This window comes from Conger conger, chromosome 2 (genome assembly GCF_963514075.1).
Source record: "Conger conger chromosome 2, fConCon1.1, whole genome shotgun sequence".
Taxonomy (NCBI): Eukaryota; Metazoa; Chordata; class Actinopteri; order Anguilliformes; family Congridae; genus Conger; species Conger conger.
In genome coordinates, this window is record NC_083761.1 from 52,020,698 (window position 1) to 52,152,255 (window position 131,558).

Sequence of the window (131,558 nt, forward strand, 5' to 3'; positions counted from 1 at the left end):
TGTTGTTGTTGTCATTGATAATAATAGCCTTCATCATCATCATAATAATAAAATTATAAACAGGTCCTTGGTAAGTCCTCTGTTTTTTCTTGCTTACAGGGACTACCACTGGTAGACATTTTTGCTTTGCATGTATATTTGCACAATTGTGTTGTGTACACACAGACAGACACACACACACACATATCTTCATGGAATGAATATTCAAAAGACTGTAACAAACGATGGTAAAGATTTAAACTATGCTTACTTGCAACATAGTCCAATGCCATAAAAAAAACATCATTTGGTTATGATACATAATCCAATAAAAAAATCTGACAGTATTAGTGTTCTTTTACATTACCATTCTGCCCCTGTGTATTATTTATGCAAGATCAACACAGAACAATATTATATACAGGCCATTAGTCATAACATGAAGGACAGTACATTTAAAACTAATAACATGGAAAATGACATTTAACCTAATGTGCTCCTCCTTTGCAATTGAAAGTGATAAGTCCGTAGTATAAATTGGGCCTCATGCAAGAACCACTCGTACAAACAAATTTGTTCTTAAATCGGCTAAATCTCTTAAAATGAGTGATTTTCTCTTATTTTGAATTTTTTCAGGTCCCGACCTGACAAGTCATGTAAACAAGAGCCTTGCACACAGAACAAATGCAGATCAAATATGAATCAAGATTCAGCAATTGGATTGCTTATTTCTCATGTTTAAGAAACTTATTTTTGTGTTTAGGAGAAAAGAAAGTCAGCCATATTATTATGTTTTGCCAGAAACGAATGAACCACAGTCTACCAATGAAGTATCAGTCATCCCTAGTGCTTGTTAATCCTATTGGCCATGTATCCGACAGAACCCACCTACAGTACCGTATTATAACAGACATCTTAATTTAGGATAGTTAGGAGTGTGGCACGCTCCTGTGAGCCTTTAGTGCATGAAAAAAGTAAGATAAATGTATGATAAGAATACAAAAGTGTTCTTGCATGCGGTCTATTGTTTAAGTGACTCTGGTCTCCATCTTATTGGCTGTGGGATCTGTATCACTCATGCAAATTGCATCTATACATTGCAACAGGATGTGATAGAACACACATACAGCCATTGATGTAGACTCTCTATTCTGACGTTCACTCCAACTAGGACTTCTTCGGTCTTATTGAGACTTGCCACTTCCTGATGGATTTCATAACAGTGATAGGTGACACCTTCATAAGAAAAAATTGTGCTTATGCAGAGGAAAACAGGACACACTGCTGTGCTGAAAATTGAGGAGGCAGAAAATGTCTTGACCTATTGTTAATAATTTTCCTGGTTAAATAAGTGTGCCAATGATCTGAATAATCCATAGGGAAATAAATAGGGAGTTTCTTTCTTCACATCATGTTAGGGAAATTGTATGATAAATCAAATTTCGAAAAATCTGTTTTGATAACCAAGTACACTTAAAAAAAACAATATCATGTTAGCATTCAGCATCACCTGCAATAAAGGCTATCTACCAAAACATGTGCTTTAAGATTGTGTAAATAACTGTAAAATCTGTGTATTGCAGATCGTCACCATGCAGAGAACATATATCCACTATTTAAAATAATGTTGATTGAATTGGACACAATTTAGTGATGCAAAGAAAAATAATTGTATTTCTTGCAAAATAGCCTAATTGAGGAGAACTGGCTTTACTTGAAGGAATTTTGTGAATTAAAACAAATGCACACCAATAATCAGTTTTAAGGCAAACTATGCAGAATTTATTTCCTTGCTTCACTCCTGTGTTTGCACACACAAAAGATGTCTACGCCCCTTTAGCTAGCTGTCAGTAGCTTTGTAGCTAGCTCCATTGCAGACTACCCTGTGCCCATGCAAAAACATCTGCTTTACTAGTCGCTTTCCACACAAGCCATTTTAGCTAGATATTTAACTGGAGTCTTTTGGATTTAGGATCTCCCTGCCCAGGAGAGGAAACAAGAAAGTAGAATCTCCCAAAAATATAAGCAGTAGTACTGTGCAGTGAGCTATCATGGCCAGCCAGCTGATGTACAAAACTTAGTTAGCTGTAGAATTTAGTTAGCTTATAAAGTGACAGCTAATTAATGTTACCAAATGCCGGCCAGCCACTTGGTTAATGGTCAACCACCAAGACTAATCTCAAGGAAAACCCAGCTCACCACTGTGGTAGCCAATCCATACATCATCATAGTAATGACTGAGCATGGTTGTTTCATTATATTTTCAAGGAGAAAATCCTGCATAGTATTCCTATGAGACATTTTCTGCCTCCATGTTTTCAACTCAGTAGTTGCCACTGAAAGGACAGTGACTAGCTTCAGGTACTTTTATGCATGACTGCCTGAATTAACAACAAAGAAGGAGTCGAAAGAAACCTAAACCACAGATTATCTTTGTTGTGTGTTTGTGTTGGTCGGAACATTAATATTACATACTGTGTATACCAATGCATTGTAACAGATAACTACCTGACCTCAGTGCCCCGGCACCCCTGTTACATGTCATCCCTGTTATATGTCACCTGAAAAAGTGAAGTGAACTTCAAAAAACAAATATTATATGATTATATTACCAAATGCAATCAGTTTATTTGATTCTTTCAGAGTGGGGGTTATTCTTTGTTTTTTGTTTTTTTACCCCCTATGTGAAATAAACAGTTTCAGATATATTTTGGCTGCACATTTTTTATATTCGGATAATGGATTGTAAAGATTTCACAGTTACACATTACTTTCATGTGATCAGAGACCTCTGTGAGAAATAAATGTGTCAATCTCCAACAAAGCCTTCAACCATAATCACACTATTTAAATACACTCTTCATTTTATTTAATTTTGAAGAAATAAAAAAGGATAGCGTGTTGTAAAGGCCAAAATGAAAATGGAACCTGTTTTAAATCCATGTTGATTTGTATAATTTTATTTACCATTATGGCCAAAGAATTTGACGTAAATTGAATCGAGCCTTGTCAGCACGCTATGCTATGCTATATTATGCTATACTATGCTATCCTATGTGTGCAGCACAGGTCCAAAACAGCACCTTCATAGCCAGGTATGTCTGTTCCACACCAGGCAAAAACCTTTTTTTTTTGTTAATAAATTAAATGCTCTTTAAATTTAAAGAGTATACAGTTGACAGATACTGTAAAACAGATACATTCTTAAACTGGAAACAACCAAGCTGGGCTTGAAACAATATATATTCATAAAGACAAATAGAATGTTGGCTCTGGTATGCTAAAATACACTGCTCTGATCCTGCAATGACACATACAAATTCATCCTCGCATTCATACATACTATATCTTCACTCACAAACATAATATACACATACACACATTTATTGTATAATTTTATAAAGGGGGTTCATTGTTCCCTGTTTTATCACAATTTCCCAGTATTATATTCAAGTCACCCACTTTCCTTTGGTTGGACTGCTTCTAATTTCATTCTACAACTCTCCTCTCTCCATCTTGTACCTTCCACCTCTTATCTCTTTCTTACCTCTTTCATACCATCTTCTTTCACCCTGTAGCCCTCTTCACTCTCTCCCCATTCCCTCCCAGTGCATAGCAGCCTTTGTACCTAGTGTTCCCCCACTCCCTCCCTGTTCTTTCCTTACTATATAACTGCCCTCCTCTGCCCTTCATCCCCTTGCCTCCCCCACATACTCTATGTTAGCTCCCTCTCTTTCTCTCCCCCATAGAGATAACTATTGGAAGCTTGTGGCTGCACATACTCCTCAGTTTTATCCCAGTCTGTAGCCCACCCTCCTCCCCCTCCTCCTTCTCCTCCCCCTCCTCCATTAGGGTCTATGCTGGGCTGACTCATTGCTCCATACTGCCCCCCTCCTCCATTAGGGTCTATGCTGGGCTGACTCATTGCTCCATACTGCCCCCCTCCTCCAGAGCGATATAATTCTTCTGTTTCATGAGCTAGTTCATCCTCATCCAGGATACCACACTTTTCATCACTGGTGGTCTCTGGCTCTGCCCAGTCCTGCTTTTCTCCAGAAGCAAAAATACCTGAGAGACAGAAATTCTTATCAATGTTTAAATTGATTTTGGCTTGATATTCATATTTGAATTTTGGAACAAGTTTGATTTAGGTTATTAATGAGGTATCAGCCAAAGTGGAAGTACAGTAAAGGTGTTAAGGAAATGTACAGCATGAAATGGGTGAGATCAGAGAAATATAGGAAATACACACCATAGAAGATAACCCCTCCATAATGCACAAGAGAAGCTATGAGAAACACATACTGCCACTCCTCCCTTGTCTGAAGCCAGGAAAGAAAACAATGGAACAAAAATAAGAGAAAGATTGAAAGAATGAGAAGAAATGGAAAAATTGAGAGAAATGGAAAATAGGCCAGAACGCAGATTAATTTACCTACTTGACAAGACACTGTAACACATAATCACTAAAACACAGATAAGCTATAAGACAGATAACAATACACATTCAGAACAGGATATTGCATAGGGGTGTGATTATAACATTTTTGTTTTTTTCTCCTTGGTAATTGGTCAGGAATATTATAGGAATATATTTGTGTGCTTTCTGTGCCTGTGTATAGGTGGACTAGTTAAAGGTAAAGTGTCATTAGTATTGTATTTATCAGATTGTTCAATGGGGCAGTTTCCTTTTACCAGAATAACTTGATTTCACGTGTACATTTGATGTGTTGACGTGGTGTTCAGTTGTTCTGTACCTTGTGTTTGGTCATGGCACCAACTATGAGTGGGCAAACCATGCCTGATAGAGTACCAACACCGTTGGAGATGCCCATGAGAATACTAGCATATCGAGGAGCAATGTCCAGGTGATTCACATTGAACCCTAGGAAAGGGACACAGAAAAGGAGTTCATGCCATTTGGATAACCTCTGGTAGAGTACACATAGACATTGTATCAAGTCTTGAACAAGAGATTGATAAGGTACATGCTGCAATAAGTACTGAAAAAATCCCAAGGTAAATGAAGAGATATAGACCTTGCATTTTTATTCATATGGTCCTCTATCAAACCAAGAATGATGATTGAGTTACAGTGTACCATCACCATATGGCCATTTGGAATACACCTGCCAAAATTACATGAAGGACTGAAGATAATTCCATTAATGCCCACAACAAAGTCTAGCATGAAACATCAGCAAATAGGTACGACTTCAGAAAGCTGTAGTCTGATTAGCAAAGTAGAATGATGTCCATAAAACAAATATTCAATGTCACAACTACAATGGCATTAATTTGTGTTATTTATTGTTCATCTGTCTAATTTTGCTCTGCCTTTGTTTGGCTTTGCCTGAGTTACAAATGTAAATACTGTATGTAACTTTTAAATTCTGCCAAACCAGTAATTCAGCCAATGAAAAAGAATATCACCCCATTTTACCTGAGATAGCAAATCCACTGAAGCCAACAGCCAGGACCAAGAAGGTTATAGCTACACCCCTCGTGTGAGAAAAACCAACAACCAACAGAAGGGTGGCTTCCATTCCAAACCCTGGAAAGAGAGTGGAGTAAAAAAAATGTACACAACAGGCAAATGGTCAGATACATCTACAAGCTACTGAAATTAAGTAGAGTAAGAGGTTGATAGAAATGAGAACATAGCAAACATTATAATTATCCAAACAAATGTTGGGTAACACTTTATAATAATGATCCCTTATAAGTTATTTATGACCTATTAGTAAATCATGAACTATGTGTTTCATATGTTAATGTTAATCAAATAATTTACAAATAATGTAAATCTCTCTCTTAGTAACTCATTGTTTACTAATCATTTACACATATTTTATTAATGATTAATTCATGACTTGTGCGATGCTTATTTCATGGCTTGTGCATGACTTACAACACATTAACAAATTATTTCTTAATAATTTACAAATGTGTTTAAATAAGTTAATGATTGTTTCTTCATTAACTAATAACTTATAAATGCCTTACAAGGGATCATTATTATAAAGTGTTATTAAACTTTGAATGCCCTGATTATGTCCCTTAGCACATTTCACCTCAATTAGATGCTTTTGGTAGCCATCAACAAGCTTCTGGCAGAATTCAGGTTGAATATTTGACCACTCTTCTTGGCAGAATTGGTAGAGTTCAACTAAATGTGTTGGTTTCCTGGCACAGACATTGTCCTGTTGAAACACTCAATTATGTCCAAGTTTCAACCTTCCAGCTGATGGTTTGCGATTATGCTGAAGAATTCTGAAGTAATGCTCCATTATTCTGTCCACTTTGTGCAGTGCACCAGTTCCATTGGCAAAAAACAGCCCCAGAGCATGATGATGTACTTCCTTCCTGTCTCCTATAATTCTACTCACCTGTCCCTCATTTTATGTTTGTTAGTGATGTATTTAAACCCCCGTTTCTGTATTTCATTTCCAGACGATGTGCTTCCGCCTTGCTCTCCAGCATTATTTCCTGTCTGCTTACCAGTGTATCGACCTGTTTTGTTTTCAACCACCGCTTCCTGGATTTCCCGTCTTTGACCCGTTGTGTTTGGACTCTCTTTGATTTACCGGTTTGTGCTTTCAGATTTCCACTTTGTTTATCTGCCTGTCTGGATTTCCCTCTCGTTTTCTACCTTCTGCCTGTGACCTTGACTACTCTCTGGATTACCTGTATCAGTTTGCCTGGCTATTGGACCTCTGGCTGAATTATCACTTATCAACTACCTGAACTCTGTTAGACCTGTTTGCAGGTTCTTGACGCCCCACCTGTTTATTCTTCTGCCAACTCAATAAAGACTTCAAACTTTATTCCTGTGGTCTTGCTCTTGGGTTTCCTATTCTGAAGCCTGACAATCCGACCATTACACTTCCATCCTCCAGAATGCTTTTTCTTTGATCATATGATAAGACACAAACTTTAGTTGAGCATAAAGGTGTCGATTTAGAGCAGGGGCTTCTTTGTTGGATGGCAGCCTCTCAGTCTATGGTAATATAAAACTTGCTTGGCTGTGGACAGTGACACTGGTGTTCCAGCAGCTTCCAGCTCATGGGAGACCTGTTTTTTGGTGGTTCTTGGATAGCATCTGACCATCCAGACAAATTTCCTCTCAGCTGAGGGTAACATTTTGGGTCTTCTTCCAGACCCTGGCAAAGTGACTAGAGCTTGTACTTAGGAACAATTGTTTGAACTGATGATCTTGGAATCTGAAGTTGTTTAGAAATGGCTCCAAGAGACATTGCTGACTTCTACACTTCTGTGAGGTGTATGTCAATACAATGTCCCAGAAAAAGAAAAGTTGTAGAAATCATTGAAAGCCCAATTCTACCACCACATACATGTCTGTTATTAACAAGAACCCGTGGTATATTGTGGATATTGGCATAGCTAGTGGGGTGGTTAGGCACGATGTGAAGCTGAGTGCTGTTACACCCCCTATCTGTGCCAATATCCACGATATACCACAGGTTCGAGTTCCATAACACTTTTATACACTGGCACCACATTTATCTCAAAATTTCATTCAAGAAAGACAAGACAAACTTTAAATGAATGTATTTTTAATGGAACTATGTTTTATGGTAAATGTATTCTTCCACTGAACAGTAGTTTATTGGTTGCTAAGCACGATATGATGACTGTTAGTGAGCAATAATGTATCCCCACTCCACTAACTAGCTAACGTTAGTAGGAATAATGTATCCCCACTGCGCTAAGCTTAGCTAAGCAATGCTATTGCAATGATGTATCCCTACTGAATTAACGTTAGCTAGCTTGGTAGTTTACGTTACACCAGACGATACTGACACACACAAGTAAATCGTTTTTGTTGTAGACATTTATCGTAATGTGCAGGTATTGAAATAACTCTGTGTCGTTATGAGTCATAATTTGCTTCGCAGGGGTTTGGTGGTCTTGCTGGTATTTTGATCCGAGGATGTTGCATTACATTTATTTTTTTTTCGTTCCTGGTCCTTTCCAAATCAAAGGACACTTTAAAGTCACTCATTTTATTTTACTTCACTTTGGTAGGCTATTAGAGGCAAGATAATGATAACGTTACGTTATGTTCATTTTGATTACAATGCAGATAACGGTGATCTACAAACGTGGAGTAATTTTAAGAGATGTGTGACCATTCCATTTAGCTGTGCGTATATCGTGGATATTGGCCAAACCAATCTGTTGTGTGAATTAAAGTATGTAAACTTTTGACCACAACTGTATATCATAATTAGTACAAAGCTACCAACTGTGCCCAAAATAAATATCTACTCCTTCAGTGAGTGTTTCAATTTGTTTATAATTATTTTATTATGAAGTACTGCCATCTTTCTTCCCACAGTAACACTGCTAAGTCTTTCATATTCCCCTCTTCCAATGTACTACATCTTCATTCACTCAGAACTGAGTTGATTCTCTGATCTCTCCTATACAGCCATTTTCATTTCTCATTCTTTTCTCATATACACACTTTCAACCAATATATTTGTAAACCATTCATCCCCATCCTGGTGTCTTCCCAGCTCTTCCCTTACCTCCACAATTCATGAGTTTCCTGACATTGGTGGTGGTCATGATTTGATGCGCCCTCAGGTAGTCAGCCAGTTGGCCCCCAATGGGCACAATGATTGTCATTACCAGGTGGGGTAGGGCAGACAACAGTCCCACCTTTGAGAGAGAGAGCAAAAGTCATGGGGTGGGAAAGAAAGGATAAAGGATCTGACTTATTTATCAAAATACACGATTAATAATTCTTCAATTACTTTTGTCTTTTTTTCTCCTAAAATGTCCTACAACTGATTTTAGGGAGCAATCTTGTACTGAGCTCCATTTAGGAATTTTCATGGGAAATTATTGTAGTATCCCGACTAGTATCCCAGCCATAAGTGCGACCCATCTCTGTGTCAAACTCGGAGAAATCACTCAAGGAGAGTTCAAAAACTGGGTCCTGGTTACCAGAACACATTCAATCAACAGATGTCATAACATTTAGTGTCCTAGTAAATAGAAACTGAATACTAATTAACACCAGCATTAGACATTGTTCATGTTTATGTAATGTCTTCTCTATGTTACCTTGCTGATCTCAAAACCAAACACCTCTTCAAAGTATGCCGGTTGACTAATTAGTAGGAGGTAGAAGGTCCAGCTACGGCAGAAATTAGCCACAATAATGGCATAAACTGGCATGGAGGTGAAGAACTTTTTCCAAGGGGTGTTGAATTTCTGGAAGGAAAAATAATAAGAGACAGAATATGTTTTCAAATGGTAAACTGCTCAGCCTCTCTAAAGCATTTGACACAGAACACCACCGCATTCTGCTGTCTCTCCTGACCGCAACTTTCAACTGCTTTGCTTCTTCCAAGAATTTGTTGGAACATTATCTTATTAAAGTAAAGAATAGTTGGCAGTACAGCACAACATCTTCAGACATTTTAGACTAATATTGTTTGTTTACAGACTCCACATTCTTTTCAGTGTGCTCTGCTGAACTAGTTTATGGCCTCTAAGAGTGGGGATAAAAGGAGGTGTACAGAGATTGGGATAGAACTGTGCACCTGGAGGGGGTTCACCAGGCCCGCTGACTCCCCAATGCTCTCCTCTATATATTTTCTTTCCTCTTCTGAGATAGTAGGATGGGCTGCTGGACTCTCATATGACACCAGGATCCAGAAGAGGTACCAGCAAATCCCAAAACTGCCTGGGAGAGGGACGGAGAGGGGGAGAGGAGGGCAAAGAGAAAGAAGGCGCATGTAAGATAGAAGATGACAGAACACACGAGAGGTAAACAGAAGAAAGTGACATAATAAGGGTCAAATGACAGAACACAGATCAGTCAGGATTAAATACAGGATTAAATAAATACAGTATATGTGAGACTAACCTCTGTTAACATAATTTATTGTACAAAAGTACTGCTATTACTACTTTGCTCTTCAAACAGATTAATTATGAGAATGTAATTGTGCATGCACAGGATTAAATTATCAAAGTAACTTTGTTAGAGGAAAAGGTGAATTAATGAATATCTGCTTGCTTAATGCAAGCAATATCTTTTTTTAAATTGCTGTGACCTTTATCCATGGTTCTCCAGCTGACAGAGAATTGCAGCTTCAGGCCAATTAAGCTACTACAAAGTCAGCCAGACTTGACAGAGAAAGACTGACACTTCAATGGATATATTTCAGAAAGTCATTTCACTCTGAGGACTATGATGGATGTTCTTTGATTTGGAAACCTACCCTAAAGCAGATGCTCTCTCTTTATCAGATAATTATTAATATGGATATTAATCAGGTTAAATATGGAGAAAAGCTATTTATTGTGATTATTAAATAGTCATTTGGATTGTCTCAAGATTTTGATGGACTGGCGTGACTAACCGTAGACATAGAATACCGAAGACCAGCCGGTGTACTGGACCAGCATTCCTGCTAATGGCATGGCTATTACAGCTCCTGCATAGGAACCTTGAGAAACAAATAGATCCAAAAATATGAAATGGATAGCATGATCAACAATACAGACAGTTCCACCGCAGAAAACAGCAGAGGTGGTATTGGCTATAATCTGGACATTTACATAGCAAATTATTGATAACTAACCACAAAATGCTGTCGTAGCCAATCGACTTCTTTCAAGAGGGGGGGCCCATTTGGCCCAGATTCCATGACAGGCTGGGTATGATACACCCTAAGAGAGAGAAGTGTGGAACAGAAAACCAGTGTCATTGAAGGAGCACCTTGCCCTTGACCACTGATAAACTATGGAAAATGAAATCCTGCCTGACACAGTTACACAGTGATAATGAAGTGAAAGGACAGAAAATGCCTGAGCTTTGTGTCAGCGTTACATGTTAAATCCCATCCAGATGCACAGGATGCACAGCTCTGATGCACCGTACAGTGGAAACCACAGGCTCAGGATTGCACAGTACCTCCACAAGTCCCTGACATATCCTGACTAGGATGACGCAGCCAAAGTGAACTCGTGCTGCTGATGGGATCAACATGTTGAGGATAGAGGTGGCCACTATAGCGAACCCAAACACTCTGGGAGAGGAGAAAGAGAGCAGGGGAGACAGAAGGATAATAAGAAATGATAGGTGTGATAATGCTATGAATAGATCAAAGACCTAACGATGACAGTGAAATGATGCTGACCTGTTGGCTGCAAATTTCTGACAGATGAACCCGCCAGGAATTTGGGTAACAATATATCCCCAGAAGAAGGAGCCGTGTATCATCCCCACTGTCTCGGGATCCCATGTGAATTGTGCATTCTGTATAGAGAATCCAAGAGAGATGATACAGTCCAACACGAGCAGAGCCGATTGTAAAAAAGAAAGAAAGTGAATTTCACGACATTACATTACATTACATTAATGGCATTTGGCAGATGCTCTTATCCAGAGTGACATACAGTTGATTAGACAGGAGACAATCCCTGGAGCAATGCAAGGTTAAGGGCCTTGCTCAAGGGCCCAACGGCTGTGCAGATCTTATTGTGGCTACACCGGGGATCGAACCACCAACCTTGTGGGTAGCTTGAGTTGGTTAAATCATGTTGAGTATGCAGCTGGTCTGTACTAGTCAACCAGCTATCAGCTGTTTCAAAACCTAGCCTGAGCTGTTTTTTTTCACCAGGTAAGTATTCACTTTTGTGGCTGACATTTTTGTCAGTCCTGCTTTCATGGTGTTTGCAGGGTCACTCCTGTATACTTAAATTTGTATCATACAGTTTATGCAAATGATTATACACACATAATTACATTAATGGCATTAATCAAGCTAACAGGGCTTTGATATATTTAACATTTAAATACTCATTATCACATTTAATGAAGAAATACCATGTCATTTTAATTAAGCCAAGCAGAGCTTTAAACAAAAATTTCATGGATGAACAAATCACTCAATATAGACACTATCAGGTTCAAGGACTGCTGTCAATAACTCACAACCCTGTTTCCTTCTCATTGGACTTACCACCAGCACATGCTTGTCCCCTTTGATGATGGTGTGGTTGTTGACCATACTGACAATGGCCACTCCGAGGTTGCAGCGAATGCCAAAGGAGATGCAGAAGCCAATGCCAGAGAGGATGGCTATGATGTAGCGCCGTGGCAGGCCAAAGCAGGTGCAGTCCACCACTGGGAGCTCCTTCTCCGCAACAAGCTCAGGCCGCCCTTCTGCCGACAGCTCGATCGTCTCGCCATTTTCCTGACGCTTCTCCAACACCCTGATGGAGAGAGAAGATCAACACGTGCTCAGTGAGGTGCTGGCTATATGAGGAAGGGTGTACAGTAGTGGAGAACTATAGGTGGCTTAAGGCAGTTAAAAGTGCAGCATCTCCAAATGAAAGAGTGAGATAAAGTGAGTACTTACAAAGTATAATTCTAAAGTAATTGTAGAATTTACAATTTCGCTTTTCAAAAGGCAAAACATTGTTTGTAAAATTAATGAGGATAAGAGTCTGTATAGCTCTGAGGTTAATGTTGCCAATATCTTCCTTAATTAGAAATTAAGAAGTACAGTCGTATGCAAAAATGTGGGCACCCCTGGTCAAAAAGCCTTTTACAATTCATATCTTGATGAACAGAAGCAAACTGTGAAAAGGCTGAACTTTTTATTCTGAAGTAACTCCATGACTTCTAAAGTATCCAACTGCAGTGGCTTTTCTGTCTGGTGTTAACAATCCTCTAAACAGTTGTCCAGGGATGTCAGGATGAAGATGGTTCATTTCCACCAAGAAAGAGAAAGTGAGGCTACAAAAAACTCTCTCAATGTTTCAAACCGCCTATTTCCACTGTCAGAAACATTATTAGAAAATGGAATATAAATGGAACAGTTGAAGTCAAGACAAGGTCTGGAACACTAAGAAAATGTTCAGATAGAATGGCCTGAGACCTGGTGAGAAATGCTCAGAAGAACGCATGCATCACTGCAAAAGAGCTGCAAAAAATAGTAGCAGGCACAGGTCTAGCTGTTCACAGGACAAGAATACAACATACTTTAAACAATAAAGACCTACATGGCAGAGTTGCCAGAAAGATGCCTTTCCTATGACCTAAACACAAAATTAAGCATCTGAAGTATGAAAAAGAAGAACACTGAGAAACAAAATTTGACTGACTGAGTAATGTTAATGTTTGGTCTATCAGGGCCAAGCTGCTTAATTACTAAATTATCTTGTAATTGCAGTCATTGAAATTGGTTTTTTAAAATATTCTCTATACTGTTAGACACTATATTTGTGATGCATTAAATTGAGACCCAATCACTGAAATTACTATATTTTAACAGTTCAGAGTTTCTTTTAAAACCCCCATTTGAACGACTACAAGTTCAAGATCATTTAGTAATTAAGCAGCTTGGCCCCGATGAACCAGACATTAACAAAACTCAGCAAACAAAGCACTAAGGGAAAACATACAACAGGACATTTTCCCGAACATGGTATGATAAGAAAACATGACTATGTGGTTGCTCAACACGGATTACATTCTGTTTTCCCTGCCTATTGTTCCGGTCATCTGTAACAGGGTCGGCACAAGGGCATATATGGACTAACACAGGGCTGAGTGATTTGAAGCACTTTTCAGAACGGGTTAGAAACACGAGTCAAGCAAAGCACATTTACATTATGCTATGAAACTACCCATTCTGTCAAAGCTCATAGACTATATCAAATTCTGTGGAACATTTGAAATAGCCCTTAGAGGACACGATCAGGCCGAATCAGCCCTGGTGTCTTCAGTGGCCTTGTGGATTTAGTTTTATTGTTGTACACTGCAATGCAGGAGCACCTAGAAAAACACCTGTTGGTGTTGGTAGCTAACACTATCTCCATTATTATTGCTTAGCTAAAATAGCCTGCTATTAGTGTGTGAAAGTAGGCTGCTAAGTCACTTGTATGTATGTATGTATGTACAACGCTGTTACTCTCAAGATGTTTTATCTTTGAAATGTGTTGGCCTCCGCAGTGTTATGTGAGCTGCTGGCTGTTATGTTTACAGGTATGTACGGTCCATTTTCTAATATAGTGATTATTATACTTAATTCATTGAAGTATTTAATATACTTAATTATTTAAATGACAATATCAAAAGTGGGCGTGGTTAGCATTTTATGACCAGAGGGGGCTATTGTTTGTCAAAAGTCTGATTCATTGATTGCACAGAAACTAGGTGATATTTATTGCAATGTAAATTATGATGTATTAACATGGAAAAATAGTATATGAAGAGGAACTATGTTTTTGGGTGGATTTTTTTAGTGGGGCTTTGCCCCACCTGCCCATATAAACAGGCTGCGCCTGGTCAGTAGATTAAGTGGACTCTGTGCGTGCTGCTACCTTTGAACGCTGCTACCTTTGAACACTTGGCAGTGTAGTGAGGTGTAATTACAGGGACTGTCATGTGATGAAGGGTCCTGCTGGCATCCACCTGAGTTTGTACAGCAGAGCCATCAACCAACGGTCTAATAGCAAACCGCCTGTGCCCTAACTGCACTGGCTTCACCTCATTCGCTCACCTCAGTGGGTAACTGGATCATTGTGCCTGACTTACAACAACCTGCACTAAAAAATACCAGAGATATCCATTGCCAACAATTTAAAAACAAGTAACGGAGTACAAGCATGGATCCCAAAACAAAATAGCAAGTCATTCTGTCTGCAGGTGGAAAAATCTAAAAAGCCTTTATTAAAAAGCGGTTACATAATTAAACACCAGTGACCCACGTGTATCGAGCTGTTCTTCCTCAGGGTCAAAGTCCTAATGAATACACAAGGCATCTACATATAAATGACATCATATAGGCTACTCGAATCAATGGCTGTGGAATATAGAAAATATAAACTAAAAATGAAACCAAGAAATAGTCAAAGATAAAAAAACCCATCATCATAATGATAAAAAAATCAACAATATTCCCATAAATCATGTACAACAAACTGTGTCTGTATCCTAAAAAATATAAAATACCTGTACATACGAATATGCCTGTATGCAGGTCATGTGCCAAGGCCATATGGGTCCCGGCTGGGAGGTGTGGGGGAGGGAGATGCCACAGTCATTACTGTCATGCATTGTGCCAAACGCAGTGCCTCAACCACGTTGCAACAGCCAGGGTTGTGAAGCCTTGTTAATTGATTCCACACACTGAGCGTCCCTTTGGATGAAATCAAGCCACTTGATTAAGTAATTATCTATGCTCCTGGTTATGTATTGCTCACCCAGTGTGCAATGTTTTGCAGGGGGGTCTCATCCACTGAGTGGATGTTTGCACATAGATCTTCCAGACAATATGTTTATGCTTTCTGCTGAAGGCACGGACCACCTAAGAATGGTGGTTTCTCTTCATCATTTCAAAATAGTTAATCTGGGGTAAGATTTTATTTGAAAACCTTCTGGGAAAACCTTTAATTTCCTTCCTTGACTTTTTATTTTTCTGCTGTTTTGCATTCTCTTTAAATTAACATACACTTGTTAATTGACTGTTTGACCAACCAAACCTGAGGCATCCATTTTATGGAATCAGTGGCTCACTGTGCATGGCTGCAGTCAGTCGCACAGGGCATGACTGCATTGACCATGGCTCCTCAATATTGGTATTTCCGTGACCACACCACAGACAAGGAGAGCACAGCTCACAATGCATGGCACAGGTGGAAGATGGGTTCAATTATGCTGAATATATTATCAGTGAGTATGTTGGGAGTTCATAGCCAATAGAATGACCGGATTCAGAGCCCTGCACTTTGTGCCCTAGCATACTGCCAATTTCCGTGTACCTCTGGAATGAAAGACGAGGATATACTCATCAGAAGAAGCTTCTCCCAAGAGAAGTGTGCAGGAGTTCTTGTGTGGGAGGCATAGAATAGGGCTGTCACTGAAAATTTAGTTCATACAAATCCATCCATCCATTATCTGAACCCGCTTATCCTGGTCAGGGTCGCAGGGGGGCTGGAGCCTATCCCAGCATACATTGGGCGAAAGGCAGGAATACACCCTGGACAGGTCGCCAGTCCATCACAGGGCACACACACCATTCACTCATACACTCATACCTACGGGCAATTTAGACTCTCCAATCAGCCTAACCTGCATGTCTTTGGACTGTGGGAGGAAACCGGAGTACCCGGAGGAAACCCACGCAGACACGGGGAGAACATGCAAACTCCGCACAGAGAGGCCCCGGCCGACGGGGATTCGAACCCAGGACCTCCTTGCTGTGAGGCGGCAGTGCTACCCACTGCACCATCCGTGCCGCCCTCATACAAATCTCTACTGTCAAAATATAAATGAACCGTTGCCTAAATGTATAATTATTATGGCCCAGTTTTAATTTTGTATAAATTACCCTGTAGTTAAATAGCATAAATGTGCTATATTATAATGAAGAAATAATGACAACAGTATCTCTGTGTTTTATTCAACCAAATAAAACCAAGGAAAATCATAACAATGAATGATGCCATTCAAATGAATAAATCAATCAATCAATAAACTGACTTAAAAGAAATGATTAATAAAGGGGACTGGGATGTATGGGCGTATTATGAACGTAATACTAGACCATAAAACCAATCAGACAAGCTAGGAATTCACAACAATGGCATGGTTTACTTAAATGCAAACAAAACTGTTCAAATGTTGTTATTATTCAACTATGCTGCTGCCCTGGAATCTGGAAGCAAACCCCAGAGTTACAGACTGACTGATGGGATATGAACCCCGAAATTTGAAAATGTATCATTGCTTTTCCTACTTCTGGGTGGTTTCAGCATCTCAGAAACTGCTGATCACCATGGATTTTCATGCACAACAGTCTCTAGAGTTTGCAGAGGATGGTGCAAAAAAAACTAAAAACATCAGTGAGCAGCAATTCTGCTGGAAAAAGTAAATGAGAGAGGTCAGAGGTGAAGGGCCAGACTGGTCGAAGCTGACGGGAATGTGATAGTAATGCAAATACCCACGCATTATAAAGTATGCAGAAGAGTATCTCTGAACACACAATGTGTCAAACCTCTATGAGGATAAGCTACAGCAACAGAAGACCAATATGTCTAAAAAATAAATACCTAATAAAGTGATAAAGTGCTCACTGAGTGTATAATAAACTAGACCCAATAAACCCCTTAAAAACTCCTGTATGCAAATAACACATCAACACAGGATAATGATGTGGATAACTCAGACATTATTGGTCCTTGATCAAAAATTTATAGATTTCACTGAGGATAAATTATTAATTTGACTCCCCTCCCTCCCACTGTTTTCTTTTTTCATTTCCTACTCTCATATATTGTTCCAGAGACATTTCTGCACAGTTAGTAAGCCACTGATGGTACAATCTAATATAGTAAAATCACTGATGGTGCAATCTAATATAGTAAAATTATGGAGAAAAAAATGACCATCCATTTTTAAGTTTCTCTTTTCACTTTTTTAGGCTTCTTCATTAACCCCCTCCCCCACCCCTCCTGTTTCTCCTTCTGTTGTTTTACAGCATCTTGCCCAGTCTATACCTAATGCAGATCCTCCTTAATCCTCTTGTCTTTCTCTGTCCCTCAGTAAATCACTTGTAACACGCGATCAGTGCAAGTCCAAGATGGGCTGAGAGGGTTAACCCTTTCCACCTAGAGGGCAATTTCCACCTATTTTGTACTAGTCCTATAAAAGTGGCAATATCTCAAAAACGATTTACTCCATACACATGGTTAAATACTTACATTAAAGAATAGGCTTGTACCATTGAGAAATTTGAAACAGAACAAATTTATGTCAGACTATGTACATACAGCGTACACACAACTTACACTAAAATACAAAAACATTTTAAAACCTTATGTTTTAAATTTGATATCAACTCCAAATGACTTTTCCCAAAACTTCACTCAGATGTCCTCAAGTGTCCCCAAATCTCTCCAAATACAAAACATTAACCTTCATGTGTTTTATTCACATACATTTAGTTAGCACTTTATTAGGTATTTATTAGACGTATTATTTAGACTTAAGTCTAGCTAAGTCTTCTGCTACTTAGAGGATTGACAGGTTGTGTGTTCAGATATGCATACCACTGTTCTAATGTGTGGTCATTTACGTCACCTTCCTGTCAGCTCCGACCAGTCTGGCCCTTATCCTCTGACCTCTCTCATTAACAATGCATTTTCTGCCCATAGAACTGCTGCTCACTGGATGTTTTTTGTTTTTCCGCACCATTCTCTGCTAACTCACAGGATATCAGCAGTTTCTGAGATACTCAAACCACACTGTCTGGCACCAAAAATCATTCCACAGTCAAAGTCACTTAGTTCACATTTCTTCCCCATTTGGTCTGAAAAACAGTTGAACCTCTTGACCACATGTACATGCATTTATACATTTTGTTGCTGCCATATGATTAGCTGATTAAATATTTGCATTAACAAGCTAGTGTAAAGGTCTACCTAATAAAGTGTTCATTGAGTGTATATGAGAGTATGCATTTTTATAAAGCATGCCCAAATTGTTAAAAAAGTTATCCAAAAATGATTACTCAATGCTTTCTAACAAACCTGCATCACATTTAAAATGTAACTTTATTTAAATATTTAATTAACCAGAGCCCCGTTAGTCAGTACAATTTCAGGTTTAAATCTATACAAAGTCCAAATGTCCAAAATTTCGTACATCTGCATAGGCAAATGCACCGATATTCCTAAACTGTCGGTCGGTTGTATATGACACATTACACCTTGTTGGAAAGGGTAGGAAACCCCATACAAGAAGCATGCCATGTTTTACATTAGTCCATCTTAACCCGCCTATCCTAAACAGGGTCGCAGGGGAGCTGGAGCCTATCCCAGCATACATTGGGCAGGAATACACCCTGGACAGGTCGCCAGTCCATCGCAGGGCACACACACCATTCACTCACACACTCATAACCACTCTCCAATCAGGCCCCGGCTGACCGAGATTCAAACCCAGGACCTCCTTGCTGTGAGGCGGCAGTGCTACCCACTGCACCATCTGTGCCGCATTGTTTTACATTAGTTCAGTACTGAAATTACCTTGCAATGCATTTCAAGTAGTTCAAGATAGCATTTGCTTAGGAATAGTCCTGGCAAAAACTGAATGAATTACAAAATAAATGTTATTCAGAAAACAGTTGTAGCTTCATAACCAGATGGGTTATTTGGTTCCATAAATATGTCTGTATCAAATAATTTGCAAAACAAACTTGTATTTCTACCAAACTGGAAATGTCCGCTCGTGGAGTAAAATGGGTTTCTGTAAAGAAACATACTTTCATCATAATGCAGTCATCTGTTCTTAGTTCTTCATCTAACACTGTACCAATGCTCAGACAAAATGTAAAGTACCATATAGTAAACTACCTGATTTAATATAGCTTAGGAAACCCAGATAACATAAAACAGTTGACTAACCCTAGCCTGATCAAGACAACATAACCTTTTCAGTGAATGCAAAATGTCCTATGGCTATAAAGTCATGGACTACAATTGTGGGATTAAATGGACAGCATTGATATCCAGGGCTGCAGTTTGACTACCGAAGGAAACAAGGATCAAAGCTATCTGGATCAAATATTATTGAGGAAAATGTCAGGGACACAGAGGACATAAGAGAAGGTAAGCAGCTGTGAATATTGATACAAGCCTGCTATAAATTCATGCCATCACCACAAAATAGACTTGAGCTTGAACTTATTTTCTTTCCATTGGAACCCCAAACTTCTTTATTAATTAGTTGTTTTCATTTTGCCTGTATCACATACTTGAGCCAATCATGCAGTATCATATTGTATCTTCTGTCATGTTTTTTTAATTGTCTAAATTTCCAGTTAACACAGAGAGCTAACTACAAAATAAAGACAGGACAGGCACAGCCAGGAAAGTTATTAAATCAAACTGAAATAGTGTACCATGATATGGGTAACTGGTTTCGGTGTAGATATCCCTCATTTTAGTGAGAAAGTGCCGGATGAATCAGAGACTTTTTAGCTTCTGTTCTGATTACAAGAATCTCAAAACCCCAAAAGAGGAGATTCATCAATATGTCAGTAATGACTGTATTTAAAATACTTTTGGACAAAATTGATAAATAAGGCATTAGTTTTGTTATATTGTGAACATCTAAATATATTCTCAAAATGGTTTATTGTAATTCTGTACACTTATAAATAAGGAGCAGGCCTGCTTTTGAATAATACATGGCATGTGAAATCGTGGGGATGTGTTTGACTTGATGGGGGTTGTGTATTGATCTAAAAATCAGTAGACTTCAATCAATATATTAGTATACAATTTGTTATTATTGTAATTATTGTAGTTATTTTTTTATCTGGACCTGCTGCTGCCAGATGGGGAGAGAGATGTTGAGAGAAAGAGGTAGGGGAAGGGTGACTGGCTGGGGGAAGTGAGAACACATTTTTCAGGATAAAAGGTGTTTTATCATTTAGTATGCAATCTATAGTATTTTATACCTCATACATGACCCATAATATCACTTAGTTTACTTGGAGGCTCAAAATGTCCCATTTTTCAAAACCTGCCTAGACATAGCTTAGAAAAAGCGATGTTCATTTTGGTGATGTTATCATCAAATTTGAAATAGATTTGTCCGGTGTTTTTGCTGTGGTTCCATTGCGTTTCTAAGCCCACCAGACACAGTCATGAGCATCTGTGTCCACTCAAATACCAAAAATATTTCAGTGAGAAAAGGAGGTTCCCACGTCCACTGTGTTCCAGCATCTGTAACTTTGTTTTTGTACTATTTACAGTAATTCTGGCTTTTGAAAAAGAACACCCCATGGTTTACCTTTCAGAAGAGACCAGGATTGTGCCTGTAAAGGGTTCAAGAGTAGTAACCATTTTATTTTGGGTATGTTTGTATTAAGAAAAGGGGTGATTCTTAATGGGTTAATAAAGAAACCGCAAGCATTCAGAAATGTATCCACAATATATGAATGATGTCTGATTCAGTTATGAATTCTTTATTAAAAATGAATAACTATACTGTACATGGAAGTGTAACTGGGATGTCCAGCTTGTCCAAAGGTCATTTATCAAGCTTTTTTTAATTAGCATTGACAGAGGGATCTATATTGCACATGCATAGTTAATATCTTTTACTTTTCAACAGCGGAGGTTGTTTTATTATGGCAAGAATGTAAGCTATCTTAAAATAATCAAAATTCTCTGAAAATTAATTATCAACCCTATTAACCACAAGTAATACAGCCTCCAGCCTCTCTTCCTGCATGTTAGCCTCTGCCCACATACAGCGCAATAACTTTTTAATCTGTCACCCACAGAATAGGAGTACAATTACTCAACTCTGGAAATTAATTTAGTAATACAAAGAAAAATGCCAACCCTTTCCGAGTACTGTCTCGTTTAGAGCTCCTCCCTTCCTCAATGCGGTTCATGTTTACCACTGTCACCCAGAGCAATGCCACTTTGCTATATAATCCAGCGGCAGTATTTGCTCTTACTATCAACCCTGCACACACAAAAATAGAACACAAAAAAAGAAGAAGAACCACAGACAAATGTAATGTAAGAACTTGAGCAAACACTCGGGGGAAGGATATATAAAAATATAGCCTGTTGGATTTCTTCAAATTAAACAAACAGAAAGTAAACTTCACAGAATGAACTTAATAAACTTCATTCACAGAACAGAAGCTGTCAGACTGCAACTTCCAATGAGACTGTACATTTTATGCCTAAGTTTCATATTAATTTAAACTTGAAATCACCTGTCCTTCAGATGGTATTACGACTGCTGCATTCTATTCCTGTGGAAAGGTTTATGACAGATTTACGAATTATGAACATGGGTTGCATGGAGTCTGTCACACCTGATCATTACATTGGAATTTTCAATTTACAAGGCTGGCATATTGGAGACCTGTGGGGAGAAAATGATTTACGATAATGTCACCCAAATGTAGGGATTGTTCGGTCAGCCAGGTTTTGCATCTCATTACTCTCTAGTAACCCCTGCTGGCCAATTGGCTGTGGAGATAGCAGCATGAGCATGGCTGTATATAATTGAGCATTCCAGCTTGGGGTGTAAAAGGGACAGCATTAAAAAATAATAATAATATGGTTGGAATACAAGCTGACTCATGCAAGGACTGGCACCTCATCCGGGAGGGAACTCAATCCATGGACTGGGCACGGTGTGATTGACACTGCACAAGGGATCTCAGGTGATGTAAATGGTAAATGCATTTATAAAGCGCCTTTATCCAAAACGCTGTACAATTGATGCATCTCATTCACTCACTCCCTCTCACACACCAACGGCGATTGGCTGCCACGTATGGCAACAACCAGCTCATCGGGAGCACGCACATACACACACACACACACACAGACAGTCCTAACACAGTCCAAACACTGCACTGATCAGGCACTACTGCAGTGAGCACAGTTGAGAAGAGCAGGACTCACAGACGGCAGAGGGAGAGCTGCATCCCGGCAGCATGGCCACATTTGTTCTGATTGAAAGAGATCATATTACAGGGCCCAGTGTTTTTCCACCAGCTCTCGCAGCTCATCTAACCTCTTGTCCGCTTACTCATCTTTAAAGAAATTGAACCCAGCATGTTGATCACACTGATATGAAAGGGCCAGGATGCTCAACCCTAAAGCAGAACTACGGGTTTTGCTGCAGCACGCCGCTGAAGTAGTTCTGCTTTGCAGCAACATCTTACATTACATGGTGTGCTGTTAATCAGCCACTGAGGTTGAAAGTGAGTCAGTAGGGGCTTGCCAGCTGTACCCCAGGTTAACAGTGAAAGTGTGTTCAGGTGGTAATTCAGCTATTAAGAGATTTTGTGTTAGCACATTAGGGACCAGTTTCACAGACACAGATTAAGCCTAGTACACAAATAAATTCAATTTTGAATGGAGATTCTCCATAGAAAACTCGATTTAGTTCAGAACTAAGTCTGCATCTGTGAAACTTGCCCTAGCTCTGAGCTAATGTTCACACTTAGCTTACATGTTTTCATAATGGTGAAATGTAATATAGGCAGTAATCAAATTTTTTTTATTCATTATTACAGGTAATAAATAAAGCTTTTTGATATTTTCTATTCTCCACTATAACGCAATGATGGATATAGTTAGGAAAGTAGAGCACAATTAGAATTATGTGTTTGTGTTTTTTCTCCTGCTGGTGGAGGAAGAGCTGAACTCAGGCTGTCTGTTCAGTATCATGTCACATTAGAATTCCCAGAGATCATTATAACATTAAAATTGTGCAACTTGTTTCAGTAATCACCCATCTCTGACTAGAATATAAAACTTTTTAAAATTGAATAATAGAATCTGAAAATAAATATAAGCATACTACACTACGTCAGACTGTTACAACCCGGTCTAGGTGAGACTGTAACAGGATAAATGATTCCAATGGAGTGTGAAATGGGGAGGGTAAATTAAAACTTCAGACCAACAAGTAACTTTGGTCCTATCTGCTGAACCAAAATTAACTAAACCTGGCTAGTCTTCAAAGGTTCATCAGGTAAGGGGTGGCTGCTTGAATGCTGAGCTTCAGAACGCTTAATCTGCAGGCTGTGAACAAGAATTTGAATATGTACCCCGAAAAGCGATTTAGATTTCCACCCAGATCAACCTTCAAAAATAATAAAGAAAAAATTAAGCAAAATAACAAAATGGAGTACTGATAGAAGGATGTGTAATGCAGCTGGGAACACTCACTATACGGAGAGCAGGGCAGCAAAACGAGAGTTGAAGCCTGGCTGAGCGAATCAGGGTCAAACATAAGAAATACAGCGGGGCAGTCAGACTAAAGAGATAAGAATCAGAGTCAAATAGAATGAGGCAATGGTCAAACACAAAATCCAATATGCAAACAAATCAAAAAGGGCTAGGTGAGAATCTAACATCAAACAAGATATGGTCAAACATGTCAACAAAGTAATCATAAGTCCAGACTGTACAACTAAATCGATCATAGTCTTACAAGTCGCAAAGATACACAAAGGTATATGACAGCGGTTGTAACACAGACTTTGTCTTGTCTCTGCAAGAGCTACAGTAGTGCGCAAAAATGTGGGCACCCTGTTCAAAAAGCCCTTTTCAATTAATATCTAACTGAACAGAAACCTGACCTCTAAATGCTAAGCATTAAACATGACACATTTATTCAAGCAAGATTACTTTTCCTTTAAATTTTTTACAGTTTCAAAATAATGAAAAAAGGAAAAAGGCCATAGTAAATGCTTTCTGTAGCCAGAAAGAGTCCTTTTCATTCTTGCTTTTGGAATTTTTCCACATTCTCCCTGGCAGAACACCTCTAGCACAGAAATATTGCATGTATGGCATCTCTCCACAGACTTGTCCTTGCTTTGGATCATTATTTTGCTGGAATACCCAACCTCTCTTCAGCTTCAATGTCTTGACTGACCTCAACTGCTGTAGTTTTCCATGTTCGACCTGTTCAATGTCTGTTGCTCAGTGCGCCAGCAGTTTCTTTCTTTTTCAGGACATTCCAAGTTGTTGTACAAGCTATAGCCAATGCTTGTGCAATGGCTCTGATCAATATCCCATATTTTCTAAGCTTCAAAATGGCTTGCTCTTCTCCCAAAGACAGCTCTCTGGTCTTTATGTTTATTCTTCTAACACAAATGCAGTCTTCACAGGCAAAACCCAAGACTAAAACCAAGAGTATACATTCAGAACTATTTATTGTTTAACAAATCAAACAGGACACATCTGGGCAACAAGAAACACCTATCAGTCACATGCTCCACTACTTTGCTCACCTGAGTGGGTGGTCTGATACAAAAGGTGATATGTTCTAAGTTGTTTAACAAATCTAAATAAACAGACCATGAAATAAAAGCTGAAATTCAGATCTCTCATGTCATGTACATCTTTTGACCTCAAACTCAATTGTCTTCAGTGTATAGCAAAAAGAAAATAATTGACCTTTCTGTTCCAATACTTTTGGAGGGCATTGTAGCTGTATAGCTGTTGCTACAGTAGTACCACAGTACAGTAAAAGGTGTTTTACATTGGACAGATATTCTACATGCTCAATGCCCTTACTAACTGAATTAACACCACAGACTGTCACTTTCGACATGGCTCAGGCAGTAAGAGCAGTCATCTGGCAGTTGGAGGGTTGCCAGTTCGATCCCCCGCCCGGCTGTGTCGAAGTGTCCCTGAGCAGGACACCTCAGCCCCAAATGCTCCTGACGAGCTGGTCGGTGCCTTGCATGGCAGCCAATCGCTGTCGGTGTGTGTGTATGAATAGGTGAATGAGAAGCATCAATTATACAGCGCTTTGGATAAAGGCGCTATATAAATTCCAACCATTTACCATTTACCATTTACTTTCTCTGTGCTAGGAAATTGTTGGTAAGTTATTTGCTAGTATTTCGTTCTAAAGGCATAACAGCAGTTCAAGCATATTATTATTTGATACAAATCATAAGTTACACCAATTTACTTTGTTAAGCCCTTGAAAGCATTGCCTGTACATTAAATTGGAAGTGTTCTGTATATATTAATTTTATAAGTGCTGATAATGTGCAATATGTTCGATGTGCATGTCATTAATATTAACATTATTCCGTTTATCGCACATTATCAATAATGTCCTTGCAGAATGAAATTTGGTATCGTTCATTGTGGCCAATCATTGACTAATTTCAAGGTTATTTGCCAAGCAAAAGTTATATAAATTATTTGATATATAGCTGCTTGATATAAGAAGATGCTTAGTTTGGACATACAGTTAAGTGTGTACGTATTTGGACAATGCAAACTTTGAGGGTATGTGCATCCATGTGCATACAGCCCTTTTTATAGATAGTCCCCCCATTCATTTGGGGGGGGGGGGGATAATTGGACATATGGCCAGCTATATGTCTTCACGTCATTAGTTCATACACAAGAAAGCTAAAAGGCTTAGAGTTCATTCTAAGTGTGTATTTGCATTTGAAGTCTGTTGCTATTGTCTCTTAACATGAAGATAAAATAAACAAGAATGCTAGTAAATTATGCCATCCTCATACTGGAAAATCCGAAACACTGGGTGTGTCAAAATCAACTGTGAGCTCAGCAATAGCAAAGATAAAGAAAGACATAGTAGACCACAGAAGACCACTTGTCACGTTTCATGTTTGTCACATCATGTTTCATGTTTAGTTATTGTATTAGTTATGTTATTGTCATGTCATGTATTATGTTAGTCTAGTCTCGCCATGTTTTTATGTTTTATTTCTAGTTACGTTTCATTTTCATGTCATGTTATGTTTCATGTTTAGTTGTTGTTACAATTTTATTGTTAGTCTTGTCATGTCACATTATGTAGTTTATTCATGTAACAGCTACGAACTTGTTATGTCATGATTTATGTTTGTTTCATGTTATGTGGTTCTGTTCATTGTTTAGCATACACTTTTTCGTGTCTTTCTGCAAACCTTGCATTCCTGCTTTCTCTCTCTCCCTTTCTGTCACACACACCCTAATTGTTTCAATTTCCCTAGTCTTCTTACTAATCTACTAACTTTAGATCAGGATTGGGTGATACTAACATTCTAACCATGTGTTCATGTTACCTTACGTTTCTTGTGCATGTCATTTACTAATTTACTAACGCTAGGGCAGGATAGGTTTATTACTAACAATTACTAATTATCTCGTTAACTTGTCAATCCTGCATACCTGATTTCCATTCTCATGCTGCTCTCAAGCTAATTGTCTACACCTGTCTACACCTGCATATAAAGCTCAGTTTCATGTCATGTCTTTGCGAAATTGTTCGTCAGTGCACCGCTTTAGTGGTTTTTGTCAAGCCATTGTCTACCCGGTACAATCCAAGCCTGTTTATTGACCAAAGATTATTGACTTCTGTTTTGTTGACCATTGCCTACCTGTACCACGACTTTGCCTGCTGTCTTTGTGCTTTTGCCCCGCGGAGCAGACTTCGGTCTTGACTCTTGCGCCGTCATCGACCCTGAGCCTGCCTACCATCCGCCTGTACTTCTGCCCCGCTGACAGCTTTCCTGGCTACTTGACCTTTTGCATGGTGTACCGATTACGAGACTGCCTTCTCCCTCGGTACTGTACTTTGGTTTTGGCTGGATTTTACATGTATGAACATTGCTTGTTTTTTGACTATGCTCACTGGACATCCCCTGAATAAAGCCCTGACAGGTATTTATTACACCCCTGTTTCTGAGTCGTGCATTTTGGGTCCAACCCCCTGCACACCCATCTCACCACTGTAGTGGATGACTGGAGAATACTTTCAATTGTGAAACAAATCAATAGCACAGGGTGTAGGCTTAGATGTATCAAATGGCACCATAAAGAGAAGAGAACCCCATCAGATACACCACACAGTAGAAATATTTGAGGAGCTGAGTAGCAAAGTAATGCATTTGGTGCTACTGGAACAGGATTAATTTAGTGTGATCTTATCTGACTCCAAAATAATGTTTTAACTTTTCCACTGTGCTAAGAGTTATACATAGGAGACTATAGCAACTTGGGGCTATAGCTGATTGAGGGGCTATGGCCTCTTTCTGCCAGTCGTGTGGCTCTATGAGGGTTGATATCTTGGTAGATATGGATTGTGCCTCTTGCTTGTGTAGCCTACAATAATACACGTGTTTCTTATGAGGTCACTAGTGTATTGATGAATATTCATTCATTCATTCATTATCCTAACCTGCTTATCCTGTACAGGGTCGCAGGGGGGCTGGAGCCTATCCCAGCATACATTGGGCGAAAGGCAGGAATACACCCTGGACAGGTCACCAGTCCATCGCAGGGCACACACACCATTCACTCACACACTCATACCTACGGGCAATTCAGACTCTCCAATCAGCCTAACCTGCATGTCTTTGGACTGTGGGAGGAAACCCACGCAGACACAGGGAGAACATGCAAACTCCGCACAGAGAGGCCCCGCCCGATGGGGATTCGAACCCAGGACCTCCTTGCTGTGTGGCGGCAGTGCTACCCACTGCACCATCCGTGCCGCCGTATTGATGAATATGGGGTGAAGATATCCTGAATTCTATGTGTATGTTAGGACATTTAAATGACTAGGTATGCAGTGGTTTAGAGTTAAAGAGGAATAGCAAATGTAATTTATTATAGAATGGGTTCAATAATGACAGTATACAGTGGTGAGAAATATGGGTGTACTGGAATAGCTATACACGAATGCTGCGTAGATCATGTTCACAAGTCTCCCAGACCCATTCTACTTTCCAAAAACACCAAACATGATCATACTGTATGGAAGACAACATCCCATCAGAGGTAGCAGAATAATTGCAATGATTTCTCAAACCTTCCTGACTCCCTGTCAACACCGTAAACACAGTCCACAGATCAGATGTCCGGTTTTTCCCTGGACAGCCCCATATTTCAGTCCCTTTAAAAATGTCCAACTTATTCTAGGAAAAAATATAAATTTTCCCATATATTAGTTGTAGCATATTTTAATGGGTTTTTCAGATTCTACATTTTCATATGTTCTCATTGCGTTGCATAAATGGTCCTCAAGGAAATCTGGTCACCCTAGGTGAACTTGCAGTCTTCTGTAAAGTACATTTAAAAAACTGGAGCACATCTGTCTTATGGATAGATGAAACCAGTATTAACCAATGCCAAAGTCATGGAAAGAGAAAACAGTGGAGAAAGAAAGGAACTGCTCCTGAGACTCTCAGAGTCACTCACCTGTGACTCTGTGAAAGTGTTATGGCTTGGGCATATATGGCTGCTACTGGAAATTACTCACATCCCTTTGTGATTTATTGATTTATTGATGGCAGCAGCAGGATGAATTCTGAAGTATACAGAAGCACCTTATCTGCTCAGATCAAAGGAAATGTTTCAAACTTGTTGGATGGAATTTCACCTTTCAGCAGGATAATGACCCCTAAACATACAGCTAAAGCAACCAAGGAGTTTTTCAGGGCTTGAAAGTAGAATATTCTAGACTGGCCAAGTCAACTGCCTGTCCTGAACCCAACTGAACATGTGTTGCACAGGGCTGAAGGCAAAATGCCCCAGAAACAGGGATTTATAACAAATTATTCTTTAATTTTGTTTCGTTCTGAACAAACACGGTATAATAAAGTTTCTGTTCCAGTGCTCAGCCCATGTAAATGAATGGAATAACGGTTAGAACTAAATATAAAACAACAACAACAAAAAAAATTATTGCTATGGCAACAGGGGGGGTACATGAGCTTCAAAGTTCACAAATTGGACATTTAAAAATTTGGGTGGGATTGGAGATGCCACAAAAAAAGGACAAAAAGCCAAGCCTCTCTGCCAATGATAAATGTGCCGTGTCTCAATGTACAGTGGGGTGTATCTGTGCTTTCTTTCCCTTTCTGAAACAGATGTGTCTCAGTGGGACTCATTTACCAACCATCTTCCAGACTGTCTGACCTTCATGTGCACTCAGACACACACTGTTCACTACATACACATAATATACCACATTTTATATATATTCCAGGACATTAAACTGAACTGGATAAATTGTAGCTGGGATCATATAAATGATCAGACATATTGATAAAACCACAAAGTCACTTCAGAGGTTTTCATCTGTGATAAAGAGGATTTCTGATCTCTGCAATCAGGTATTATATATGGGTATAAACCCACTCAACTATTCAAACAATAAAGCATGTACAGTACATATACTCAAAAGGTGAGGAGAATTAATTAGACAGAAATATGAAGAACATTGAATAAAACAATGACTTATTTATTTGCGTATCAAACTCTTATCCAGGGCAACTAATCTGCATATTGTAGTAGCTTAGTGAATGATACATACAATAATATGTGTGATAGAGTATTATAATTCAAGGGTTTTTACTAACATCAAGTGGCTTGAACATGCTTCCAATTTTGCAAGCAGAAACTGTGAGCCATGCAGGAGTACAACTAGTACAACAACCTTTGATTTATATTAAAACAAAGAATTATTCCAATCTCTTTTTCAAATTTTTTTACACGATTTTGTTTCACTCCCGCTACTTTCAACTGAACTGGCAGGAATGTCCTCGAACTGCACCGATGGTCTATAGTCATAGTGAAGACATGCATCTTCTTTCTAGATTTAAAATATTTGCTCAGATATGTGGATATATTTTTTAATTAAGCAAAAACCTAAAAGTGTTAGGTTGTTCAGTTTCCCCAATGTACAACATGAAGAACTCTATAAATCACTATACCACACCTAGTATAATCCATACCTATAAACAGAATTGCACTTTGCTAGCTTTAGCTGTACAGAACAAACAAAGTTAATATTCCTGGTATAAGTTTATAACAGCAATGTTATTTGCTCCCTAGTACAACAATAGGACCACAATGGAAATAAGTTACCTTGATAATTTTACTATGTATATGGTTATTGCCTAGTTGTAGTTGTTGGGCTACTGACACAATGTATATTTCAAAATGTCAAATAAAATCAATAAATCAATGAGCTAGCTTGGATGCTTGTACGGAGCTCTGCAAATTACACTGCACACTAATCTCAGATACACTCATTTTAACACAGTGCAAGGAGTGCTGGAAAAATGTAGTGTACATGCTATGGCAGTATTAAACTAAAGAACAGCAGATTTTTAAGGATTGCTAATGATTGTTGAGGATATTGGTCTGTAAATGGCAAATAACAAACAGTGAGGGATGCATCCAATTGATACAAAAAAGATGCAAAAATCCAGAGAACTTTCCAGAATTGTACAGATTTTATGCACAGCCACCAGGACATTTGGGCCACCTGACCTCTGGCCACCCCATCCTTGCACAATTACAGTACAATTGTTCAGGGCCCCAGTCAGTCAGACCCCTTGGAATTATCCTAACTATCCTTCGCATACAGCACTGCTGGGCATACAGTACATGCGAGTCTAACCATACCACAGCCAATGTCTCACTGCAGTGAGGGGTATGTGGTGATGCCTGGGTTGTTGTAGAGAGGACAAGATTGGGACACCAGGACACACATCAGTAAAAAACACATACAGGCTCACACCCATAGGCACACACACACACACATACAAACAATGCTCGAAACACAACAAAGTACAAAATGAACTGCATGATGAGTTCAATTTTTAAATGCAAGATGAAGTGTCATTGCAGAGGCACGCAAGAGTATAGTCAAGAAAAATGAAGTCAAGCGAAATGTCCATATTCACTATTCATCTGGGTGACATACTAATAATGTACTGTAGATACAAGCTTTTTTTAAATGGAATTTAATTCATACACAGGCAAAATGTGTTGTTGGTTTACCTTGGAAATATGTCCAGCCTCCATTCCATAAGAAGCATTCAGCTGAGAAGCATTACAGCTCAGATGCTCTTGGTGGGCATTTGTAGTAGGGTGTGTGTCAGGTTACACATTAATATAATTCCCTGGAACTTGGGGGAGGGGAGGGTGCTGAAAATATACTTTAATGGAAACCTGAATGATTCAATTCGGGCAGAACACTTAGTGTCTTGATTGCATGCAGCACCATACATGTCTACAACAAGTCTAATATGCCTACAATAGCTTACTGATATGATGGTTGTGTCCTGTATTCCTTCCAGGTACTTTAACCCCAGGGGCTCCAGTAAAATATCCTGCTGCCTATAAAGGGATTTGTACTTCACAATGTACACAGTGTGGAAGTATAAATGTGAAGGATCTTGCAAAGATCTGTATAGAGATATGGTCCAAAACTCCTTGTTCCTTTGCCAGAATTACAGGAAAAGACTCCTTACTGTTATCCTGTGTATTCACCAAGTACTAAGTACTAATCTAGGGGCATCAATAATTATGGAATCTTGAATTATGGAAACTATGGAATTTTTTTTTTTACTAATTTTGGATTTTGCTTGGTTCCATTGACATATTTATAAAGTCCAGTATTTTTCACATTTTTCCACCATTTTGAGTTTATCTCAGTAATCATATTATTTACTTTTTCAAGTATTTTTGGTGCATTGCCAGCCAATAATCGTGAAGCCCACTGTACATTGTAAAAATCTTTTGCCCTTCATAATGTCTCCTACAGACATTAATTGTGTGAAAATGAAATTAAGACTTCTGTTAATGGATGTTTTCCTTGGCACGGTATGCAGGGTAGTGCTAATACAGATAGCCTGGAAAGGAAATGTTTGTACTGTGACCTTCAGCAACTCCCCTACAGTGCTCTTGCTGTGTAAATCTGATGTATTGACTCCTCAGTTGTCAGTATGATAATAGTTGTAGGTGGACCCTCTCTTCCCTGTTGTCTATAAATGTGCCTCATGTGCCTTCAAACCCAGGACCCACAAATACTATTCTCTCTGATGCTTTGACAGAACCAGTACAAGCCATGTGAAAAGGGGAAGCAAAATATTCAAGCTTATTTTAAGGCATGATTTTAAGGCAAATAGAGACCAAAAATAAGTCTGAGATTGGAATGGATAGTGTCCTAACAAAGCTTTTGTATATGCTTACTCTGCTGAGTTTATTATAGTAACCCTGAGAGCTTTTTGATTGGGAGAATACATAAATAATTGATGAGTTGCTGAGGGTGACTAGAATGGGGGATCACATTACTGTCTGCAAGCACGGACATGCGCACACTCATTGCATATCAATCTATCTGCTACACTAGCCATATGCACCATGCATGTGTTGTACACACACGCACACATGTGCATATGTATGGAGAGTAGTCTACGTGCACCTTAATTGTACAAACAATCCAATTTAAATGCTGATACAACATATGCATGCATGGATTGCTTACTGCATGATTGTTATGTCATACATAATACAAATGCCTACTCACAGTAGGCAGGGCTATAATGTACTGACATGTAGCCTACAACATTACACACCAATATGAGTAATGGTCATAGAGATATAACTACACGTCTGATATCGTTCATATTTAAGATGTAGCCTACCAATATCCACCACTGTTTAAGTAATCGTGAATATATAGGCTACTCAAGTGTTGGGTGATTGAACGAGCATTATGCGCATAAGAAAGGACATTTTTAAAATTCGAGGGGAGATATTAAATTATACTGATCTAAATGACATTTAAGGTAGCTTAAATTACATGCCTAACCGTTTCATTTTTATCAGAACGTTCCCAAGAAATTGTTCACAAGAACAATTCTCATATTAATTTGACCGGAGGATCTTGTAAATTGTAATTGTAAATGGATACTTATTCATTGCCATTTTTGAACATGGTTAGGCTACAAACGTCACCGAAACGTGATACATTATTTTAGAAACAAAATAGCTAATTCGATCCGACAATTTATCCAATCGAAGTGTGTTCATAGAGGCCTAACTGAATATTCGAGTAGCCTAGGCCTATATCAGCATTTCATTAATTTTGTTAGAGAGCTGTAGGCTGCACAAACAGTGAAACAACGATGACAACACATCGTCTAACACATAATAATTGATAGGCGACTGAGAAAGAAATACCCTTCATTTAATTTGTTGAACTAAAACTAACATAAAACAACGTTGTTGCCTATCTGGATTAAGAGACCGTTGTACAAACTCCAGTTGAGCAAGTTTGCAGAGAAAAACAAGTTTATGCACGTGCACCAGGCTACGTCCCAGTAATCCCAAGAGTGGAAACCTGCGGGGGAGGGGAGGAAGACATTTACTAGACTAGATGTACAGGAGTGTGGGGGAAAGCTGTGAGGAAGTGACAGAAAATAGGGAGGGCTAGTTTGGGGATTTGCGTGGACCGACAGCTGGGCAGGGAAGCGAGCTATTTCGGGAGAGGATTTATGAGTTTAGTCGCTTCCTCAAATCCCCAGAGAGTGCACCACAAGACCATGCAGAAAACCATCTATCAATGCGTTTATGGACTACGATTCACCTGATATTCTATAGGCTAGGGTATTTGTAACATAGCTGTAAGTGAATTTAGTTAGAACATTATGACTAAGTCACATCGCAGTCTAATTCGCTAATTAGTGAAGACTTTGGCATTGAGTAGCATTCGCGTGCCTAGTGGCGGCCGATTTGTTAAATTGCTGTTAAATTGACTTAAACGAAAATTAAGTTAGAAATAAATCATAAATCATCGAAATGTAAGCCGTTAAAAAAGAATCACAATACATTTTATTTTATTTTTTGTGGGAATAGGAAGGGTTGGCTAGCAGATTTTTTTTAAGTTGTAGAATGCAAGGGTAGGTCGATTGGCTTTTGAAGGTTATTATAAAAAGCCTATGGCAGCTTATTCCGAAAAGTAGACAAATAAACATTCAAAACACTTTTCGACATAAAATGTTTCCTTAATATTGATATTTTCTATAATCTACCCAACTGCTTCGTTGTATAAAGTAACATTATTGTACTAGGGATTGCATGCATGTTACTCAAGGTCAGCTTCAAATAATTGCAAAGATGTCTGTGCTATCGATATTAAAGCATTCATTTTTTTTTTTTTAAATCCTGTATCCCCAGTCTATAACATAGTCTACACAATAATTAACCTTTTTCTCGTCTATAACTACTACTGATTAGAGTTATGATAATTATTTTAATGCATTATCTATTGTCGAGGCTAGAGAACATTTTTATATTTGAATTATGGGTAACGATTATACGACCTATTTCATTTTATTATTGTTTTTGGGTACTGTAGGTACTTCAATGCATTATATATATATATATATATATATATATATATATATATATATATATATATATATATATATATATATATATATATATGATTTCTTTTTAATTCAGAAAAATTAAATAGGCTTTAAAAAACATATTTCCCCACATAGGCTAGGCTATCTGTGCCGAATTATATAATAACTCATCATAGCTTTAGAAGTTACTAATAGTAATTAGTAATTTATAGTGCTGTAGCCGAACTGTTCAGTGATAATAGCCTACCTATCATTTTTCCAAATATATCATGTAGGCCTAAATGTCGTTGTGGAACTACAGGATCTATAATTACGTTTCTATTTCTGTAGCTTATTATTTACCATTAATATGTTACTGCATTATAACATTTTAATGTTCAGATTGTTGACTATTTTCATAACGGAATACATATAAGTGCCATTGTTTAAAATGTTTTTTAAAAAAACGATCACTATGTGGCTGTATTAATATGGCAATATTAATAGGCAACCTTAAACCTAACGGGTTCTATCTAGTTAATTTGTTAAGTATGAATAAGAGAAGGCTTAATATTAGCAATATAAATTAGGTCATTTATTTTAACAAGGATATCATTTCAACCTCTAGGCTCGACACACCCGCAGCCTATAACAGATAAAGTATTATAGAGTTGCCATACGAGTAGGCTACCATACCTTTTACCAACAGCGAGTTGCCAAAGCATTTTATATTTAACAATAAACTCTAGTCTTTGTGTGCATGAGTTGAATTAAACGTGTTAGAAAGCTACCACTGAATCCGAATCACATATTGTAATACAGCACATAATGCAAAAGACAAAGGAACGAAAATAATCATTGCAAACAAGAATGATCCTAGGTGATGACATTGGGTGTGCGACACATCGACATTAATAGGCCCTGAGTGAAGATAATCTAGTCAGTACTGCCCTACCGTTTGACACCACAAACTCCATATTAACAACTTAACAACTCAGAAAAAAAGGCTACTCAAAACATGTAATAAAACTCACAAGGGCGTGATCATCAAAAGCAAAGTGGACTAGGAAATTATTCCGCTGGCTTCATGGGGAGGGAAATAGCTTCCCATATAAAGCATGCTTAGTTATTTTTTAACGTACGGTCTAATACTAATTGAATAAATCAATTAATTGAATACATCTAAACTGGCCTTAATTGCAGCGCAAACTATTGTATTCCCGGTTTATACTATTTCTGACGCGAATTTAGTGTCGCGTTCCAGATTGAAGGGTGAGTTATCATTAAGGACAAACATTAGGCTACCTAGAAAGTGCATATCCACAATACTTATAGAATAATTTATGGCATCGAAGTCATTCTACAGACATGTACAGGGCTACAATAGTCTAGGTTGTAATACTTTGAAGTTAAACGTGAAATTGCCTGGTGATCAATGTGTGGGGAGAATCCAAATGGAAGAAACCTTTTCGCTTTTGTAAAAAGCAAGGGCGGGTGTACGTAGTACATCTAAAATTAGCCGTGTAAATTATATGGAGATTTTAAGGTACCTGTGTATTTTTCCCAAAGTCCTTGCCGCGGCCGCCTTAAATCTGTCTGGTCGGACCTCCATCTTCGCGACTCCGGGATCCGACCGCTTTGCTGTCCCGTGAGCACTCCCGCTTTCTCTACCTCTCTCCCTCTCTTTCACCCCTCCTCTCACACGGTCATATACCGTTAGACCAGATAGAAGACTGCCTCTTACTGGCTCGCCAACATCACCTAACAGCAAACCGTGAGCCGAGAATTAGAAGGTTCTATCTGCATTCTGAGAGTTTTTAGATATTGAGCTTCAAATATTCCAAAGTGAATGTGCTCCAAGCAGACACGACTTTAATTTTTACATTTCTTTCAACGGTATTTTTGTATACAACTTCACACATGTATTTAACGCCATATAAACAACATATTTATGACGCGAACTCGTTTTAAAAAAAAAAAGTTAAACCCTTCTAATTCTGGAAACTAGTTTTATCCCGGCAGTAGGCTATCCAATATCCATTCCCGCCCTGCTGATTTAGTTAGCCAAATCATTTCACTGATTTATTTGTTTCTCATGGTTAAAAAGACTGCGAACAGTGTTTCAGCATCAGTACGGATTTGACCTGAAAGAGGAACAGGGGCATTTATAAAATGGTATTATACGATGAAATTATATGTTTGAAGTAGCTTACGCAGAAAACTATGAGCAAAATCCCACTTTGAAGCGAGTATGCTCGTATCTGTACTATGCTAAATGAGGCCCATGGTCTGTCATTGAAAAGTCTGAACATGAATAGTCAAATAAGTTCTAAACTCCATAAAGTTCAAAACTAAAGTTTTCAAAAAAGTTCAAAACCATGAAGGGCCTGTGGTGATGGCCAGTTAAGAATTCGTCATTGGGCGGTAGGCCTACAAAATGTGCACTGGTGCGGCAGTGTGACCAACTGAAATGGCCATATATTCTCTCTCCCTTCCTGTTAATCTTTCTCTCAGTGATGGGTGCCGCTGTCCACGGTTCTGAAACACGGTTGTCCTGCGATGGCTTTCATTCAACAGAATGCATCATGTCAGAATGCTGAATCTGATATAGCTCATTCATATTACATGGAGGAAGCTGCAACTCTCCCTTACTACTACATTCGCGTTGATCACAACATATTGTTCCGATAATTAAAATAATAATAACGATGGTGGTAATGATCATGACTGCACACTTGTCACGCTCTGGGAAGACGCACGACCAGACTGACACATGCACACCGCCATCTAGCGATAAAGAAATGTGTCACCAAATAGGGCCTAAGCAATATTTATTCAGACAAAATAGACAGTTAAAATTATATATATAAAAACAAACCACAGATATACAAACATTGTAGATAGAAGTCAGAAAAATAGGAGAGGCCAGGGATGGTTGTCACACGGGTTGTTTGTCACGCTGCTTATGTCTCGCTCCCTAGAAGGCAATGTATTGGTATCAAAATGTTTCGTTTTAGGGTCAGAGTTGGGGTCCATCCCAATACATTTGAAATGTTATCTGGTTATGTCAAAGACATGTGCTTTTTACCTTACCTCATTGAGGATTTTACTATTTAACCAGTCAGTGTGTGATAAATAAACATCTTTGATGAAATAGATATTTTAAATGTATACAAATTTAGAACTTATTTGGAGACTACAATATTTATGAATGTTTAAAAATACATTTTTTTCATCTTTTTATGACAACCAGCCCCATACCATACATGTTTTCTTTCTGAGTTTTTCTTATATTAATTTAAGAGGATAAAATGTATACATACTATTACCTAAGACTTAAAGGGTTGCAATAGTGTTGAAATTACTCTTATATGATGTGTTGAAATTGAGTGAGTCACAAGTGACTAAAAAGTCTGACAACCATCCCGGGTCTCCCCTACATAATTACATAGACTGGCAGGTATTTACATAAACAACGGAACAACTTTGCAGGACATGTTGGATGCAGATTTGTACATTTAAGAATAAAAATAAAAAACACATATGCCCAATATAAATTCACGATGAATGAATGACATAATAAAAGTGTTATTTGTAATTACATTTGCGGTAATGTGTGAATGTGAGGTTCCAAGCGTACTGTAGGGCCTAGTGTTCTACCATTGCTATGAGTTCAGTCATAGATCAGTCATAGATCAGTCATAGATCAGTCATAGATCAGACAAAGCTCCTCTCCAGATTCTGAGCAGAGATGGTTTGAAGGGGGGTAGAGGTGGATAGGGAAAATGGAGGGAATGGTGCTGCCAAAGGAGGAGTGGACTGGAGTGCAGGTGGTATGTTGATAATGGAGGGGGGGTCAGAGATGGAGCCATAACCGGCCTGGCTTGTCCTTTTCTCTTTATCCATTGCAGGATAGCTGGAGAAGTAGGAGGAAGAGGCGTCTGGGAGGTCAAGCATTAGCTCTGAAAGTAAGTGAGAGAGACAGAGAGTTGTCAACCAGACCTGGGTGAAATACAAATTCAATATTTTGGATTCAAATACCTCTCTGTGCACAATTGATCTTGCTTGGTACAATTGAGCCAACCAAGAGGGCAGGGTTTACACTTTTTCAGTGGTTCCAATACACCAGACTAGCTCAGAAAATGTGGAAAAGTTTTTGAATCCAAAACAATTATGTAATGACCCAGGTCTGATGTCAACTAGCTGAGCCAAAGACAAACATACACACATACAGATGGTAGGGGGAATGGGAGGCAACAACTACATCATGTTAAAGTGTGTCCTGTATATATTCTTAACCTCCCATACCACTGGTCCAAAATAAACCTGTAACATATTATAAATATGTAACATACATTCACAACATTGCATTGTTGTCTAAAATGGTGTGCCATCTCACCTGTATCGTCTTCTAGCTGTGTGTGAGAGAAGAGTTTCTTGCTGTAAAACTGGCTGTAGATGCAGTAGACCACACCCATCAGAGTCATGGTTCCCACAGATGCAGCTATGAAGATGCTCAGCTTGTTATCCTTTCCCATTTGAGCATCTGTCCAACGTAACAACTTAAGATCAAATTCTGTTCAATGGCATATGTTGGCACAGGAGAACCGTACCAACGCATGTCTATCTAAAACCGAACTGGAAAATCCTGCGCAAATCACCAAGCTCCTATCTTATGGTGGATACATGCGATCTGGTATAGGGATGGGCATTTCTGTGAAATTATCCCAATGTGGAACTATAGAATAAAAAGTACTACTATTCATTATATATATGTTTTATATGATATTTCAAATTTGACTGTTTATAGCACAACAAATTAAGCATCTGAGCACTGGGTTTAAAAACAGTGGCTGGAATTAAATCGACAACTAAGTTCGACAAATATTGATTAAATACCAGACCTGAGTCCAAATAGTATTTGTTTTGGATACAAATAGTTTTCTGTGCTACAGTGCCCTCCAAAACAGTAAGGTCAATTCCTTTGTTTTTGCTCTACACTCTACAAGACAATTGAGTTTGAGGTCAAAATATGAGATGACAGATCCGAATTTCAGCTTTTATTTCCTGGTATTTATTGTCCTATTAGATTGATTGGTTAAACAGCAAATAGTTCTGAATATCTACTCTTGGTTTTAGCCTTGGGTTTTAACTGTGAAGATTGCATTTGTGTTAAAAGATAAACCAACATGAAGACCAGAGAGCTGTCTTTGGGAGAAAAGCTAGCCATTTTGAAGCTGAGAGGAAAACAATCAGAGCCATTGCACAAGCATTGGGGATAGCTTTTGTAACAACTTGGAATGTCCTAGAAAAAAAAGAAACCATTGCTGTACTGAGCAACAGACATCGAACAGGTTGACCAAGGAAAACAACAACAGTTTATGACAGAAACATTGTGAGAGCTGTGAAGAAAAACCCCAAAACATCAGTTAGTGACATCACAAACAATGTCCACAGGGCAGGGGAGAAGGTATCTCAATCAACGGTTCGAAGAAGACTTAGAAAGCAGCAGTATAGTGGTTATACCACAACATGCAAACTACTCATCAGTCATAAGAATCGGAAGGCGAGATTTCAATTTGCAAAGAAGTACAGAGATGGGCTCAAATGTTCTGGAACAAAGTTTATGGACTGATGAGACCAAGATTAACCTCTACTGAAGGCCAATTGTGGAGAAAGAAGGAATCTGCTCATGATCCAAAACATACAAGCTCATCTGTGAAGCACGGTAGAGAAAGTAGATGGATTGGACTTGATGGATTTGGACTTCTGGAGTGGGCTAACTAATCTGTATTGATGATGTAATTCATGATGAGAGTAGTAGGATGAATTCAAAAGTCTACAAAAACATTCTGTCTGCCAATTTACAGAGAAATGCATCCAAAACACACTGCCAACACAACAAAGGACTTCAATTAGGGAGAAAAAGTGGAAGGTTTTAGGTTGTTAAGCCAATCATCAGACCTTAACCGAATTGAGCATGCATTTCACCTCCTGAAGATTAAGGAGATTACCCCCAAAACAACCAAAAGAGGCTGCAGTAAAGCCTGGAAAAGCATCAAAAAAGAAGACTGCAACAGTTAATGGGTCGCAGGCTTCATGCAATTATTGCAATTATTGCAAGCAAGGGATGTGCTACCAAATATTAAGTGTTATTTATTTTAATTTACATGTGTCCGTGTTCATCTTTTTACTCTCACCTCCCTCATCTGATGACTTTGTCTCCTTCTTTGAAAAGAAGTTAGATGCCATTCACAATTCCCTCTCCCCACCATCTCCCCCTGCTGACCCTTCTACCTTCCCCAAATCCCTATCCTCCTTTTCTCACCTCTGAGAAAAGTGACTCCGACACTTTGAAACTCCTCACATCCCACCGCCCAACCACCTGGCCTCTTGACCCCATCCCTTCTCCCCTTCTACAATCCATCTCTAATGATATTCTCCCTTTTCTCTCCTCTCTAATCAACACCACCCTCTCTTCTGGCACCATGCCCTCTTCCCTGAAGCTCATGTCACCCCACTCCTCATTGGCCTCCACTGACTTCCTATTGCCGCATGCATCCGCTTCAAGGCTCTAGTGTTGGCATTTCAGGCTGCTAAGGGGACTGCCCCACTTTCACGCCTGTTTTCTGTTCTGGTTCCTCAATGGTGGAATGACTTGCCTACCACTGTCAGGACAGCCGAATCCCTCCCTATTCGACTAAAAACACACCTTTTCAAACTATGCCTTAAGTCCTCCATCCTGATTCCCCCCCCCTTCCGATATCTTGTCTAACCAAAAATAATAATAATAATAATAATAATAATAATAATAATAATAATTGCACTTACGATGACTGTATTTTTGTTTAGAACAGCCCTTCAAGTGTATTTTACTAGTTATGGATTTGATGCTTTAACCTGTGGAAGAACCTATGCACTTGTTAATCGCTTTGGATTAAAAGTGTCTGGCAAATGACTAAAATGTAAATGTAAATGTTTTATCTCAACCTAAAATGTATTCAGTGTATTGCAAAAAAGGAATTGGCCTTGCTGTTCCAATATCTTTTGGAGGGGACTGTATATAGATCTTGCCTGAAGCATTTAAGACTGCAAGGACGAGCAGATGGGCAGGCTTTACACTTTTGGGTTCATTTAATTTCTTCCAATACACCAAGCAAGTGTAGCTAAATGCAAAAAAGTATTTGAATCTAAAACAATTACTATTTGAACATAGGTCTACTAAATACAGGCACATACCTCAAATTTCATACTATTTTTATTGTCCCCCACCTGATGCAATCTATGGATTGGACCCATCATTTGTATTTGTAACCATTTCAATTTGTTTTTGTCATGCAATATGTATCCACATAGGTGTTGCTTTGTACTAATCATTATGTATTAACAGTTAAATTGTGTGTTCCCCCCAAAAATCACAGTAATATAAGAGTAGGCCTCAAGTCATTTCATCCATTCTAGCTATTTTGGCAATTTTAAAGTATTGTCCACCCTCAACATGAACTTAAATTAACATTGCCATGCAAACAGCATTTATATTCAGGATAGCAGCAATGATATCTTGGTAACATACCATGATTTTGTTATTTTGCCAACTCATTACATTACATTACATTATTGGCATTTGACAGACGCTCTTATCCAGAGCGACGTACAATTGATTAGACTAAGCAGGAGACAATCCTCCCCTGGAGCAATGGAGGGTTAAGGGCCTTGCTCAAGGGCACAACAGCTGTGCAGATCTTATTGTGGCTACACCGGGATTAGAACCACCAACCTTGCGTGTCCCAGTCATTTACCTTAACCACTACACTACAGGCCGCCCCAACTCAAAACACCAATGCTTTTTCAATGATTTAAAAACATTCCCATTGAATGTATAATGGATATTCATCTCCAGTCTAATGGATGTGTGCTGCATTAGGACAGTCTTTTCTTACATTGGTTCTTTGGAGATATGTGGCTGCCTTCCACCTCTTCATAGCGATCACGTACGGAGAGGGAGGCTGGTGGTCCAGCCCCTTGGCCTGTTTGGACCAATGGTGGCTGAGCATGCTTCCAGGCGCCAGTCTGTGTGCTCTGTGACTGGCTGGAGGGCAATGTCAGGTAGAAGCTGATGACCAACAGGTAAACAGTCTGTGCGTCCATGCCGGTAGGTTACTCTACCAGAGGGAAATGAGGAATAATACAATTCCAACTTTATAGCAGTTATCATAGTAGCATGAAGCTATATTTATTATTATTTTTATTTTTTTGTAAATTCGTCAAGCTAACTATGGCTAATTTCTTGTTGCTACCAATAGCAAACTGATAAGTAGTCTTCGCTTGGATAATAAGCAATAGTATACAGAGTTTCAGTGATAGCTTGTCTGGAGTGCCATTTGGGCAGCTGCACCCAAACAATCTGAATAAGCCCCCATGGCATTGGCTGTGGCAATTAGAACCATTTTTCAACCAATGAGCTTGAATTATTGTACAGCTGTGCAATGTTTTGCTACAGTGACAGCCCGTCAACTGCATATTTTGAAACCAGAATTTAAGGACTATAAACACAGGCAGAGGGTGAGTCACCTCCCTCATCTGATGACTTTGTCTCCTTTGAAAAGAAGGTAGATGCCATTCACAATTCCCTCTCCCCACCATCTCCCCCTGCTGACCCTTCTACCTTCCTCAGTGAGCCTTTTTCAACGATAGGAAGGGATTTACAATGGTCTTGTAACAATGTCTTAACATAAAAATTTTACCTACTGTCCCTTTAACGTACTTGAGGTAGGAGAAATCAGTTATTCATGGCAACAAATACCGACATTGATCAGCTGCTCCAATCAGTGAGAAGGGCTTAAGGTTACTCTTTATTTTCCTGTCATAGTACCTTCAGGCAGACTCTTTCAGATGTATATATGCATGTACTTTTCATAAGTAATATATATTGCACAATGCATTCGCTGTAAAATAATTCTTGAATATACATGGGTGGTTTATTCAGAAAATTCTGGAAACTACTCGCTAATCTGTACAAATAGACAGTCCTTGTTTATTGACTTATGTTTATTGCTTTGGATATATCAACATACAGCCTTACAAAAACCCTAGTAGCTACCAAAATAGAACAGTAATTATGTTCATCTTTCAAGAGATAACTTTTATGTTGCCTCAGCAAATCTATGTTCCAGTTGTTTCAACAATAAACTGAATACTGTTACGGTTTCATTCTAAAGAACTGCTCACAGCTGCAGGATATTTGCACCAGTATGTATTCACCACTATTGAAGCAAGTTGAATGACTTCTATCAAGGCCTTTGAATGTCCATTTCAGTTCTGTAACAGTAATCCAACCTAATTAGAGCAATATTAAAAAGAAAAATAAGGTTACTTTATGAAACAGGTCTGTCCTCACGGTTTGTACTCACAAATCTCTCGCGTGCCGTCTCTTTGCTCTCTTCAGTTCTCTGTGGCAACGGTCCTCACCCAATGCCTCATTACATTATCTAACGCTCTAGCCTCCCTTTCTTATGTCAGCTTGTGTCTCACAGTCCCAGGGTGGAGATGCAACCAAGGCAACTCATCTCCCCAGACCCTCACACATGCAAACAATACACACACTGTTCACACAGACAATACACACAACACACTGTTCACACATACCAGCTTAGTATATGCAAATGAGTAGCACTGCTGCATTTGTAATTCGTGTTTATGCAAAGCACTGCTACGATGAAGCATCATTCATTAATTTGCTGACTTGCTGAATAAGATGGGTTGGAAATGGCTCTCACAAACCTATTGTATTGCAATCATTTATCATACCCAGGTGGTTTGTGAAGTGGTCCCAAAGCATGAACGATGACTTTCTAACAGTGCAGAAAATTCCAGCCCTAGTTCAGTAATGTAATGCCTTCATAAGGTCACCAAGGCAGGTGCCTGATATACACTTCCTGTTTTGACTGTGAAGGAAGGAGACTAGTAGTCGTTGTTTGGAGTGGAAAGAAAGAAGATTCAATTGTGCTTTTAACTGGGAGGCTATATTACTTTGCGTTTTTAAAACCCATTTTACAAGCAAAGTAAAACAGGTTTGCTTTTAAGGTGAAAGCCTTTGTTGCCACTAGGAATCAGAGAGGGATTTCTCCCCCTATTTTCCTTAGTTCCAGTTAGTTAATTCAGCCAAGCTCAAGCTAACAAGGTTTTTTGGGGGGGTTATTTGTTGGGATTATATTAGGCAGTTTGCCTCCAGAATTCTGGATAAATTGTTGGTCGTATTTGGCCCTGTAAAATATTACCTATTCAGACCAGGCAGGGCGAGCGAGGTGGGTGACAGTAGGCTGCAAGCATAGAATGGGGCAGGCACACCATATAGGGGCAGCATCTCCAGAGGTTGTGGTGTCCAACCGATTCCAGCCCTTGCAGGATTTGTACCTGGCCCCTGTCAGTTCTTATACTTCTTGACCTGAGTGCAGCTTTTGATACAATAGATCATGAGATATGAGGGTTTTTCTCCCCTAAGGGAGCCGTTTACCTCATATGCCTTCTGTGTTACTGTCTTCTGTGAAATTTTTTTAATAATATACAAAAATGAATTGAATCCTCCAGGAAAAGAGTAAGTGATAGTGGGGGCTCAATTATTAGCAGTGTAGACAGCCTAGTCTGTTGTGTGACAAGGAATCTCACACGGTGTGTTGCCTGCCTGGTGCCTAGGTAGGAGCTCTCCTGGAGCTCTAACCAGAGCGGGAAGGGATCCAGTTGTCATGGTTCACATAGCAGCCAATGACATACAGTGGCAAGTAAAAGTGAACCCTTTACAATGACCTACATTTATGTATAGATTTGTCTTAAAACATGGTCTAATCTTCAAGTTACAATAATGAAAAAACACAATCTCTTTGAACAAATAGCACAGAAATTAATATTATGTTCTTTTCTATACATCATTCAAACATCAAACAATGGAGTTAATATTTCAAAAACGAACCAATAAATGAAACAAGATTGGAGGTGTGGGTTAGAGCTACTTTCACTCATTAAAAAAAAAAAACATTTTGAGTTTACTATTGACAAGAAGCATCTGCTAATGTGAACCATGCCTTGCAACAAAAAAAAAAGAGATCTGAGAAAACCTACAATCAGGAATTGTTGATTTGCATAAAGCTGAAAAGGGTTACAAAGTAATCTCAAAGAGTTTTGATATTCATCAGTCCACAGTTAGACAAATTGTCCATAAATGGAGACGATTTAGTACTCTGGCTACTCTCCTTAGAAGTGGGTGTCCAGCCAAGATGACTCCAAAGGCACAACGCAGAATGCTCAATAAGTTAAAAAAGGAGGGTTATACATTTGTAAGACTGTTGCTCACTTTATAAAAGAAAATAAAACCTTAATGTGTAAGAAATTCCAGAAATTGACCAGTTCATGCCTAGCAAGGATAATTGGATTAAGCTTATTAGGGAACATGAAGACAGTCTGAACATAGGAGCGTGCTTCCGAACTCCAACTTCAGACAGTAGTGTGAATACAATGCTCTTTAAAAAATATAGAACAAACTTGTCGAGGAGGTGAGACTCTTATGTTCAGGGTGAGCTCGGTTAGCAGAATGATGGGGCATAAAGGGAACTAAGCAAAGGATATATTCCTACCGATAGTAGGAAGTATTTTTTTCCCAACACAAAGTGGTCACTGTGTGGAAATGTAGTGGAGGCAGAAACATTGGGGGTTTTCAAGACCAGGCTTGTTACGGTGGTACATACTATTTAGCTTTTAGGCAAACTAAGCAGTATGTACACTTTAGTGGTAGGAAAAGGTTGTGTGAATCTTATGTGTATGTGAATGTCTTCTGTGTGTCATATGTGTTGTGTTGTTTTAAAGCCAACCTCTGCCGAGTAAGACCGTATTAGAACATGGCCAAACTGCAGTAGGTCACAAAGATTTTGGCGGGCATTTTGGGATGTCGAAAGCAGGAAATAACATAATCACATAATTGCACAGCTTGGATATATCACGGCTGAAGACGCCAGTAATTACATCATCACAACATCCGGCAACAATACCTCTGAGGTTTAATTATGAAACACAGATTAACAGTGTCATTTATAGTTTTCCAAAGAAGGCAAGTACAGCAGAAACAAAACTTTGAAAGCTGAATGGCTATGAATGAGGTATTTCAAAGATCCACCTCTGACATTTTCAGACTTAAGTTTCTGATCTTAAATTAAAATGATGGCAATCAGAAATTGGCAATAGTAACATTCCATAGCCAAGGAGCTCTATTCAGTGTTTGCTCAATAGTACAAATGTAAAGAAGGAAGCAGTTTTACGGCATTACACACCCAGGGACAGAATTAGCATGAAGTGTATATGCAGGTTTCTAAGACAGGAGAGGAAAAGAGATATCCATACAGACCAAACCCTAAGGCCTACACAGAGGATGAGCTAGAAGGGGAATGCTTGGTGACAAATATTTGGCAGCATTTTCACTATATGACTTTGGGACTTACAGGGGGCAAAGGGGGCAGTGTTTCTCAGTTCCCAGCACTGATAGGTTGTTGCACATCCATCTCTCTCACTCCTCTCATCAGCTGGGAGTCAATTTCCCCTTAAAGGGGATAACCAGGGCCGCACAGTGACATAACTCAGTTAAGCCTGATTTATACTTAGTCGCACAGCCTTTTGTGTCGTGCGACAAAAATGAAACAGTCGCAAGTTTTGCATTTATACTTATACCTGCATGTCTATATAATGAGATGCCAAACTGCATGATGAGGAAGTGTCTTTTTTGTCATATGACACTTGTCGCAAGGGTCATGCGACGGAGTATAAAATCAGGCTTTTAGAGCAGTAGCAAACCTCCATACTGAACATGTGACATTGGAAAGAGTGTTGTTCACAGTGGAGGGAAGGGTAGCACCTCTCTCAGCACGACCTATGGTATTCTAGAAGTGTATCTGCATCACACTCTTTTGTAAAGTCCATACCAGTATATTAGCGCTCCTACTGCCTCCCTGTCATGCACTCTCCAGTGCTATGCACACTCTCCAGTGCAGTGCTATGCACACTATCCAGTGCAGTGCCATGCACACCATCCAGTGCTAAGCACACTCTCCAGTGCAGTGCTATGCACACTATCCAGTGCTATGCTCACTACTGCTCCCAGTCTTCCAGTCTCTCTAAGCAGTGTTATGGGTGCAAACTCTCCATGCGCATCAGCGCATGTCAGCATGTGCAGCTCTGCATTTCAAAGCTGATGGGAGTCAGTAACGCGCTCTGAGGAGATCTACCCCTCAGCATTGCTCCTTTAAGTGCAGTTCCTCCAAGGCACCTCAACTCTTGTCGCTGTGCACACAGCGGTGTCTCTTAAGCTGGTAGGAGTAGGTGAAATGTTGCGAACAGCGGGAGCAGAAGTAAGGCCGCTGCCCGGTGTGGATCCGCTCGTGAGTCTTCAGCGCCCCCAGCTGGTTGAACTGCTTCCCGCACGCCGCGCAGACGTAGGGTGTCTCCCCCGTGTGTGTGCGCCAGTGCTTCTTCAGAGTCCCAGAGCGGCCGAAGCACTTGCCGCACTGGGAGCACTGGTAGGGCCTCTCGCCGGTGTGGGTGCGGCGATGCGTCTTCAGGTCGCCCAGCTGGGTGAAGGGCTTGTCGCACTGGTCACAGTGGTAAGGCACCTGGCCACTGTGGATCTTCATGTGGGTTTTCAGGTAGCGTGCGGTTTTGAAGGTTTTCTGACAGTTCGGGCAGGTGTGCGGCTGGGAGGCGAAGGGCAGAGAGTCGTCATCCTCGTCTTTTTCCTCCTCTTCCGTTCCCTCTTCCTGGTCCTTGGCTCCTGGGGAGTCGTGGAGGGATTGGTGATGGCCCAGTAGCTCAAGGCAGGGGAAGCTGAGGCCACACTCAGTGCACAGGTACAGAGTCTCTCCCTCCTCCCCTCTGCCCTGCCCTTTACCCCAGTGTACTTGGTCCTGGTGGATGCTAAGGGTGGAGAAAGAAGGAAAGCTCTGCCCACACTCATTGCAAAGAAAGAGTGTGCCTTCCACACAGCCGCATTCCTTCTCCCCCTCTCCCTCTGTCCGCCCTCCTCTCCTCCCCCCGCAATGAGTACAAGAGGCTCTTTTCTTCACTTCCTCAGCCTCTGAAGAGGGAGAGAGAGACTGGGGAACCTCATGCTTCGCAGCTTCCTTTGGAATGGGCTTCCCTGCTATCTGGACCTGGCCAGAAGATGGCGCTGAGTCAGAAGGCTTCATGGAGTTAGGGGCAGGAGGCAAAGGAGAAGGGTCAGAGGTCCTCTCAGGTGTCACGGGAGTGTCGCTTACAGTCGGACCTGCAGAGGCTTGATGCTCTTCTGACTGATGGGTAGGAGCACATTCAACCTTAGCAGGGGAGCGGATGTTCTTGGGTGAGGTGAGGGGGGCTGCTTGTGAGAAGGACGGTCCAGAGGGTCTCGATGGGGAGGTGGGAGCCTTGCTGAGAGTAGCTGGGGCAGTGGACGGGGTTTTGTTGAAAGTAGCTGAAGTAGAGGCAGGGGCTCTGGCGAATGCAGCTGAAGTGGTCGTAGGGGTTTTATTTAAAGTGGCCAAAGTGGAGGCAGGAGTTTTGCTGAAAGTGATGTTTCGACTCCGCAGCATTTCTAAGTACTGCTTCCTGTGTGATCGCTTGACATGTTTCTCCAGGTAGTGCGAGGCCGTGAAGCAGATGTCACAGTAAGCACACGGGTATGACACTGGCAGCTGAGCAGGCATAGCTGTAGAGACAGAGAGGGTCACAAAATTATACAAGGGTATAAATTATAGAAGGGTAATTCCAGGGGGAAATGGTTCCCTTTCAATCTTGACCTCTCAGATCTTTCTGATATTTGACACCTATAATGTCACCTTGGAGTAATGACCACTGGTATGCTTTAGGGGTAAAGAAAACTTCATTAAGGAGTGTCCACTTTCACTACGGTTTTGGCCTAACCACCTCCACTGTTCAGATCTACAGTTCAACTGGAACTCAACCCAGGGGATCCTAAATCCTGAGGAATGTCAAATACATTGACTTAATTATTTGCATTTGCATTCATTAATTAAGAATTAAAATAAATAATTTAATGCTCAAAACCACTCAAATGTCCATATGTTGTTCTATACCCTGTCAGTAAGAAACAATTAACCTCTGAACACTATGAAAATCCAAAAAAAAAATTGTTCACCAATCAATCACCCCTAGCAAGAGTGCTGTAATAGTACTGCAAAGCAAAAAGTACAAGAGATCCCAAGTGTACACATCTGACTCTAAAGAAGTGAAACAACAAAATTCAGCATTTAAACATGACCCGTTTTGTGGAGCAAGTCAAGTTCTCAAAAGTATACCATTGGTCATTACTCCAACGTTCCATTATATCAAAGATCTGAGCGGTCATTATACAGGAGCATTACATATTACATATTATACATATTACATATTTGCTTATTCCATATTCACCATTTCTTTTGTTGGTAGACAGTGACGATGAAGCTGATACGTTAGTGACAGGTCGGACACAATTCTCGTCTTTTACTTGCACCATCTGGGATTCCACACCTGCAGGAACAGCAGAGCTGAACAATTAATATAAACAGCTTTTCTCAACATCAAGCCAGTTATTCACATGCAGATTATAATGAAATGCTCAACACGTGAAGCCCGTTACTGCGCGTGTGACATTTATGGTCCAACATTTTTCTACACACCTTTAGGAAATGATGCGTCCACTTCCTCTCTGCGAATCAGGTGGCTGCCGTCGTCTGAGATCACCCATCTTGTCACAGTACTCCCTGACATCACTGAGGAAAAGGAAAGGGTGGAGGAAGAGAGGTTACAGAAGACACAGAGCCAACCCTAACAAAAACGGCACTTTGTTATAATGCACATTGAAATGGCATCTACAATTGAAACTCGAAAAATTAGAATATCGTGCAAAAGTTCATTTATTTCAATAACTCAACTTTAAAGGTGAAACTAATATATTACATAGACAAATTACATGCAAAGCAAGATATTTCAAGCCTTTATTTGTTATAATTTTGATGATTATGGCTTACAGCTTATGAAAACCTCAAATTCAAAATCTCAGAAAATTAGAATATTACATGAAATCAATCAAAAAAGGATTTTAAATACAGAAATGTCAGCCCTCTGAAAAGTATAACCATGCATATGTACTCAGTACTTGGTTTGGGCCCCTTTTGCACGAATTACTGCCTCAATGCGGCGTGGCATGGATGCGATCAGCCTGTGGCACTGCTGAGGTGTTATGGAAGACCAGGATGCTTCAATAGCAGCCTTCATCTCTTCTGCATTGTTCGGTCTCATTTCTCTCATCTTTCTCTTGGCAATGCCCCATAGATTCTCTATGGGGTTCAGGTCAGGTGAGTTTGCTGGCCAATCAAGCACAGTAATCCCATGGTCATTGAACCAGGTTTTGGTACTTTTGGCAGTGTGGGCAGGTGCTAAGTCCTGCTGGAAAATAAAGTTAGCGTCTCCATAAAGCTTGTCTGCTGAAGGAACCATGAAGTGCTCTAAAATGTCCTGGTAGACGGTTGCGTTGACCCTGGACTTAATAAAGCACAGTGGACCAACACCACCAGATGACATGGCTCCCCAAATAAACACTGACTGTGGAAACTTCACACTGGACTTTAAGCATCTTGGATTGTGTGCCTCTCCATTCTTCCTCCAGACTCTGGGACCTTGGTTTCCAAATGAGATGCAAAATTTGCTCTCATCAGAGAAGAGGACTTTGGACCACTGAGCAACAGACCAGTTCTTTTTTTCTTTAGCCCAGGTAAGACGCTTCTGGCGTTGTTTGTTATTCAGGAGCGGCTTCACAAGAGGAATACGACATGTGAAGCCCATGTCCAGGATCCGTCTGTGTGTGGTGGCTCTTGATGCATCAACTCCAGCCCCAGTCCACTCCTTGTGAAGCTCTCCCACACTTTTGAATTGCCTTTTCCTGACAATCCTCTCCAGGATGCGGTCATCCCTGCTGCTTGTGCACCTTTTTCTTCCACACTTTTTCCTTCCACTTAACTTTCTATTAATGTGCTTTGATATAGCACTTTGAGAACATCCAACTTCTCTTGCAATTACCTTTTGAGGCTTTCCCTCCTTGTGGAGGGTGTCGATGATGGTTTTCTGCACAACAGTCAGGTCAGCAGTCTTCCCCATGATTGTGAATTCTACTGAACCATACTGAGAGACAATTTAAAGGCTCAGGAACCCTTTGCAGGTGTTTTTGGATTAATTAGCTGATTAGAGTGTGACACTTTGAGCCTACAATATTGAACCTTTCCACAATATTCTAATTTTCTGAGATTTTGAATTTGGGGTTTTCATAAGCTTTAAGCCATAATCATCAAAAATATAAGAAATAAAGGCTTGGAATATCTCACTTTGCATGTAATGAGTCTATATGATATATTAGTTTCACCTTTTTAGTTGAATTACTGAAATAAATGAACTTTTGCATGATATTCAAATTTTTCGAGTTTCACCTGTATATGTAAATTAAAGCATCGGTTAAAAACTTCTTATTTTTTGCCAAGTTTTGCAGCATTTTAACCAAATAAGTTGCCGTACCAACACATTAATTATGAATGATTGCAATTTTGATCTATGATGCACTTAACCCGAGCACGTGCGTCTACTTAAAATACGAAAACTAAAATTGACTACAGTCAATGTATATCTATATAACGTTAGATGTGGGGTTTCCACGGAGATAAATCTAGCTACAGCCACACTCTTGATACTGTTCGACAGCTAACAAGTTCCTAGCGATCAAGTGGACTACGCAACAGAAAGCGTTATCGATGAAATACCCACATGTAGCTAATTAGCTAATTATGCGAGACAGTCAATAGCATTAGTGGACACTACAGAAAAGAACAACCGTCATTGCTTGCTACCTATCGATCGAAATGGCCCGGCTAGCGCAGGGTATTGTCTGGGACAGATTGACTAGACTAGCAAGATAGGCTAGCTGACCTGTTAGCTAGCTTGGTACACATATTAAGTTACCGTGCCATTTACCTAAAATGACGGAAGAATTCTGAGTATACCGGTTAAACACATGAAACATAAAACTAATGTGTACTGGTTAGCTGCCTAACGATCTAGTCTAGATAACAAGATTGAATAGCAAGTCATCATGTTTGCTAAACGGTCCGTCCTGGATTCGTACCGGCGAGAGCGATACCAAAGCAAATCCGCCGATTCGTCCCTGGTTTTAGCTACCACCGTTCCTTCAGAATAATAATATTCCCGCTTTTATCCAGGCAAAAAAATTGCATGCAATTCATGATACAATAAATCAATGTACAGCTATTTATGCTGTCTGCTTGCAGGGCTGATCTGCAAACAAAAGATTCACAACACCCCCCCCTTAGATCACCCCTGTCGCCTACCGTGACCCCAACGCAGTGGTTCCACTTCTATGTCGCTATTGGTCACGCTCCCCACGTGTAGTTCCGCCTTCTGCGTCCCAACTCCCCGATTGGCTATCAGAAAGAAAAATGTGGGTGGAGCCAACGTTGTCCTTTCTTTGAAGCAGGGGGCGGACAGGATCTTTTACAGTACATTATACAGTATACTAGGGATACTACAAAAGGTTTCTTTTTGAAATTCCAAAAATCACATTTTACAGCAATAAGGCACAAGAACAAATCACAGTCGTACAAATTAGTTATGCATAACTGAGCAAATTTAAATTAAAAATTAAACTAAAAATAAATAAAATAAAATAAATTTGAAAAAAGTTTGGCCCAATAAGATAAGATAAACTTTATTAAACCCTGTGGGGTAAATTATCCTCTGCATTTGACCCATCCACGTTAGTTTGGAGCAGTGGGCAGCCACACTGCAGCACCCGTGGAGCAATGTGGGGTTAAGGGCCTTCCACAAGGGCTCAACAGCTGTGCAGATCATATCGTGGCTACACTGGAGCTTGAACCACCAACCTTCAGGGTCCCAGTCATGGACATTCCAGGAGAGGTCAGATAAAAAGAAAAGCGACAATTAATTGATGCATCTGTATGCCTGCTTATTTTTACAGAATTTTTCCATGTTTTGCTAGCATTGATCCACTGTCAACATTAACATTTAGCTGATGCCAGTGACCCAAACTGCTGCATATGGTTTTAGCTGCCTTACTGGTATGAATACAGCTATTACTGTGATACTGTGATTACTGAGATGTGATTACAGCAGTCTGCAATATGATGTTACAAAGCTACCTGACAAAGCAAAATATCTAGTTATGGTGAGTGAGCTCCTGTCATCTTTGGGGTGTAGGTGAGGTTGAGAATGGGGGAGAAATCATTTTTTATGGTAAACACAGGAGCAAATCAAGGGGTAAAATGTACCTTTAATTAATTGTAGGGATTTGAAATTCATGTTGAGTTAAAGAGGATATTAAAGTTGAGTTAATATCCTCTTTAAGATCACATCCCAGGCTTTGGATTTTAACCAGTTCAAAATGTACAGTGCTGTCTTTAGGTATTTGGACAGTGACATATTTTTTGTTGCTTTTACTCTGTATTCCAGCAAACAAACAATTGAAGTTCAGGTGATTGGCTTGGCCAGTCATCACAGTGATTGTTTGCTGGAGTAGAGAGGGTTATTGTATATAGCTGCAGGGTTATTGTATATAGCTGCAGGGTTATTGTATTTATTTACGATTTTTTGAGATTTAGTGTATTTCTTTTCTTCTAATTTCTTGCAATCCATGGCACATTTCAGTCAATGCAAAGAACAAAAAATTGATATGGAATCTTACATCAGGTCACCATAAATCCTCATATGTAAATATATATACATTTATTTGTGCATATTCAAGCCGTAAGTGTTACTTGCAAAGTAGGAGTGAGCACCACATGAATCAAATGTGGCCTGTGCAGAGTAGCAGCAGCTTTGGAGAACCATGAGTAGATCTTCTATATGAGCATTGTACATAGTTTGGAAAATGGACACTCCAAATTAGGGTGTGAGTGGAAACACCAAACTTTAAACCGTTAACCATTTTTCATTATTAAATGATAGGGGGCAGTAGTAAGTTCCCAACGTGAATATTCTAAAATGCTGAACCATAAAACCGCTTAACAGGGCTTTTTACAGTTGAAATGAATTAAAACCCATGACATGTTTTCGTTATGCCGATTATTATTATTAATAATCATTATTATTATGCAAAGGCAGCCAAAATGTTTGTGTATATGAAATCTATAGCACCACACACAATGTTCAAATTATAATGTATTTGTCATTGCGGTTACAGACAAAAACAAACACTTAAAAATGCATTTGTAAAAAGAAGACAACTGTACATGCCAGCAATTCACACAAGTAGTCAAAGTTTTGCTTGTTTGGTACAATTTACAAGGCAAATAGGCAATTTACAAGGCATCAAGTGACTTACAGAAGGTACGGATTACAGCCACTTGAATTATTTTCAGCTGCATACTGAAATGCGAAGTTGTTCTAATGAACAAAATGAGCTGCATAATTAACCCTTCAGGTACACACAGACCATCCCATCATGTCATATAGTTTCCCCTTAAACAAGCATTGAAGAAAAGCTGTTGAGAAGTTGTTTGAAATAGGTATCTACACTGAGCTTAAGCAGTGAATGGGACTCCAGTCTTTGAGGCATGGAGGGTCTACTGATTATTTTCTACATCATACCACATTTGTTTAAAATACAGGAAATCACTTTTGCGAAGTTTGAAAGGAGTGAATGCATTTCTCACCATTAGGAAACTATAAAACCTGCATGGTTCCCCGTCATCCAGGAATGAAACTAGCCCTCCCTGGTCTACTGGCATGGTTTGTATAGGTATCCAAACACCTCCAAAGCATCTTTCCACCATAAGAACATTACAGACATGGTCACTATGTGGTCCTGGAGGAATATGGCACAAAAAATGCTACATACACTACAGTCTACACAAATACCGAAAAAAAAAAAAAATTCACAGCACTTGTTGATAGTACAAAGTTGGAACAATTGAAGCCAACTATTTATCAGAAACCATAAACAACTTGATCTTTGAAAGGCCAAGGCTGTGCAATAGATAAGCAATTGGTACATTACATTTTAATACAAATCTCATAAAAATAACCAAGTTCATTTTAAATTATGAAACACTGTGTACAGCATTGTATGTTAGAAAAACATGAAAAGTATTCATCACTTCAAACACTCACTGTGGCCCAAAGCAAAGTAACCTACAGATACTGAAAAACATGGGTGTACAGTAACTGATTACCTACTGAACTAGCATGAAATCCTAGGAACTTCTGTAGAGGTACATCAGTCACAGCACAGTGCTGGTATGGTTAGTATAGCGCAGCACTCAAATGCAGAATGGTCAAGGAAAGGACCCAACAGTCCCTGTAGAGCACTGGATATTCAGGCTTTCACAGAACAAAATATCCTGGGATTTTTTGTGCAATTACAGAGAAGAAATATATTCCTTTTTTAACAACACAGACATGCTTGCCAATGTCATAACTGCATTACATGCAACATCAAAATGTGTTTCATACAGTACTCACTTCTCTATGATTGTGACTGTTTAGAAACCACAGTAACAGAGGACAATCCCTTTCATTAAATAGGCTAAAATGAAGAACAAGCATTTTGAACTTGGAAGACACCACTCCCCTCATTTGACTATTACATTTTTATACAACCTCATCTACTACACAAACCATTTGTCTCTATAAAACAATACGGATGGCATGGCATTACAGAATATGTATAAACACACAAAGACAACAGAATCAATATTAATTAGCAAACAGCACACACAACAGAACAAAACACTTCAGAGAAGTAAAAGCATGAAAGCATTACCAATAATCAATTTCAGTTCAAAAATTATTTTTTTACTTTGATCAAAAAGCAAGGGTGTGGACAGAAGACACTGTGCTAATTATGAAAATATGAACATAATTCATAAACTAGAGTTGTACTAGAGTTAGTTAACAGATTGGTCATTATATCCATTATATCTTGGGCTCGAAGCCAGAGCACTTCTGTACACTTAGGTGGAGGGTGATCAGCAGCATAGCAATGGTCCCAAGCTCCACCCTCCCCTCTTATTCCTAACTACCTTCAGTCAGTGGCCCATTAGTGCACTAGGAGACCCACTGTTGGATTTTACCTACAAACACCTCAACACGTATTACACCTTTTTGATAAATGTTATGGATACACAACAATCAGGGTCGTATCAGGATCAACATATAAAAAACAACAGACACACGGATGCTGGAAATTAAGTGAAAATGTCCTGTTCAGAAAGTAGTCTAACCATAGTCAGCTCACCCTTCTTATCATTAAAAATATTATAATTTATTCAATTATTATTTTTAAATAAACGGAAACAAGCAACTAACAAGCAAACCTATTTCAAACTCAGTATCTTGACTCACAAGCAAGGCTATACAGAAACTTGGTAGCTCTGGATGTATACTGTCCCAAGTTTTGTTACACAAATAAAGTTGGTTACATTTTTCCCCCATAGGTTCATGTCAGCTTCCAACATTCTTGTGTAAACTTGGCTATAGTTACATTTGTGCTGTTATGCAAAACAGGGAGGCATCTGCAAATTTTGCAAGACAAAGATCTTCTTTTGATAATGGCCCAATGATTCCAAATTTCCATATTGTGGATCTGTACTAGACATTCACATTAAAGGCACATCAGTGATGTTGTGATGTGATGTGTTCCTGGTTTTAGCCCACAAAATGCCCACAAATGTTCACAAAGGCATATGACGTAGTTTTTTTTTGGGGGGGGCTCCCCCAACCCTGCACCCAGAGCCCAGTTATTATGCAATAGCATACGTCATGTCAGGAGGGAAATCGTTTTATAAGGAAATTAGATCATATATGTATACTTTGACCTAAATTGCAATGGTTTTACTTGAATCGATATGGAACCCAAATCATACAGTACCAGGATGATTTGAAAAGCTAAAAAATACAAAAAAATGTGTGTATAGGCCAACATGGCAGTACCTTGGTAATTATATGTATGTCGATCCCTTTCAGCACTACCTCATACAAGGAGTCAATTTAAGTTTCTCTGCATAAAGAAATAAAACAATACATCAATATTATCAATAATATTGACTATAACACAAAATGAAAGAAATTGAAAGCAATGTGTTGCAAAAGTTGGATTTGACTTTGCTACTCTGACAGTCAGGAAAAATGTGGCATCACCAGTGCTCTGCAACAATGTATCAGCACAGTAAGAGACATACATGTATTTGAATATGGTGGACTACACAATGTGGACCACAAAACATGAATCATCCATGAAATGAATCATGGGCTTACCATTTTTCCTTCGCAGGTGGAGTGATTATGCTGAAATAAGCAACGATAGAGGTTAGTTTGGATCCCATCTGAATAGCCCTCTATTATGTAACAGATGTAGAAAGTCACAATGTTCCACAAGTAGAAAATATATAAAAATATTACAAAATGGTTACCAAATATTAAAAACTATATTTGGTTAAATATATATAGTTAATAACTATTTTTCAAAAACATTTTCAGGCAAGAAACAGTCTTCTACCCTTAAAGAAAGGGTACAACAGTACAAAAGAAACAGGAATCACAACAGCCATTTATCAGGACCAAACAGCTTTGGTCAGTTCTGCACCCCATTTCAAGGGACTCAAGACGGCGTGTTCCAGGCTGCACTCAATGAATACTACATAAGTATCAAAGGAAAACAGAACCATACTACAGGCACCAGCGCAGGAGTATTTTGAAAGGATTGTTGTTTTTCGCGTGCATTACACCACCAAGGTGTGAATAACATTGACAGTTTTTTTTTTTGTTTTATCAAGGGCTTCCAATAAAGAAGCAAAATTAAAACTTGGCTTTTTAATTTTGAAAAATGCCATTTAAAAATAAATACATGGCTGCAGCCTGCAGCATACCTATGTATATAAAATGGAGGAATGTGATGCTTCAGCCCATATGTACACATTTCTGTGTACATATTGATGCCTACACTTCTGTCCCATCCATGCATTGTTATTGCACAGTCTTGGTATTTCTTGTGCTTAAAATGTCTCTGGCATCTTCACTGTGTCACACCCCAGTGGTGTCTTCTCCCTCCTCTGCCTCTTGGGGGAGGAGCCGGTAGTTTTCTCCATTCAGTGGTTGGAAAGAGTTCCTGGAAGACGCTTCTTCTCCGTCATCATCATCCAATGGTGTGAGTCCAGGGGTGGAGTCTGGTTCAGTAGAGCTGCACTTTGTGTACTGCTCTCTCAAATCCCGCTCGCTCTCTCCCTCGGGTCCTTGCCACATTCTGGCCTTCAGAAGAGAATGAACATAGCCCACTGGGACTGGCAGAGTGGCAAAAATAATAAGACATGCCAGCAAAGCTAATGCCCAGCCAGGGTACTCCAGACTCATCTCTGAAGCCTAGGAAAGGAGGGGGGGAGACAGGAGGGGTTAAGACAATGAGCAACAGTGGACAGCGTGGGTAGAGCTAAAGATTGCATTTAAAATAGAACATGCACAATGGCTGCACAGAAAAACAATACGCAACTTGCAAGTTAATACTTACCCTTCAGTTTACCATGAAACAATTGTCTCACTGAATTTATAAAGAAAAATTCAAGCACACTTAACAGGCCTTCAAGGGCATTTTCAAATAAGGTTTGCAATAATCTTACATCAGACTTAATTAAAATGTTAGTTTTAGACAGAAAATCCCATGCTAATCAATTTATAAAGAGAGAGAGAGGCATGTTTTGAAAAAGCTGGTGTCATTAAATTTATATATAATTTTTCACTGTTTGTGATGTTGCTTTGGATGATTTTAGATTTTAAACAGAAGATAATGAACATACTTTCCATTAACCAGAAGTAGTTTCCAAGTACATGTCCAGATACTTGATTGCATGCCATATGTATTTGAATATACTGTTGCTATATCCAAGCTTATTACTGTTCTTTGTGTGACCCTGTCTTGGCTTGCAAAAAATAAAAAGTCTCGGAGGTTTCAAAAGATAATAATGAAGAAAAGTGCACACTGGCACTTGCAGCAGCTGTTCTTACCGTATCTTGGTTCCAGGCAGTGTAAGTGGGACGCTTGAAAAACATAAGCAGTAAACTGGCCCCGAGAAGTCCAATCATGGCAAACAGGCAGACATACTTCCACAGGTATTTATACAGAACCGGGGGCCGCCACTTCAGCATGTTCTCAATGTCATCTAAGAAACTGCAAGGCAAAGAAGGCCAATTATCTTTACTACATGAGTAACGTCCGCCATACCAACATAGCCTGATAAAGTGGGCTGCAAAGTAGTCATAAATACACAAATAAAATGGCCTCAATTGTCAGGTTCATGACCTCACTGTAATATCAGCCTGATCAGGCGGACTGATGTTGGATACATTCACCACAGGGATGCGCTAATTCCCCAATGGCCAGTTACAACTGAGAAATCTTGCGTAGACTGGCCTCAACTGGAGGCAGCTATTAGAAGTAACTACCACTGACTCTGACATAAAGCTGCAACAATGAATGAGATTGCAGGATTAACAAGTTTTTTTGTTTCGAGTACTCCCATTGTAGATTGGGAGTATTCAAGGTTTTTAAGGTTTTTATATGCAATTTGCACAAGAGGGCTTTGCAGGAACACGATGAAAGTATAAAATATGTCCGCTCTTTAGTTTTGGAGAAGTAAGCGTTTTAAAGCAGTTTAAACCATCCCATTTTAAACTGGTTGAGAATGTTTCCCTTGTGTGTGTCACACGAGGATACCCACTCCCCTTATCCCACCCCTAGAACTCATAACCCATAGTTTGCGCCGCTGGCCAACAGCCAAGACAATGCAAATATTTGACTCATGTTTGGGTCACGTAAATTTGACTGCCTTTTAAGAACTATTAGACTATTTTTTGGTTATATTTGGATATTCACCCAATAATATGGTACTTTGCACGCAGTGCAAAGACGAAACGGCAGATCAGAGCAGCATGAAGGCCATGCATGAACACTCTAAAAGAAGTTAACTAGCTTGCTATTGTTATGTACATGTAGCTCTGTAACGTTGTCAACATTGCTATTCTCAGATATGTCATTGAATGAGCTGTGGAGCGTAATTATGGAGCGTTGATTGCATGATTTTAGTGAAAATAGCCAAAAACCCACGCATGTCTGAAATAGCTAGAGCTCACATATTAATTTAAATACAGCCATGTTGTTGGAATTGGACTGGACTGTTGGAATTGTTATAACGCCACAGTTACACTGACGTTACAAAGCCCTATTCCCACTGCCGAGTTCTGACGGCTCCAGCCACTTAACGTTATGCATATCAGTATTAGGCTACTGTGTAACTCTGCAAAACTTTGACCACGGTTTCACATTCCATTAATGGCATCAGCAATCGGGTGTTTTGTAAGACAAACAAAAGGTAACATCAGCAGCTGTTATAATTCTCAATGTAAATATGGATATCCCGTTTCAAAAGCAGTCTTACAAAATCTAGTCTAAATGAACCAGTTTAGTTTAATGACGTCTCTGATTTTACTTAGGCGATGTGCCGTCTTTGCAGTGGAAATGGCAGACATAACATGCGCACCATGCGTAATCTAACTAGTACGCAATTAATGAGTCACATTCGAAATATAAATAGCTAATTAAATAAATAAAATTCAACAAATTTGAATTTCAATGTTTCCATGTCGAAGTCCAACATTTACCATCACCCTAATGAAAACTCTTAAGGTGGGAAATTTAGGCTAAGAAAAAAAAGCTTTAAATTACATCTAAATGACTGAATAATACAAAATTATACACATTTGTTACTCTTAACAATCCCAAAAAATACCCTGCTTGGCTACACCTTTTTAAAACATTAATTTGGCACTTACCGGTCAGCCCCATACACCCAGGATATGCTGAGTGTCTCAAACATGACCACGATGATGAGTGGCAGAGTGGCGGAGTAATCGTCGAACATGGTCACAAAGTAGTTTCCACATCGCTGGGTAAATAGCAGCCCAATCACAAATCCCACCACACAGCTGCACACTGTGATGAAGATAAACGGCAAGTCAACACAGAGTCATCCAATAGACACAGCAAGAGTTTAGCTCTGCCAACTTCACTTTAGACTTCAAGTGGGAAAAGCAGTTACTAGGGATGTTTTTTACCATTTAAGTACTTAAAAGTAATTCAGATTTTCTGTAAATGGTTCAATGTTAATTTGACACATTTTTATATTTTTACCAAGGCAGATGTTAAACAATTGTCAGGCAATGCATGGGCCCTCATGGAAAAGCATTCGCCGAAACTGCTTTTGACACCCTGAGGGGGTGAGATAAAGCTCCAAGGTTCAAGGGTTTTTGTTGAGTTTAAAGATAAAACAGAAGTATAAGAAAATGTAGCGAACAGAAGAAACACAAACACAATCTCAACCAATTCACATTTTCCCTTCGTTCAAATGCTTGATTCCATGCGGAAAATAACACAAGTTGGAATGCAAAGTGAGAGCACGAGCAAAAGACAGAACAGTCGATAAGACAGGCGTTTCACCAATTTATTGCAGCGATAGAGCAGTAAAGGAGAGCTAGAATCCACTGGCAGATCCACACAAAGAGGCAGAACATTGAAGAGGGTTACCTGTGAGCAGGGTCTTGTGGCGGGAGAACGTTTTAAAGTTGTCCATGAGTGGTGTGAGGATGCCCTGCATGGTGCCGAACATGGTGCTGAGGCCCAGGTTGAGTAGCATTAGGAAGAAGAGTGCCGACCAGAAGGGACTGGCAGGGAACAGGGACATGGCCTCTGTGAAGGCGATGAAGGCCAAACCTGTCCCTTCCACGCCCTGAAAGATAGAGGTGGTGGCCTCTGGTCAGGGCGGGTACCTCACAGAACCAGAACTGCAACAAGAAAAGCGTAAGAATGGTATGACACAGATGATGACCAATGAAATTGAGGGAGCCACACACCTTGCTCATCTCCGCCTCCAGACTGCAGTCGGTGAGGTTCTCCCCTTGTACTTTGAGGTTACTCCCGGAATGCTGAAACCATGCGCTGTACTCCTCCAGGGAAACTGAACTGGGATCAGAAATGTTGAACCATTGAAGCATCCATTGCTGCTCCAGAGAAGGCAACTCAGACAGAAGTGCCAAATTTCTGAGGGAAGAAGAAGAGAAGGAAACCCCACTGATCAGCATGAGCAGGAGAGAACCATACTGAAAGAGTCTACAAGCTGACAGGCAGCAAGTCTAAGATTTCAGAAATTAATTAATATAATTTATTGTGCAATACTTCTATTGTGCTGTGCGAAACGAGAACAAATCCCTTGAGGCCCACGGGTTCAAATTAGGGGTGTGAACGGTTAACCGAAACTGATTTGCAACCGGTTACAAAACATTGATAACCGATAAGAGATTTTTTTATATTCTGAAGGTGAAACTGTAAGCTCAGTTTAAAATAAATCCACGTTCATCACCACGCGTATTATTACGGTTCTAAACTAGCAATCGATTAGCTTCAGTAGTTTGAACAAGCAATCTGGCTATTTCAGGGGATTTAAAATGCAAACACCACAGGGAATTGGATGCTACAGTATTAGAGTTATCAAATAATTTCTGAGCATGTTGGTTGACTTACGGCTAATTGTAACATTATGTTGTTTCATAAAGTTCACAGTATCTACATAAAAATAAACAAAACAATACATCATTGCACAAAATATTACAATAAGCTGTTTACATTGAAATCCACACGCGACAGTCGTACAAGCAAGCAATCTGCGGCCATTTCAGAGAGTTAAGAATGCAAACACTGCATGGAATTAAATGCGACAGTACTAGTTGTCAAATAATTTCTGTGTGTTTTAAATCTGTAGCTGTTAGTTCACTTATGGCTTATTCTATGGCGTTTGTTCATCCGTGTTTATTCGTTGACACGCGAATTTAAACTATCGGCAAATCGAACTTCACTTTCCACTATGCAGTATCTACGTAAGAATAAATAAAGGAATACATTATCATTAGGCCATTTATCAGCGGATATTGAAAGCAAAAATTCCCTGTTTTCAGTGAAAAATGGACATTAATCTCACCACCATGATCGTCCCACGCCAAATAAAATGCATTGGCATATAAAGTTTACCGTCACATAAGAATATATAAAGTTGTACAGAGACCTGCATTGGCATTAAAGTAAAATCATTAGACCAGCCGCCTATGGTAGAATAGACCGGGTGTTATATTATATCAGGCAAATATTGCATGATATAATGAGTGCACAACCCCGTAGTTGTTAACAGCAGCATATTTACATATTTCATGCCAATCAAGTCTATCTGGCAGAAGACAGAGAAGAGGGATGAAAACATGAAGAATTATAATTTTAACCAATGCATTTCTTTTTTTTTTTAAATGACACATGATCGACCAGCATGGACGTAAACCACAGGGATTTAACTACAGATTTCTGCAACGGTCAGGTTACACTGCACAATGTCAATGTAAATGTAAATATTTAATTTGGTAATTAGGCCGACTTACAATGTTCACATTTTATTATTGAGATGGCCCAAAATAATGTTTGAAAATGTAATTACATTTCCCAGTAATCAAAAAAAATTATAATAATTACGACCCCCAGCAATAAGCCATAAGCAATATTGGTTAACCGTTTAAAAAATGTGATGGTAACCGGTTACAAAAACTGATGATTTGTCACATCCCTAGTTTAAATCAGATGGCAAGCCTGTGCATAAGCTGAATTACACCTTATGCAAAAGCATAAGCTAATTAGCAAGCTAATTCCAAACGAAAAGTAAGACGCAGAACCTAATAGACTGAACCTTCATTAATAGAATTAAATTTGGCCTGAAGTGATAATGTTTCTTATGGGCATGTTGGTGAAGAATTACACTCTTTCTGCGTTTTCAGCTGGTAGGCCATTGGTGACCAAACTGCTGAAATTGAGCAAAATCTAAGTGTGGTTTTCAAACTCTGGCTTTATTGTCGGTCATTCCTATGCATTAGAGCATTCCTGAGTGAGTGAATGAGTGAGTATCCTGCATGCACTGAATTAGTGGCTTTCTGCTGCCGGCCAAATTTGTACACTGTGGGAAACAGAGTAAGGAAATCTTGAACCACCTACACACAGACAGACAGTCATGCACACATAAAGAGAGACAGACACTCGCTCACTCACGCAGACACACATCCCTCACTTGGTCACGCAATTCATGGCAAAGTTCTTTGCCCGGAAGCCCAGCACAGCGAACACCACGAGAGAGGCCAGGACAGAGGTGAAGAAGTTGATGAAGGAGACCATCAGGGCATCACGATGGCAGTTGTTGTTGGGGGGGTTGTAGGAGGAGTAAGCAATTACAGAGCCAAATCCCAGCCCAAGGGCGAAGAACACTTGGGTGGCTGCCTGCCGCCACACCTGCACCTCACCCCAGATGCTTAGCTGTTGAGTTAGGAGGAGATAAAAAATATGTGAATGGAGAGACTGGGGAAAAATCACAAAGAAGCAAGGGCACAGACCATAAGCATAGTGCATTCAGTCACACATTAAATACAACTAGGGACGGGACAATAATCAATATAACTATGTTATTTAATCATGATAAATTTATATTGCCACCATTAGCGGAGTAACCGCCTGTTAGACCTTTGCATTGGTAATGCGTTATGAAAATATAGTGGGGATGAATTCTGTGCATAATATTTAAATATGTAATGCAATCATGCAAATGCAAATGCATTGCTTTTTACTGATAAAAGATATCACTTCTAAAAGTATCATAATAAACACGCTTGCTGAGTATTTAAAACACAATTCAGTCTAATGTTACTGCTTTGCACCCATTAGAAATGTCAGAATGTTGTTGGCAATAGTCATAAACTTCCCTTTTTACACCACAACACCAGCCACTGAGGAGAACTGTGCCGTTCGGCCCTCTGCAGTCACCTCACCTTTAAGTAAACATCTATAACTGGATGCCGACTGGAAGTTCTCTACAACCACAGGAACAGCCCACCACTGGTGTACAGAGCTGGTGATGTTTGTCTCTTAAATAATACTAATTTACCCAATACTAAAATAAGGTAATGACTGAAGACTCTCTCAGAAGTAGTAACAGCTGAGCCCCAGCACACAGGCTATACCTTGGGGTAGAACATGTAGGTGATCCCTTCTGACGCCCCATCCAACAGGAGCCCTCTGATGAGGAAACACAGGAGCACCACGTAGGGGAAGAGAGAGGAGAAGTACATCACCTTAGAGAGAGAGAGAGGAGAGACGGAGGATCACTACACGGCCATGTCCATGACTGTGACCAACAGTAGGGTTCACAGAGGACCCAGACAGGACGCAACACCGGTCAGCACCTTGCCAGACGACTTGATCCCCTTGATCATGGCGAGGCAGACAATGGTCCAGGCTGCCAGCAGACAGACGGTTATAATGATGTTTAATTCTCCAAACTCATCGATGGAGTCTGTGATGTCCAGAGCCTTGCGGAACCAGAAGTACGTCGTGGGAGAGCTGTCGGTACATTCCTTTACTGTAAAAGACAGGTGGGTCACAGGTCAGTGGGTGCGCTTGCGCTCAACTTCAACACAATAAAAGCAGGACACACTCACACACTGCTGGTGCATACATACCAGTAATATTGTTAATGGGTTCAGGACACTGTTCCCAGGGCAGGGGGTACTGGAAAGAGCTACCCAGGTAGAAGAGACTCCACCCGATGATGACATTGTAGTACAGGGCAACGAAGAAACACACCTGGGAAGGGGAGGATGAGTTAAAACTGGACCTACACTTACTACAGCTATTAAAAACATCCTGTGCATGGAGCACGTAAAAGCTAACATACACCAAACTAGAGCGAAATAACTGCCTCGGTCAAGTTGCAGTTTCCATCCCTGTCTGTCTAGCAATAACTAACTTCTAAACTTGATGAATCCACAACAAGTAGAGCTGAATGTATTTCTGTACATTTCATTAAAGAATTCATGTGCTGTTTCTTTGTCATTGGTGTTACATATAATTAAATGTAGAATCAAATTTCTTATTAAAACCTGAATAATTTACTAAAAGACAGAGTAGTGGAATGATAAAATTTTATCATTTATATTTTTAAAAAAATAAAATTGCTAGTTTAAACAACATTGTATGAATTCATTTTGACAGAGAAAACATAATTTTCCTCTGTCTAACCAACAACAACTGAAGAATATTCACACAAAAAGTGTTTGATACCAACTCTAAAATGTCAAGTAACGATTACATTACCAATCAACAAACAAAACAAATCACTTAATCGTTTAATCCCATTAGACATGTGTGAGAAATTTGTCATAATTAGTGTATGAATTCTTGTTATGGCCAAAAACGTCTTTTGTGAGGTCACATCAACCTTGACCTTTAACCGCCAAATTCTAATCAATTCATGCTTGAGTCTAAGTGGACGCTTGTGCCAAATTTGAAGAAATTCCCTCAAGGCATTCCTGAGATATAGTGGTCACGAGCATGGACAACAGAGGGACAACCAAAAAACATAATGCCTTCAGCCATGGCTGTCACCAGGACGGAGGCATAAAAAGTAATCTACTGTTAATTTAATGATTCCTTGTTAAAGACCCATCTGTTTGCAATAGAAATGCTTCACTCTCAGTCACAATCACATGTAGGCCAATTTAAAAAAATTGTCACAGCAAGTAAGTACTAATACCACTAACAACAATAATAATACTAATAATAATAATAATGCAAAAAAAAGAAAGAAAAGGGGTTTTCAAAAGTTTTTTGAAGAGCAAAAGACTATGGGGCCCAACCACTCAGTGCTTTAAAAGTTATCAGCAGAACTTTTAAATCAATTCTAAAACGCAATGGCAGCCAGGGCAAGGATTCTAAAACTGGTGGAATGTGGGACCTGCGACTAGAATTAGACAAAAGCCTAGCAGTGGTATTTTGGACTAATTGGAATCAAAACACAGCAGGTAAAGGCAGGTAAAAAGCTATTTGCAATTAACAGGTCAAGATTAAATGAAAGCATTGGGAATTCACTGTGTCCTTGAGAGAACAATAAATATTCCTCAGTAGGAAAAAACAGGCTTTCACTGTGTTTATGACATGTTGGTCAAACTTAAGGTTGGGATGAAATATACACCCAAGTTTTTCTTATAAGGTTTTATATTGGCTGCCAGTGGACCCATATATTTACGGATTTAACTAGCGAGGATCTCAGGGCCAATAACCAATAACTTATCAGCTTTCAGCTGGAGGAAGTTGCCATTTTTAATAGCTGCCAAAGTCATGCAAGTGCCTCAAATTATTTGTACAGATTGGAAAAATACAGCTGCGTGTCATCTGCATAGCAGTGATAAGAGATTGAGCTAAACTGCCTAATTATATGACCAAGAGGAAGCATATACAATGAGAACAAGATTGATCCTTGAGGGACCCTGCAAGACAAAGGAAGAGGAAACGCTGTCACTTATGTCCACAGTAAAACAAGTTAAATAAAAAAAGAAGTAAACCTGTCAAGGGCAGAACCAGTGATCCACCCATTGCATCAGCCTATTCAATAAAATAGAGTGGTCAATTGTGTCGAATGTAGCACTCAAATCCAGTAATATTAAAATCGAGATATCTCCAGCATGCATGAGAAAGCCATTAGTGGTTTCAGTGCTGTGCAGCTGACGGAACCCAGATTGAAATTTTATCAAATAAGTCATTTCCAATAACTACCTCGAGGAACTGCTAAGCAATAAACTTTTCCAAAATATTGGCTGCAAATGGCAATTTAGAGATGTGTCAAAAAGAATAAACCAATGGTTATGAATGGAGACTTCGGTAGTCAGAGAGTTAACCGATAAACCCAGGGTAAAAACTAAATCAAGGGTGAGGCCTTATGCATGGGAACCAGTTTTATTTTAATGTGGAAAGTAAATGTGGAACATGGAAATTCCATCCATCCATCCATCCATTATCTGAACCTGCTTATCCTGATCAGGGTCGCAGGGGGCTGGAGCCTATCCCAGCATACATTGGGCGAAAGGCAGGAATACACCCTGGACAGGTCGCCAGTCTATCGCAGGGCACACACACCATTCACTCACACACTCATACCTACGGGCAATTTAGACTCTCCAATCAGCCTAACGTGCATGTCTTTGGACTGTGGGAGGAAACCGGAGTACCCGGAGGAAACCCACGCAGACACGGGGAGAACATGCAAACTCCGCACAGAGAGGCCCCGGCCGACGGGGATTCGAACCCAGGACCTCCTTGCTGTGAGGCGGCAGTGCTACCCACTGCACCATCCGTGCCGCCGGAACATGGAAATTGGCAAATGAATTTAAGAAACTGAAGTTTGGAGGTCAGAGCTCAGCAAAAGGGCAGCTGTCACCATGTCTAAGACAGGTCTCAGTTAAAAATAAGTTGAGGTTGTGGGATAAAATAAAATAATTTAAAATAATACATTTTATTAATCAAAGACCTAGCATTATCTTTCTCTTTCTCTCAATCTATAAACACTCCAGAGTGAGCCACTGATGTGTAGCAGCCGCAATATGATATCCCCTCAAGGAATTTGACATTTTACGCTCTCTACTACCCATCATATGGTGTGGTTGTTATGGTTATACTATAAATACACATATTTTTATCTTGTACGCTGTGAATACAAAAGGGAAGGGAAAAATCGCAAATCAAATCACAGTATCGGTCTGAAAAATCGCGATTTCCCCAAATTGTTCAGCACTACCTACACTTCACATATATTGTTTCACTGTGAGCACAACTAATATCTTGATTTCTGAAAACATGCGAATTATATGAAACCACAGGTTCAGGACAATTGACGTGATATACCATTGGAAAAACATTACATTAATGGCATTTGGCAGACACTCTTATCCAGAGCGATGTACAGTTGATTAGACTGTAGGGGCCCAAACGGCTGTGCGGATGTTATTGTGGCTACAGGCTGCCCCTAGGAGAGTTTTAGAACAAATACATATTGCACAACAGTAAGCTGGCATGTTAAAAAGGTTAACCAAATCTCCACCCAAGAATAAGTAACCGGATATATCATGAGACTATGTGTGACCTCCACTCGAGCAAGGTATTGGGGAGTGTCCAAATGTCCTTGACAACCAACCACACACTGTAAACACACAGGCTACAATCATGAACTGATCAAGTAGTCTGTTCAAGAGACTGCTTGAAACAACACTACACAGTAAAAATAAATTGCTTTATTACTGAAAAAGAAATACATCTCATTGACATAACCGAAGTTCAATACATTTATAGTAGCAGCTGCGGCAATGAAGGAGACTTTCTTTACCTGGTACAGTTCAAAATGCAATGCAGCACTTTGTACTGCTTCTAGGTGGCACGATTGAATACTGAAAAATTCCTGAATCTAGTATTGTATGGGTAGCCATAAAGTACAGCTGAACTGTTCACTGAAAACAGGGGGCCTCAGGAGAAGGGAGAAGGAATGCTGTTCTCACCACACAGCTGGAGTATCCTATCCCTGCCAGTTTGGGAGACATGAGCTTCCAGACCCCGATGCTGCCCTGACGGGTGCACTGACCGGCTGCCAACTCCAGGAAAAACAGAGGAACTCCCACCAGCACCAAGAGCAGCACATACAAGAGGAGAAATGCCCCTGTGAAGGAGAGAAACAGCTTGAGTAATTTTAGCACTGTAGGGATGATCCAGACTTTGTGAAGGTGCAAGAATTGTGAGGTACAATCATGTTGATAAGGCAAGAGGCAACTAACTAATAATTACATTACATTACATTACATTATTGGCATTTGGCAGACACTCTTATCCAGAGCGACGTACAACAAAGTGCATACCCATAACCAGGGATAAGTTCGCTGAAAGACCCTGGAGGTAAGTACAATTTCAACTGCTACCTGTACAACAAAGATAAGGACAAGGGCCTTTTTTTTTTTTTTTTTTTTTTTGAACAAACAAACAAACAAACAGAGCAAAAGTCACCAAAGTTAACTATCCAAACACTGCTTACCTAGCCAACTAAAAATACCGATACACAAAGCAAGTCACAGAGACAACAATTAAGGTTCACAGGGAGGTAGGGAGGGATGGGGAGAGGTGCTGCTTGAAGAGGTGCGTCTTCAGCTTGCGCTTGAAGGTGGGGAGAGATTCTATAGTTCTGACCTCAACGGGGAGTTCGTTCCACCACCGTGGACAATGTAATGTAATGTAATGTAACTAATAATAGCCTCCTGGTTTTTACTATATTGGCACATTCTGACAACAAAATATATCTTAATGCAAATGCAAATAAATATATCATGTTTAAGTTTGATGTATTAATCGTGGAGGCGGCACGGATGGTGCAGTGGGTAGCACTGCCGCCTCACAGCAAGGAGGTCCTGGGTTCGAATCCCCGGCGGCCGGGGCCTCTCTGTGTGGAGTTTGCATGTTCTCCCCGTGTCTGCGTGGGTTTCCTCCGGGTACTCCGGTTTCCTCCCACAGTCCAAAGACATGCATGTTAGGCTGATTGGAGAGTCTAAATTACCCGTAGGTATGAGTGTGTGAGTGAATGGTGTGTGTGCCCTGCGATGGACTGGCGACTGCCTTTCGCCCAATGTATGCTGGGATAGGCTCCAGCCCCCCTGCGACCCTGTTCAGGATAAGCGGGTTCAGATAATGGATGGATGGATGGATGGTATTAATCGTGTTTTTGTTAACAAGCTAAGATAAAGAGAACTACGTTTTCTAGCATTATCATAGCACCCACATGGTAGAGGGGAAGGGGCCAAAAAAAGAAGAAATATTGTCAAGCCAGGTATTTTGGTATTTTGGGGAGATTACACTAATTTTAAAGTCTAATGCAGAAAATGTGATATCCATGTAATGTAGGAGGCTTGGCTGAACACACAAATAGGAATTTAGAAAATATTTATATCTTCGTCCTGATCTGCCCACAGATAAGATGCCCACAGCATAAGATAAAACATATATTTTAACAGAAAGTACTCACCGCCTCCATTCTGGTGACAGAGGTAAGGGAATCTCCAGACGTTCCCAAGCCCAACACTGAATCCCACTTGAGCTAAAAGGTACTGTATTTTACTGCTCCACGCATCGCGAGAGGAGTCCGCAGATCCATTTTCTGTCAGACTCACATCTCCGTTCACCTCAAGGAGCTGGGCCATCGATGGCCTCTCAGTCATCTCTGCCCTGTTTTCATCGCCAGGCAAGGGGGCTTTTTCCATCTGAGGGGGGCAGAGGTCACAAGAGATCAGCACAGACAGCCACAGACTGCTGTAAACCATTCATACCATTTAATTAGCGCGGGCATTATGTTGAATATAAATATAAAACAGCTTATACTGTACTACACATGCTATAGGTGGCCAAATTAGTTTTCATAAAAACTTGGTACAGTTACATACGAGATCCATTTCAGCATGCAGTAACATGGTAATAGTGCTCTCTATCGTGACGCTGTGGCGGGGAAGCTGTTGCTAACGAGGGACTATGAACCTATCAGGCTTATAAGGCGGTGTTCGGACCATCGTGAGCCAACACGGTCTTCCGAACACAGGGACGTTGTCTAGTTATTTTCCGTTTTGGTCCAATTCACATTAAAGTATTTTAGTGTCTGTGATATTCAATAAGCAACGATAATCATAAACTACAATCTTCAGGAGAAAAACTACAATTGAACGGACGTTAACTTCTGGTGGAAGCGGTCGCTTCCCCGTGTTCGGTTCGGAACACGGTAACTTCACGTTAACTATAATCACTAGCTAAACAGTTACAGGACGATGTTTTTCACAACCACGCTAGCCTACATCATTTTATAGTTAACTTACGTCTGGAGATTCGACGAGCAATGCAATGATTTGTGGGCACGCTAACGCTAACGCCAACGTGTTACTAGTCGCTAGCTAGCTACATTTTAACCATGTTAACGTTACTAGTAACGTCACTGATCATAACGCGAGTAAATGGTTACACCTTCATCGACCTAGTTCTAGATACCTAGCTAGTATAACCATGCTCAACTTACCTCAAGAATCTCCCACTTATCGCTGATGTTTGTCGGCTGGCAACAAGGTTTGACAACAGAAAACAGAAACACGCTGCGCGCCTAAATCAAGTTTATTCCTGGATTATTAGCTTTGTACCATGAACATGTTTCAAATGTTCCGTAATTAATTTGTATGGGCCGACAGCTATAAGGTCAAATAATTATAATTATTAACAAAGAAGCACCAGTAATCCGTGACCCTGTTTTCAGAAGTGAGCACCATGTGGCTGCGATGGTCACACAATCGGCGTTCCTTCCTGTTACGTTACCGCCCATTCCCCATCCAGCCGCAACCATAGACCAGTTGTGTTTCGGCGACGGTGACATGAAGAGCATTAGTGCCATTAGAAAATTGAACATTTTAAACTTGATATTTTATTACGATAATTAAATAGAATTGCATAATTAGAATTAGTACTTCACTACTTGAATTGGAATGTAGCCTAGGCTAGTGGTTTGAAATGGAATCCATGTCTTCATTCGAGTTTTTAATTTGTTTTTTTCGACCAACCTAAATGACTGAAAAAGAGTCTAAACGGGTGCATCTAAAATAACCCGAGTGGGCTTATTACAATGTTGACTATGCGTCCTTGCGACTTTTGCGATTAAAGAAATAAAACCACAAGAGCTATTTGACGTCTTAATTAACCGCATAGAATTCCTTTAGGTGTTTGCATTATGCCTAAATAATGTCCATACTAGCATATGGCACACGCGTCAAAACAAACGAGAACTTAAAACCAGTGCTGTGATACAGCATGATGTAACACTTCCAAACGTTGCAAAAGTTCCAGGGAGAGCTGGAACAGCTGGACTTGCAGACAGATGACACAGCTCACTGATAACTGGTGGTGAAGCAGGTTAAACATTCGTTTTCGTAAACCTGGCGACCTTATTCATAGTTACGTATAGTAACTGAAGTATAAAAAATACTGATAATCTTTACAACAGATAGCTTAATTTCGATTGAATAGTCATTTCGGGAATCTCAATGTCAGTCATAACAAATACTGGAGTCGAATGATGTTACTATACGATCGTATCCATCTGCCGCTTACGTAAATGAATAGGCGTATATGTACAATACAAAATAAAATGTATACTATAGATTCCTTACCTGGAGAAACGAGGTAGTGTCCTTCAGTGTCAAATAAATAGGCTCTTCCTGCGTCCTGAAGTGTTATTCATATATATATTTCAACTTACACTCAATTTAACAGTTATGAGTTGCGTGCCCAATGATGTGTCCATAAATAAGAGATTTATATATATTCAAAATATATTGAAAAGTATCCTGTTATTGTAGCCTATATAGTGTGTCTCAAGAGCTTGAGCACTGACAAGCGCCACGTTGAAGATTCTGCAAGTGCAAATGTCAATCAAGCCCTTCTGAGGCGAGGCACTGTCAACTCAGGCTTTCATTGGCTATCATTTAGGCCACGTATCCACCCATCTATTTCCATATTTCAGGAAAACTTTATGGTTGCCAGTCATTAATGTAACATTTGATTCTTTACATATATTCAAACCGTGAATCGACCTCACGAAGTTAACAACGTCGACGCTTCTCCATTTACGATTCTGACACTTCACTAAATTCCCCTCCCAATTAAACATCGGAATAGGCGTTTTCCCTGCTTGGGATTAAATCAACTGCCAGACTAAAATGCCCCGTTAGACTAGATTAACAGTAATTCAATTTCTAGCTCAAGGATTTAACTAGTTCTATATTTAACAGCTCCAGAAACATTGGTGTTACTCTAAACGGTGGTTTAAATTAAACCTCCAAGGAGGCACGATTACCTTCAGATTATTTGGACAAGGTTTGGCTATTTCAGGGAAGACCAACAAGCACCACCATCCAGACAAGTACTGTACTTTGTCCTTTGACTGGAGTGAGCCATTATTTGATTTATGATCGGTTTTCAAGATTGTTGTTGAATGCATAAAGTAGTTACAGGCTAATATCTCATTGTTCAAGGCCAGACTTTCATTTTTGTCCCAGAAGAAAGTCTATACCCCATTGTCCCCAAATGCTCAGCACTAAGGTTTTTTGCCATGTGACCCCATTCACCATGAACATTTGTTATATAGAACCCAGTTTTGCATGTGGAATTGGGCCTGAAATGGGGTGTATATAGCTGGGTATCCACACCGGGGTTCTGGTAGAGTACATGCTTAGGAAGAGTCGCTTCGAAAACCAGTGCTTTTAGAAAACACTGCAGTTAGAACCCAGAAGATCATGCATTGTCATCATTACAACAGCTTTTCTTCACCACTATCTGAAACATCATAGATTGCATAGGCTGCATAGATCCTTAAACAGAACAGGAGGACCATTAAATGACTGGAAGGACCTCCTCAACCATCCAGATATTCCCACAATTGAAACAGAGAATGACAGTGAAGGACTTGAATACAGAAATTTTGCACTGAGACATTTTTCTTGCTAGACACTATTCTGATCCTTTTGGTGTCAATAAACAAAGAGTATTTTATAGGTTATGTAATCGATTGTGCACTGAAGGTAGTACTGATATAATGATTTGAAACATTGTACCTGCTCCTTAAAATGTCAGTTTGAAGCTACTTCAGTTACAGACAGGGCAGATGCTTGGCAGATGCTTGGCAGATGGGGAGAGGTGGATCCACAGGTCACACGATCATTTATTTGTCAGGCAAAGAATGTGCAGATGTTTTCTTGGGACGCAGACTTCAGGCAGTCATCAAATGCAAAGGTCTTGCACCCAAGTACTGCAGATTAATTGTTTTTAAAGGTAAAATATTGAGACGGGTGCGTGGGGGTTGGACCCAAAATGCACGACTCAGAAACAATAGTAAAATAAAGTCCCGTTAGGGCTTTATTCGGGACGAGTCCCAGGAGCGTAGTCAACACAAGCAAAGTCCATACACGAAGATCCAGCCAAACAAATACAAAACAAACAAAAAGCACGGTGCCGAGGGAAGAGGCAATCTCGTAGTCGGTAGGCGTGCAGGGAGGTCCGGTAGCAGGAGAGCTGTCAGCGGGGCAGATGAACAGGCGGACGGCAGGCAGAGGCGTAGTCGTGGGGAAGCGGGAGTCGAAACCATGAAACAATCAGCGGGGCAAAAGTACAAAAACGGTAGGCGGGGACGTAGTCAAGAAACAAACGAAGGTCACAAAACAGAAATCAATAATCAATAGTCAATAATCGATAATCGATGACGGGCTTGGATCGTAACGTGTAATCAAAACAGTAAATGCTCAAGAGTTGCGTGGAAAACAGAGGCAGACAATTTCGCAGTGAACAGTTGCGCGACTGGGCTATAAATGCGGGTGTAGACAGGTGTAGACAATTAGTTAGAGCGTAGCAAGGAAATGGAAAACAGGTGCGATGGATGACAAGTTTAACAAGGAGATTAGTAATCGTTAGTAATAAACCTATCCTGCCCTAGCATTAGTAAATTAGTAAATGACATGCACGAGAAACGTAAGGTAACATGAACACATGATTAGTTTGTTAGTCTCTACCCAATCCTGATCTAGAGTTAGTAGTTTTAGTAAATAGACAAATAGAAACAATTAGGAAGTGAATGACAGAAGGAGAGAGAGAGAAAAGGCGGAACGCAAGGTTTGCGGAAAAACATGTAAAAGTGTATGCATAAACCGTGACCAGTTAACGTAACAATAAACATAAATCAAAACATGACACAACGCGAAAACTAAGACGATAATCACTCAACATAACCAGGTAATAAAATCGTACGAAAACATAACTAGACATGACAAGAAAATAAATCGTAACGAAACATAACTAAACAACATGACGAACCTAGACAACATAATACATGATAAGACACTACGTGACTAAGACAACATAAATAAACGTAAATCAACATAAAACATGGCGAGACAGACCTGAAACGTGACAAATGTGTCTATATTTGTCCAATTACTTTTGTTCCTGTAAAATGGGCATGTAAAATAGTATGAAATTCTGACACACATTACTTCATATGGATGTCAGTACCTTAAATGAAAGCTGACAGTCTGTACCTCTAATGTTTCATTTCAAATTTATTGTACTGGACTACATAGCCAAAACAAAATAGGCCTGGACTAAAACATTTGCTTTAGGAAGGGGGCAAGAGAGGCTGAATTTGCCCCAAGGCTTAGAATTGCCCTGAGCGTAGCAAATGGTATTTTTCCTCAGTTATAACAGCAGATTCTTGCATCCTGCTGTGCGCGTTATAACCACGCATATGACCAAATCCTGTTGGCAATAAACAGCAGAGTGTCAATATTATTTTGGACCATTTTGACCTTTGTGAAAATTTTTTAATATATTTTTTTATTTTATTATTACTGGGATTGGAGTAGTGCAGAGCAACAGACTGTGGAAGACTTTATTTATGGGTGAGTTATTCAGAAAACCAATTCCTCAGTTGAGACAAGTTGTGTTTTTTTCTTTTTCCTCTGCCAATGGTCAACATATTCATATTTGTCTCTTTTTTATATATTGTGATTGTAAATTGTCAGTAATGTTGAATTTTCTTCTTCTATTTTATGATATTGCAACATGCTTTTTTGTGCCATATGCCGATGTGTTTGCAGAATCAATATATATTGTCATACTGATAAAGCAATTCAAAATAGAAGTATTCCCATCACCACTGGGGAATTTTAAGGAAGTATGGCAACCTTATGCACACACCATAACATTCCACCCTTGATATGAATGCATTTCCTCAACTTGGCAAACTAAGGAAATGGTACAGCCTGTGATTTAAAGAAAAGCGAATGGCTGTATTCTTTTATTTGGCTTTTCGGTTATGAATTTTCTCAACAGGATCACTTAAAATGTGCAGCCTAAGTACCATTAAAATACAGGGTTCTTCCCCACTTTTACGATAAGAATATACTGTCCACAGTCTATAAAGCCACTCCTTAAAGGAGTGTGCCAATAGTGATGAGGTTACAGTATCATTCCTGTGATTTCTCTGCTCTACATACATTTATTTATATGTTGTAATAATTCAGTATCAGTACTGATTAGCTTAATTTCATATGCCAATATGTGAACTCATAGACATTGACATTTTTGTTAACTGTTGATATATACCATACCTGTCACTGTTATAGTGACAGGTATGGTATATTTGAACATACATGCTGTATATTTGGTACAGACATGGATTATGTTGGTGGCTAATGCAGTCTGAGTGTGACTTCATATGTTGTACATGCTTGTGTATGTGTATAAGTTAAGTGTCTAAGCTGTCGCTGACAAGGCTTGGCAAAGAAACATACCATTCAGTAAGCATATTTCATAACGTTGGATGTGGACACACCCAAACACAAAAGGCAAGCATTGAAACAAGTTATATTCACTGGCTACAGTCCACTAAAGTCATTCTAATTTTGACAGGAGAAAGAGAAGGAGGGAGATAGTAAGGGTCACAGGGAAAACCACTGAAACTGGAAGAGGCAACGGTAATAAAGAAGAAGAGAAGAAGCGAGGAAATGAGCAAGTGATAACTGGCTTATTTGTTAAAGGATTAGAAACTAAAAGGAAAGTCTGGACATTCTGGAAGAAGAGGAAATAAAACCATCAACTTAAAAGAAAGAAAAGCTACCTTTTTAAACTTGCATTGGGATTTCTATTCAGGATCAGAAATCTTATGAAAGCAATTTTAGGTAAGAAACATTCACAGTTACAATGAATATAATGAAATATTACAACTGAGTTACAAGTCTTCAGTACACAATTTATCTTTTGGGTTATTAATTGTTATACATTTTGACAATTTCCTCAGAATGCAAATCTGTAATTAAATAAAGGCCAAAATCTATGATCCCTGAAAAGTGAAAATTTCCAAATGTAGAAATGTATGAAATGTTGTTTCAGCATGTTGTGTATTCAATTTACTTGATTAAGTCATTTTGAAAATACAAGAATGATATAAGTGAAAATAAAATCAATTTCTATAATACATTTAATTGCAAACATAATGAAAATTAAGTTAGCCCACAATTTTATCAGTCAAAATGCTTTCTACCACTGCTGACATCAAGAAAAATAGTGAAGATTGGTTTGCAACAGTGACAGTCATCGGTAAAAGTTGACAGTGTATACTGTATATCACAGGGCACTAAAGTAACCATTTTGGGGCCTTCTTGTCCAATCAGTGTTTCAGTGAAATGTTTCACCACATACTGTACAGTATATGTTAACTGAGCTTAGATAAGGAGAGACAATCTGTAAAGAATCAAACTATAATTTTAAACCCTACACAGTTACCATAATTACAGAGGGGAAATTGTGTAGTGATTGAAGAAATCAAATGCAAAATGTAACTGGCATTACCATTACAGTTCTTGATAAGTACTGTAAATATGACTGTGTACAGATGGAACTAAGATAGAGAACACAGAACACAAAGGACGAGAGGAATTTAAAAAGGACATACATGAAGGAAAGTGTAAGCCTGTCTGGTAACTATGCAATTCAAGAGACAGTGTCCTGTTCTGTTTGGCACTCACTTCTCCTATGTGATTAGTCTGTGAGTCAGTCGTGATTTACTCTCACCTGATTTTAACACTGAGTTAGCACTTAAATGCACTGCAGAGGTCACCAAAATTGACAGCGGTGAAGTGTGCTGTGTAATGATATCCGTTACGGGAGCTATGTTTACGAGGATATGAAATCAGCCGTCCTCTGACACAGGTATTTTCGCCTTCGACTCAGCCAGGTAGTAGTACAGTAATACCCTTGTGTATGTGCACTTTGCCAAGAGGGAGGTAAGTAGAGTGGCTGAGAGTGCAGAAAGAGAAAGAAAGAGGGAGGGAGAGGGTGTGGAGGTCGCTGAAGGAGAGTGGGCATGTTGACAGAAAGGAAGTAAAAGGGAAGTAGGGAGTTGAGCTCTGAGGATATTCTTGTAGACCTGGTCAAACTGGCTGGATAAGTACACAGTTATATGCACCAAGGAGAAAGCAAGAGAAACTGAATGGACAAAGCAATGAAGATTGAGATAGGAAAGGGGCAGCAAACACAGAAAGGACCATCACTCAATTCACTTCAATAAATGGTGAGTAGTTATAAGCTAGGTGTTGTGATTGCCCAGTGAGCAAAAGCTGGAATCTAGATGTCTAGTGGTGCGGAACTATAGGTTGAGAGAATTGTTTACGTTAACGGACTTGAATAACCCCAATATACAGTAGCTCAGGTTTTACCCGGATATAGCCTGTCTACATCCTAGTCAGCTGGAAGACTTTTCTACCAAATGTAGCTGGGTTTTCACCTAAACTCCGAGGCAGCTTAACTTTTCAAAACAAAAAAAGTGAATGGAGTACATGGAATGGTACAGCTTTTGTTTATTTACTCAGTATTTAGTGTTGTGCTGTGGCATGTCAGGTCTTATACTCTACATCATAGGAAATCATATTGTGCATCATAATCTGGTTTACATTATGTATGTTGTCCACTACATTGGACCAAAACATATTTTTGGAAAATGCAGTGCTTCATGTCTTCATAATTTTAATTATGATTTGAAAATGTTTAAGCTACAGTTAATTCATAGAATTACACCTTCTCTGTTTCTGGTTGTGGTTGTTTCTGTGGCTGTTCATGTAAGTTTCATTGTGAATGGTCATATGAAGAGGTATACCCTATTTATCTATACATAAATGAATGTGCAAGATGTGTGTCTGATTTATCAGAAGCTGTGCAGATATTGTCATTTGCATATGCTTTTATTATGAACCACAACATTTTAGTATACGCAGACAATATTACAGACAAGTTGTGTACTGCAGGCATAACCCATCATGGACACCTAGAAACTGAGGATTTGTGCTGACACTGATTAATGATTTCATTTTACAGACCTGACAGCCAACCTTTCCAGATAGTATTCCATGATGTCAGATATCTCGCAATATTTGGTCAATGTAAGTGTTTTGTTTTTATTTTTCAAATATACTGTGCCCTACTTTGTTACTCCTTGGGTGCATTTACCTAATTACAGACATTTCAACAAATCAACAAAAGTCAATATGAAATAATTCAATATTATACATGATATCCATGGTGTCTGATAGCTCATAATATTTGGTCAGTGTTAAATGTTGTGTATTTTAACCTTTCTTCTTACTCCATTTTGCTGCTTGGATGTATTTACCAAATTAGACATTTCAACATAAATCGCAGGTCAATATGGAATAACTACACATATGATATCAAAGTAGCAGAAAAATTAAGACTCTTAATTCAACTAATACTGTCCCATACCTCTCCCTTCCACATTTGACCTGGTGCTGGGACCCGTTTCTGCAGCACCTGGTGACGTTCTCCCTGCAGGGCGGGGAGGTGCGGAGTGTGGAGGAGGCCCTCTCTCGCCTCTCCCACCTGGGACGCACTGGCCGCCTCTGGAGTCAGGAAATGCTGGTGGAGGTCAGCACGAATGCCGTGAGGCTGAGGGATGCGCAGAACCAGGTACTCCTCTGCGCCCAGCCGCTAACTGCCCTGCGCTTTGTAACAAAACAAATGCAGTACATTGTGCTGATCTCCCTTGTATAGAGTGTACATGCCATACTGTGTCATCACAGGATCACATTTACATTTACATTTTTGTCATTTAACAGACGCATTTAGTAGACACATGTTCTAAACATATAGTCATCATAAGTGCAATTTTATTTTATTTAATTTTTTATTTATTTATTTTGACAAGAGGTTAGACAAGAGGGATAGGGATATCAGAAAGGGGGGCGGGGGAAATCAGGAGGGAGGACTAAGGTACAGTTTGAAAAGGTTTTTTTTTCAAATGAAGAGTGTTGGGCTTACCTCTTATTGAAGGCATTGAAAGAGGAGGAGTGTGTTATGCCTGAGAATGCCAAAACATGCCAGAGGGTAAAGATTGTACTCTTTATAATTTATAAGGAAAAGCCATTTGACAGTGTCACACGCCATGCGATGCATGCGTGACACTGCGGCACTTCCGGAATTTTCCTGTTGTTTGCCACATGGAGGGAGAGAGAGTGCCCACACAAATACAAAATAAAAAGTCTTTGCCCTTCCACCTCACGGGTTCCGGGCAAAAATAATAAATGAACACAATAAAAAAAGCTAAAGAAAATGAATCCCAGCAACAGCTTTTCAGCTCAGAGCCAGTCACTTTTCAGTAGCATCTTCCTCTCAAATGCATGATGAACTGAAGGACAAACAAAACTGACTTAAAAATCCACCACACAAAACTGACTCTCTGGAGAGATCTCCTGGTCTTGGCCCCGTCTGGCTAATGCTCCTGGGCTGATTAGTTTACGCAGCTCAGGTGCGTATACGCTCTCCAGCAGTAGGTGGGGCTGAGACAATCTGCTTCTCTGACGGACCGAATCTCAGATATACTTACAGCACACAAAGCAATGCGATAGTATACAGACACGTTCTCTGTGGTGTGTGTACACAGGACGAGTTGGAGGCATTTCACGTGTCCGCCATTCATCGCTGCGACGCCATACGCACCGAGGAAGAGTTCCCACCCCTCCTCCTACTTGTCTGCCAAAACCAGCGGCAGAAAAAACCTGACATTCACTTTTTCAGCTGTGAGACAGTGGGGGTGAGTTCCGGCCTGCACCTGTCTATGCTGTTTGCTGCTCTGCTGTTTGTGTCCCTCCATCAAAGTATTTTTGTCTGTGCAAGACAACTGTGCTGATACTCGGTGCCACATATGTTCAACTCTGGCTGTGTGTCTGCTCTCAGAAATACGAGTGTGAATTTGTGTTCTATATGTACTGTTTTGTCATGCTTTTAGTCCCATCATTCAACAATAATTTTAGTTATAATTTCTTTGGGTGGTTGTTCATTTTGTGTTTGTAGGTAGAGCTTATCCGAGATGACATCATCCTCACTGTGACCGATTACACGGCAAAGACCAGCCGGCGTCTCGAGGCTTTGAGGTAGGCTGCTAACTCCATCGTTGATCTGCAGGCTTGGTATGCACTGTCAGGGCAATAAAAGTTTTAGGGTCATTTTTGAACAATGACTACTTGCTCTCGGAATGTTGGGACGTTACCGCACAGGGGATGTAGCCGGGGAATGTCTATGCTAGAGAAGCTGAGAATTTTCTTCCAGGCCGTAGGTCCTGGTTAGTGATTGGCGGCAGTAGCCTAAGGCAGTGATACTCAGACGACAGGCAGCACCATGGGAAGGCATCATTTTGGGTGGGGAAGGTAATTTGGCCTTGGTGAATGCGCACAGATTTGTTGTAGTCAGGGCCAGAATTACCAGGGTGAGCACGTGCACGCAACATGCCGAGGTTCATGCTCTTCTCACAATTGTGATTTGAGCAGTGAAAGGTACATAGGTTTGACAGCAAAAGCAATTAGCAGACACAGCCCTTCTGCGGCTCTTCCAGGACAAATTAAACAGGTGGTCTCCTGTGGCTCACTAGTGGTTTCTTCAGTGGCATGATGGGGCTTGTGTCACTCACAAAGGAATACTTCCTCTCATTTAATGGCTCCAGCATTAAATTATCTCCCAGATACAAACACATATCCTTGGCCTTGAGCATATGAAGGTGATATCAATAACATATGTCGGTCATTCGTTTTTTTTCCTTTTTCAAATATTCCACGATTTTAACATTCATTTAATTCAATTTGCCTCAGAGTAAAACTATGAAACTTCTGTATTGCATATTCATAGTGGCCAGGACTTGTTTATTTAAACACCTTGTCAGATTGACACTGATAACTGGGGATTAAGATGTTTCTAAAAAGCAGCACTTGACAAGGAGCTTAAGGTCTGATGACCATTCCTCCACCTGCTGCGTCACACACAGCCATTTTCTTTTGTTTCATAGTTTCATTTTGAGAAAGTTTCACTCAGTACGATCAAAGAATTTCAGCTCTTTGTGAGAAGAAAAGTGTTGCAATGATTTCTGATAAACACACGCATTATATGACGCAGAGTTGACTCAGTCGAGAGAGAGAGAGAGAGAGAGAGGGAGAGATAGATACCACAATTGAGAGAGGATAGACTTGTTTTACTTGTTTTTGCATAACTTTAGAAGGTGTGACTGAGAAAACAGGGCCATTCTACAAGAGGACAGAGAAGATGAGATTACAGTTGCAGGTGCATGCGTGGACAGTTTCTGTACAGTAACACTCCAAACAGAGATATCAGGTAAATCTATATGGAGTTTTTTAAAATATATATATGTATTTAGACTAAGCTAAATAAACAAGTTAAGTGGGGGAAAAATACTGATTGGATGAGACAAATCATGTGATCGTTGTCATACAAAATTACATAGAAGTTACTATTTAACTAAAATGGCTGGGACATATTCCCACACTTGTGTTTAATTGTATTTTGCTGGTTTTGCCTAAGTTGTATACTAATGCAGTTTGCTTTAGCTTGTTGCTATTTCGGGATGTGAGTATACTCATTCATATTGTATTTTGACTCTCTTGTAAGGAAATGTAGTTGCAGAATGCAAGGTAGGTAGCTAGGAAGATGCACTTTCCAAGCGATAAAAACTACTCAGGGAGTTACTAGCCATTCACTGAAAAGCTATGTCCCGTTCCATTAAATTGTAAAATGGAGTTTAATGTAAACTGTAACTGTTGCATTTGTTACATATGGCTGCCATGGGTCACAAAAATCATAGCCATTTCAATAACAGTAAAATGATATCAGTAGAAAGGTGCATCAGAAATACATTGTCTCTTACGTTTCTGTTGTGGAAATGGGGGAAAAAAAGGGGGACGTCAAGAGCAATACATTGGTAGTAAAGAATAGAATGAACAGAATGATAGGAATTGAGAACACAAATATTTCCAGAGTGATGTAATACATGACGCATAACTGTCAAATAACTGTACAAAAAAACTGAAGAATTACTTGTTTTTCATATCTTTCTCATCATTTCCAGTTGTGGGTTATATCAGTGAAGTCCTTTTTTTAGTTTAATTTCTGGATCTCAGATAGGTTACCCTCTCATCTGCCCCAAGCCCTACCCCCAGAGCACACACAGGCACAGGTGTACACACATGTATGCACACATGCATATACACTCTCTCTCACATGCACACCCACACACACACACACACACACACACAGATCATGTAATGGAATTCATCTTTTAGGAACATCATTTTAAAACTGAGCACAAAGACGCAAGGATCCACACGTAGGCACAATTATACTGCAATTATGAAAAATATGTGTGAGTTCCTACCAATGTTGATGTGTTAGCCAGGCCCTTAAGTAAACAGTAGCTATCACAGTCTACTAGGCTGAGTAATCCGTGTCATATTACTTTTTAACATCTGTTGCCAGCCTCAACACTGTGACCATCTCTCCTTCCCTCCCAGGGCTAGCCAGCCTCAACACTGTAACCATCTCTCCTTCCCTCCCAGGGCTAGCCAGGCTCCACACTGTAACCATCTCTCCTTCCCTCCCAGGGCTAGCCAGGCTCCACACTGTAACCATCTCTCCTTCCCTCCCAGGGCTAGCCAGGCTCAAAGGCAGCAGACACAAACCTATCCTGCAGCAGTCAGAATGCTGGCACCCCCGGGCATCCCCGATCCTCCCCTGGCTCATGCCCCCAACGCTCCCCCACCCAACCCCCCACCCTACCCTGGACCCAGAGGTAGAGACAGAGGCACTATTATTATCAATTACTTTGCAACTCAAAGTGGTGTTGTCCAAGCTAATTGAATCTATGGGAAAGGGTGGTGGCGTCCTACTGGCACCAGGAAAAATGGATATCAAAAGTATTTGATTCGTGGCTGTTTTGTCTGTGCCTTTTAATTGTTTGTAATATAGAAGTAAGCATGATTGCCTTGTTGACCAAGTGAAAGAAAATAAGCAAGCGGATTGACAAATCATAAAATGTGGCAAAAATGCCTGTTGCAGATCGATTAATGCTGATCCCTGCCTCCTTACCAGTGAATGGATCAGGCACTCAGAAGGCAGACATGTCTCTCCAAAGGGCAGCAAGAGAAGTGGTATGTAATACATGTGTGTTTGTACATCTGTCTCATCTGTCTGCCTCATGTGTGTCTGTACACAGTCTCCAAGTTCGTGTTTGCCTGCGGGTGGGCCTGTGTGTGAACTGACTTGGGCAAATAGGTCTGGACAGACACGCATTCCTTCCCAAAATGGAGGATCTAAATGCCTTTATGTCTGTGCTTGGTTGAGCACACATGGATATCTATTAACGCGTGTGAGCGTTTGTGTTCTTCCTTTTCTACTTCTCTTTGTCCGGGTGAGACTCACTCTCAGAGTGCAAGTACACTGGAATGCTCATTCTTCAAGGCTCCCACCCAAACATATCATTGTCCTTTACCTAGTCTCAGTGCCTCCTCAACTCCCTCTGTCGCTCCCTTTGTCAGGAGATCCTGAACCACTGCTTCGACGACATCGAGCTCTTCATGGGGAAGTTACAGAAGTCAGCCGAGGCGCACAGCGTGCTGAGCCAAAGGAACAAGAAGAAGAAGAGCCGCAAAAAAGACGCGGAAGGTGAGAGGCGGGGAGGGAGGGTGAGCGAGAAGACCCGAGGGCTTGTCAAAGAACAAAAGCAAGCATTCTGTGCATGTTTGCTCAGCAAAAGGAGACAGAGAACTCACATACAGTGTGTCACTGGCCTTCACTTTGGCGTAGAAAAGCAAATGCCAGGAACTGAAGTGTTCTTTATCCCTTGTGTTGTCTTCGTATTGTGTATGAACCCCATGTCCACAGGGTGAAAAATGACGCAGCCTTGCCAGACCCCCTGTGATGATGCCTCTTTGTTGAATTTTAAACTTTAAGTGAATACTTTTCATGTAGAAACAACCTGTCACTCATCAGTAAATCAATGAATAACTGTTTTCCCACTTCACAGTCCAGAGACTGTATTTCTTCAATCTACAAACACTTTTTTCACTATTTTTTCTGGTTTCATAACTATAGGGCTAACAAAAGACTCCTAAGACAGTATTATTGTACCACCTTTATAAAAACAAAAGCAATTTGCAAAAGCTAATGCATAGGCAATAAATTAAGGACACACACCAAAGTGTTGCGGCACACAGGCCTTCATCAGAGTGAATAAGCAGAGGTGAGGCACAGTCAGGTGTATATGTAGACCCATGATGCAAAGGCTCATTGCTATAAATAGCGCCGATAACCAATGCACAGGGAAAGCCCCACATACTTACACAAAGCTTACATGACATGAGACAAGTGAGAAGTGTAGCGTGAGAAAATCGCCAAACATAAAAGAAAATCTACAAAATCTCATGTTCCCCAAAAATAAAAACAAAACAAATCACAAAAAAGGGGAATAATCAATTTCCTCATTCAGCCCTGGAAATCCTGTTGCTCTTAGCTGGAAAATCCTTAATGTTTCTTGTTGTAAAAGATTTGAGATGGTCACCTCCCCTCTGAGAAGTGCAGACTTCTTCAATAGCCATGGCTTTCAAGTAATTGAGGCTGCAATGGCCATCTGTAATGTTTAGCCATAGGGTATTTATCATTACGCATTCTAATGGCATACACATGCTCAGACACCCTGTCCCTCAATCTACGTTTGGTGCGACAAAAATAGAAACACCCACATTCACATTCCAACCTGTATACTTCCTGGTATATTGGAACCTATGAAATACTCTCAAAAAGTACAAATACCACCTTCTGGTCTTGGTTGGCTGAATCACCGGACAAGATTAATTGAGCACCGATATAGTATATTAATCCAAAACAATAAAATCTTTGACCCGGTTCTAGGTGTTTTTCCACTCAGGAATTTCATTTCAAAATTTCATTTCATTTCTCATTTTTAAACAGAGGACAACACAAGAGTTAAGACTGGGGAATAAAAGGGACAAATAAAGTGTTTTTCAAACAGAAGAGATGTAATTGTGTTTTCAATATACATTTCCTATGTTGTTTCTTGTGTGCAGATGACTTGCTGACTGTGCGGGCCCGCCCTCCTGCAGAAAATGAATTTATTGACATCTTCCAGAAATTCAAATACTGCTTCAGTCTACTGGTGAGATACTACAATTTCTTTTAAGACATTAAAAAAAAAAAAAAAATTTAATAAGAACAGTTTACAGGTACTAATCAGCTCCGGTGAAGTGATAAACTTGGATATAAGCAATAATAGCACTTAAGGCTGCCTTATTCAAGAAAAAAATCCAATATTTTTGTAACATTGCAAATAAATTTTTCCCTGGCCTCACAATGGAGGTAAGTGTAGTTACTTGAGCAAGATTAGGAAGGTTAAGGTACATGACTGGGACCCGCAAGGTCGTTGGTTCGATCCCCTTTGTAGCCGTAATAAGAGCACACAGCCATTGGGCCCCCTCAGCAAGGCCCTTAACCCTGCATTGCTCCAGGGAAGGATTGTCTCCTGCTTAGTCTAATCAACTGTACATCGCTCTGGATGAGAGCGTCTGCCAAATGCCATTAATGTAATGTAAATTGGTTGTACCTGATAAGATGCAAGGACAGTACAGTGGGTTCCAGAATTATTGACCACACAAAAAATACTGTAAACTAAAGAATAATACATTGACATAAGCTTTATTTTCATGTGTAAAGTAGTGTGTTGGACTTTGAATAATGATTCATTGGAATCAACTAAAGTCTTACATTTTTCAAATAAAATATATTTCCCACAAAAAACGCTTTCAATTATTGGCACCCCTGGTTTAATACCTTGTGCAAATACCCCTGGCAAACATGAGAACCATGATGAGAACCGATAATTTGTGGTTAGAGGTTAGAGAGCACAGTTGGAGGGATTTCTCCATGCAGAATCATTAATATCCTTGGGTATGGACCCCCCTCTTCAGTTCAGACCACAGGTTTTTGGTGGGATTTATATGCAGGAATTATTATATGCAGCCTTTATTTTCATTTTTATTAAGGGTGCCAATAATTCTGGAGCCCAGTGTATATTATTGAAGTTCAGTGTTGACTTTGTACTTGGTCTGCTGTTCTTCAGGCCCGGTTGAAGTCATGCATTACAAACCCCACGTCAGAGGAGCTGGTACACCACGTCTTCAGTCCCCTGGAGATGGTGAGTCACCTGGATGACTGCTTGTGTGCGTAACCATGGAGATCTGTTATGGAACACTCATGCTGGCAAGGCTGTGCCCTTACTGATATCATTCTCCCATTTTCATTCAAATGCAGTGCTCACTGTAGTCTCCACAGTCAACAGGTCATTTCTGCTATTGATAATATCTGGAATGCGGAATGAGACTTATGGGTGTGTAGAGACATGGAGAATGTTACATGTAGGTGTTTATATGGAGTTACGGTGGAGGCTTTTACTTTTTTTAATTCAAGATGTATTTGGCAGGGACAGTACACATGAATCAACATTTTAGTTCACACTTCAATGTAAACATATCCAAGAGGCTAGTTTACATCTGTAGTCCCAGATCAGTTACAGTTACATCTGTAGTCCCAGATCCATTAGTTACATCTGTAGTCCGGGATCAGTTACAGTTACATCTGTAGTCCCGGATTCGTTACAGTTACATTCGGCAGTGGGATAATGCTAAAGCTACCAATGCTAAAGGCTCTCATCCCTTCCAGATCGTGAGGACCACTGGGGGGCCCGTGCTGGGGGCCTCAGTGTCCAGCCCGGCAATGACCAGTGGAGGGGTGTCACTGCTGCAGGACAGCCTGACGGAGGAGGAGAGGCAGCTGTGGACAGCACTGGGACCCAACTGGACCCTGCCCCGGTCAGTGCAGCCCACCCCCAGCTCATTTATGTTATTTAATATTTATTTAACCAGGAAATCCCACTGAGACACAGAATCCGTTTTAAAAGTGGGACCTCGCCAAGAGGCCGAAAGGGCTCACAACAACTTCCACCACATTTTGGAAGCAACATGGTGATGTAGTTTGTGTGTGCTGTCGACCCCAGACCTAATTACCCTTCATAGTTTATGGTAGCCTGAGCCATAGTTATCAGCTCACCAGGATGTACTCTCTACATGGGAGTCAGTGCTTATAATGATAATCCCCCTGCCTTGTAGTTCTCAGCTCAGAGGACCAGTCCCCCCCTATACGCCTGTTTTCATGGATGGGTGGAAGCCTGAGGCCCTCGACCCCAACGGACAGGCTTGGGAGGACCCCATAGAGTCGCAACACAGACACGAAGCTCTAAGAGAAAAACAAGAGGTACAGGCCACCGAGTGATCAACCTGACATGATTAAATCTGCAATCATCAAATCTGCAGTTATGGAGAACTTATTAATGTAGCTACAATGATTGCAGCGAGATATTAGTACAGTATACTGAAATAGCTGGTGTTTCATGAACGATACGCAAGATAATGAAGGGTGTTGTCTGAAGACAATGGGAATATGCACAGATGTTGGATAGGTTTACACTAGCCAGCAGAGTAAACAAGGGTGAAGCTGTGACTAGGATTTCATCACACTGCCTCCCTATTTAGATGACCCTTAGTTACCCGGCTGGACCCATGAAGTCTCAAGCCTACGCCAGTGATGAATGGTAAGTGCCACCTTAGTTAAAGAGTCTTCAAGCTTTTCTCTGACGTCATTCACCCATTAGTAAAGTAGATTGGATGTGTTGGTACAATCCAGAGCAATAGATATAGTGGTAAACCCCTATGGACTCCTCCCTGTCTTCTGTATTTGTAGTATTTGGGGTATTCTAGCTGCCAACCGTGGTATGTTAGTTGGTAAGTTGATGTGCTCTTTAAGGGTTCAAGTTGTATCTGTGATCACTCTACGACTCGGAACTGTACTTTCCTCAAGGGTCCTCAATGCACTTCATTGTATGTCGCTCTGGATAAGAGCATCTGCTAAATGGCTGTAATGTAATGTAATGTAAAGGTAAAAACAGACAAAGATAATATAAGCTTTGTGGTCACTTTGCTGCTCTTTCGTCCTCACAGGGAGAGTGCCGTCCTTCCCCCTGAGGGCGAGAGACAGTTCCGCTGCAGCTACGACTTTGTGGCCCGAAACAGCAGTGAGCTCTCTGTGCTACAGGGAGAGAAACTGGAGGTACCAATACGCCCTTTCTCTTCTGTGGCATCTGCATATCCTGCCTCTAAGGGTCAAGGCTTACATTGTGTTCATCTGTGTCCGTACGCTTCATTTCAGACGCACGGAAGAAACAGAACTACAGTGGGAGCAATAATTATTTGATCCCTTGCTGATTTCGTAGGTTTGCCCACTTACAAAGAATGGAACTGTGTAGAATTTTAATCATTGGTACATTTTAACATTGAGAGACAGAATATCACAAAATAATCCACAATAACAACATCATATAAATTTTATAAATTTAATATCATATTTTCACATGAAATAAGTATTTGATCCATAGAACAATAGGACTTAATACTTGGTGGAGAAACCTTTGTTGGCAAGCACAGAGGTCAGACGTTTGTTGTAGTTTTTCACCAGGTTTGCACAGATCTCGGGAAGGATTTTGGTCCACTCCTCTTTGCAGATCCTCTCCAAATCCTTAAGGTTCCGAGGCTGTCACTTGGCAACTCGAAGCTTCAGCTCCCTCCACAGATTTCCGATGGGATTTAGGTCTGGAGACTGGCTAGGCCACTCCAGGACCTTAATATGCTTCTTTTTGAGCCACTCCTTTGTTGCCTTGGCTGTAGGTTTTGGGTCATTGTCATGTTGGAAGACCCATCCATGACCCATTTTCAGTGCTCTCACTGAGGGACATGGTACATGGCCCCATTCATCCCCCCCTCGATATGGTAAAGTCCTGTCCCCTTAGCTGAGAAACACCCCCAAAGCATAAGGTTTCCACCTCCATGCTTCACAGTGGGGATGGTGTTCTTGGGGTTGTACTCAGCATTTCTCTTCTCCAAACACGGCGAGTCGAGTTGATGCCAAATAGCTCTATTTTGGTCCCATTTGACCACATCACCTTCTCCCAAGCCTCCTCTGGATCATCCAGGTATTCTTTGGCAAACTTCAGATGGTTCTCTTCATGACTGTGGTCCCAACTGCTGATAATTAATGACTTCAGGTCATTAACAAGCTCCTCCTGTGTAGTACTGGGCGGATCCCTGACCTTTCTCATGATCATTGATATCCCACGAGGCATCCTTGCGTGGAGCCCCAGACCGAGGGAGATTGGCGGTGACTTTGTGTTTCTTCCATTTTCTAATAATTGCTCCAACAGTTGTTAACTTCTCACCAAGCTGCTTGCTTATTTTCTTGTAGCCCCTCCCAGCCTTGTGCAGGTCTACAATTTTGTCCCTGATGTCCTTAGACAGCTCCTTTGTCTTGCCCATGGTGGAAATGTTGGAATCTGATTGATTGTGTGGACAGGTGTCTTTTATACAGCTACATAACAATGTAATGAGTTGACACAGGTGTTTTGGGTAATGAGTTGAGATTAGGAGTGCTTCTGAATGGAAAACTAACTGGTCTGTGGGAGCCAGAATTAGTGCTGATTGGTAGGGATTCAAATACTTATTTCATGCAAAAATACGATAATACATTTATAAAATGTATATGATGTTGTTATTGTGGATTATTTTGTGATATTCTGTCTCTCAATGTTAAAATGTACGTATGATTAAAATTCTACACAGTTCCATTCTTTGTAAGTGGACAAACCTACAAAATCAGCAAGGGATCAAATAATTATTGCTCCCACGGTATGTCCTCAATGTGTCAAGCACTGTCTAACTATACATATCATTTTAATTATCTTATTTACCTTCTTAGACACCAGCCCCTTAGGCCTTCGTTTACAATATTTCTGCCTTATAGTGTTCTTGGTCTTTCTTCTTCTGTCAGGTCATTGAGTCATCAAAGCGCTGGTGGAAGTGTCGCAACCGTTTCAACCAGATCGGCTTTGTGCCTTTCAACATCCTGGAATCCCTGTCAGCTCTGAGTGAAACTCAGCCAGAGAGCCCTGCCACACACCAGATAACAAAGGTGAACTCTTAAACAAGTCCACTGCATACCAACTGCCCATCCCACAGCACTAAATGCTAGCCAATGCTACTCACAGGCTTTATAAAGCACTGCATTACATGCAAGTTTCAGCTTGCACTGGGAAGAATGAGACAAAATCAAAAACTACATGGCAAATAGGTTTGTCAAAGCATTGAAATGTGGTACACATCCGTTTTTAATCAATGTCAGTCAGCAGACTTAACGTGTCTTCTTCCACTCTGACAGCCTCCACCCTCCCTGCACACAAACACAGCCTCATCTACTCCTCCACCCCCTCCACCTCTGACCCTCGACCCTTCAACCCTACGCCCCCGGAGCATGGTTTTGCCCACCCAGCACCACCCGCCCGTGGCAGACACAGACAAAGGTACTGAAGAAGTGGGTGGGGTGACCGTGTTTGTCCTGAATATGAGAGGAGCTCTCTACAAGAGGCACTGTGAGAAGGGGACGAGTCACTAATTTATGAGGCAGAAAAGATAACTTGGAAGAGGGAAAACTAACAGCAAAGAGTCTCATGTTTTCTCTTGTCTCTTTTCTCTTAGTGATGACCATAAATGACGAGCTATTACAGAGGCTGACGAACGGGAAGGCGGGCATCGCTCGGCCCCTGGTCATCCCTCGTTCCTCAGACACCTCCGTCCCCTTGGACTACCACTCCCCACCTTCAGAAGTGATGCAGTGGCTACGAGGAAAGGGCTTCAGTGAGCCGTGAGTCTGCCCTCAAGTCCCGTTTATTCATCTGTCCATCTGCGGATTCACCTGTAGTATAGGTCACCCTTGATAAGCTGAAACTAATGACCCCATATACCAACCATGAGCAGAGTGAAGCCACCAAATTGACTTGTCTCTGAGATTACTGCAGGCAGAATATTCTGTAGGTACCGAATGACTGAATAAAGCCCCTTCATTGTCGCATTATGGTGGTAGGATTTGAGCCATTTTTGAGGCTATAATTTGGCTGATAGGGGAACAACATCCATCCATCCATCCATTATCTGAACCCGCTTATCCTGATCAGGGTCGCAGGGGGGCTGGAGCCTATCCCAGCATACATTGGGCGAAAGGCAGGAATACACCCTGGACAGGTCGCCAGTCTATCGCAGGGCACACACACCATTCACTCACACACTCATACCTACGGGCAATTTAGACTCTCCAATCAGCCTAACGTGCATGTCTTTGGACTGTGGGAGGAAACCGGAGTACCCGGAGGAAACCCACGCAGACACAGGGAGAACATGCAAACTCCGCACAGAGAGGCCCCAGCCGACGGGGATTCGAACCCAGGACCTCCTTGCTGTGAGGCGGCAGTGCTACCCACTGCACCAGGGGAACAACATGAGATACATTATTCCATCAATAGAACTAGACTTTGTTCAGCACCATTCATGATGGGGAATGGCAATCATACTATTCATACTCTCTTTTGGTCTGAGGTCTGTGGACTGAGAAGTAAACTGAAGTCACTTTACTGTTCCAGTCCACTTTACTGGAACCAGCTTGAGATGATACATACTTTGTGTCATTGCACATTATCCTGCAGGAAGTATCCATTCATCGCCACAATCTATGGATGCACATGGTCAGCAACAATGCTTAGGTATGCTGTGGCATTCAAATGATGCTCAGCTGGTATTAAAGGGTCTAATGTAAAACATTTCCCATAACATTACACCACCACCAGCCTGCACCATTGAGTCAAGGTCGGATGGATCCCTGCTGTTTACACCAAATTGACTCTACCATCTGTATGTAGCAGAAAAAATTTGTCGGACCATGTGACGTTTCATCATACGGTTCACATGCCCACTTTAGCCTCATCTTCCTGTTTTTAACAGGAGAGGAAGCCAGCATGGCCTTCTGCGAGTATAGCGCATCCACTTCAATACCTGCTTTCAGAGATGCCCTTCTGCACACCACTTATAAACAGCTTTTATTTGAGCATGGGTGGCCTTCCTGTTAGCTGGAACAAGTCTGCCTATTCTCACCTTACCAGTCTCATTATATAGGTGTTTTGACCCACACAACTTCTGCTCGCTGAATGTATTTGATAGCACTACTCTCCATAAACTACAGTAAAACGAAAGTGTATTAAAATCCCAGGAGGGCAGTGGTTTCTGAGATGCTGAAACCACCACCATCTGGCACCAAGCCATACCATGGTCAAAGTCACTTAGTTCACATGCCATGCTCAATGTTTGGACAAACAGAAAACTAAACCACCATATCCATCTATTTTAAATATTCCAGCCATGATTTCCTGTTTGAAGAAGCTGGCTTTTTGCGTCAATGAGCAGCTATGTACCTAATAAAGTGTAATTAATAATTTTGTGTGTCAGATTTTCAATCATCATGCATTGTTCACTTAGGAAAGAATGTACTTTTGGCTGTTGGCATAGGTGTTCGTGAAATGAGAGATTTAAATAGCATTGAAGTTATGTAATCTGTGCTCATCCTATAATTAGCACTCGATACTAGCGACATATTCAGTCTCATGCCTTTTTGGTTTCTTTGCCATCCAGGACAGTGCAGTGTCTAGGAGTACTTACTGGAGCTCAGCTTTTCTCCCTGAACAAGGAGGAGCTGCGGGCGGTCACACCAGATGAGGGCGCCAGAGTCTACAGCCAGATCATGGTACACAAGACGATGCTGGAGGTAATGAACGTGCTCTCTAACATCAAGCTCATCGATTCCCAGTCCTCTCCTCAGGTACCCCCAGCCAAAACCAGGTATTTGATGTGTTCCACCACAAGCACACTCGATGCAACTAATCAAGGGCTTCATGAGCTGCTTCAGGTGTGCTTGAGGTGGAATACATATGCCTGGATCCAGCCGAGGGTAACCAAAGAGAGGTTAGAGAACCACTGATCTAGAGAATCATTACTTAAACCAGTGTTACTCAACTCCACGTCCTGCAGGCTGCAGTGTCTGCGGGTATTTACTCCGACCATGCGCTACATTATCTGATTTCACCAATTAGCTTATCTGAACCAAGCAGGTAAAATAATTAGGGAAATCTGGTGGTGTAGCGCACGGTAGGTGCAAATGACTGCAGACACCGCAGGACATGGAGTTGAGTAGCGCTGACTTAAATGAATCTCACCCTGGTGATGGAATCTCAGGCTATTTGGTTTTTCCAATTTTCCTTTACCTAATAGTGCAAATTAATGCAAATCATTCTTCTGAGCCATGTCTAAAGAGGAGTGAAAGCTAATTTTTGGTTTTCAACCCCAGCTTTTAACTTAACTCCTACCACATCCCTTTTCTGTCACTCCGACTCAGGATGCCCACAGGGCCACAGAGCTGGAGGCAGTGATGGAGAAACAGAAGATGAAGGTGGACCTAAAACTGGAGAGCAGCCTACTGTGACGGACACATTCACCAACTGATCACCGCAAACACCGGCAGTGATCCCAGCAGAGCAAGACACGAGAGACACAATGCTCACTACATAGAGCCACAGTGAACTAACACAGGCCAACAGTGATGAACCAATAAACTGGTCTACTCACAGTAATACACACCAGAGACAAAGGTCTCTGCACATTCCACAAGGACTCTGTATGAATCACTTCACGTGATTGCAATGACCCACATTGGTCCACAGCCACAGACCACTACGCATGCAATTAATAATGCAGCAATGTGGATTTTGACATGGCACCAACAGACTTGCATATCAACTGAAAAGAACCACACCAAAACCACCAGACCAGCCTTTCTTACTTATGCTACCATAATGATAGAAGCGGTTTTTGAATAACCACTTGGTTGAAAATGTGTTATGAACCTTTTGGAACTTTCCGGCAAAAGCAAGAACCTCCATTTCTGTCCAGTGCAGAGTACATCATGACACTGCCATCTCAGCACGAGGCGGTGCAGTTGAACGGTTCAGGTTCTACGTACTCGCAGATGACCAAGGCCTGCGGTCCCCAATCTTATCCGAAAATGGTTACAAAACATTGGTGCGGGTGCAGTTTTTTTTTCTTAGCACAGCACTACCACACCAACCAACTAACTATTCATGGTCTTCTATCAAGACCGTGCCAAGCAAAATCGGGTGTCTTAGTGCAGGGCACAAACAAAAACCTGAAGCCATACCAGCCCTTTTGGGATAAGAAAAGGAAAAGGATGGATGGCTGGATGGATGGATGGATGGAATTCAATGTACGGATTATAAAAAGAAATAAACATATGTGCAAGAATATCTCAGTGTGATTACTTTTGCCTTCCTGGGACACAAAGCAGTCAAACTAGCTCAGAAACAGAAGATTTTATTTGAGGCAAAAGTGATCCTTTCATGGGTCTGACAATTGGCCTTGGCATAATTACAGATTCTTTTCCAGTAAAATAAAACATTGCATAAACTTGACAGGGTGAGGGAACCAATTTGAGGTTAGCTGTGAATGAACAATTTCAAATAAATAACAATTATGAGAATGCATTTCACCACATGTAACATTGATGCCGTAAGGCCTTCACAACCAAATCAAAAGACAGCCTTTAAAGTTAGAGATCCCCCCCTTAACAGTAAATAACAAAGGGGACATTTTGCATGACATCAAAGGGATAGTTCACTTAATGGAGTTTTTAATATTTCAATTTTAGTGTTTATTTGGCCCAAAACGTTGACATCCCATTTGAGGACACCCAAACACAATTTCAATAGATCGGAATTGTCTAAGGGTAATGCAAGTGAATTTTCCTAGATGGAATTGCACAATCGGGAACTAATTTGAGTCCTGTTTTGTTTATGCTCTGAGGCACTTTGTTCAACGTGTAGCCCTGTTGATACAGAAAACCATGCCTGAAAGCAGTGGTCTCAGGCTGAATGCATTATAGGAAATGGATCCAACCAAAGATATGGTTAAAACCAAAAAAGAAAAAAGTAACACACACATACAATGTCTGGAACAATCAAAACCACACAGAAACTGAAATATTAAAACACTCCAGAAAATAATTGAGGATTTGAAGCATTCCTAGGGGATTTGAATCTCTAGGAAATCCTCAAATCAGCCAGCATGCTTCACTTGGCAAACCCCAGCCATCAATGCTTCACCAGCACAGTAGCAAAGTCAGCACAGGAACACAGTAAAGCTGTCGCTCACCACTTATCTGAATTACACTGGAAATTCAGTTTCAGATGTTAATTAGTTACAGGAAAAAGGAAAACAATTTCAGAAGCACATTTACACTAAGCAAGCAAACAAACCCAAAAAGAACATCTGGCCTCAGTCTTCATTTAACTTGTACTATAAAAGGAAAAATTATAATAAAAAAGGTTCCACTTAAAAGCACGATAGGGGATAAAATGTACAATTCCTACAACCACTTGAACAATTTCTGCATGGACCATCAACCATTTCTACAGGATATACATTTGTAGCAACCTACGGGACATACACCTGTAGATTTGAGTCTAAAGACACTAGAGACTGGAGAATTAAGCACACATGCTTCAAAGCACTTTGCCTTGGACGTAAATGATGGGAATTGTAAAGTACAACCATTTTAGCTTGGCAAATGTCCAATGACAGTAACTCCTCAACACAAAGTTGTGTATGGAAAACAAACAAAAAAAAGTTCAGCATAATGCATTGAGACGATACAGGGGGACCTCATTTAAAACATGGCAGTGCTGGGAACACCTGGAACCTGCTGGGTCAAGGTTTCGTAAATGTAATGGCCGACTCCCTTCTTATTCTACAGGAACATCACTAAGTGTATAAAAGACCAAGAATAACAGATCAAAGATGGAAAAGCAAATACAATGTCATCAAAAGGCTAGGAAATGAAGCAATGCAACCGTATATTAAACAAGCATGTCACATTCATTTAATCTTATTCATATATTTGAGTTAAACAAATGATATTTGCCTGCCGTTTCAATAGGGAATTTCCATAGATTTTGTTTCTGCTACAGTACAAGCAAGCTTGAAAAGAGATGGGCCATTGAATGGAGTCATTACTTGCAGAACTTGAAACATTCATGTAACCGATTCTTCTACATCCCTTCGCCTAAATGCATGCGGGGAAAAGTATTCTTAAGTCAGGGCTATGGATGAAGGCAAAAAACTAAAATGAAAAACAACCTCCCAGTGCAAAATAAATGTCAGGCTGACACTATTCGCAAGGAACAAACTGAGCGAGCCAAAATGTATGCCCAAGACAAGCTGGATACAGCAGGACCGAATGGGCAAGAGTGAGGGAGAGTGAGGGCTGAGGGTCAGGGGTACTGCTAGCAGTAACTTGGGTGAGTGTACAGTGTCATGGCATCAGAGACTGTAGTAATGTGAGTGTAGTGTAATGGTATCAAGAGACTAGTAACATGAGTGTAGTGTAATGGTATCAGAAACTGCTGTAATGCATGAGAATGGAGAGTGTAATGGGTCAGGCTGCAGTAAAGGGAGTGCAATGGGTCAGGCTGCATTAAAGTGAGTGTAATGTGTAATGCGCCAGGCTGCAGTAAAGTGAGTGTAATGTGTAATGTGCCAGGCTGCAGTAAAGGGAGTGTAATGTGTAACGTGCCAGGCTGCAGTAAAGTGAGTGTAATGGGTCAGCCTGCATTAAAGTGAGTGTAATGTGTAATGTGCCAGGCTGCAGTAAAGTGAGTGTAATGGGTCAGCCTGCAGTAAAGTGAGTGTAATGTGTAATGTGCCAGGCTGCAGTAAAGTGAGTGTAATGTGTAATGTGCCAGGCTGCAGTAAAGTGAGTGTAATGTGTAATGTGCCAGGCTGCAGTAAAGGGAGTGTAATGTGTAACGTGCCAGGCTGCAGTAAAGTGAGTGTAATGGGTCAGCCTGCAGTAAAGTGAGTGTAATGTGTAATGTGCCAGGCTGCAGTAAAGTGAGTGTAATGTGTAATGTGCCAGGCTGCAGTAAAGTGAGTGTAATGGGTCAGGCTGCATTAAAGTGAGTGTAATGTGTAATGTGCCAGGCTGCAGTAAAGTGAGTGTAGTGTGTAATGTGCCAGGCTGCAGTAAAGTGAGTGTAGTGTGTAATGGGTCAGGCTGCAGTAAAATAAGTGTACAGTGTAATGGTATCAGAAACTGCACTAAAGCGCGAGTGGACGGCGTAACAGGGTATCACAGTGCAGGCCCTCAGATCTCCCCAGCCTCCCTGTCTTCCAGCCTCCGGGAGTCCATCCTCCCGTTCAGTCCATCCTGCCGCCGCTCCGACGAGCCCTTCTTCCTGTCCTGGTCCCGCGACCTGTCCCTGGAGGAGCGCTCCCGGTCCCGCGAAGACCTGGGTCACAGAGCGCATTACGTCACCTTACTCCACCTGCCTCTGTGACCAGGCCTGACTTTAAACAAGCTCTGAAGAGGATTCCTGCTTCCTGCCTGGAGGACAGGACATGCTACCATCTCTGCAGGGCCAACTCGCAGTCCAAACGGAAAGAGTCAAGGCTGATTCAACAGCCCTTAAATCAATCTAGAATTCTGTTGCCTTTCTTTCCTTGCATTTCACTTGGGCCAGTTTCATTCTACCAAGATGGACGCTTATTTTGAAATGCCTATTAAATGTACAACTCACAGTACTTTTTCTGTTGACTGGTTAAATGGGTAACACCAAATTACGTCTTAAGTTCCAAAGCCGTATGATACATCACATCAGTCCTATTGTTACTTTTTTTGTCATTCACAAATTAAGCCATGCTACTGCATTTCATGCAAAAGAGTCATGCACTGCCACCCAAAAGGTGAAAATTTCATTTTGCCTGGAGACTCTTCTTGATTGATGGGTAAGTATCCAGACTGATCAAATTACAACTGCACAAATTACTTGGCTGATTTCAAACTGCCTGTGGTCAAGTTGTGATAGCTTGGACAGTGTTTTTCCTCTTTAAATTAGCAAAACTAAAATGTAGTTACCTTTTTAGTCCAAGTACTTGCTCCCTTAAACAGAACTGGCTGCACCACCTTAGCAGCAATAACTGCAACCAAACTCATTGCATATAATTTGAGATCACAACACTGTCAAGGAATTTTAGCCCACACTTCTTTGCAGAACTGCTTTAATTCAGACAAATTTACAGATTGGGTATGTCATTATCAAAAGAGATTCCAGAATAGACAAGAAAGAAAGGCATTTCTAAGGCTCTGGGACTGCATTGAGCCACAGTGAGAGCCATTATCTCTGAACAGAGAACACTCGAAAAGTGGGGAATCTTCCCAGGAGTGGCCGGCCTGCCAATCCCTTGAAGACAGCAGTGACATCCTATCGAGAAAGTCACAAAGGACCTCCGAAAAACATCCAAAGACCCGCAGGCCTCTCTAGCCTCATTTAAGGTAGTTGTTTATGGCACAATAACAGAAAGACTAGGCAAAAATGAGACTGATGGAAAAGCAGCAAGGCAGAGACCACTGGTAACCGAGAGAAATCACCAATGCTTGTCTCAGTTGCAAAAAAGCATGAGCCCCAAACATTTTTTGATCATGTTATCTGCACAGAAGTGGAGCTTTCTGGACGATGTAGGTCCCACTGTGTCTGGCATAATACAAATACAGCATTTCACAGGAAGAACATCATACCAGAAGTCACACAAGGCGGTGGTAGTGCAATGGTGTGGGGATAATGAAGCGTAACTGGGTTATGCAGCAAAACAAAAATCCACAATACAAAAATGAGTCAAAAATAACTTTTTGTAGTGGCCCAGTCAATGTCCAGACTTGATTTCATGCTTAAAAACCTAGCAATTTATATTAAAGCGGTTAAAAAAATTCAAAGTAACTGCAAAACCACTAATTAAAGTGTTTGGTTGCAGTTGCAACTGTTAAAGGTGGTGCCACCAGTCAGGTTTAAGGAGGCAATACATTTTTCACAGATCCTCAGTCTCATATGGGTGCTTCATAACTTTAATTAAATAATTGAAAGATATGCGTTTTGTCTAATCAGGTTCCCTTTGTTCAAGATGACTCTCTAAAAATCTGAAACCATTCAGTAATGAATATGCAAGAGGAAATCAGGAAAAGAGCAAATACTTTCACAGCACCATAATTAAACACATTAAAGAAATAGAAACGTGAGTTTCTTACATTATTCAAGAACTGAGATTAGGCCTATTTTTACTTTTTAGAAGTCAAAACAATTCAGGTTTACCACTAAAATGGTAAGTAACATTAGTAACATTGAAACAGTAAGGCTTTTTTTGTGCAATTACTGCTTTATTATAATTTAGTCACATTTAAACAATTATATTCAATATTCCAAAGTGTAAAAGCCAAGAAACAAATGCTCTCAAATTATGATACAGTCATGACTCATTACTGCTCTAGGAGAATCAAAATAATGATACTAATGAAGCAACCTTTCCAGAACATGCTTGCATCACCTGATACAACCGTTAATAGGCACTAGCCATTTATTTTCACAGCACTAACTACAGCAAGCGTCTGCCACTAGTTAATCACCATCTCCCAGCCAAAGGTAACCTTGCCCAGCCACTGTAATTACATTAGTCCCTATTGACAGAGGTGTCCAACTGTTCCCATAAAAAATATGTACCTTTATATATACACATCAAAACCAGGTTTGTGTTTAGTTAGTAAAATTAGTAATTGTACACTTGTAATTGTAAACATTTGGATAATAGGACTTGATCAATATTGAAAGGGTTCCGTGAGACCGGCGGTTGTAAGGCTTCGGGTCGGGGGGTGACGGTGGAGGGCGTTACTTGTGTTTGGAGCTGCGCTCTCGGCTGCGGTCCCGGCTCCGGTCTCGGCTGTGCCGGTGGCCTTTGCTGCGGGAGCGGCTGCGATGGCGGCGCCGGCGCTCCCGATCCCTGGAGCGTTCCCGGGACCGCTCCCTGGAGCGCCGCTTCTCCCGCGACAGCGAGCGGGAACGCCGCCTCCTCCGCTCCCGGGAGCGGGACCTGGGACACGGGAGAGGCTCACGTCACTTAGCTGGACCGAACCGGACCCTGACACAAAACCGGGGCCGGCACGAAGCAGCCGCACAGCATGCACACTCCTGCTAAGGAAACAACATCTCTGGACTGGAGAAGTCATACTAGCTCTAAATGTGAAATGATTTAATACGCTACAGGTACCCACCTTCTGCGCTCCCTGCTCCGTGATCTGGTCCTACAAAGACAAACACAAGACAGAAGCTTAGACTACTGGTTTGGTACAACATTTAGAGATCAACACAATTGACCAATGAAAAAGTTGGTCTAGGGTGAAAAAGTACATTTTCAGGGCCAAATATGAAAGCTACAAACAAAGGGCAGTTTATAGTTAGACAATGTATGATTGGCTGATGGACATTGCTACATTGTCACAAACATCTCGACTTTGAACGCAGTTGCTCATAAAAAGTATCAACACAACAATAAGAATGCATCGTCTAACTATAAACTATCCCTACATACAAATTTACAAAGATTTAGGGCTCGTTTAAACGCTAAACCTCTATCTCACCAAGTTTTTCCATTGCGACGCCCAGCAAACTTTAAATGGCTCTACCAGCAAAACAAAGCTCAAGTTCAGGAATACTCTCATAGGTCCACAAAAAGAAACAGAATTTTACCAATCATCTCCAAACATACACTACTCCATCTCTACAAGCATGCAATTGTATACTCTTTCCGATCTCTTGACTGTGCACCCTCAGACCTCCAGCACAAACACACCACCACAATTACCTTCTCCATCTATTCAGACTTATTGACACCTCTTACAAGACTGGTGGTAGAGACTAATTAATGGTAATGACACCAGAATGGAAACCTAGTTCATGCACAGGCTTGGAAGAGTGCACATGCACAGACATGACTCGTACCCATGTGGGGCGGGACAGTGAGGTGGGAGAGAGGGTAAAAGGAGTTAATTACCCTGAAGCAGTCCCCCTATGCAGCTCTGCTGGGGGATCAGCCAGGGCAGAATCCCCTCTGGAGAGGAGAGTGTGGAAAAACGCAATTACAATTCAACTGAAGCCAGCTGAATACAGCTATGAACAGCTATGCATCTTTTTTTGGAAAGTGTGTCCTCTGGAACACATGCATCTCATTGCACAATGAAACCTTGTCCCAGGCCTGGGTGTCACATTGTTAAATGTACGGTCTTGTTCACTGCAGTGAGAACTGACTTAGTTGGAAATGGCACAACAGCAGTTTAGAGAGGCTCCAAGGCCTTTTCAGATTTGCCATGTGACATCTGACACATATGACATAGGTGCAATGCAAGGTCTGAGCCTCACTTGCTTTGACTTGCTACAAAAAACTAGGTGGATTACACCTGTACCAACCTCTTCCTCGTCCTCTCCTCACGCTCCCTCTCCTCCCTCCTCTTCAGACGCTCCTGGTTCCGCCTCTCCTGCTTCTCCGCCACCATTTTCTATCAAAATGAAGACACTCCTTAAAAAATGTTCTATTGAGGTCAGCATGAATGCCTAATTGGAAGCGACAATTAAACAATGTGAACCATTATAAAAACGAAATCAAGTGTAACTGCACCCGAGGGCAACTTTATTTATTTATACAGCAAAAGATTAAAAGTAAGATCACAGGTTGTAAAGACATGTTAGTTTGTCAGGCCTGACTAAAAACTGGTTTTCAGCAGGTTCCTGTTCTGCAGCACATAAGACACAGTTCAAGACATTTCTCACATGAAACAACTCAAATGCATGTAAAGTGAGCGGCTCTTTACAGTGCTTAACTATAAAAGCATGGTATGAATGACCAATCAGTCTGCCCTCATAGAACCACCACACAAGCCTTTTCATATGAACACCTGGAAACCAATTTTACCGAATCCTGGAGCCAAATAAAAGAAGGTCAAACAGCCCCTTCCAGGCTCAGACACAGACGTGTGGCTGAAGTGTAACCCAACCATGACCAAGGTTTTATGTCTTGGACATGGAAACCCATAGCAGTGCACACCAAAGTCTCCCTTACCAGCCGTGCCTGGTGACAGACTGGAATAACCCGGTGTGGGGTTTACCTTCAGCTGTTCCAGCTTCTCACGGATCTGGATGAAGCCCAGGTGCAGCTTCCCCCCAAAGTGGTCGGCCAGTCGGCGGTCGTTGTCGTGGAGACCTAGATAGGCGGAACACACTTCGCAGACGCGAAGCTTCTGCTGCTGGAAGCTAGAGGCAGGCATGGAGTTCCTGTATTCCTCCTGGAACAGAACAAAACACCAACATGATAAACATGTAATACACAAATGCACCAGTTAATGCACAATCCATCAAGCTGTCATTCCTTCCATTCCATTGCTATACATTTTGAATGGGAGAGAACAGCTTCCATCTGCTAATATATGCATTAGTAGCTATGCGTGACAAGTACATAGTCATTATGAGATATGAAGTGAACTGTGTAAGATTAGGTGATGGCAGCAATGAGTCTAAAAGTTTTTAGTTACCGCGAACCACATCAGTCTGTTTCAACCCAGATAATCACACACAGAATGTTACAAAACAGAAGCAGGATTTGCAAATCGATTAACAAATCTCAATTTGGGTTTGAAAGCATTGCATTTTCTATGTTTTTCCATTTCCTACATGAACATTTGAAGAGTGATTAGCAGCAGCAGTGAAACCAAGAACAGTTACATTTGTGCAAGATGAAGTGGAGGTAAGGGGGTCAGTGCTCCTGCATGCACCCTGGGAGCAGCGCTCACCTCTGCATCCCTCTTCCTGCTCCGCACTTTCTCCACCTCCTGCAGGACTTTCTGCGCTTCGTCCACGTTTCCCTCGGCACCCAGCTGCTCCGACTTGGCCAACAACTTCCCGATCTCCTCGTTCAGCTCATGAACCTTCTCCGCCTGCCAGCAAACGACACTCAATCAATTCCCAAGAACACCACCACCATAATTCTCAATTCATCTCTTTCAGAGATTCCAAATTTCAGATCCCTGAAGAGCTATGCCAAAAACAGACTCCTAGATTCTCAGAGCAAAAATGTCAAGGGCAATTTTAACTATTGTTTTAGCCATTTAACCACCATCACCATCTCATGTGGATACATACCTGTGGCTTTGAAAACACCAACATAATTTTTTTAAATAAAATAACAATTGCCAGTCTAGACATTTCATACAGGGAAGCCAATGGACCATGGTAAAATAAATACAGGTCTAATACAAAACAAGGCGAATATTTCTTTATCATTCAATCATTTAAATGCACTTTAAAACTTTTTTCTAAGCCTAAATTTTCCACTATAAAAGTTCACCCAAAATGTCTGTGCCCCCACTTCTCACACATTGTTGTTTGTTACCATAGTTACCTCCATGACACTAATGTTAGCTAGCTAGCTAAATTAATATAACCAGAAATAGTCGAGGCACTCTAATTTAAGGGAGCCTAATGTTACTCAAATATTTGCATTGCCTGTAGGCCAGCGGGGCAAACTTTGGGTAACAAGATATCAAGGAGGGATAAGGGGAGTGGCTATCCTCATGAGGCATACGAGAAGAACATTATCAATTGGTTGAAAATAGGACGATAAATTTAAAACTACGCTACGCTAACTTTTCCAAAACTAAAGAACGGACATATTTAAAGTAGTCTTTCTGCAATGCCCTCTGGTGAAAATTGCATATAAAAACAAATAAAGTGTGACCAACCACCATGTTACTCCTTTAAAAGCAAGATCAAAAAAAGACTATGGGAGTAACAGAACCGCTGGCACTGCCCTCAGGGCTCTGTTCTGATTGAGGGGCATAAGAGCATAATTCCAGCCTCCTCACCTTTGCAGCCACCTCAGCACTGATCTCCTCTTGAGTTTCAGCCAGTCGCTTCTTAGCCAGTTCTGTTCTTCTATCACAGTCAGCAATGAATGATTCCAGGTGATCCACAGCCTAAGACAGGAAACGGACATTACGCTTTACATCCACAGAGGGTGAACAAGGTAGGAATTACAGCCCTTTTTATACATTGTCCCACCAAATTTCAAGTGTCCAAAAGTAATTGGACAAATGAATACAAACTGAAATAGCCATCATATTCAGCAGTCCAAAACCAAGGGATGTAGACGCCCAAAGTAGTTTAGTTTACAGAAACCCTTAGCTTACATCAAGTTCAAAGAAGAGGTCTCTCTCCTTGGAGGCAATTTCGTAATCTGCCCGAAGAGCCAGGTCGTGTATCTTTGTGCACTCTCCCAGGTCCATCCGCTGCGAGGGGACAACAGTGTTGGCAGGAAGACCTCATTTCATTAACATAGTTATAACAGCGCCAGTTATACAAGTATTTTCTGAAATCCTGGATTATCTTTCCAACATGGGGAAGCCTGTAGCATTTAACCCCACATTGCTCCAGGGCTGCTTAGTCTAATCAATGGTAAGTTGCTTTGGATGAGTTAGCTAAATGACATGTAATGTAATAATAAAAACATTAGACTCAAATTCTACAAACATTTAGAGAGCTCTCATTCTATCAGAAGACTACTTTCCCAGAAATTGTTCCGCTCAACCAGAATTTCTCTCAGCAACAAATCCAATATTTTTTATTGGTCCTCAGTGAATTTCTCATTGCAAGCAGCAATTATCGCTTTATATTACTTTGTATGGATCTTTACTACCCATTACTACCATTTAACCAGGTCAGGCAAGCAGAACTTAATAGGTACGGAGTATATTGTCAGCACAAAAATCATCTTGAAAAGCAAGAGAGTTTGGCTGTAATAAGCTTGGTTCAGTAGTGGTAATAAAGGGCGACTTACGGTCCCAGAGAGAATGTCATGAGGACAGCAGTTTAAAAGGTGGCTTTTGCAGACACGTTCATCAGTGAACTTCACCCTCTGTCGAGTTTCATCACCTGAAATAGGGTTTGGTAAAACAGAACAGCCAGTGAGACCACAAACACTTGGAAAACATACTCAACCAGCCACAGAGAAAGCAAATAACAGGGTCCAACTCACAGGTAACGCTACACTTCTAAAGTCTTTCCCTGCAGTAGCTTCAGCGGACTGTCTCTCTTGGTCGGATGAAATGTGTTGTAATTATGATCGAGTATGTCAACTGTTAAAGAATGGCAGAAAATACCATTAAACATCGATCCAAGTCCACCCTTGTAGTGGCAACAGGGTATATGGCTGAACGTTGACCCAGAAGGTGGAATTCTGGTACAGCAGCCATGCTTGTTAAAACTTGTACCTTTATCACACCTCCGAATTACCATGAGGCATGAGATGAAGCACTTCTGAAGTTCAAGGAAGACCAAATACTCTATATTGGATAGTGGAAACACCGACATGAGATGCTTAAATCTGCTTCGTTAAATTAACATCAAATGGTGCACAAAGAGCAGCACTGTAAGCAGAATCATTTTAAATATAAGCTGTGTGACAAATGCTTCTGAGGATCTCTCATGTGACCCTGTGCATTCATTTTTACCATCCTTAATACGTTTCAAATCTATAGCTCAGTTGCTCTTAAATGAAGTGAGATGACCTTGCACAGTGCCAACCTGGCGATGGAATAAGATTGTTTCTATGGGGGCATCTTGATGTCCTTTCCGATTCCTGTTCGATTCAGGAAAGCACCAGGGTTCCTCATTAAGGAATGCGGAACCCAAACACAACAAAGGAATCAATCTGCATGACAGTGGCAAGCCAGTGACTGCCATAAGTGACTGACATTAGCAGGTGGAGAGAACCACCTTTTGTCTTTCTGATTTAATCCTGCTGGTGTACTGTAGCAGCTGTTAAGCTGCTGTGACTGCTGCAACAACCCTGACCTCTACAAAAAGGGCCAAGTCGATAACAAAACCCTGATAATAAAAAATAAATGAACTTGGAGGTTTAAAAAAAGAAAAAAGAAAAAAAAAAGGTTAGTTAATACACACTGCGAGCTTCCACATATACTGTACCCATCTGCATCTTCAAGATCTCAGCTGCAGAATTTTAAACCCGCTGTTGAAAAGTATAAAAGGGAAAAGCTTGCTTGCCCACACCTGTAGTGAGGAAGTCGGGAATGATACACAAGTCAAAGTATAAATGGTTTTGTGGCAAATTTTTAAGGCTTCTCTGTCTCTACGATAAATGTGTTACCAGAAACACACAACTGTATCAACTGCTCCATGACTTGCAAGCAACCAGGTACTCCTCCTTATGCTCCAAACACTCCTGATGATTGCATTTCAGGATTCTGTTTTGCTTTCATCTCCACTTAAACTTACGAGTTTGTGTGATGATCAAACTTATAATTACTTCTGAAAAGCAAACAAAATGTTTGGATAAACATCTTTAAAAATTATATTTGTGACTCACGGCTCGATGAACATGAGGCTTTTCTGCAACTCCCTTGCAGATTGATGTAGGCTGGCAAAGATACACTGAACCTTTATAGATAAAATAAAGGGGCCACAATTGTTCAGTTTGTATGGAACATAGGTATGGGAAGCATTTGAATTCATCTCAGTTACATAAACACAGACACTCACTTCAATACTAGTAGCATTCATTAGTCAGAAGTACGTTAGAACCAGCAAACTGTGAGCTAGGATTAGCCATGTAAATATGGCTAATTTAAAAGAGTTATGCTTTGTTCTCGTCTTAGCAAATCCTTTTCAAGATACAGCTAGCTAACAAGCTAGGTATCGACAAGTCGCCAAATGCCACTGACCAGAAACGCAGCAGATGGCCAACTTCACTAACGTAGACTTCAAGCACCATCACCACGGCTGACATTGTTTAATGTTTGTATCCACATTGCATAAATAAGCGAGCATATGCGCTGCAAACAACCTACCAATAAAGAGAAGCTTGTCCGGTGTCATTAACTACATACAACCAGAGTTTTTAAAGCAACTAACTCGGTAACGTATTATATAACGTGGAGCTTAACGTTAAAAGGAAGGTAAAAACGTTACAAAAAGGGGACAGTAACGTTCACCAATCTATTTATCACGGGTGACGTGGTTAGTCAAACAAAATACACCATTGAGCTGCTTACATTAGACATCTTGGGCTGAACCGCGCAACTAGGTTACTTAGCTAGATAGACTAAATTGCTTCTTTTTAAAATAAGCCAGCTAATATAGCTAGTTAGCGAACGAACTATTTAATGTTCGTTGCTCAGTTACTATTCGGGCTAGCTAGCAATGACACTAACATTAGCTTTTGTAACGCTAAACGTTCTATACCAGCCTCGATAGCTAACGACACCATTAGTTTAAAAAATACATAGCCAGCTATTGTCAAAATAGAATGTGCAACTATAACTTACAGCAAAAGAGCTCACTAAATTATCAATGTTACATGGTTAGCTCGCTGGCTAAAGTTGGGCCTTCACCAAGGCCCATGTGATAGGTTAGCTAAACACAACAGCGCATCAAATTAGTCCAACTAGCGTAAGGATACAAACATTAACGTTAAGTTTGATTTTATACATGTTTTAACGACGAATAAAGGACTTGATACATGCTGCAAATAAGTCCATGTAATCAGTCTTCAGGAACAGAAAAAGAGCGGGTCCAAAAGGAAATGAATTAATTATGTTTGCTACCAAATCTTGCTGGCTAACGTTTGCTTACGAGCTAACGTTAGCTAACTTGCTAGCTACTCACCATCCCTCGCAGTCCCCATTAATTGGTCGAGCAAAGCTCTCATTTGAGCCTGGGCCGACATGGCGATCACGTATTTTATATTCCACTCAAAAACAAAAAACTGTATGTCGATATCTATATATTTATTTCATAAAAGTTCGTTTTTCTATTCGGAACCGTCCTTCCTTCTAGGCGATCGTCTTCTCTCCGTTTGGCCCGAAGGTTTGGCCTTACAATGGAATGCTGGGAGGAAGTGACGTAGAAAATAAAATGCGCGCAGTAAATTCCTCGTTCGTAACGAACGAATCTATTCTCGATATAATATGCACTCCACTTAATGAGCACTTTATTTATTCGATTTTTTAAAACGTATTCGTCGTCTGCTGCTGTAGCCCATGCACTTAGTGGTTTGACGGATTGTGTGTACAGAGATCCTCTAATCCATACCACTGTTGGTTGGTTATTTGCATGACTGCCACCTACCTGTCAGCTTTGACCAGTCTGGCCCTTCTCCTCTGACCTCTCTCATTAACAAGGTATTTTTGCCTGCAGAAATGCTGTTCACTGGATGTTTTTTGTTATTCGCACCATTCTCTGCAAACTCTAGAGACATGAAAATTCCAGATTAGCAGTTTCTGAGATACTCAAAGCACCCTGTCTGACACCAACAATCATTCCACAGTCATATTTCTTACCCATTCTGCCATTTGGCCTGAAAAACAGCAGAACATCTTCACTATGTCTGCATGCTTGTATGCATTTAGTTGCTGCCACATGATTGGCTGATTAAATATTTGCATTAACAAGCTGGTTTACAGGTCTACCAAATAAAGTGCTCAGTGAGTGTAAATGGATGCTCAATAGTGAAGAACAGTTCGCAAACTCGGTCCTGGGCCACCCTGTGTATGCTGGTTTTTGTTTCAACCACAATTATAATCCCAGAATTTTAACAAGCTGCTGATAATTTTTACTGGATGCTTCTCTTTATGAAAAAACAGCAATTTATTTCCAGTTGCCCACAGGTAGCTTGGTTAACAAATTAAAGTGGAAATATTTACTAGCTATTGAGTTTGCTGTTGCAAACCTTAGCTAGCTAGCTAGCTAGCTTGCTTATTAGGTTTTCTCTGCCAAGGCAAATCTAGCAAACAGTGCCCTACCCATCGAGAGTCCCGACCACAACCAAAACCACAATGCAATGCTCTTAAAGCCACAAAACATTCTAACCTTCTGTAGTAATACAACATGGAAATGTCTCAATGAAGGAAATGTAGCCAAATGGAACTTATATTAAACATCAATTTTTTTTTAACATCAAGTTTCATGGGGCAGCTGTTTTTTCGATATAATGTTCAATATTTTTATTATTAATAAAAATGTTAGTTTCTGCTACACATACTCCCCCTTAGCTACATCAGGCTCTGGCTAAACCAGGCTCGTCTGGTCTTGTTTTCTTATAAAATTCAACATTGAATCCAATAAAACATGCTTTCAACCATTCGGAAAGTGTGCTTACCCCTCTCAGGTATATCCCATTTTTTACAAGGTCTCATTGCTTAAGATAGCTGGATTTTGCTCAGCCCTGTTGCCAAAAAATGTTTAAATATAATTTTTCAAAGCATGTTCCATAAATAATTTTTTTTTTTGGCTACATGTCAAATTAAGTGATATTTATTCCAATAAATTTATAAGGTAACAGGGTGAAAGTATTCACTCTACCCTGTTACCTGAACACATTCACCCCAATTCAATGGACATAACTGGTGAGATAAGAAGACGTTACGTCAGGGGACTCTATGAATTTTTGAACTACATAACCCATAATTCCCGGGACAGGTAGACGTCATCTGTCTCAAACTTAACAGACGAAGTGGCACTGGAAGGGGGAGCGTAAACAAACGGCAGTAAGACACTGAATATTTATCATTGTAGATAAATAACCGTATACTATATATTTTACTTGAATTTAGCTGACTGTATAAACTTACATCAACTTAACGTTATGTTAGTTGGATGACTTGTATAATTAGGAACTAGCGAGCTAGCTAGTAGTAACGTGTTAGCTGCCTCTGCTGTTTTGGCTAAAACTAGCTTTAACTTGTGACGTGCAAAAATGTCTAACTTTTCAAAACAAACCTCGAGTTAAGCAGGAAGCCTCGAAACATGATGCCAGTGTGAACGACTTTATCTAGCTTAGTTTATAAATGGTCTTTTTTTGTTTCTAACAAACTAGCTACATAGCTAACGCTAACTTGGAAAGTTGGCAAGTTGCCAATAAGCAGAATGTTAGCTAATGTTTAGCTACCATACTTGTGTAAGTGTTAACAAACGTCGCTAGACACCTAGCGCTTATGTTGCTATCCAATGTGACTTCGCGTCACAGTTTTAACATCTTGAAAATTGGTTTTCAGTTAGCCATTTTCCTTTTTAACAGGTGCGCAACTGATTCTTGGTCCTTTTTTTATTCGTTGTTGAGCTAATTTAACAATAAAATATCTCTTTTGTTTTGCACGTCTGTTTTTGCCAGGGTAATTAAATTCTAACTGGTTAACTGGTATATTGTAAGTTTGTAACCTCAACGTCGATGTCAAGTCTGAGCAGTAGATGATTGTTGTTGGTTTTCTGTTGAACTTCTGTTTTAGGACTGCATTTTACATTGGAAATAGCTTCTCTTTCCAGAGGAATGCTTATTTGGCACAATATGCTTCATGCCCACTAAGGGGGCCAGACTTCTTGGCTGCTGCCCTGGTCACAGGTGTATTATTGTCGTTGCTGTGTATCTGTTAACAATTTCAGTAATTATCCAGAACTTCCTCTTCTGGCACAGTAGGTGTGCAGGCCAGTAGAATTAAGAATTAATTACTGTCTTTCCTTGTGTCTTGAATAGTATCTGACCTACTTTAACCACCGTGAATAAGACTGACCACATGGACCCCATGCTCCAAAATACCCTTTATCATACCTTGTTAAAAGGATACAATCATATAACAAAAAAGGTTGAAGTAGCTTATGATATGATGTGAATGTGAATAAAACAACAACAGTAACATTCATGATAAAAATCTGGGGTTAAATGGATATCTGAGCAATTACTTCTATATGACTCCCAATGGTTGATGGTTTATATCATAGGCAGAAGTCTGTGTGAGCTCTGAATCATTCTCCACTCATTCTGCTGTTTGTGTTTTTTGGACGAATGGGTGCTCATGTTCCAACATGTCAGAAAGGGGAAGCAGCAGAGAGTGTACCAATGTGACTGCGCCACCACCTTGTGTGCTAAACGGGCATAGGCCTTATGCGCTGTGCAGCGCTAACGCAGGCTTTGAGGCAGAATGTTTTGTTTGGAATAGTCTGGAGACTTGGCAACGGCACAAGTGTTTTAAAAGCCACACATGAAAAGTGTTTGGGCAGAGGGGCTGGTGTGGGAATAGCTGGCTCGGCAGGTAGAGTCCGCTGTTTATGTGGAAAAGTGAGAGAGGCCCGCGGGGCATGGCAGGAGCACTTGACACCCACTTACTGGCCTCTAATGCTCTGGAAACAGGTAGCAAATTAGAGAGCGAGAGACCAAACTGGCAGCTGGCCGGTTTGACTGTGGTATATTGCTGTCCTAGCACACTGTGTATTGACAGACTTTTATGCCACCTGATTTAGGCCAGTTGTGCAAGCAGAGAGGGAGAGCAAGAGCACAGAAGCTGTTGTTGATTCCACTGGGCTGCCTGCAGAAAGAGGGCTGAAACAAGTACTACACATGCATCATCTGTGTACAGAAAACTGACCCTCTGTCAGAAACGGTATTGTTGCAGCTGAAAAATAGGGAAGAGCTGACTGAGGAGAAGTCTTCCACATGAACATTTAGGATCTGACAATACTTTTTCCACCACCGTCCTGTGACCGTCCCGAAAACAATTGAACAATTTTGTAACAAAACAAAGGTAAAATTAGTATCCCTGATGAATTCTGACTTATCCTGATGTATCATAAATCCTGCATTTGTGTGTGTCAGTGGGTGGGTGTTGGGGATGACTATGAAAGGCTACCAGGTAGAATATCACAAGAATGTTGATCACTGATCAACATGTCCTTCAAGCTATTTGCATGACCGCTCTTGTGTTCCTGCTTTCTCCAGTTCCCTCACATGAGCAAAATCTATGGTCCCAATACGGTGGACCAGTCCATTCCAAAGCTTAACATTTTTTGAGCTAAGCTAACATTGAAAAGGCCTACATTGCTGCTGCCAACATTTACAGAAAAACCGTGGGAAGAAAAAAGTCGTTTCACAAGTTGTTTAACATCATAATTCTACATTCCAGAAATGCATTGGGAGGTGTTAGCTGTCGTCAGAATTCTATCTGAAGGCCCTGAAACACCAAGCTGACCATCGGCCGTATTTGGGCCATTGCTGAGCGTTGATGGCCTACCATCTCCCAATAGTTTCTGTGGCGTGCCCTGCACCGTTGGCGTCAGTGGCTTTTCGGCCAATTCAGCATGTTGAATCGATGGCGGAGGCCACCGGTGAGAGAGAGCTTTCTGATTCGCTGTTCAGCTTTATCGAATCAGTGCATGAGAAGAGAAATTGAAGTGAGCAAAGCAAACAGACGACACTTGACACTTTAAAAATGTTTTTTTTTCTCATTCAAAATGGAATAAAGGAAGCAAATTTATTGCACGTGTAGCCTCAATGCAATTTGAGTTTGGCTTTATAACGCTGATGATAATACGTGAAAGGAGTTTTCCCTGCTTTTTCACACAGTAACTGGAAGACAGGCACAATATGGGACCGTTAAATTCAGCTGGTTGAACACAGCCCGGCTTGATTGCAGCCAGCCCTGTTGAATCTGAACCTCACTTATATTGCCAAGGAACACATTGATTGGCCTAAAGAGAAATGGCGTAACATTCTGTGGACCGATGAGAGTAAAATTGTTATTTTCGGGTCCAGTGGTCGTCGACAGTACGTCAGACCAACCCCTGGTACTGAATTCAAGCCACAGTACACTGTGAAGTTAGTGAAGCATGGTGGCGCAAAAATCATGGTATGTTTTTCATACTACGGTGTTGGGTTCATATACCAGGGATCATGGATCAGTTTGAATACATCAAAATACTTGAAGAGATTATGTTGCCGTATGTTGAAGAGGAAATGCCCCTGAAATGGGTGTTTCAACAAGACAATGACCGCAAACACACGAGTAAACGAGCAACATCTTGGTTCCAGACAAAAAGGATTGAGGTAATGGAGTGGCCAGCTCAATCCCCTGACCTCAACCCCATTGAAAATTTGTGGGGTGACATTAGAAATGCAGTTTCTGAAGCAAAACCACAAAAAATTAACAGGAACTGTGGAATGTAGTTAATTCATCCTGGGCTGAAATACCTGTTTCTAGGTGCCAGAAGTTGGTTGACTCGATGCAACGCAGATGCACAGCAGTTATTGAAAACAATGCTTATGCCACTAAATATTAGTTCAGTAATTTAAAGTTAAATCATGAAAGATTTCTTCTGTTTATACAGTTCGAAGAGAAAAATGTTGACACTGCCATTTTTTTTAAACTGATTAATATTCATTTTCTTTGCTTCCTGTAAAAGAATAATGCAGACTTGATAAAAATTTGCTAATGCTTTGATTTGGAATTGAATGTGTAATGTTTCCACTACATTTGAAATATTAAACGAAAAGCTATTAAAAAAATATTTGCACTTCATTCACTTTTTTTTAACGCACTGCCATTTATTTGAACACAACTGTATTGGAAGTAGGTGGGTGTAGTACGTACTAAGACTGTGTCCCATGTAAGAGCCCCTTGCATGCTCTCTTTTGCCACAAAAAAGGTGGAATATCTAGTGCACCCCATCAGGTATTATGTTCTGTAACTACGGGTTCAAGGAAATGTTTCATGGATGATGAGTGAATTGTCATAAGAAGTACTATATTCATTAGACTTGTGTTATTTACCTTTACCATCTATATCACTTGAACATCTGAACCAGTATCTGCTATTCATGCTGGTACCAAATGAAAAGGAAATGTTTGCTCACTTTTTTGGTCCTTTCTGAAATGATACATGAGCGTAGAATGAACACTGGGCGAAATAGTTAAATTGTTGTGAGTGACTCTATGCAGAGAGCAAGGCCAATGCTGTTTTTAAGCCCTTGTTTTCGTCCTGCTCTTGCTCCCCTCTGCGCAGTTCCTGGTGGTGTGATGTACTGAGGAGATGCCGGACCCCACGGACAGCACCACGGAGGCTCAGCCGCTGAACGAGGAGGAAGGGGGGGCGCAGGGGTTGCCCCACCCCAGCGGGAAGGAGGACGGCTGCAGGAAGGAGGACGGCTGGTGGGGCCGCCTGGGGCTTTCTCATCTGTCCAACTGGCGGACCGCATGCTTCTTCCTTTCCCTCTTCCTCTGCCTCATTGTGGTGTTTGCCTTCTCCTTCATCATCCCCTGCCCTGTGCGGCCTGTCTACCTGCACATGTGGAACCACACCTTGCCACAGGCAGGTAAGGGAGTGGAGCCGAGGCGCCTTCTGGAACATTCTGCACGCTTGCACCAGCGTGAGCGTGTGCTGCGCCCTCTGTCTCTGTGCTCGTGTGTGTTTGGCAAGTGTGATGATGTCATCAGTGTACACCTCTGTCTTACAGGTGCAGGTAATTGGATTCAAAGTTTGGTTATATTCCCCAGAAGTGACTAGAGTGTGTTCTTAGTATTTCTATCAAGATTAAACCAGATTCATTTGTAATAAAGCTCTTAGATTATCGTGACCTGTTCAGCAGACATTCATATCTCTGAAACTTCTCATATGTAAACTGCGAGAATAGCATAGGAGATTTACTTGTTTAGTTTGAAACAACTATGATTTTTTCCAGTAACATTAGAAAACCAGACAACACAAAAACAACATAAGCTTGGCTTTACAATCTTTTTGTTAAACTTGCAGATCATTCAATATGTAATAATGCTGTAACACTGAGCTACTGTTAACTAACATTAGACTTAACAACATTCTGAAACTCTGAACATTACACCTCAATCAAGAAAGGATTGTAGCTAGCTAACAGTAGGCCTACTTAGCGATCCATCACACATTCGTTCTGCGACAACCGCATGTGTCACTGGCAGCAAGGGAGGGAGGTGAAGGGAGAGAAGGTACTGCTCAATTCTCCAGTCGCTTATTGCTTTTCACAATAGCTGGCAAAATCCTCTTCCTGAAAACGGGCACTACAAATGCTAATTGTTGCGGTTATTGCAATGTTGCAGTGCCTGCAGGTCTCTTAATTTTTCTGAAAATAAAATATATATTGCTTTTTTTGCATCCAGAGAAGATGCAATGCAATGGTATTTCTAGTTTAGCTAGCAATAAAGTGGCAAGAGCCGAAAGCAGGTCGAAAGCATTTCACTGGTCTTAGTGCTCACCACCACTCACGAAGAACTGCTGCCGTTGCATAATGTTTGCTGCCTTTAAACCAGTGCTGTTTATTACAGTTTAAAATGTAACACTTCTCCTCTCTCTCTTCAAGCTACATATGACTTCCTGGCTGTCAAAGATGCAAACAAGGACAAAGTATTGGATGTACTCTTTGTCATCAAGGCTCCGGAAGGCAGTCTAAACATAACATGTGTCAATCAAAGTAAGAATCCCAAATGAAAAAAAAAAAAATAGAAAAGCAAATTGAACTGTCATATCGTGTTGTCTTAGCGGTTTGGTTTATATAGCTCATAGTGTACAATTAGTCCATGTAAATATATATTGCAGAATATATATATATATATATATGTATATATAAAAGAGTTAATAGTTCGTACAGCATGTAACACATAATTAATAGTTTGATTTGCATAGGGTAATGGAGTTTGTTCATGAATGGAATATAAAGAATTGTTCATACAGTTGATATTGTGCATTATTTCCTCTGAAAATGAGAACATAATTGGTGGAAATTGAGTATGTACACTTTGCTTTACTAATGGGTTGGCTGTCTGTGCCTCAGGTCTCCCCACGCCCTGTGTGTTCATGTCGGCGGTGGCAGGGACCAATGGGGAGCCTCTGTGGGAGCGGCCCCTGGCCCCAGAGTTGCACTGGGTGCAGTGTGGCCTGAGCCTGGGCCTGGGCGAGGAGGGCAAGGGCTGCCTGCTGTCACACAGCAACCAGCTGACCGCCGTCAGCCACCACAGCGGTAAACCAGTGACCCTCTTGTACTGTGCCCACCTCACGTCTCACACCGCGCCCACTCGGTTGTTAACCGAGAACCGGTTCCAAAATTCCAAGAACCTGGTTGGCGATAAAAAATGTGAATTTCGGTTCTGCTTATCGGTTCCTAAATGTTCATTTTCACTCGTGTCTGTTTCGAATGAACGGCCTTGATTAGGCGATTGCGAACTGTCACTTTGACCAAAAATTGTACTTTGAATGTGTCAATTTTAAATACATATTGAATACGTTCAAACTTCTGTTCTGCACAATAAATATAAGGTCGAAAATGACCACTTAGCCTGCAAACACACCAGATACGTATGATATGTCCACTAGTGTACTGTAAATGGTAGGCAGGTTCTCACATTATTGTTCTCTTTTTTTGAAGGAGAGATTTTTTGGCAGAGGGCACACCCCCCCACTTACAGCAGTCAGCTGCCTGTACTGACAGTACCGGACCTGGACAAGGATGGCGTCGATGATCTGGTTCTAATCGGACCGGGACCAGCACAGGTATGATCAACATTAGGAAACAAATGGAAGCCCTATACACAACTGCATGTCCTGTTTGGACTAGGGTAGTGAGTGAGATCATTTTTATTGTTCAGGGGACAATGTTAAAATAAGTTATAATAAGTCCCACATACTATATGACCCAGTTTTGTGGGATATGTGCTCAGTTTTGGTTCAGGCATATGGCATAATGGGTAGGGAACTGGGCTTACCCGCTAACACCGAATGTTCTCACAAAGCTACTGGAATGTTTTCTTGATGCTATAACATTGCCAGAACATGGCAACAACACTATGAGAACATTTGCATCTGCAGGTTGCAACTTCCCAGGACCCTGCTATTGTACACTTGAGCGAGGTGCTTAACCTGAATTGTATCAGCAAATAACTCCACCTGTATAAATGGGTTGTGTTAGCAGTGTATGTTGATTGCCTAAAATGAAAATGAAAATTTTAGTATTATTAGAAAAAGCAGTGCAACCCCTAGCATCCATCCTACAGCATATACAAAAACTGTGTGAATTGTAAATTGACAAGGCCCGAGTTGGAGCTGTGTCAAGAAAATATTTTCAGAAAGTATAGGCATGCGTTCAAACCAGCCAAGCCAGTTTGAATTTGTTTTCGGTCTCCCTGATTTTGCATAATTTTGCATCAATGTGTTACTGAGATTGTAGGCTGAGGGATGTTCAGAACATCACTGACTTTACAGTTTTAAGACTTCATAATGGCATTGGCAGAAATAACCTTTTTTAGCTGCCATATTAAAGAACATACTTATTTAATGTGAACTTGTTTACTTAAATATGTTATGTCACAAAAGACCAGGCTCAATGTTTTCTCAAGGTGTGCAATGGCAGACCCTACCCTGCATTACACATATACTCACTGAACACTTTATTAGGTAGACCGGTACACCAGCTTGTTAATACAAATATTTAATCAGCCAATCATGTGGTAGCAACTAAATGTATACAAGCATGCAGGTCAAGAGGATCAGCTGTTTTTCAGACCAAATGTCCCGAATGGGGAAGAAATGTGATCTAAGACTTTGACCGTGGAATGATTGTTGGTGCCAGACAGGGTGGTTTGAGTATCTCAAACTGCTGATCTCCCAGTATCTAGAGTTTGCAGAGAATGGTGTGAAAAACAAAAAACATCCAGTGAGCAGCAGTTTTGCAGGCAAAAACACGTAGTTAATGAGAGAGGTCAGAGGAGAAGGGCCAGTCTGGTCGAAGGTGACAGTAACGCAAATACGAACACATTACAACAGTGGTATGCAGAAGAGCATCTCTGCACCCACAATGCGTTAAACCTCTTAGTGGTTAGAATACAGCAGCAGAAGACCAATAAGTCTAAAAAATAACTCTAGTAAGTACCTAATAAAGTGCTCACTGAGTGTACGTATGCCTTCTCAACCACAACACCAACATTTAAGCCATATATTTTCTTTCTGTTTATATGCTGGAATAAGTCATTCTGATCATAAATACTGGGCTCACACGGTATTGGTATTTTTCCAGCAATTAGCATTTTTATTACACTTTAAATTAGAGCAACACATTTTATCACCATTGCCTGTTGTTATCTGGTGAAAACCTTGCATTGGATTGAGAGTGAAAGGCAGACGGCACTTCTCACTCTGTGTGTGAAACGGGCGTAGCATGCCTCTGGCGTGACCGTTTCTCCCTTTGCTTTCACCGCTGTGCTGACCACAGGCAGTGCTGACGATTCTGTCCGGGAAGACCGGGGATGGGATTGGAAAAGAAGTGGGTCTGGAGTCTGAGGTGCTCACGCACCTCCTGCACACCACAGCTAAAGGCTCCCCCTACATCCTGCTTCACAAAGGTACTTCCACCATCACCAGGGCCCCACAGGCTAGCAGCTGGGAGAGATGTGCCTGCCTTCTGATGGGTGTGGAACTATTACCGGCTCACAAGCAGCGCACTGTTCAGCCTCAGTAGTCGTTACAGAGTCAAGCTTAAACATTGGTAGTGTTCCTGAAATAGGGGGTGACAGAGTGCATTGTGCTCCCACTGTGCATTGAGAGATGTACTGAGCAGCTTAACCCTGGATATGACGTTTCATCCTTATTGACTCGCTAGGGTCAGAGTACAGATCTTACTGTCAAAGCGGACAGTACATGCTCAGTCAATAGGTGCTTGGTTAGCAGTGCAAGCTTATACTGTGGCTGTGCAGTGAGGCACTGTCCTCTCCCTCTTGGGGGGGTTGCAGACTCTGGGCTGTACGGTGTGGCTCTGCAGAAGATAGCAGCCCAGGCCAAACCTGGCTGCGAGAAGAATCTGAAGAAGGACGAGGAATGGGAGAAGAAGACCAGCTCCGACACGGGCCAAGTGCTGCTGTACAAGTAAGGGCTCGCTCTATCCTCTATGAAACACACTCAGGTGTAGAAGGCCTAACAGAGAGCCCAGCTCCAGTAGGTTATTACCATAAGTGCCTTTATCATGGTGCAATCTTGGCAATTCCAATGGTACCTTCACAAACAACTCCCATTGCTGCTTCTGCTGTAATGGTAGTTATTAATTATTTACTGAAATGGTCACTTAATCCCTCTCAATATATGTTTTATAGTGTGGCTCTAATCCCTTAGTTTTGTGTTGGATGCGTTACAGATTTGTAATCCTTCTGAATGAATAAAACAGGTTTTATTACATTTTGTATTGTGGGTCTCCCTTCACAGGTCTGACTCAGTGCAGTATGTGTTGAGCATAGCCCAGAAGCGCAAGACCTCCAACCTGCTGGTGGTGACCGAGGACAGCGTAGAGGTCTTAAACGGAGACAGCCTGAAGTCTCTGTGGAGGACCAACGCCAGCCGGCTCCTGAGGTTAGAGCCAATCACGTCACTGTTTTTCACAGCCACACCCACCTTCGATTGTGCCCCTCAAAGCCATGTCCTCCACAGCCACACCCACATACGGGCGGCCTGTAGCGTAGTGGTTAAGGTACATGACTGGGACACACAAGGTCGGTGGTTCGATCCCCGGTGTAGCCTTGAGCAAGGCCCTTAACCCTGCATTGCTCCAGGTGAGGATTGTCTCCTGTTTTGTCTCATCAACTGTACGTCGCTCTGGATAAGAGCATCTTATGTTAGCAATAATGTAATTCTGCCATTCCCCTCTCACACCTCCTCTGTCAGTCTCACTGCCACTCAACCTGTGAGAAGTAGACTCTGGTATCCCATAGATCTCAAACATATCTTGATTGGGACACATTCATTTCCAGCAGCATGTTGCTTTTAATGTTAATGAGAAACAGTTCCTCCTCCAGTCCACTAAAATCAAATTCGCTGTTGTGTCTTCTCCTCAGTGAGCCTTCCCTTGGGCACTTCAACAAGGACGGCATCCCTGACGTGGTGATAGAGGAGAACATTGGTGACGGTACCAAACAAGTAGGTTCTTTCAGTTCAGATTGGTGCTCATTAAAAATACTTTTATGGGGCTGCTGAGTGGCTCATTAAGGCACCACGCCGTGGTACAACTGAACTCCGTGTGCTTGGCTGTGGGCTGCGGTCTGAAAAGAAGATGGCTGGTCCTGACAACACATTTCAGAGAACTGTGGATGTCTTCACTATCCTGAATCACCCGTAGGGATCCTGCCTGAATGTGGCTCGAAGTAGTTGATGAGACGTTTAAAATGGTGTGGGAATTTACACATTTGTAAATAATAATAATAATGACAATTAAAGGGACCGAAATAAAGCTTTCTACATTTCAAGTGTCCCACTCACTAACAGACTGACTGGTTGGTGGCTTTTCTACTCTCAAGCTGGAACCAGGCTGGCTTGCTCAGGTTCTGGGTGGTTTTCCATGAACTTGGATTTACTAACCCATATCAGCTCAGTGGTGGCATTTCAGCCTGCTGGTGTGAGAGTGCGATGCTGGTGTAGCAGTAGCAGTAGTTTAGTTGGAGCGCATTCCTTCAGGGTGCTACATGTGATTTAAACCAGTCCCTTACCCTGAGAAACTACTGCAGGAACCTGTTGCAATGTGTGACCGCCTCCTCAAAAACATTGCATAACAGCTGTGGTGTGTGTCCCGCATTGTGCCCGTGTGTTAGGTGGTCATACTGGATGGGAGCACAGGAGGAGTGCTGTGGGAAGTGAATATGCTGTTGAGACCCAACTCACCCCAGCCGTCCGCGGTCAACACCCTCAACTCGTACTCAATCTTTGTTCTATGGGGAGAGATGCCTTCTCAGACCAACTCCTCAGTGAGTACAGCCCGGTCAGCACAGCCAGGCTCCACTAGTACAGTCAGTCTCAATAGCAACCACAGCTCTACTGTCGACAAGCATGAGGGCCAAGAGCTGCCTCGTACTATCTGAGCTTAGTGTTCAAATGAGAAAGTAAATGCATGTAATGTGTGCAAATGAAAAATGAAAAAATCAGCTTGTTTATAATGTTTGATTACAACCATTGAATTTTCTCTTGCTGAAAGAATAATAAGTCTGACTTTTTCAAACTGCTTTGTCATTGAATCTCACAGAGCCCTGCAAGTAAGGGACATTTCTCTTACATGCTCAACCCAGAATTCTCCAATGTGCTTCTCGAGAAGAGCAACAGCATCGACCAAATCATAGCATTCAAGGGTAAGTGGCATAAACCCTGTATGTCTTTCACATCACAAGAAAACACAGGATCATGTAAGGCATGAAAGCTTGTTGGTGTGCAAGGAATACCCATCTGATGAGACTCTGATCCACACCATAGATCACACCTGTGTAAAATACACGGGGTCTGGGATTAAATTACTTTTCTGTGCTTGATTGATCTTGCCTGATGCGATTGAGACAACCCAGAAGACCAGAAGGTGGGTTTTTATATGTCACAGGTTCCAATACACCAGACAAGCTCAGTAGAAAAGCATAGAAAAGTAATTGATATAAAGTATAAATATAAGGTCGAGAGTGCCAAAGAACCGGGGATAACCCTTCTCGCCCCCGCTCTGTGTGCTCCAGCCACCCTGCTGGAGAGGGGCCGTCACGCCTGCTACATCACGCTGACGGGCCCGGCGGACCAGGAGCGTCTGGGGACGGTGATGATCAGCAAGCGCAAGCTGAAGGAGGAAGTCCCAGAGAGCCGGGTCCTCAGGCTGGGAGTGAGCCCGGAAGGAGAGTCCGACGACGAGATCAGAGCGGCCTACAACAAGCTGCGCTTCAGCAAGGACGTCTAAAGCAGATCTGTTATCTTAATTCTGTCCCTTCACCCTCCCCCAATACTGGCCTCTCACCCATTCCCCTCCACCCCCTTTACCCATTCCTCAAAACTCTACCCCCCAATACTGCCCTCTCACCTATTCCCCTCCACCCCCTTTACCCATTCCTCAAAACACTACCCCCCAATACTGCCCTCTCACCTATTCCCCTCCACCCCCTTTACCCATTCCTCAAAACTCTACCCCCCAATACTGCCCTCTCACCGATTCCCCTACACCCCCTTTACTTATCCTTATTCTGCCCCCTCACCTATCCCCCAATACTACCTGTTCACCCATCCTTCCCATCCACCCCCTTTACCCCTCCTGGCCCCTCATTTACCCCCCCAATACTGCCTTTTCCCCCATCCCCAGTGCAGCCTCCTTACCTGTCCTACAGAGGGGGCTGTCAGACTCAGCTGCTCTGATTCTTTTCATGAGGATTGTTGCATCATGTTATGGCAGCAAAAAGCACAATGAAGCTGCCTTCTACTGTAAATCCAATTATTTATGCTGAATGATGTGCACAATCGAAACTTCCTTCCTGCTCAGGCTCAGCCAACTGCTAAGTGCCTGTGTGTGTCCTTCCCTGCACTTATCCCTCACTGGCCAAATGGCCATAAAATGCCTAGGAAAACCAAAGTCCAAGTCTGAGCTATTTTATCTGTCTGTGTGAGTGTGTCTCTGGGCAGTGGGTAGTTATTCTGCTCAAATGTTATTCAGTTATTTCTTGACTGAAGTGCTTTATTTGATTATAATTAATCAAGATGCTCTTTCCCTGTCCTGTCGGATGACAGCTGTGATGCATCATCAGAAAGAAGCATTAATGGACATTAAGGAATATATGAAATCTGTTTGAAATACTCTGAGACTTATACAATCCCAAGGTCCTACATTTTCTGTGTGGGACTGATATGGCTTTATGCTTCCACAACATATACATTACAGGAGTTCCTGGTGAGTGCCTTTTCTCTCTCTGCTAATGAAGGCAACAATGACACCAAATGCATACAAGGCACATTCATCTATGTCCTAGAACTATGCAAATGATCATTTGAAAAGCTTTTGAATGTGCTTGATGATGCAAATGAGTACTGGGTATATTCCCATGTAAAACCTAAATTAAATAAAAAAATAAATATTTATATATACTGTATAGATATACTGTATATCAGAAAATTATTAGCAAAGGAAATTGTGGTGTTCTTCCATGCTAAAATTAAACTTGAGGGATTTGTGTTCTGTTTATGAGCAAGACGGGGAACATATGCATGGGACATCTGTCCTTTGTGTGCACTTCGGCTCTTGACACATTTATGGTGATAACCTTCACCCCTTGAAGTGAAGCAATCTGACCTGTTATTGTAAGTGAAAGTTTTTTGCCCTCCACTGTGGAAAATGGCTTCTAAAATGTTCTTGTATGTGCCATACAAACTGGGGGTAAAAACCATGAATTCCAATGGGCTCAGACAAGTTATGTTTAATAATCCACACACTTGTATATCCTTTAAGGAGAGACTTTGTTGAGGAACTGTTTGGTTGAACTAGTATGGGTTTGGTAGATTATGTTTATTTTAAAATTGGGCCTGTAGAACAGGCATCCTGGGGATACGGCTTTCTTTTTGTCTGAAGTTGTGGGGTGTTTATATTTTGAGTGCTGCAATATGTTGGATTATGTGTTAATAAACACATATTTTAGTTCAAACTTGGAATGTTGTTTCTTTGGCTTGTTCAATGTAATGTGAATGGTTTGCAGTAACGCCATGAAAAGTCTTAAGAAGACAGTGACTTGCGACTACAATTACTGCACAATATCTGGACAGACTTGGCTATACTGTAACTTGATTTGAGTTGAATGTGATTACTTTCTAAATGGACAGTATTTTTAAAAAATCACATTAGAAAATGATATGCATATACAGTGCATAAGTATTCAGATAGTGGTACAATTTCTGTTCTTTTGGCTCTGCTCCAGCACATTGGATTTGAAATGAAACAGTACGATCTGAAACTGGCAGCTTTAATTTGAGGGCATTTACATGCATTTTGGGTAATCTGTGTAGGAATTGCATCTATTTTCATACATAGTCCCCCATTTTAGGGGACCCATAGTAATCAGCAATTAGCTTCGCAGCTATTTCTGTAGTCGGGTGTATTCAATTGTTTCCTTAGTGCAGGAATAGGAAAGCTTTTTAGTCTATTGAGTCTTGATTCTAGGCTTTTGATTGCCTTTGGAGTCTTTTATTGCTGTTTGTCAACATAAGGACCTGAGTTGTGGCAGTGACTGTCAAGGAACCCATTATGAGGCTGAGAAATAAGACAAAAACACTCAAGAGATACAGACAAAATGGCTTACCAAAATATATTGTTTGGAACATCATTAACAAGAAAGAAACACCTGTCTGACAGATCAAACACTCAAGTGTCAGTACCTACTCTACAGAAGACTTCACAAACATCTACAGAGGTAACACTGCAATATGCAAAACACTAGTTGGCTGCAAAGATGGGATGGCCAGGTTTACAGCTTGCTAAGAAGTACCTAAATGAGCCTGCAGAGTTCTGGAGGTCTTGAAGTGTGAAACGTGGTAGTGGTGTTATAGTTTGTGCATGTATTGCTGCTACAGGTGCTGGCTCACTTGCCTTCATTGATAATATAACTGATAGCAGCAGAAGAATTAATTCTGTACAGAGGTGTGCTGAAGCAATTCATCTGTTCAAGTTCAATCAAATGCCTCCAAACCCATTGGACAGTGCTTCATCCCACAGCAAGGCAATGATCTGGGGAATGGACATGTAAAACTGGACAGATTGCTTTTGGTACTTAAAACCACACAAACTTCTTATGGATATCAGGACCAAAAATAAAATACTGGAAAGGTGTACAATATGGGATCTTTAAAATTGTTCATTTGTACATATACTTTTAGTTCCCTAAAATGGTCTGAACTGAAGAGGGGGGTATCTCAAGGATATCTGAAAAGTAATGCATAGAGGAATTGTCAAAAATCCCTCCACATGTTATCTAACCTCATCACACATAGGAAAAGACTCATGGCCTCTTTGCCAGGTGTGTTTGCACAAAGTATTAAACCAAGTGTGCCAATAATTGTGGAACCTGTTTTGTGGAACAGAAAATATTGTGGAAATATTGTGAATAAATGTTTTAAAATTCTTTGGTATGTAAGACTTTGGTAAAGCGCACTACTTTACACATGTTGGGAAATAAAGCTTATGTCAATAACTTTGTTTTTTTTTTTGTTTACAGCATAAGATTTATGAAGGGTGCCAATAATTATGGATCCCACTGTATTGACAACAGTGGACTGTGCATATGCATATGTCCTATGCCTGTTGGTTCAAAAGGGTTCAGGAATAGTAACTGTCATTTTCAAGCTTGTGTTAAGAAAAGGGGGGATACTTAAAGGGTTAAACTCAAGTGAAAATGACCTTGAAGTAAACTAGTGTCATAAGATGGATGTGATATGTACTACATACAGCAATTATATTGTTATTTTTATTACTATTGTTATTATTGTGCTATATTTTTGCTATCATGATTACTCATTATCGTTTATTTATTACCTTACTTGGCTACTGCATGAGTAGACATCCCAACTTAAAGGGTGAAAATTCGACATACCTAGATACAGCCGCTTTAACGAAATGGTTAACAGTAGGCTTATTGCAGAGTGCCGAACTTCTGTGAGCTCATACGGAAAGTCACATGCATGAATACTAAATAAAAAAAGAACATGCGCAGAGTAACATGTTAGACAGAATATGAACGAGGATTCAGTCACGTAGGAGCCTACGTCTCACCAAGAGGCTGCGCGAGGACACACGCACATTATGGCATGTGTGTGAAGAGTGCGAGCCTGACAATACGCTTTGACGAGAATCGCTGCCGAGCCCTGCCCCCGTTAGTCACAGTTATTTTCTGGTTCAGAAGTTCTGTGACAATCTGACTGCGGGGAAATAGTATTTCATGAACATTTGCTTGAGAGAAACACATTCATTTAATTTATGTATCGGCGGAGGGGCGAGCACTTCGGGGCTGTCAGACAGTCCTTGAGCACTTGAGAGGATTATGCCTACTTTATAATGACATGTCTGGATGTCATTCCAAGCTAAACAATCACGTTAGATTAGGCTGCTGCTTGGCCACTTTCGTGATTTCAACGACTGGAGAGGGTAGCTACCTGGATATTCCGCGCACTATAAATCAATCTAACCAGAAGTAGTAGCCTAAATTAAGTTCTCGCGTTTGTCATACTGTAGTCTGGGTCGCTCAATTTTGATGATTAGTCTATGTGAACAATACTGTGAAGACATCTCTGAAGATGTCGGCAAAGCGTCAGCGTTTCTGCTTGGTCTCCGTATTGTTGCGTGCATTAAGAATTTAATCGAATTCAAGCACTTGAGGGAGAACGGATTGCAATAGACAGACACTAGACCGACTAACTTTCTCTTCACAGCTGTCTAATCCGGGGTAAAATGAGGTCACAGTCGGTTACAGCTTGCTATGGAATAGCGACAGATAGGCTGTTTGTGGTCTAGAAAACTGCATGTTCTTCTTTTTCCAAGTCAAAATAATATATTTTTATTTTTCGCCTATGAAAAGCATAGCCTATCGTTTAAACAGAAAAATGGCGTTTACAGCTGCTTTTTGGCAGTTCGACGCCCTCTCTTCCTGAATTAATCATTAGGTTAAAGACAAACAGCAATCGTAGTATTGTAATATCCTCCCCTTCCGGCTTTACTTAATTTCAAGTTGTAGATAGTTAATGGATAAAAAACAACAACAACAAAGCACAATAATAAAGAAAGCAACGCAACAGCAGCAGCAACACATATACATATAGCTATTCAAGAGACAACCAAGCCTATGCGATTCTCTATAGGGTGTACGCGCACGTAGTCTACATATTCTTACACCCATACCCATACCCATACAAAGTAGAAATAGTTTCCAACCCCAGTTATCTCAATGTGACCTCAGTCCGCCATAAAGTAGTGACAGAACTGCACGGATGCCCGATACTTACTCATTAAACACCTGCGCACGAGGAGGAGCGCATTTTGAGAGCCAGCTGCAAAAGGACTAGCATCAAGCACAAACGTCACTTTTATTAAGGGAATACCAGCTAAAGAGGTAATTTATTTTCATTATTTGAAATTATAGTTTGTCCTATTATAATAAATGAAGGATATCGGATAAATGTGCGATGAATGAATAAAGGCTAGACTCGGTTTTATATACAGGATATCTATATATAGGTTATTTATAATGACATAATATAAAATAACCTGGTCTAGCCTGTAAATCACCTATGGTACTATGCCATAGATGCACTGCGTTACTGAAGGCTTTAACTTGTCACGCAAGCACAGACCTTTTTTATATGCTATAGCCTAGATAAGTGACATTTTCACCGCGCGCTTCTTCTGCTCTGAAAGTCCTAATTATTTACATTTGTTGAAAATGATCTATGCATCATTACAATGGAAATACATTTTAATGTCCTAAAGGGTGCGTTTCCGATCAGTAGCAGATTTGGGATGATAACGATGTTATTTTAATAACTAAGACAATTATTTCAATAAACTCGACTGTTCTGTTAAAAATATGATGTATGTAAGAGGGTAAACGGAGCGCATTTCTAGAACAATTTCGAATAGCTGCATTATGGCGTCTTTCTACCCTTTTCAAATTAATCGGCTGTGTCCACTGTAGTAGGTTTCCGTTCTTTTTTGATTGCTGCGGTTATATCTCTGAACGCTGAAATGTATTTATTTAAGCAATTATTTTTCGATTTTCTCATCCTATACTTTAGGGTGTCATGGCAGAGGACATACAAGCTAAACTGGAGAAGTACCGCACTGCACCCTTTGATGCCAGATTCCCAAACGCGAATCAAACCAGGAACTGCTGGCAGAACTATCTTGGTAGGTCTAGAACCGTAGTTCTCAACATGGGGGCCTCAGGGAGCTTCCAGGGGGGCCTTAAGATAATAGGAATTTATTGAAAGCTTCAATCACAAAACATCAAGGCGTAAGTAATTATTTAGCTAAATAAATAACACAATACAAATATAATGCTTTCACTTTCTGTTCATGTCTCTCACTCGGTATGGAACAGCTTACGAATGCAGAGCAGGAGGTAAAACAAGTTCAAGGAGAGGACCTGTAAATTCAGATGACAATTTTAGATGTTCGATTTACAGCTGTAAATGTGCTTTGTCCTCTATTTATAGATTACCATCGCTGCCAAAAGTCCCTGACGAACAAAGGTGTTGATATTGCCCCATGTGACTGGTACAAGAGGGTCTACAAATCGCTGTGCCCCATGTCTTGGGTGAGTGTCTGAAGGTATTTTTTGGCAGGAGGTGGGGGTGCTCTTCTTTAACTCCCCAGAAGCATCTTAAATCTGAAGTGCACACACAGTTGATATCAAAGGTATAATATGTGCAGCATATTCACAATTTCTCAAAGAAAATAATCAGATCATTTATTCTCTCTCGTAGATTGCTAAGTGGGATGACCAGAGGGATGAGGGAACGTTCCCGGGGAAGATCTGAGTGTACCCTAAGAAGCAGCCCTCAGAGTAAAGTCTGTATCAGTGTAGGGGTGCTCATCCTCTGCAGCTTCCATATCTGCTCCTGTGCCATGTGAGCAGGTTCTAACTGAACAGTCATTCCTTCTAATATGTATTGTGCATATTGCATTAAAGTCTCAGGCAATAAATCAAAATGAAGCGTGCGCCTTGATAATAGCCCCCCCCCAATTCTGGAGAAACGGCTCCTTCAGAAAAGCACAGACTGGGCAGACTAAGGTAGTTGCTTACCTTTCACCCTTTCTGACTTAAAGTGGTTAAATCTGACAGACTTCACAATGATCCCATTGCTGCCACACCGACCGAGCCTAAAGCAGAACCCATGGAGCGAGGTTAAATATTAAGCAGTGAAGCTTAAGGATAGTGCTGCTGATGTCACGCTGGTGTAAAACGACCCCACAACCATGTCACTGCACCACCATCACTGCTCATTGCTGACCTGGGGAACTCAGCCCTGATTCCTGGCTCCAGTTCATCGATAAAAGCAAAAGAGATTGCACACCCTATACCGCAGTATTAAATGCAGTATTTTTTGCCAACGTTTCAGCAGCACAACAATTAACTCACACCTAGTGAAATCCGTAAGTATTTGGACTGTGATACAATTTCAGTTTTTTATGGCTCTGTACTCCAGGAAATTGGATTTGAAATGAAACAATGAATATGAGGTCAAAGTGCAGACTGCAGACATTTCCTTGACTGTCATTGACACTACTCTGATTCTCATGTTGACAAACGCCAATAACAGACTTCAAAGGCAATCACAAGCCTAGAATCGAGACTAGA

At 40.7% G+C, this 131,558-nt stretch overlaps 6 protein-coding genes across 19 annotated transcripts; 3 read left to right on the forward strand and 3 right to left on the reverse strand.

Annotated features, from left to right (window-relative positions):
- Positions 1–3,694: 3,694 nt before the first annotated feature.
- Positions 3,695–36,368, reverse strand: LOC133122174 (vesicular glutamate transporter 1-like). 2 transcript variants are annotated; one of them, XM_061231975.1, is made up of 14 exons: positions 36,257–36,368; positions 11,988–12,240; positions 11,163–11,281; positions 10,937–11,051; positions 10,605–10,692; positions 10,383–10,469; positions 9,558–9,700; positions 9,076–9,225; positions 8,535–8,667; positions 5,423–5,533; positions 4,737–4,864; positions 4,232–4,301; positions 3,892–4,047; positions 3,695–3,834 (listed from the first exon to the last, which is right to left on the reverse strand). In XM_061231975.1, exons 1-14 carry the CDS (start codon positions 36,316–36,318, stop codon positions 3,695–3,697), a joined length of 1,755 nt encoding a protein of 584 aa, XP_061087959.1. In that variant the 5' UTR covers positions 36,319–36,368. The 2 variants fall into 2 exon arrangements, with proteins under 2 accessions (XP_061087959.1, XP_061087958.1); XM_061231974.1 differs by having other exon boundaries at positions 3,695–4,047.
- A 10,368-nt stretch (positions 36,369–46,736) lies between these two features.
- Positions 46,737–73,031, reverse strand: LOC133121252 (uncharacterized). The gene is made up of 16 exons (XM_061230457.1): positions 72,788–73,031; positions 71,753–71,987; positions 70,245–70,402; positions 66,381–66,504; positions 66,105–66,280; positions 65,883–65,993; positions 64,940–65,181; positions 62,694–62,880; positions 62,368–62,569; positions 61,617–61,776; positions 59,793–59,955; positions 58,824–59,153; positions 53,111–53,270; positions 50,396–50,488; positions 50,148–50,246; positions 46,737–49,425 (listed from the first exon to the last, which is right to left on the reverse strand). The coding sequence occupies exons 2-16, from the start codon at positions 71,985–71,987 to the stop codon at positions 48,014–48,016; spliced, it is 3,852 nt and encodes a 1,283-aa protein (XP_061086441.1). The 5' UTR covers positions 72,788–73,031; the 3' UTR covers positions 46,737–48,013.
- A 5,161-nt stretch (positions 73,032–78,192) lies between these two features.
- On the forward strand, positions 78,193–96,970 carry LOC133122771 (epidermal growth factor receptor kinase substrate 8-like protein 1). Of its 4 annotated transcripts, none has more exons than XM_061232914.1 (19): positions 78,193–78,485; positions 80,677–80,741; positions 81,127–81,285; positions 82,259–82,408; positions 82,669–82,748; positions 85,305–85,447; positions 85,714–85,805; positions 86,193–86,319; positions 87,741–87,829; positions 88,790–88,864; positions 89,389–89,537; positions 89,835–89,979; positions 90,258–90,316; positions 90,723–90,831; positions 92,602–92,742; positions 92,989–93,130; positions 93,306–93,471; positions 95,286–95,418; positions 96,046–96,970. In XM_061232914.1, the coding sequence occupies exons 2-19, from the start codon at positions 80,709–80,711 to the stop codon at positions 96,130–96,132; spliced, it is 2,079 nt and encodes a 692-aa protein (XP_061088898.1). In that variant the 5' UTR covers positions 78,193–78,485; positions 80,677–80,708; the 3' UTR covers positions 96,133–96,970. The 4 variants fall into 4 exon arrangements, with proteins under 4 accessions (XP_061088898.1, XP_061088900.1, XP_061088899.1 ...); XM_061232916.1 differs by having other exon boundaries at positions 85,747–85,805; XM_061232915.1 differs by lacking the exon at positions 78,193–78,485 and adding an exon at positions 79,256–79,876.
- A 51-nt stretch (positions 96,971–97,021) lies between these two features.
- Positions 97,022–110,507, reverse strand: luc7l (LUC7-like (S. cerevisiae)). Of its 10 annotated transcripts, none has more exons than XM_061228583.1 (12): positions 110,273–110,506; positions 107,625–107,724; positions 107,427–107,521; positions 106,780–106,878; positions 106,456–106,566; positions 105,385–105,528; positions 104,704–104,880; positions 104,009–104,097; positions 103,596–103,652; positions 102,817–102,846; positions 102,438–102,635; positions 97,022–100,009 (listed from the first exon to the last, which is right to left on the reverse strand). In XM_061228583.1, exons 4-12 carry the CDS (start codon positions 106,873–106,875, stop codon positions 99,865–99,867), a joined length of 1,047 nt encoding a protein of 348 aa, XP_061084567.1. In that variant the 5' UTR covers positions 106,876–106,878; positions 107,427–107,521; positions 107,625–107,724; positions 110,273–110,506; the 3' UTR covers positions 97,022–99,864. The 10 variants fall into 10 exon arrangements, with proteins under 10 accessions (XP_061084567.1, XP_061084532.1, XP_061084507.1 ...); XM_061228548.1 differs by adding an exon at positions 108,975–109,045 and having other exon boundaries at positions 107,427–107,724; XM_061228523.1 differs by adding an exon at positions 108,975–109,045 and having other exon boundaries at positions 107,427–108,617.
- Positions 110,508–112,066: 1,559 nt separating this feature from the next.
- fam234a (family with sequence similarity 234 member A) lies at positions 112,067–125,861 on the forward strand. Its single transcript, XM_061232494.1, has 12 exons — positions 112,067–112,152; positions 116,434–116,743; positions 117,761–117,871; positions 118,232–118,417; positions 118,823–118,947; positions 120,662–120,791; positions 121,179–121,311; positions 121,645–121,788; positions 122,271–122,352; positions 123,021–123,173; positions 123,449–123,551; positions 123,921–125,861. The coding sequence occupies exons 2-12, from the start codon at positions 116,461–116,463 to the stop codon at positions 124,133–124,135; spliced, it is 1,665 nt and encodes a 554-aa protein (XP_061088478.1). The 5' UTR covers positions 112,067–112,152; positions 116,434–116,460; the 3' UTR covers positions 124,136–125,861.
- Positions 125,862–128,874: 3,013 nt separating this feature from the next.
- Positions 128,875–130,909, forward strand: LOC133121489 (cytochrome c oxidase subunit 6B1). Its single transcript, XM_061230684.1, has 4 exons — positions 128,875–129,311; positions 129,994–130,105; positions 130,414–130,514; positions 130,684–130,909. The coding sequence occupies exons 2-4, from the start codon at positions 130,000–130,002 to the stop codon at positions 130,735–130,737; spliced, it is 261 nt and encodes an 86-aa protein (XP_061086668.1). The 5' UTR covers positions 128,875–129,311; positions 129,994–129,999; the 3' UTR covers positions 130,738–130,909.
- The last annotated feature ends 649 nt before the right edge of the window (positions 130,910–131,558 follow it).

Coding starts and splice junctions, on each gene's coding strand:
- LOC133122174 (XM_061231974.1), bottom strand. CDS start 36,318: ATGGAGGTCCGACCAGACAGATTTAAGGCGGCCGCGGCAAGGACTTTG. Junction 12,241..36,256: donor ACTTTGGGAAAAATACACAG/GTACCTTAAAAT, acceptor TCTCTCCATCAG/GGTGTTGGAGAAGCGTCAGG. Junction 11,282..11,987: donor GGGACAAGCATGTGCTGGTG/GTAAGTCCAATG, acceptor TTCTCTATACAG/AATGCACAATTCACATGGGA.
- LOC133121252 (XM_061230457.1), bottom strand. CDS start 71,987: ATGGAAAAAGCCCCCTTGCCTGGCGATGAAAACAGGGCAGAGATGACT. Junction 65,182..65,882: donor CCTACATGTTCTACCCCAAG/GTATAGCCTGTG, acceptor CTAACTCAACAG/CTAAGCATCTGGGGTGAGGT. Junction 50,489..53,110: donor ACCACTGCGTTGGGGTCACG/GTAGGCGACAGG, acceptor CCTTTTCCTCAG/TGATGTCAGGGAGTACTGTG.
- LOC133122771 (XM_061232914.1), top strand. CDS start 80,709: ATGATGTCAGATATCTCGCAATATTTGGTCAAT. Junction 81,286..82,258: donor TGAGGGATGCGCAGAACCAG/GTACTCCTCTGC, acceptor GTGTGTACACAG/GACGAGTTGGAGGCATTTCA. Junction 82,749..85,304: donor CGGCGTCTCGAGGCTTTGAG/GTAGGCTGCTAA, acceptor CTTCCCTCCCAG/GGCTAGCCAGGCTCAAAGGC.
- luc7l (XM_061228507.1), bottom strand. CDS start 110,333: ATGTCGGCCCAGGCTCAAATGAGAGCTTTGCTCGACCAATTAATGGGG. Junction 104,098..104,703: donor AGAAGCTGGAACAGCTGAAG/GTAAACCCCACA, acceptor TCATTTTGATAG/AAAATGGTGGCGGAGAAGCA. Junction 103,653..104,008: donor GAGGAGAGGACGAGGAAGAG/GTTGGTACAGGT, acceptor TCTCCTCTCCAG/AGGGGATTCTGCCCTGGCTG.
- fam234a (XM_061232494.1), top strand. CDS start 116,461: ATGCCGGACCCCACGGACAGCACCACGGAGGCTCAGCCGCTGAACGAG. Junction 122,353..123,020: donor TTGGTGACGGTACCAAACAA/GTAGGTTCTTTC, acceptor CCCGTGTGTTAG/GTGGTCATACTGGATGGGAG. Junction 123,174..123,448: donor CTTCTCAGACCAACTCCTCA/GTGAGTACAGCC, acceptor TGAATCTCACAG/AGCCCTGCAAGTAAGGGACA.
- LOC133121489 (XM_061230684.1), top strand. CDS start 130,000: ATGGCAGAGGACATACAAGCTAAACTGGAGAAGTACCGCACTGCACCC. Junction 130,106..130,413: donor CTGCTGGCAGAACTATCTTG/GTAGGTCTAGAA, acceptor CTCTATTTATAG/ATTACCATCGCTGCCAAAAG. Junction 130,515..130,683: donor CGCTGTGCCCCATGTCTTGG/GTGAGTGTCTGA, acceptor TCTCTCTCGTAG/ATTGCTAAGTGGGATGACCA.